This window comes from Lynx canadensis, chromosome X (genome assembly GCF_007474595.2).
Source record: "Lynx canadensis isolate LIC74 chromosome X, mLynCan4.pri.v2, whole genome shotgun sequence".
NCBI lineage: Eukaryota > Metazoa > Chordata > Mammalia > Carnivora > Felidae > Lynx > Lynx canadensis.
Genome location: NC_044321.2, coordinates 78499844 through 78644022, shown reverse-complemented (window position 1 = coordinate 78644022; position 144179 = coordinate 78499844). Strand labels below are relative to the sequence as shown.

Here is a 144179-nt window from a genome sequence, read left to right as displayed (position 1 = left end):
TACTGCTCTAATCCACTTACTAGTTATGTCTGTCTACATCATGTCTACATGATTCAGTTTTGGTAGGTGTATGTTTCTAGGAATATGTCCACTTATTCTAGGTTATCCAATTTGTTAGTGTGTAATTGTTCATAACTTCGTATAATCCTTTTTACTGCTGTTGCATCCATTGTAATGTCCTCTCTAAAATTTCTAATTTTAGTTATTTGAATCTTCTTTTTTTCTTAGTCTAGTTAATGGCTTGTCAGTTTTGTTGATATTTTAAAAAATATCTCTTGGTTTCACTATTTTTCTATAGTTTTTCTATTCTTTATTTCTTTTTATCTCTGTTCTAATCTTTATTATTTCCCTCCTGCTAACATCAGGGTTAGTTTTTTTTTTTTCTAGTTCCTTAACATTAAAGGTCAGTTGTTGATGTGAGATCTTTCTACTTTTTTATTTTATTTTTTGTTAAAATTTTTTTAATGTGTATTTATTTTTGAAAGCGAGACAGAGTATGAGTGGGTGAGGGGCAGAGAGAGAAGGAGACACAGAATCTGAAGCAGGCCCCAGGCTCTGAGCTGTCAGCATAGAGCCCGATGTGGGGCTTGAACTCACAAGCTGTGAGATCATGACCTGAGCTGAAGTTGGATGCTTAACCGGCTGAGCCACCCAGGCACCCCTCTACTTTTTAAATTCAAGCATTTAACACTATAAACTTCTCTCTTAGTATGGCTTTTTCAGAATCCCATAAGTTTTGGAGCAGCTTTTTTGAGGTATAATTGGCAAATGAAACTATATATTTAAAATTTACAGTGAGATAATTTGACATACATATAATTTCTGAAATTGTTCTCAAAACCAGGTTAACTAACATGTCTATCACCTCACACAGTTACCTTTTTTATGTATGGTAATAAGGTCTAGTCTCTTAGCAAATTTCAAGTACACAATTCACTATTATAAACTGCAGTCACCATGTACATTATAACATGTGCATTAGATTCCCATGGAGTTTTCATTAAAAACTGAAGGCTGGTACCCCTTGATAAGCATTCCAACGTCTACCCCACCCCCAAGCACCTGGTAGCCACATTTCTACTGTCTGTTTCTGTGGGTTTTTTTCCCATTAGATTCCATATATAAGTGAGACCAAACAGTATTTTTTCACACTAATTTCACTTAGCATAGTATCCTCTAGGTTCATCAGTATTGTAGCAAATGGCAGTATTTCATTCTTTTTAGGGCTAAATAATTTTCCTGTGTGTGTGTGTGTGTGTGTGTGTGTGTGTGTGTGTGTGCATGTGCGTGTGCACACTACATCTTTATCCATTCATTCATTGATGGACATTTAAGTTGTTTCCATGACTTGGCTATTATGAAAATTCTACAGTGAGAAGGGAGGAGTAGACATCTCTTCAAGATACTAATTTCATTTCCAGAGTGCCTGGGTGGGTCAGTGGGTTGAGAGTCCCACTCTTGACTTTGGCTCAGGTCCTGATCTCATGGTTCATGGGTTCAAGGCCCACGTTGGGCTCTGTGCTGGCAGTTCAGAGCCTACTTGCAATTCTCTCTCACTTCCCATCTCTCTTTGTCCCTCCCCAATCATGTGCTGTGTCTCTGTCTCTCAAAATAGATAAACTTTTAAAAAAATATACTAATTTCATTTCCTTTGGATATATACCCAGAAGTGGGATTGCTAGACCATACAGTAGTTTTATTTTTATTTTATGAGGAATCTCCATACTTTTTTTCCATAATGGCTGTACAAATTTACATTTCCACCAACAGTGTACAAGGGATCTAATTTCTCCACATCCCCACCAACAACTGTTAGTTATTATATGTTTTAATGTTTATTTATTTTTGAGAGAGAGTGAGAGAGAGAGAGAGAGAGAGAATGAGCAGGGGAGGGGCAGAGAGAGAAGGGGACAGAGGATCCAAGTGGGCTCTGCACTGACAGCCTGATGCGGGGCTCAAACTCACGAACTGTGAGACCATGAAGTCAGATGCTTAACCGACTGAGCCACCCAGAGGCACCCCTATTGTCTTTTTTTCAATGTTTATTTATTTTTTGAGAGAGAAAATGGGGGAGGGGTAGAGAGAGAAGGAGACAGAGGATCTGAAGCAAGCTCTGCTTTGAGAGCAGAGCCCAGCATGGGGCTTGAACCCACAAGCTGTGAGATCATGACCCCAGCTGAAGTCGAATGTGGCCCAGCTATTGTCTCTTTGATAAAAGCCATCCTAAAAGGCATGAGGTGATATCTCATTGTGGTTTTAATTTTCATTTCCTGGGATGATTAGTAATGTTGAGCACCTTTTCATGTACTTGTTCACCATTTGTCTGCCTTCTATGGAAAAATGGCTATTCAGGTCCATTGCCCTTTTTCTTTTTCATGTTTATTTATTTATTTTGAGAGAGACACAGAGAGAGAAAGCACAAGCAGGGGAGGGGCAAAGAGAGAGAAGGAGAGAGGGAATCCCAAGCAGGCTACATGGTGTCAGCACAGAGCCTGACACAGGGCTTAATCTCACGAACCGTGAAATCATAACCTGAGTCCAAATCAAGAGCTGGATGCCCAACCGACTGAGCCACCCAGGCACCCCCTTTGTTCTTAAGTTTACTTTTGTATTTTGAGAGAGAGAGAGAGAGATAAAGAAAGAGGGAATGACTTGGGGAGGGGCAGAGAGAGAGAGAGAGAATCCTAAGCAGGATCTGCACTGTCAACACAGAGCCCAACTCGGGGCTCAAACTCACTAATAGTGAGATCATGACCTGAGCTGAAACCAAGAGTTGGATGCTTAACTGACCGAGCCACCCAGGTGACATTCAGGTACATTGCCCATTATTGACTGATTGTTTGATTGATTGAGAGAAAGCAAGCATGCACATGCATGAATGTGAGTGGGGGAGGGCCAGAGAGAGGGAGAGAGAGAGAATCCCAAGCAGGCTCCATATTGTCAGTGTGGAGCCTAATGTGGGGCTCAAACCCAGGAACCATGAGATCATGACCTGACTGAAACCAAGAGTCAGATACCCAACCGACTGAGCCGCCCAGGGGCCCCAATTATTTTTAATGTTTATTTATTTTTTTTTTTTTTTTTTTTTTTTTTTTTTTTTTTTTTTTTTTTTTTATATGAAGTTTATTGACAAATTGGTTTCCATACAACACCCAGTGCTCATCCCAAAAGGTGCCCTCCTCAATACCCATCACCCACCCGCCCCTCCCTCCCACCCCCCATCAACCCTCAGTTTGTTCTCAGTTTTTAACAGTCTCTTATGCTTTGGCTCTCTCCCACTCTAACGTCCTTTTTTTTTTTTTTTTTTTTTTTCCTTCCCCTCCCCCATGGGTTCCTGTTAAGTTTCTCAGGATCCACATAAGAGTGAAACCATATGGTATCTGTCTTTCTCTGTATGGCTTATTTCACTTAGCATCACACTCTCCAGTTCCATCCACGTTGCTACAAAAGGCCATATTTCATTTTTTCTCATTGCCACGTAGTATTCCATTGTGTATATAAACCACAATTTCTTTATCCATTCATCAGTTGATGGACATTTAGGCTCTTTCCATAATTTGGCTATTGTTGAGAGTGCTGCTATGAACATTGGGGTACAAGTGCCCCTATGCATCAGTACTCCTGTATCCCTTGGGTAGATTCCTAGCAGTGCTATTGCTGGGTCATAGGGTAGGTCTATTTTTAATTTTCTGAGGAACCTCCACACTGCTTTCCAGAGCGGCTGCACCAATTTGCATTCCCACCAACAGTGCAAGAGGGTTCCCGTTTCTCCACATCCTCTCCAGCATCTATAGTCTCCTGATTTGTTCATTTTGGCCACTCTGACTGGCGTGAGGTGATACCTGAGTGTGGTTTTGATTTGTATTTCCCTGATAAGGAGCGACGCTGAACATCTTTTCATGTGCCTGTTGGCCATCTGGATGTCTTCTTTAGAGAAGTGTCTATTCATGTTTTCTGCCCATTTCTTCACTGGGTTATTTGTTTTTCGGGTGTGGAGTTTGGTGAGCTCTTTATAGATTTTAGATACTAGCCCTTTGTCCGATATGTCATTTGCAAATATCTTTTCCCATTCCGTTGGTTGCCTTTTAGTTTTGTTGGTTGTTTCCTTTGCTGTGCAGAAGCTTTTTATCTTCATAAGGTCCCAGTAATTCACTTTTGCTTTTAATTCCCTTGCCTTTGGGGATGTGTCGAGTAAGAGATTGCTACGGCTGAGGTCAGAGAGGTCTTTTCCTGCTCTCTCCTCTAAGGTTCTGATGGTTTCCTGTCTCACATTTAGGTCCTTTATCCATTTTGAGTTTATTTTTGTAAATGGTGTGAGAAAGTGGTCTAGTTTCAACCTTCTGCATGTTGCTGTCCAGTTCTCCCAGCACCATTTGTTAAAGAGGCTGTCTTTTTTCCATTGGATGTTCTTTCCTGCTTTGTCAAAGATGAGTTGGCCATATGTTTGTGGGTCTAGTTCTGGGGTTTCTATTCTATTCCATTGGTCTGTGTGTCTGTTTTTGTGCCAATACCATGCTGTCTTGATGATGACAGCTTTGTAGTAGAGGCTAAAGTCTGGGATTGTGATGCCTCCTGCTTTGGTCTTCTTCTTCAAAATTCCTTTGGCTATTCGGGGCCTTTTGTGGTTCCATATGAGTTTTAGGATTGCTTGTTCTAGTTTCGAGAAGAATGCTGGTGCAATTTTGATTGGGATTGCATTGAATGTGTAGATAGCTTTGGGTAGTATTGACATTTTGACAATATTTATTTTTCCAATCCATGAGCAGGGAATGTCTTTCCATTTCTTTAAATCTTCTTCAATTGCCTTCATAAGCTTTCTATAGTTTTCAGCATACAGATCCTTTACATCTTTGGTTAGATTTATTCCTAGGTATTTTATGCTTCTTGGTGCAATTGTAAATGGGATCAGTTTCTTTATTTGTCTTTCTGTTGCTTCATTGTTAGTGTATAAGAATGCAACTGATTTCTGGACATTGATTTTGTATCCTGCAACTTTGCTGAATTCATGTATCAGTTCTAGCAGACTTTTGGTGGAGTCTATCGGATTTTCCATGTATAATATCATGTCATCTGCAAAAAGCGAAAGCTTGACTTCATCTTTGCCAATTTTGATGCCTTTGATTTCCTTTTGTTGTCTGATTGCTGATGCTAGAACTTCCAGCACTATGTTAAACAACAACGGTGAGAGTGGGCATCCCTGTCGTGTTCCTGATCTCAGGGAAAAAGCTCTCAGTTTTTCCCCGTTGAGGATGATGTTAGCTGTGGGCTTTTCATAAATGGCTTTTATGATCTTTAAGTATGTTCCTTCTATCCCGACTTTCTCAAGGGTTTTTATTAAGAAAGGGTGCTGGATTTTGTCAAAGGCCTTTTCTGCATCGATTGACAGGATCATATGGTTCTTCTCTTTTTTTTTGTTAATGTGATGTATCACGTTGATTGATTTGCGAATGTTGAACCAGCCCTGCATCCCAGGAATGAATCCCACTTGATCATGGTGAATAATTCTTTTTATATGCTGTTGAATTCGATTTGCTAGTATCTTATTGAGAATTTTTGCATCCATATTCATCAGGGATATTGGCCTGTAGTTCTCTTTTTTTACTGGGTCTCTGTCTGGTTTAGGAATCAAAGTAATACTGGCTTCATAGAATGAGTCTGGAAGTTTTCCTTCCCTTTCTATTTCTTGGAATAGCTTGAGAAGGATAGGTATTATCTCTGCTTTAAACGTCTGGTAGAACTCCCCTGGGAAGCCATCTGGTCCTGGACTCTTATTTGTTGGGAGATTTTTGATAACCGATTCAATTTCTTCGCTGGTTATGGGTCTGTTCAAGCTTTCTCTTTCCTCCTGATTGAGTTTTGGAAGAGTGTGGGTGTTTAGGAATTTGTCCATTTCTTCCAGGTTGTCCAATTTGTTGGCATATAATTTTTCATAGTATTCCCTGATAATTGTTTGTATCTCTGAGGGATTGGTTGTAATAATTCCATTTTCATTCATGATTTTATCTATTTGGGTCATCTCCCTTTTCTTTTTGAGAAGCCTGGCTAGAGGTTTGTCAATTTTGTTTATTTTTTCAAAAAACCAACTCTTGGTTTCGTTGATCTGCTCTACAGTTTTTTTAGATTCTATATTGTTTATTTCTGCTCTGATCTTTATTATTTCTCTTCTTCTGCTGGGTTTAGGCTGCCTTTGCTGTTCTGCTTCTATTTCCTTTAGGTGTGCTGTTAGATTTTGTATTTGGGATTTTTCTTGTTTCTTGAGATAGGCCTGGATTGCAATGTATTTTCCTCTCAGGACTGCCTTCGCTGCGTCCCAAAGCGTTTGGATTGTTGTATTTTCATTTTCATTTGTTTCCATATATTTTTTGATTTCTTCTCTAATTGCCTGGTTGACCCACTCATTCGTTAGTAGGGTGTTCTTTAACCTCCATGCTTTTGGAGGTTTTCCAGACTTTTTCCTGTGGTTGATTTCAAGCTTCATAGCATTGTGGTCTGAAAGTATGCATGGTATAATTTCAATTCTTGTAAACTTATGAAGGGCTGTTTTGTGACCCAGTATATGATCTATCTTGGAGAATGTTCCATGTGCACTCGAGAAGAAAGTATATTCTGTTGCTTTGGGATGCAGAGTTCTAAATATATCTGTCAAGTCCATCTGATCCAGTGTCTCATTCAGGGCCCTTGTTTCTTTATTGACTGTGTGTCTAGATGATCTATCCATTTCTGTAAGTGGGGTGTTAAAGTCCCCTGCAATTACCACATTCTTATCAATAAGGTTGCTTCTGTTTATGAGTAATTGTTTTATATATTTGGGGGCTCCGGTATTCGGCGCATAGACATTTATAATTGTTAGCTCTTCCTGATGGATAGACCCTGTAACTATTATATAATGTCCTTCTTCATCTCTTGTTACAGCCTTTAATTTAAAGTCTAGTTTGTCTGATATAAGTATGGCTACTCCAGCTTTCTTCTGGCTTCCAGTAGCATGATAAATAGTTCTCCATCCCCTCACTCTGAATCTAAAGGTGTCCTCAGGTCTAAAATGAGTCTCTTGTAGACAGCAAATAGATGGGTCTTGTTTTTTTATCCATTCTGATACCCTATGTCTTTTGGTTGGCGCATTTAATCCGTTTACATTCAGTGTTATTATAGAAAGATACGGGTTTAGAGTCATTGTGATGTCTGTATGTTTTATGCTTGTAGTGATGTCTCTGGTACTTTGTCTCACAGGGTCCCCCTTAGGATCTCTTGTAGGGCTGGTTTAGTGGTGACAAATTCCTTCAGTTTTTGTTTGTTTGGGAAGACCTTTATCTCTCCTTCTATTCTAAATGACAGACTTGCTGGATAAAGGATTCTCGGCTGCATATTTTTGCTATCTAGCACCCTGAAAATCTCGTGCCAATTCTTTCTGGCCTGCCAAGTTTCAAAAGAGAGATCAGTCACGAGTCTTATAGGTCTCCCTTTATATGTGAGGGCACGTTTACCCCTTGCTGCTTTCAGAATTTTCTCTTTATCCTTGTATTTTGCCAGTTTCACTATGATATGTCGTGCAGAAGATCGATTCAAGTTACGTCTGAAGGGAGTTCTCTGTGCCTCTTGGATTTCAATGCCTTTTTCCTTCCCCAGTTCAGGGAAGTTCTCAGCTATTATTTCTTCAAGTACCCCTTCAGCACCTTTCCCTCTCTCTTCCTCCTCTGGGATACCAATTATGCGTATATTATTTCTTTTTAGTGTATCACTTAGTTCTCTAATTTTCCCCTCATACTCCTGGATTTTTTTATCTCTCTTTTTCTCAGCTTCCTCTTTTTCCATAACTTTATCTTCTAGTTCACCTATTCTCTCCTCTGCCTCTTCCATCCGAGCCGTGGTGGTTTGCATTTTGTTTTCCATTTCCTTTAAAGCGTTTTTCAGCTCCTCATGACTGTTCCTTAGTCCCCTGATGTCTGTAGCAAGAGATTCTCTGCTGTCCTGTATGCTGTTTTCCAGCCCAGCGATTAATTTTATGACTATTATTCTAAATTCACTTTCTGTTATATTATTTAAATCCTTTTTGATCAGCTCATTAGCTGTTGTTATTTCCTGGAGATTCTTCTGAGGGGAATTCTTCCGCTTGGTCATTTTGGATAGTCCCTGGTGTGGTGAGGGCCTGCAGGGCACTTCCCCTGTGCTGTGGTGTATAACTGGAGTTGGTGGGCGGGGCCGCAGTCCGACCTGATGTCTGCCCCCAGCCCACCGCTGGGGCCACAGTCAGACTGGTGTGTGCCTTCTCTTCCCCTCTCCTAGGGGCGGGATTCACTGTGGGGTGGCGTGGCCCGTCTGGGCTACTTGCACACTGCCAGGCTTGTGATGCTGGGGATCTGGCGTATTAGCTGGGGTGGGAAGGCAAGGTGCACGGCGGGAGGGGGGGCAGGCTTAGCTCGCTTCTCCTTAGGTGATCCACTTCAGGAGGGGCCCTGTGGCAGCCGGAGGGAGTCAAATCGCTGCCGGAGGTTTGGCTCCGCAGAAGCACAGAGTTGGGTGTTCGCGCGGAGCGAGCAATTTCCCTGGCCGGAGCCGGTTCCCTTTGGGATTTTGGCTGGGGGATGGGCGGGGGAGATGGCGCTGGCTAGCGCCTTTGTTCCCCGCCAAACTGAGCTCTGTCGTCCGGGGGCTCCGCAGCTCACCCTCCCTTTGTCCTCCAGCCTTCCCGCTTTCCGAGCAGAGCTGTTAACTTATGACCTCCCAGACGCTAAGTCGCGCTTGCTAAGTCGCGCTTGCTGTCTGAACACAGTCCGTCAGGCCCCTCCGCTTTTGCAAGCCGGACTCGGGGGCTCTGCTTGGCCGGCGAGCCGCCCCTCCGCCCCGGCTCCCTCCCGCCAGTCCGTGGAGCGCGCACCGCCTCGCCGCCCTTCCTACCCTCTTCCGTGGGCCTCTCGTCTGCACTTGGGTCCGGTGACTCTGTTCTGCTAATCCTCTGGCGGTTTTCTGGGTTATTTAGGCAGGTGTAGGTGGAATCTAAGTGATCAGCAGGACGCGCGGTGAGCCCAGCGTCCTCCTACGCCGCCATCTTCCCAGAATCCAATGTTTATTTATTTTTGAGAGAGAGACAGAACATGAGCGGGGAGGTGCAGGGAGAGGGAGACAGAGAATCTCAAGTAGGCTCTGCACTGTCAGCACGGAGCCCCGATGCGGGGCTCAAGCTCACAAACCGTGAGATCATGACCTGAGCGGAAACCAAGAGTCAGATACTTAACTACTGAGCCACCAGGTGCCCCTGTTTTCTTATTTTTATGTTCATATTGTTCATTGTAGAAATACAATTGATTTTTGGATTTACAAAAATCCAATCATATTTTCATAAATACGTTTAGATTTTTGTGTATTACTCTTGTATTCTGAAACCTTATTGAACTCATTTATTAGCTCAAATAGTTTGTGTGTGTGTGTGTGTATGTGTGTGTGTATGTTTGGATTACTTGAGTTTTTTATATATAAGGTTATGCCATCTACAGATAGAATGTTTTGGTTCTTCATTTCAAACTGTATGACTTTTGTTTCTTTGTCTTGATTAATAGCCCTGGGCAGAACCTCCAGTATGATGTCGAGTAGAAGTGGCAAGAGCAACATTTTTGTGTTGTTCCTTATTTTAGGGGAAAGCATGCAGTCTTTCACCATTAAGTATGATGTTAGTTGTGGGGTTTTCATAGATGCTGTTTATCGGGCTGAGGAAGTCACCTTCTACTGTTAGTTTGTTGAGTATTTTTATCATAAAAGGTTGATAAATTTTGTCACATGCATATCTGCATCGGTTGTGCTGATTATGTAATTTTTGTCCTTAATTATATTGATATTTTGTATTATATTGATTTTCAGATGTTAAACTAATTGCATTACTGGGACAGAATCCCATTTGGTCATAATGTGTAATCCTTTTTTATATCAAGCTGGATTCAGCTTGCTAGTATTTTGTTGAGGAGTTTTGCATGTATATTCATTAGGAATATTGGTCTGTAATTTTTCAAAAATGTTTATTTATTTTTAGAGATAGAGATAGAGAGAGAGAGAGAGAGAGAGAGAATACCAAGCAGTCTCTGCCCTGTCAACACAGAGTCCTAAGTGGGGCTTGATCTCATGAACCATGAGATCATGACCTGAGCTGAAATCAAGAGTTGGATGCTTAACCAACTGAGCCACCCAGGCACCCCAGTCTATAATTTTTTTATGTGATGTGGTTGCCTGGCTTTAGTATCAGAGTAATACTGGTGTCAGTGTGAGTTGGAAACTGTTCTGTTCTCTTTCATTTTTGGGAACAGTTTGTGAATAAGTCATATCAATTCTTCTTTAAATATTTGGTGATTCACCAGAAGAGTTATCTGGATTTTGACTTTTTTTTGGGGGGGGGTAGCTTTTTGATTACTGATTCAATGTATTTTCTTGTTATATATCTATTTAGATTTTCTAGAAATTCTTGAGTCAGTTTTGGTAGTTTCTGTTTTCCTAGAAATGTGTTAATTTCATCTAGGTTATATAATTTTTTGGTATACAATTTTTCATAATATTATCTTATAATTCTTTTTACTTCTGTAAGATTAGTGTTCATTACCCATCCATAATTCCTGATTTCAGTAATTTGAATCTTTTCAGTTTTTGCCTTGGTACTGTAGTTAAATGTGTGTCAATTTTATGCCTTTTCAAAAAACTAACTGTTTTTTGTTATGTTTTGTTATGTTTTCTGTATGTTTTTCTATTTTCTATTTAATTTTTTCCCACTCTAATCTTTATTATTTTACCTTCTATTTGTTTTTGATTTAGGGTTTTCTTTTTCCAGTATCTTAAAGTCGATAGTTACATTATTTATTTGAGGTTTTCTTCTTTTTTTAGTGTAGACATTTACACTACAAATTTCTCTCTAAGCACTCTTTAAGCTCTATCTCAGAAGTTTTGGTATGATGTGTCTTCATTTCTTTCAACTCAAAGTATTTTCTAATTGTTCTTTTAATTGTTTCTTTCATCATCATTTAGGGATCTGTTGTTTAATTCCTACATATTTGTGGATTTCCGACATATGTTCTTTTATTAATTCATTGTTTCACTTCATTTTTATAGGAGAGCATACTTTGTGTGACTTAAATCCTTTTAAATGTATTGAGGCTTGTTTTATGGCTTAGCATAAGGCTTATCCTAGAGAATGTCCCATGTGCACTTGAAAATAATATGTATTCTGCTGTAGTCAGATGGAGTGTTATAGATATCCGTTAGGTCTATTTGATTTATAGTGTTGTTCAAGTCTTATGTTTCCTTGGTGATCTTCTGTCTGGTTTTTCTATCCATTGTTGAAAGTGTAGTATTGTAGTCTCCAATTATTACACACTGTGTTTAGAGAGTCTAAAGTCCATTATGTGTGGTGGGTAATTGAACTCTGCAATTCTGATGTTGCATTGTGTATTTCTTGCTTCATTTCTGTCAGTTTTTGCTTCATTTATTTTAGGACCTCTTTTATTAGGCCTATAAGTTTGTAATTGTTATATCTTCTGAAAGATTAATCATTTTGTCATTATAAAATGCCCATCTTTACCTTTAGTGACTTTTTTGTTTTAAACTCATATTTGCTGACATTTGTATTGCACTCCAGCTTTCTTATAGTTGCTGTTTGCATTATTTAACTTTTTCCATCATTTTACGTTCAGGCTATTTGTACCTTTGAATTTAAAGTATGCTTCCAGTGCACAGCATGTGCTTGGACCTATTTTTTAATACAGTCTGACAATTTCTGCCTTTTGGTTATACTGTTTAATTCATTTACATTTAATGTTATTATTGATATAGTTGGATTTATATCTGCCATTTTAAATTTTATGTTTTCCGAGTCTCATGTGTTTTTGTTACTTATTTCTCTTTTACTCTTTCTTTTGCATTATATGAATACTTTTAATGTAACATTTTAATTATTTTAATCATTTTTTATATTTTTATTTTTATGTAATACTTATATATATTTATTTCATCTTTTATTGGATTTATATTACCTTTTTATATTTATTTTTTTCAGTGGTTGCTCTAGGACTTACCATATACATCTTAACCTATGAGAATCGACTTCAAATTTATACTAATAATTCAAGTGAGTATAGAAACATTAGCCTTGTATAGCTCTATTTCCTCTTTTTTAAAATGTTTATTTATTTTTGAGAGAGAGAAAGAGAGAGCACGCACATGTGCTTGTGAGAGAGAGAGAGAGAGAGAGAGAGAGCAGGGGAGAGGCAGAGAGAGAGAGTGACAGAGGACCTGAAGCAGGCTCGCATTGACAGCGTCAAGCCCGACGCCCGGCTCAAACTCCTGTACTGAACCATGAGATAATGACCTGAACCGTGAGATCATGAACTGAGCTGAAATGGGCCACTCAACCGACTGAGCCATCCAGGTGTCCCTCCTCTTTCCCTTTTTTAATGCTATTATTGTTATAATATTATATTTGTATGTTGCCAACCAACAGCACATTATTATAATTATTATTTTATATGATTTTGTGTCTATTAAAGAAGCCAAGAAAAGAAAGGAGAGTAAGTATACATTTATAGAATTTGTGGTCTTAACCTTCCTATGTACCATTTCTGGTTGTCTTCCCTTGTTCTTATGGATTTGAGTTACAGTTGAGTCATATCAGAATTCCAATACAGCTTTTCTTCCACCCACTCCTGTCTGCTGTTGTTATCATATATATTATTACATTAATGTATGTAATAGACTTAACAATACAATTATATACAAACTGTTTTATATAATTGCTTTTTAAATAAGAAAGGAGAAGAAATAAGCAATTATACTATTTTTTATAATTGTATAAATGCCTTTACCAGTAATTTTTTTTTTCCTGAGTAGTTTTAAATTACCATCTATGGTCACTGGCTTTCTGCTTTGATGAGCTTTCTTTAATATTTCTTATAAGGTACATCTAGTAGCAATGAATTTTCTCAGTTTTTCCATTGTCTTAGAATATCTATTTTGCCATCATTTGAAAAATAGTTTTTATATTTATTTATTTATTTATTTATTTATTTATTTATTTATTTTTGTTTATTTATTTTTTAGACAGAGAGAGACAGAGCATGAATGGGGGAGGGTCAGAGAGAGGGAGACACAGAATCTGAAACGGGCTCCAGGCTCTGAGCTGTCAGCACAGAGCCCGAGGCGGGGCTCGAACTCACGGACCGCGAGATCATGACCTGAGCCGAAGTCGGCCGCTCAACCGACTGAGCCACCCAGGCGCCCCAGAAAAATAGTTTTTAAGATATATGATTCTTGGTTGACAGGTTTTTTTTCATTCAACACATTGAATATGTCATTCCACAGCCTTTTGGCCCTCATTGTTTCATATGGGATTTCCTTGTATGTGATGAGTTCATTTTCTCTTGTTACTTTCAAGATTTTCATTCTCTCTTTTGCTATTGACATTTTTACCATAATGCATTTTGGTATGAACTTTTTGTATTTATCCTATTTGAGTTCACAGATTCTTGGATATGTAGAATTGCATTTTAAGCAAATTTTGGAAGTTTTAAGCCATTATTTCTTTGAATTTTTTCTGCTTCTCTCTTTCTCATCTCCTCCCAGTACTCACATTATGTGTATGTTGGTGTGCTTAATGGTATCCCACATTTCTCTGAGGCTCTGTTTATTTTGTTCTGTTCTTCTACTTTTCAGATTATATGATAGCTCTTAACCAGTCTTCAAGTTTGCTGATTCTTTCTTCTTCCAGTACAAACTACTGTTGAATCTCTCCCCTGAATTTTTCATTTACATTATTGTACTTTCAACTTCAGAGTTTCTATTTGGTTCTTTTTTATAATTTTATCTCTTTAGTGATATTCTCTACTTGATGTGATATTGTCATTATACCTTCATGTATTTCTTTAAGCATGATTTCCTTTTACTTATTTGAACATATTTATAATGGCTACTTTGAAGTTGTTTTCTGTTAAACCCAACATCTTGGTCACTTAGGCACTTTTTATTGTCTGATTTTTTCTTGTATATGGGTCACTCTTTCCTTTTTTTTTTTTTTTGCATGTATCATGATTTTTTGTTGAAAACCAGACATTTTAGGTAATATATGGTAGGTAGCAAGTCTGGATATTTTCCCCTCTAGTTTGTTTTGGTTGTTGTTTGCTTGTTTATTTGTTTAGTAGCTTGACTAGAAAATTTTAATAAAGTGTATTTTCCAGGCAGTGTGAAGCCTTTGATATTTCTTCTCAGATAGTGCAGACTTGAACATATGTTTCAGCAGGTTCTCTAAATGTCTCTCTTCCTGTTCTTTCTGTTAAGATATCTACCTCTGTTGGTATCACACTCAATTGTTGGACTCCACTAATGCCTGGTTGATTGTTCTATTGTTTTAAACAATTCCCTAGAGCTTAAATTGCTCTACAGTTTGATCCAATTAAATTTGGGCTCCTTTGTAGGAAAAGTTTCTGAGGCACAGGTTTGAAGTTTGTTCTGATACCTGGAGGGTTAGTCTTAACTTTCTATGTCCCTAATTCTTTCTGTGAAATTTGTCATCCTACTATTTACCAATATTGCTTTAATGGATTTATCAGTCTCTTCTTTTTTTTTAATATGAAATTTATTGTCAAATTGGTTTCCATATAACACCCAGTGTTCATAACACTCTCCAGTTCCATCCACATTGCTACAAAAGGCCATATTTCAATTGCTTACTACCAAAATGTCCATTGTTTCTAAGACCACCTTTAATCTTGAACTTCCCCACACACCATTTCAAATTAAGTCAGTTCCTAGGAGGAGAACTTTGGAACTCTCTGTTATGGGCTGCCTCTCCCCATAGGAAAAAAAATCTCTAAACTATTCTCTGGGTATTGTATGGGTACAGAAGCCTCTGGTCTTCTCAGTTTTCTTCTCCTGACATGGAGCCTTTACACTTAGAGTGAGCTGGAGCAAAGGTGATTGGGGCCCCAGTATTCTGGCCTGCTGTGCCTGGTGTAGAACCTCTGCCTTGTGAAGGGGCTGGGTAAGGGAAGGCTGCTGCCCCAACTTCTTGGCCATATTCACCAGGAACTTAGCATTTTCAACTGGGAGTGGGAAGGAATAAAAAGTGCTGGTGGCTTGCTTCTCCCAGTGAAGTATGGTAACCCTTGATTTGAAGTAAGGGGTGAGAGAGACCTGTCTTTTTGGCCACATTCTCCTGGAGAGGAGCTCCATTTAAATTCAGCTGGGGTATGAGGAGGAAGGGAATGTGTCTTGGCTGAACTGCTACAGATTCTTGATTTTCTTACTGGTTTTTAGTAGATTTTCTTAAATAAATGTTTCTGCATTTGCTATTTACCCTATGACAATTTCCAGGGACTTTATTTTTTTTTTCAACATTTATTTATTTTTTGGGGGGACAGAGAGAGACAGAGCATGAACGGGGGAGGGGCAGAGAGAGAGGGAGACACAGAATCGGAAACAGGCTCCAGTCTCTGAGCCATCAGCCCAGAGCCTGACGCGGGGCTCGAACTCACGGACTGCGAGATCGTGACCTGGCTGAAGTCGGACGCTTAACCGACTGCGCCACCCAGGCGCCCCGACAATTTCCAGGGACTTTAAATGGTTGGCTTTTAAAATTATTTTAATCAGTTATGCTTGCTTCTGGAGTGGATCTACAGTGCTCCCTATATGTCATTCTGGATATGAAATTTCTTCACTTCTACCTTTAACAAAATGCTACGTTGTGTGAGGAACTATGATTTGGTGGATCAGATAGTACTCAATTTATGAAAACAAATGTGGTTTGTATAGTCCCTTTGTATCTTATGGTCAGGTGGTCAGTCCCTACCAGGGTCCAATAGTAAACCAGTAGGTATTTTTTCAAATGCAGAGAAGTTGGCAATAGAGGAGGGCATATCCTTACTCATAAGTGATAGTGATCTTCATAGTGATTCCTACTGGTACTTTCTAGAGGTTTCATACTGCTTCTCTGCCTGCCACAGACATGAAATTTAGAATAGTATTGGGTCTGCTGGGACCCAGTAAGACCCAAGGGTCAGATAAACTTCCACCGGAATCAGGACCTGTCTCAAAGTTGTTTCTTGTTTTGAGGTGCATTCAAAAGTGCAGCCCTACAAGGTTCCTATTAAATGGGTCAGAGCAGCATAATCAAATATGGTAAATATTACCTTCAAAATTCAAAGAGGCTCACTGAGCATTGTCCCTCTTTATTCATGTTATATGGTACAAGGGCAGGAGGGTATATCCTATTTTATAAGGAATATACAGACACACCCCATACCACTTGACCCTTAGAAACTTCATCAATGTGGCAGATACCTGAAGGTTTATCCCCTACCCTCTGGCATACATATGTCTTGCTAAGATATTTATTTTTTTGTTCTTTCATACTCATTGGGTTCACTTAGCATAATATCATCAATATACTGGACTATTATTACATTGTGATATCAAGACAATCAAGTAATTTCTGGAGTATGACAGTGAGCAGAAGAGTTGACATAGCCTGGGGCAACAGTAAAGGTATATTGTTATCCTGTTGTCTCTGCCCTGTAAATGTAAATTGTTTCTGATTTTGCTTGTTAATTGAAATGAAAAAGAATGTATTTTCTGGGTCAATAACTGCATACCAACACAGATGGCACATATGGAACTCCAGTTTCAAATGGTATCACTAATTTAAATTTGTGATAATTTACTCTAATTTTCCACAAACCATCTGACTTACAGTGGCCAAGCAGATGAGTTAAATGGAGACTTGGTAGAAATTGGCTTTTTATAGCATCTCTTAATTTTTGATATGGCATTGGTTTTTGCAGTTCCCCCAGGGACACAATAATGTTTTTGGCTTAACTATCATGGTAGGGGTGGGGGCTCTTCCACGGGCTTCCAATTGGATTTTCTTCCCATAAATAGTTATCATTCCATGAGTCAGAGAATCATTTTGTGAGGTCTGCCAGTTAGTAAGTCTATCTACTTCCATTATATATTCTGGGTCTTGGGAAAAAAACTGTAGGATGTGTCCTTAGTCCCAACGTAAGACATTCAAGCCAAGACTCCATCTATCATCTAAACTTCATAGGTTTCCTATTGTCAGTGGATAATAGTGGTTATTTCAGTTGCTTAGGGATCAGCATTCCTTCAGAGCCAGTATCTAATAATCCCTATAATGTCTGGATATTTCTTTTTCCAGTTTTCCAGTTTTCTGTACAGTTACCCTGATAAATTGCCATAAGACCCTTGGGGGCAGATTCATAGTACATATCTGTGGCTGCCTTGCAAGATCCTTATTTTTTTTTTAATTTTAAAAATATTTTACTTATTTTTGACAGAGAGAGAGAGAGACAGAGCATGAGTGGGGGAGGGGCAGAGAAGAGGGAGACACAGAATCCGAAGCAGGCTCCAGGCTCTGAGCTGTCAGTACAGAGTCTGACACGGGGCTTGAACTCACAGATCACAAGGTCATGACCTGAGGCTAAGTCAGACGCTCAACCAACTGAGCCACCCAGGCGCCCCAATGCAAGATCCTTATTTGATTGGGGTCTCTGAACTGGCTTATGACTGGGAACTGAGCCATGAATTTCCTCTATGGTGACCAAAGAAAGTTAGGTTTCTGCCCAGCAGACCTATAATTTTTCTCCACATATATGTCAAGCAGAACTTTTGTGGACTAATCATACACTCTATTTCATTTCCAGGAACGCTAAAATCAATTAACCATTGCCACAGATTCTTACGGGTCAAAACGCTCATATTACCATTCTGTCCCTGCGTTTTATTGTGGTAATAGTTCTTATTTTGTGCTAGGCTGCCACCTGATTTTTATCACTTTGAGATCCTACTAAGTTCTGTTTGAGATCAGGGAACCCAATTCCACCACAGTATTTCCCATCATTACCTCTGACCTTCAGAGTATGGCCACTACTGAGTGTGTCAAGGATGCAGGTACTCCCCTTAGTAATGTGTATTTTTATGAATTTTTTTTTTATTTTGAAACAATCACAAGTATATAGAAAACTTACAGAAAAGTTGCAAATATAAGTAACCTTTTTTTCTTGGGGCCTTTAGACACTAAGTTGCCAACCTGCTGCCCTTCTACTTCAGAATACTGAAAGTGTATATTTCCCTAGATACTTAAGTATGCATTTCTGATAAACAAGGACATTCTCCTAAATAATCACAAGACAACAATCAGTATCAGGAGTTTACCACTGATACATTATTACCATATAATCCTCAGACTTCATTCAAATTGTGCCGATCATCCTTCAAAGCAAAGGGTTTCAGGACAGAATCCTACATTGTATTAAATAGCAATGTCCTTTTAGTCACTTTTAGTCTACAGTGATTCTTCATTCTGTCCTTAACTTTCATGATTTTGAAACTTTTGAAGGTTACAGTTACTTTGTAGACTATCCCCCAATTTGGATTATTTTGATATTTGTTCATGATTAGATTCACATTATGTATATCTGTTGACATTGTAATGCATCAGCTGGTTAGGGTGAACTCCATTTTCAAAAATTCCCTTTTCTGTATGTTTCTTATTGAGGTGGTCACAAAAGAGATTTTTGTGGGAGATTTGGAGGATGGAAGTGAAGCAGCAACCATTTTGTAGCTTACATAGATGCTCTCCTCATCCTTCTTGGCTGCTGACACCCTATACTAGTCTATGTTTTTGTGGGTATACCCATTCCACCCCACTAAGTTTCTGATATTGCACACTGCCCACTCCACCTCTCCTCCACAGTGTGAATGTACTTTTAACTACACATAGGTTGTGACATCACATGCCAGGCCACCGCTTTGCAAGAATTCTTTTCACACCCTTTCCTGCTCATGTTCTGATCCCTCAATGCCAGGATGTCCCCTTTCCCACATGGATGCTTTTCTTATACTGTTTGGGCTCTGATACCCCACATGAGGCAGCCTCTCCCTGGAGACATCATCCTCACTCAGTAGCTCAAACATCCCTCCCTTCCTTACCTGTATGGAAACCGTTCTCATCCTGTTTGGACTCTCACATCACATGCTAGTAAGTATTTTCCTTGTATGGAGACTCTTCTCACCCTTCTTGGGCCTCATTCCAGGCCTCACACCTCATTCCAGGCCTTACCCCTGAATGTATGCCTTCCTTGGCCTTCTCAGGCTCTGACATCTTGCTTTAGGTTGCCATATTACTCTTATGGATGCACTCTTCATCTTGTTCATCTGACTTCCTGTACAAGGCTGCTTGCCATCATGGACACCTTTCTTACTCCATTTGGGCTCTGATACTGCATACCAAGTTGCATCTGTGTTTATGCCTTCTTCATCCTGCCCAATTCTGACTTTGTATGCTGAGTTGTGCTCCATTATGGATACCCTCTTAACCCCACTTAGGCTGGGATATCCCATTCCAGGCCACTTCTTCCATTGATGCCTTTCTGTCATCAGGCCACCCCCCCTTCAAGGGGCTTTGATTCCCCATACGAGGCAGCCCCTTTCATTCCATGTGGATGGTTTCCTTACTGTATTTGGACTCTGATAACTCATGCAAGGTCACCTCTCCTTGGGAATGCCCTTCTCAGCCTGCCCTGGCTGTGACTCCCCATGCTGAACTGACCTCTAGTATGAACACTCTCCTGACTCTAGTTGGGTGCTAGCACACTATGCCCCTGCATGAATCCCCTCCTTTCCCCATTTGGGCATTGACACTCCATGCTAGGCTGCCCCCATGTGTGATTCCCTTTATATCTGCATAGGTGCCCTCCATACTTTACTTGGGCTCCATAACCCTATGTCATGCCTTTCTTGCCCCACTCAGGCTCTAACTGCCCTGACCTCCAAATGCCTCTCTTGCTCTGCCCCCACCCAATGGCTTTCAGATGGAATTTCTCAGGAATGGGAGGTAAGTGGAAGGGCATCAATGCATTTCTTAAATGCCTTGGAGAGGGGAGTATCATAGGTATCTTCCCAGGAGGTATGGTTAAGGGTAGCCAAATAGTCTGCAAGTGGACCCATTCCATTATATCCAATTCCCTGAACCTTTGAACTCTTTCTGAAGGATGTCAGAGAAGGTCAGGCATTTTGACTTCAATGACTGCAGGCCATCTCTGTCTACACTTTGATTAGCCAGTTTAATAGACTATTACCACATATCTTGTTGCTTGAGCCAACACTTTAAATTTTGAATTCTAGGTGAGTACATGAATGAATTTCACCCTATTAATTAAGTCTTACATTTCTTCCCCCTTGGTCAACACCCTTAGAACTCACTTGTGTATATGCTTTCTGTGCTCTTGTCAATACAGGCTGGTGAAGTCTTAATGAGTCTTTTGAGGTAGAGGCTTTCTCTAATTTGTGCTATGTTGGGCTCAAACTGTCCTTATGGACTTGGAGCATATAAGAATGTGGATCTAAAGGAGGCTAATTATTATCTTGTTTGGCAACTGCCCCAGGGCATTTATTGAAAGGACTGTAAAGGTTATGCATATTTTATGTTACTCAGTTATCGCTTTTTCTCACTTCTCTTTCCTAGCTTCATATATATATAGGAATCCCATATATAGGAATATAATTGAATCAACACCACCTCATGATGATATGATGTCTCATAAATTTTCTGTGTCCTCTGTTGGAGATGAGAGTTCTTCCTTTGTACGAAGGACAGGAATCACTTCTGAGTGATAAAAAGCGTAGACCATGCTGAAGTGACCTAGGAGGTTTACCCCTGCAGACTTTATATTCCTGGCTCTTTTCCTTTTGGCTTGTAGTTGAGTATGGTAAAGGGGTAGTAGAAATGGTAAAAGATTAACTAGTAGGAAGAGAGGGGGGTCAGGATATTTCTCCCTTACTCTCTCCCTCCTCTGGCTCTGTGTCTCTGGCAGCAGTTGCATCCCTGTACAACTGGAGCACCTACTGGGCTCCTCTTCCATGGTTCTAGCACTCACTGGTCTCTGGTAACTCTATTACTTCCACTGACCCCTTGGCTTTAGGGGTACTAATATTTTCCCACTCATACCTCATTATCCATTGTTTCTTCTTGTGACTCCGACCACTCACTGTAAATAGTATTTTCACAAACTGTATTAATATGAACCATCTGGAGTGAATTATTTTGTTGCCGAGGCCCTGCTGATAAAGTCTGTTTGTATCTTCATCCTTTGTTTTATCTCCATGATTTTATTTAAAAAAATTTTTTTTAACGTTTATTTATTTTTGAGACAGAGAGAGACAGAGCATGAACAGGGGAGGGTCAGAGAGAGAGGGAGACACAGAATCGGAAACAGGCTCCAGGCTCTGAGCTGTCAGCACAGAGCCCGACGCAGGGCTCGAACTCACGGATCGCGAGATCGTGACCTGAGCCGAAGTCGGCCGCCCAACCGACTGAGCCACCCAGGCGCCCCATCTCCATGATTTTAAAGAACAATGATGCTGGAAGTGGAAAACTCCTCACTTGGGTGTTTTTCTGTACACTTTCTGGGCTGTTCTACAGTGCTTGGAGATAGAGCACCAAGGAAATAAAAATGACTCATCTAGGAATGTTATCTTTTTTAAAAAAGAAGTTTAAAAAAATCTATATAAGTAATAAATATATGGTCCTGATGGAAAATTTAGGAAACTACAAAGAGAAAATAAAAATATCCAGTATTCCCTTTTCACAGAAATAACCACTGATAACATTTTGATAAATACCTTTTTAAACTAAGTTGTGCACTTCTTTAAAACATCCACATTTCCCGTAGCAATGGTAGCTTGAATTCTTGGGCTTTTAGAATTTTCATAACTTCCCCTATCTGTGGGAGTATGTACAAAGCAGGGGCAATTGAAGAAAAGAGAAACACAGTGGAGCAGGAAACAGACATGGGGTGGTTTTATAATTAAGCCCCTATCTGGACTGTCATAATTGATGCACTGGAGGGACCCCACCCACACCAAGTCCTGGTATGCTGGGCTGGGCTTGTGTGCTGTCTGGGAGGGGCTGCCTTTTCCAGTTCTCACACTCGAAGGAATCTAAGCCAGAAGCATGGGTAAATAAGCCACAGTTGCACAGCTGGCTGCCCTGTACAAAGCTCCTTTGGAATACATGGAAGCCTCTAGAGCCCAAGGCAGCCAGAGAGAGAGGTTAAGAACCAATTAATTCTTCAGCAGTCCTGAAAAGGTTAATCCCAAATTGACTGCAGAACACAAATGTGTTCCCACAGGGCAGAATCTAATCTTATTGTGGGTAATAACTTCAATCTTCAGAACTGGAGCTTATTTTCTAGATGCCAAGGTCATTATGTTTTCCCTCAGAATGAGAAGAGGTAAAAATCCCTATTTGATTCCTGTGTCTCCTCAAAAAAATTATACCAATATGAATGTGTAGAACATCTTGTACCTATCCCCTGTATTTGCTTTTCCACTGCTCAGTGTTATGCTGACCCCAGATAATACAGCCTTTTGTCATCAAGTTTATAAATTAGACTGGGTCTATAAAATAGACCCCAGAGAGTGGGGAATCTGCACAGGCAGAGATGTACACAAGACTTACTCTAAGCTAGATGATTGGTGCCAATGCACAATTTTTCTTCCTGGGGAATGTCCTCTCTGATTATTTGTCTCACTACTTCATAGCAACTGGAGCATCAACTTTCTACTAGTTTCCTCCTCTGGAGAGTGAGCAGTAGTAACAGAAGGATGGAATTTAGACATCATCCTTATTGCTTGTCCTTACTTTCTTGTTCTATTATTCTTCAAGTCCCTAGCTTCACCCTAAACAGATCCTATTGTGACTCTGCTTTTATAAAGACCTGAAGAATGAGATATCATGTGGAAAATCTGTCATAGGCCAATTATATGACTTAAAGTACAGAGAGAACCAATCTTCCTATTTACAAAAAGACTACTTTCACTTTAACTCTGCTAGTCACATATGTTCCTTTTGGAAATCTTGTTGCACCTTTTAAGTTAGTGTTGAAGTGAACTAGTTGTCAGTTTACTGAACTTCAAATAGAAAAGTATGTGGGAAGGGTGGACTCTGAGTAAACTTGTTTGCTCAAAATGAGTGCCAGGATTCAACAAATTTGCTGAAGCTTCCTAGTAACTACCTGCACATCTAATTGAAATCTATTTTCATCAAGCTTCATTCTCACAGGCCTTTGGCTACACATTAAGAAGAGCTTTAAGACTGTCGAGCAGGAGTGCAAGAAGAACCACAAAGAGAATTTTAGTAGCAAGAAGCAGGAATTAAACCCAGGTGAGGAGATGTGCAGATAGTCCCTCCTTTTAACTCTAAAGAGGGACATTTTGATACACTTTATCAAAAAGGAATGGCAACAGCAAGTTGGAGATAGGACCTCAAGATCCTTGAAGATGAAGCTTGTGATTTTAGAGGAAGGTATAAATAGAGTGGGAGGAAGGCTAATAACACAAGTTGTGGTGTGAAATGGTCAGACTATATATCAGCACAAATTGTCCTTTGCATTGAGGCTACTGTTGACAATTGAGTAATTGAAACATTATAAGGCAGGAAGGATTTTATTATAATGACCACTATTCCTGTGAACCATTACGTATGGTGCTAGAGCAGTGTTCAGTGTTGTTCTTAATAAAAGAGAGACGTTGTGCAATCCATGCTTTCCTCTGATTCTGGTCCACCCAATATTTACTACCTGTAAGGGAAGGATTAGTTTAGTAATGATATAAAAGTCTATGCAAAAAGAACTCTTTGTGATTGCTTTCTGGAATACTGAGATTGTTTCCCATTCTACAGAATGGGGGAAGGAGAATATTGATGAGAACGCTGAGGAGATAGCAGCACTTTTGGAAAGATGGAAAAGTAGACTGAATTGTAGACACCTTTGGCTAGGGAGTGGGTCTGGGTCTGCAAACGGACCATGAAGTTGCACATTTAAAAGGCCTATATGTGGAATATATCACATCTATCATAGCCTGTTGTTACCATAATCAAACATTATCATTTTGCAGATGAGAAACCAAGGAATAGAGAGATAAATGCCATAATCATTTTTTCAAGTACACATGATTAACTTTATGAGTTAATATCTTTTGATTCCCAGCTCAGGCATGATCTTATTGGATTATAGTGCCTCTAAATGGAAATGTACCAAAGGAAGATGGGTCCTACTCAAGTAGGAAGAATCAAACAAGGGTTAACTGGTTTTAGAGTGGATGTAAAAAATGATTTTTTCTTTTTAAAGTTTAATACAAGCAAGCAAAATGTTGAAAGTACTAGAAGATATCTTCTGCCTTGAGAACTCAATTTTTATGTGCTTTGAGCACTGAATCATCCTACCATGCTATAATAGAAGGACATTGGATTTAAGGACTTACTTCTTCACTTAGAATTAATGTTATCAAACTTCTCTGACCCACAGCTTCCTCATTTGTAAAATGGAGATAATAAAACTGCCTAATTTATACTGCTATTGTGAGCATTAAAAGAGATAATGCATAGAAGCACTTTATACAGTGTTTGGCATATAAAAATAGCTCAACAAATGCTCATTTCTTTTTCCTTTTCCACTTATACAGAAGTTTGTCTAGTATGCTTAGCTTGAATCAAAAATGGTGGCTCTAAACAGTTCTCTGAATTTAGTTAAAGCCCTTCAGACCATATGTAGAATGGCCCATCTCCCTGTAAGTGAGCATTTTTCCAAATATGGGTTTTAGCATACATTCAAGTGTAATTTTGTTCATCCAGAAAGACCAAGTGAAACCCCAGGCCACAAGAACTTTATCATTATGACTTCTTTGTCCTCCTCCCCATTATCTTAGACCCCAGAAGACAGGACTGAATTTCATAGGCAGCTCTGTAATTCAGCACAAGAGAAATAAAACTAGAAAGTACATCATCGTTGAGAGACTTTCCTTGTCCTCATGCAGGGTTTCTTAGCCTTAGCACTATTGATGCTTTCAGCTGGATAATTCTTTGTTGTGGGTGACTGTCCTGTGCACTATAGAACATTTAGCAGCATCCCTGGCCCCAATCCATGAGATATGAGTAGCACCCCTTCCCTGAGTTGTGACAACCAAAAGTTTATCCAGATATTGCCAAATGTCCCCTGGGGAGGGGGATAATATTGTTACCAGTGGAAAACTAGTTTTAGGAGAAACAAATCAGCTAGCTGTTTGGCATACAAACATCCTGTACTGGAAGACTAATGAAATCTTTATGGATGATTGGAAATTCAAAGGGCAAGGAAGAGTGAGGGAAAGAAAAGCTGAGGCAGAGGAACAGTCTAGGCTTAGGAAGAGAACCTAGTTCATATGCCAGGCCTTATGGATACAAATATTAAGAAGACGTAGGTCCTGCTTTTGGGGGGTTTGCATTTTAGTGGAAGAACACTACAGTGAGTGCTAGAGGAGGGGCACCCATCCTCCAGAGTGCAGGGAAAGCCTTCCAGAAGAGATTACATTTGAACTGAAGAATTAATAAATATTAGAATGGAAAAGATAAAGGGAGAATGGAAGAGATGTAAAGAATTTGGGGTTTGGAGGGAAATGCAAATCATTTAGATTGACTGGGAGAAGAGCAATCAGGAACAAGGAGTGGTAGAAGAGAAGGCTTAAAAGATAGATAGGAAGCAGATCTTGAAAGTCCTTCTAAGCTATGTAAAAGACTCAGTTCTGAACTACCAAGAGTCACTGAGTTTCTCCATGATCCAATTTGGATTTAGAAGAGATTACTTTGGCAGCAGTGTGGAAAATAGATTGGAAGTAGGTGACCAGTTAGGAGGCTATTGTTGTAGTCCAGGTGATTATGGCCTAAGTAGTGGCAGTGGTATGAAATTCAAGATCTATTTAGGTAGCTAGAACAACAGGATTTGGGGACTTATCAGATATGAGGACAGTCTCTGGCTTGTGATACTCAGTAGATTCTAGTGCTGTTCACTGGGTTGGAAACATTGGTGGCAGAAGTTTCGAAGGAAGACAAAGTTTGAGGTGGTTGCAATCATCAAGGTAGGGATATTTGGTAGCCATTAAATGTCTGAGTCTGATGATTAGGAGAAATTTAATGACAGAGGTACAAGATTGAGAGTCATCAGGGGAAATTGAAGCCATGGGAATGAAGGAGATTGTCTAAGGAGAATGTGTGAAAAGAGATGAGGGGCAAGGATATTCCCATGGCTTGCTTCTTCACTTGATTTGTGTCACCTCCTCTGGGAGTCTTCCTTAGAGTGTATACAATTATCACCCCTATAGCTCTATATTTCTTTACCCTGCTTTTTTTTTTATATCATTGCTATCCTTTGTTATGTATGTAACCCGTTTGCTTTTTGGTTACTCCGACATATTTACAGTAGTTTAATTCACAGGCATTAAAATGTTCAGCAATTCAAAATAAAAATTTCCAACTCACATTCATTTTAAGCTTCTCCAGCTCCCAACCTCTAGTGCAGCTTGATTAGAGATGGACAGATCTCCAGTGGAAAAAAAGTGACTGTTCTTTCATTCTTCTTTCTGCACCTCGTCCCCTAATGCTGTGCTGCTACTGGCTCCTCTGGGGTTGAGGAGTAAGGTGGTCAGGGAGAGGGAGTCTTAAAGGAAAAGTGAGAGGCTTAATTCACTGAAGCTGGTGTAATCAGGGTATCAATATCCTTTGTGAGGTTGATGCCCAAATACTGGGTTTTATAGCGCTGTGCTTTTGTGGTTTCTTTATATATATATATAATGGTTTATATATACATATATATATGTATATATAATGAAATTTATTGTCAAATTGGTTTCCATACAACACCCAGTGCTCATCCCAGCAGGTGCCCTCCTCAATACCCACCACCCAACCTCCCCTTCCTCCCACCCCACATCAACACTCAGTTTGTTCTTAGTTTTTAAGTCGCTTTGGCTCCTCCCTCTCTAACCTTTCTTTTATTTTTTTTCCTTCCCTTCCCCCATAGTCTTCTGGTAAGTTTGTCAGGATCCGCATAAGAGTGAAAACATATGGTATCTGTCTTTCTCTGTATGACTTATTTCACTTAGCATAACACTCTCCAGTTCCATCCACGTTGCTACAAAAGGCCAGATTTCATTCTTTCTCATTACCACGTGGTATTCCATTGTGTATATAAACCACAATTTCTTTATCCATTCATCAGTTGATGGACATTTAGGCTCTTTCCATAGTTTGACTATTGTTGAAAGTGCTGCTATAAACATCGGGGTACATAGGCCCCTATGCATCAGCACTCCTGTATCCCTCGGGTAAATTCCTAGAAGTGCTATTGCTGGGTCATAGGGTAGATCTATTTTTAATTTTTTGAGGAACCTCCACACTGTTTTCCAGAGTATCTGCACCAGTTTGCATTCCCACCAACAGTGCAAGAGGGTTCCTGTTTCTCCACATCCTCGCCAGCATCTATAGTCTCCTGATTTTTTCATTTTAGCCCCTCTGAATGGCGTGAGGTGGTATCTCACGTGTGGTTTTGATTTGCATTTACCTGATGAGGAGTGACGTCGAGCATCTTCTCATGTGCCTGTTGGCCATCTGGATGTCTTCTTTAGAGAAGTGCCTATTCATGTCTTCTGCCCATTTCTACACTGGATTATTTGTTTTTCGGGTGTGGAGTTTGGTGAGTTCTTTAAAGATTTGGGGTACTAGCCCTTTGTCCGATATGTCATTTGCAAGTATCTTTTCCCATTCTGTTGGTTGCCTTTTAGTTTTGTTGATGGTTTCCGTTGCAGTGCAGAAGCTTTTTATCTTCATGAGGTCCCAATAGATCATTTGTGCTTTTAATTTCCTTGCCTTTGGAGATGTGTCAAGTAAGAAATTGCTGCGGCTGAGGTCAGAGAGGTTTTTTTCCTGCTTTCTCCTCTAGGATTTTGATGGTTTCCTGTCTCACATTCAGGTCCTTTATCCATTTTGAGTTTATTTTTGTGAGTGGTGCAAGAAAGTGGTCTAGTTTCATCCTTCTGCATGTTGCTGTCCAGTTCTCCCAGCACCATTTGTTAAAGAGACTGTCTTTTTTTCCATTGGATATTCTTTGCTGCTTTGTCAAAGATTAGTTGGCTGTACTTTTGTGGGTCCAATTCTGGAGTCTCTGTTCTCTTCCATTGGTCGATGTTTCTGTTTTTGTGCCAATACCATGCTGTCTTGGTGATTACAGCTTTGTAATAGAGGCTAAAGTCTGGGATTGTGATGCCTCCTGCTCTGGTCTTCTTCAATATTACTTTCGCTATTCAGGATCTTTTGTGGTTCCATACAAATTTTAGGATGGCTTGTTCTAGCTTTGAGAAGAATGCTGGTGCAATTTTGATTGGGATTGCATTGAATGTGCAGATTGCTTTGGGTAGTATTGACAGTTTAACAATATTAATCCTTCCAATCCATGAGCACGGAATGTTTTTCCATTTCTTTATACCTTCTTCAATTTCCTTCATAAGCTTTCTATAGTTTTGAGCATACAGATCTTTTACATCCTTGGTTAGGTTTATTCCCAGGTATTTTATGATTCTTGGTGCAATTGTGAATGGGATCAGTTTTTTTTATTTGTCTTTCTGTTGCTTCATTATTAGTGTATAAGAATGGAACTGATTTCTGTACGTTAGTTTTGTATCCTGTGACTTCGCTGAATTCATGTCAGTTCTAGCAGACTTTTGGTGGAGTCTATCGGGTTTTCCATGTATAATATCATGTCATCTGCAAAAGGTGAAAGCTTGGCTTCATCTTTGCCAATTTTGATGCCTTTGATTTCCTTTTGTTGTCTGATTGCTGATGCTAGCACTTCCAACACTATGTTAAACAACAGCAGTGAGAGTGGACATCCCTGTCGCATTCCTGATCTCAGGGAGAAAGCTCTCAGTTTTTCCCCATTGAGGATGATATTAGCTGTGAGCTTTTCATAAATGGCTTTTATGATGTTTAAGTATGTTCCTTCTATCCCGACTTTCTCAAGGGTTTTTATTAAGAAAGAATGCTGAAATTTGTCAAATGATTTTCTGAATCAATTGGCAGGATCCTATGGTTCCTTTCTTTTATTAATATGATGTATCACATTGATTGATTTGTGAATGTTGAACCAGCCCTGCAGCTCAGGAATGAATCCCACTTGAACATGGTGAATAATTATTTTTATATGCCATTGAATTTGATTTGCTAGTATCTTGTTGAGAATTTTTGCATCCATATTCATCAGGGATATTGGCCTGTAGTTCTCTTTTTTTGCGGGTTCTCTGTCAGGTTTAGGAATCAAAGTAATGCTGGTTTCATAGAATGAGTCTGGAAGTGTTCCTTCCCTTTCTATTTTTTGGAACAGCTTGAGAAAGATAGGTATTATCTCTGCTTTAAATGTCTGGTAGAATTCCCCAGGGAAGCCATCTGGTCCTGGACTCTTATTTGTTGGGAGGTTTTTGATAACTGATTCAATTTCTTCACTGGTTATGGGTCTGTTCACATTTTATATTTTTTCCTGTGTGAGCTTTGGAAGTGTGTGGGTGCTTAGGAATTTGTCCATTTCTTCCAGGCTGTCCAGTTTGTTGGCATATAATTTTTCATAGTATTCCATGATAATTGCTTATATTTCTGAGGGATTGCTTGTAATAATTCCATTTTAATTCATGATTTTAATCTATTTGGGTCATCTCCCTTTTCTTTTTGAGAAGCCTGGCTAGAGGTTTATCAATTTTATTTATTTTTTCAAGAAACCAACTCTTAGTTTCATTGATCTGCTCTACAGTTTTTTTAGATTCTATATTGTTTATTTCTGCTCTGATCTTTATTATTTCTCTTCTTCTGCTGGGTTTAAGCTCTCTTTGCTGTTCTGCTTCTAGTTCCTTTAGGTGTGCTGTTAGATTTTGTATTTGGGATTTTTCTTGTTTCTGAGATAGGCCTGGATTGCAATGTATTTTCCTCTCAGGACTGCCTTCACTGCATCCCAAAGCGTTTGGATTGTTGTCTTTTCATTTTCATTTGTTTCCATATATTTTTAAATTTCTTCTCTAATTGCCTGGTTGACCCATTCATTCTTTAGTAGGGTGTTCTTTAACCTCCATGCTTTTGGAGGTTTTCCAGACTTTTTTCCTGTGGTTGATTTCAAGCTTCATAGCATTGTGGTCTGAAAGTGTGCATGGTATGATCTCAATTCTTTTAGACTTATGAAGGGCTGTTTGGTGACCCATTATGTGATCTATCTTGGAGAATGTTCCATGTGTACTCGAGAAGAAAGTATATTCTGTTGCTTTGGGATGCAGAGTTATAAATGTATCTGTCAAGTCCATCTGATCCAATGTATCATTCAGGGCCCTTGTTTCTTTATTGTTCCTGTGTCTAGATGACCTATCCATTGTTGTAAGTGGGGTATTAAAGTCCCCTGCAATTACCACATTCTTACCAGTAAGGTTGCTTATGTTTGTGATTAATTGTTTTATATAGTTGGGGGCTCACGTATTCGGAGCATAGATATTTATAATTGTTAGCTCTTCCTGATGGTAGACCCTATAATTATTATATAATGTCCTCCTTCATCTCTTGTTACAGCCTTTAATTTAAAGTCTAGTTTGTCTGATATAAGTATGGCTACTCCAGCTTTCTTTTGACTTCCAGTAGCATGATAGATAGTTCTCCATCCCCTCACTTTCAATCTGAAGGTGTCCTCAGGTCTAAAATGAGTGTCTTGTAGACAACAAATAGAGGGGTCTTGTTTTTTTTTTTTTATCTATTCTGACACCCTATGTCTTTTGGTTGGAGAATTTAGTCCATTTACATTCAGTGTTATGGAAAGATATGTGTTTAGAGTCATTGTGATATCTGTAGGTTTCATGCTTGTAGTGATGTCTCTGGTACTTTGTGTCCTTGTAACATTTCACTCACAGAATCCCCCTTAGGATCTCTTGTAGGGCTGGTTTAGTGGTGATGAATTCCTTCAGTGTTTGTTTGTTTGGGAAGACCTTTATCTCTCTTTCTATTCGTATGACATACTTGCTGGATAAAGGATTCTCAGCTGCATATTTTTTCTGTTCATCACATTGAAGATTTTCTGCCATTCCTTTCTGGCCTGCCAAGTTTCAGTGGTTAGGTCTGCCACTAGTCTTTTTTTTTTTTTTTTTTGTAATTTAACTTTATTTTTTATTTTTAAAAATTTACATCCAAATTAGTATATAGTGAAGCAATGATTTCAGGAGGAGATTCCTTAATGCCCCTTCCCCATTTAGACCCTCCCCCCCTCCCACAACCCCTCCAGCAACCCTCAGTTTGTTCTCCATATTTATGTGTCTCTTTTGTTTTGTCCCCCCTCCCTGTTTTTATATTTTGTTTCCCTTCCCTTATGTTCATCTTTTTTGTCTCTTAAAGTCCTCATATGAGTGAAGTCATATGTGTTTTGTCTTTCTCTGACTGACTTATTTCACTTAGCATAATAACTCCATCCATGTAGTTGCAAATGGCAAGATTTCATTCTTTTTGATTGCCGAGTAATACTCTATTGTATATATATACCACATATTCTTTATCCATTCTTCCATTGATGGACATTTTGGCTCTTTCCATACTTTGGCTATTGTGGATAGTGCTGCTATAAACATGGGGGTGCATGTATCCCTTTGACATAGCACACCTGTATCCCTTGGATAAATGCCTAGTAGTGCAATTGCTGGGTCATAGGGTAGTTCTATTTTTAATTTTTTTGAGAAACCTCCATTCTGTTTTCCAGAGTGAGTGCACCAGCTTGCATTCCCACCAACAATGCAAAAGAGATCCTCTTTCTCTGCATCCTCGCCAAAATCTGTTGTTGCCTGAGTTGTTAATTCTAGCCATTCTGACAGGTGTGAGGTGATATCTCATTGTGGTTTTGATTTGTATTTGCCTGATGATGAGTGATGTTGAGCATTTTTTCATGTGTGCATTGACCATCTGGATGTCTTCTTTCGAGAAGTGTCTATTCATGTCTTTTGCCCATTTCTTCACTGGATTATTTGGTTTTTAGGTGTTGAGTTTGATAAGTTCTTTGTAGATTTTGGATACTAACCCTTTGTCCGATATGTCATTTGCAAATATCTTCTCCCATTCTGTCGGTTGCCTTTTAGCTTTACTGATTGTTTCCTTCGCTGTGTATAATCTTTTTATTTTGATGAGGTTCCAGGAGTTCATTTTTTGCTTTTGTTTCCCTTGTCTCCAGAGACGTGTTGAGTAAGAAATTGCTGGAGGCAAGATCACAGAGGTTTTTGCCTGCTTTCTCCTCGAGGATTTTGATGGTTTCCTGTCTTACATTGAGGTCTTTCATCCATTTTGAGTTCATTTTTGTGTATGGTGTAAGAAAGTGGTCCAGGTTCATTCTTCTGCATGTTGCTGTCCAATTTTCCCAGCACCACTTGCTGAAGAGACTGTGTTTATTCCACTGGATATTCTTTGCTGTTTTGTCAAAGATTAGTTGCCCATACGTTTGTTGGACCATTTCTGGGTTCTCTATTCTATTCCATTGATCTGAGTGTCTGTTCTTGTGCCAGTTGCCACTAGTCTTATGGGTCTCCCTTTGTAAGTTAGAGCCTGTTTATCCCTAGCTGTTTTCAGAATTTTCACTTTATCCTTGTATTTTGCCAGTTTCTCTATGATATATGGGCCAGAAAATTGATTCAAGTTACTTCTGAAAGGAGTTCTCTGTGCCTCTTGGATTTCAATGCCTTTTTCCTTCCCCAGATCAAGGATGTTCTCAGCTATGATTTGTTCAAGTACACCTTCAGCACCTTTCTCTCTCTCTTCCTCTTCTGGAATTCCTATGATACGGATATTGTTCTATTTGATTGCATCACTTAGTTCTCTAATTCTCCCCTCATACTCCTGGATTTTTTTTATGTCTCTTTTTCTCAGCTCCCTCTTTGTCCATAATTTTATCTTCTAATTCACCTATTCTCTCCTCTGCCTCTTCAATCTGAGCTGTGGTTGCCTCCATTTTATTTTGCAGCTCATTTATACCATTTTTTAGCTTCTCATGACTATTTCTTAGTCCCTTGATCTCTGTAGCAGTAGATTCCCTGATGTCCTCTATGCTTTTTTCAAGCCCAGCGATTAATTTTATGACTATTATTCTAAATTCTTGTTCCTTTATATTACTTAAATCATTTTTGATCAATTTGTTAGCTGTCACTACTTCCTGGAATTTCTTTTGAGGAGAGATCTTCTGTTTCATCATTTTGGGTAATCGCTGTGGTGGCTCCAAACTGCAGGGCACTCCCCCTGTGCTGTCTGGAGTAACATGTGTTAGTGGGTGGGGCCGCAGTCAGACCCGATGTCTGCCCCCAGCCCACCGCTGGGGCCACAGTCAGACTTGTGTGTACCTTATCTTCCCCTCTTCCAGGGTCAAGACTCACTGTGGAGTGGTGTGGCCCCTGTCTGGGCTACTTGCACACTGCCAGGCTTGTGATGCTGTTTTGATGGGATCTGGCGTATTAGCCGGGGTGGATCCAATTGGTGCACAGCGGTGGGAGGGGTAGGCTTAGCTTGCTTTGTCATTGGTGGTCCCCAGCGGGAGGGGCCCTGTGGCACTGGGAGGGAGACAGACCCATTGGAGGGATGGATCCACAGAAGCACAGCATTGGGCGTTTGTGTGGTGCAAGCAAGTTCAGTGACAGGAACTGGTTCCCTTTGGAATTTCGGCTGGGGGATGGGTGAGGGAAATGGCGCTTGCCAGGGCCTTTTTTCCCCCACTGAGCTGAGCTCTGTCTTCCGGGGCTCAACACCTCTTCCTCCCGGCGTCCTCTCACCCTCCCTGCTCTCTGAGAGCAGAGCTGTTGACTTTTAACATTCCAGATGTTAAGTCCCGCTGGCTGTCAGAACTTACAGAGTCCGGCCACTCTGCTTTTGCAAGCCAGACTTTTGGGGCTCTACCTTGCCAGGCAGGTGCCCCTCCACAGCCCCAGCTCCCTCCTGCCAGTCCGTGTAGTACACACTGTCTCTCTGCCCTTCCTACCCTCTTCCGTGGGCCTCTTTTCTACGCTTGGCTCTGGAGAGTCCGTTCTGCTAGTCTTCTGGAGGTTTTCTGGGTTATTTAGGCAGATGTGGATGGAATCTAAGTGATCAGCAGGACGAGGTGAGCCCAGTGTCATCCTTCGCAGCCATCTTCCTACTTTTGTGGTTTCTTTAGAGACCGCTTCACTCCACACAACTGTCTTCTCATGAGCTCCTCATTCTTCTGCCTGGGTTGCCATCTACACACAGAGGAAACTATCTGGCCTGTACAAAACATAGTTCCTTGGAAGTCTAGATGCTTTTCTTTGCCCTGAAACTGTGAACAACTTCAACCAGACTTCTGCCTTTAGACTTTTTCAGGTAAAACTCAAGCACAAGTTTCTTTCTTCTCCAGACACCACATGACATAGGTGAGGTTCTCTCATGAACTCTTTCTGTTTCAGTGGCAACACAGCAGGCCTAAAAATTTCTGTAGCATAGTCAGCCTTCAAGCTGGAAGTAAGATGCCAGTCTCCCCTATGGAAAGGTTTAATTAGGACCTGTTTGCTCAGCTACAGGAGAGGTACCACAGTGATCTTTATTCCCATGAATTCCCTTAAAAAAGCCTCCTTTTTGGGGTGCCTAGGTGGCTCTGTCGGTTAAGCGTCTGACTTCGGCTCAGGTTATGATCTCATGGTTTGTGAGGTTGAGCCCCACATCAGTTTCTGTGCTGACAGTTCAGAGGCTGGAGTCTACCTCAGATTCTGTGTCTCCCTCTCTCTCTGCCCCTCCCCCGCTTGGGCTCTGTCTGTCTCTCCCAAAAATAAATGAACATTACAATGTTTTTAAAAATGGGATGCCTGGATGGCTCAGTCGGTTAAGCATCTGACTTTGGCTCAGTTCATGATCTCACAATTCGTGAGTTCAAGCCCTGTGTTGGGCTTTGTGCTGACAGCTCAGAGCCTGGAGCCTGCTTCAGATTCTCTGTCTACCTCTCTCTCTGCCCCTCCTCCACTCACGCTCTGTCTCTCTCTGTCTCTCAAAATAAATAAACATTAAAAAACTTTTTAAAAAATTAAAAAAAAAATTAATCCTCTTTTCCTTCCTCTAATTAATCTCTAGAATTCTACTATATAGACTGGAGTTGAATGGTGAAGAGTGATAATTGAAATACCAGTTTGGCCACCTCTTAGGAAGTCCTATTTGATATATTTGTTTATTGTTAAGAGGCCATATGGAGTACTAGTTAAGAACATGGACTCTGGAGCCATACTGTCTGACTTCAGATCTTAACTTAATCATTTAACCTCTCTGTGCCTCAGTTTATTTGTAAAATGGGAATTATAATAGTATTTATATCATAGGATTTTTGTGAGGACTAAATGTGTTGTGTATATCTTAGATTAATACCTTAAAACAGTATTTAGAGTAATAAGTGCTATGTGTGTTTGTGATTAGTGCTATTGCTTATTTTTCTTTGATTTAGAATGTAAGCTCCATGTGTACAAGATCTTTTTTTGCTTATTGCTGCATTCCCAGCTCCTAAAACAGTGCATAGGAGAAGCACCAGTAAATGTTAGTGCTCTCAGACTTCTTCTGAATAAATTAATATGACATTTAAGTCTTAAGTGTCAATATGTGGACATAGAAAGTGGGGTTTGAGGTGATTAAGAAAGACAGCCAGAGAGATAGGAGAGCCAGCAGGCTGTGATGCTCCAGAAACCACAGGAGGGGAAAATTTAACAAGGAAAGAAGGGCAACAGTATCAAAACATTACTAGAATATCAAAGGAAAATAAAACTAAAATACAGTCAGTACATTTTGTAACAAGGAACACTATCTTTTGCTTTTATATCCTGGTATGTAATGTTTTTCTTTCCTCCATAGATGCTTTTATTAAAACTAATAACCACTCATAATAAATCTTTGAATAGGTCTTCAAAGTTTTTAGCCCTGCATTATCAACCTCCAAGGAACAAACCAGTCCAGCACTTACTTATTTTTGTTCATAAACACAAAGGACCCAGCCTCAATACAATTTAGTACATTTTCCCCTGACCTGGACTCTCCTCTTGAATCAAACAATGAAACCTGCTGTGAACATCTGCTTCTAATTCTATGATAGTTTCTTTCCTAAGAATATTCTTCCCCTTTCTCCCTACCCACTTTCCCGCCTCTCAAAAGTATAAGTGGAATGTATAAAAAACACTTATAACTCAATAATAAAAAGACAAATAATCAAATTTAAATATGGACAAAGGATCTGAATAGGCAGTTCTTCAAAGAAGATATCCTACTGGCTAGTAAGTACATGGAAATATTATTAACATCATTACTTATTATGGAAATGCAAATCAAAACTACATAATTAGATCCTACTTCACACCCACCGGGATGTCTATAATAAAAAACAAAAACAAAAACAAAAACAAAAACGGTACTGACAGGTGTCACTGGGGATGTGGAGAAATTGAAACCCTCATGCATTGCTGGTAGGAATGGAAAATGGTGCAGCCACTTTGGAAAGCAGTTTGGTGATTCCTCAAAGGTTACCCATAGAGTTACCATATGACTTCACTATTCCACTCCTAGGTATATACACAAGAGATTTGAAAACATGTGTTCAAAAAAATTTGATACATAAATGTTTATATCAGCATTATTCATAATAGCCAAAATGTGGATATTACCCAAATGTCCATTGACTGATGAATGGATAAGCCAACTGTGGAATATTCAGTGTCAGCCCTAAAACAAGAATGAAGAACAATTTGAATAATGTCAACAATAATAACGGAGTAAAGAACTCCAGGGCTCCTTGAATTGTTGCAGTTAGCCACTGAATAAAGTCCAAATTCCTTAACATGACGGATAAGGCCTCTGAAGTTCTAATCTCTACCCATCTGTTATGGGTTTCATTGTGTCCCCCACCCTCAAATTCATATGGTGAAGTCCTAACCCCCAGTACCTCAGAATATATTCCAATTTGGAAACAGGATCATTGCAGATGTAATTAGTTAAGATGAAGTTATCTGGGTGGGCCCTAATGAAATAGGACTGGTATCTTTATAAAAAGAAATATTGACACAGGGACACACGCACAGAGAGCACCACGTAAAGATGAAGGCAGACATCAGGGCAATGCTTCTATAAACCAAGAAATGCCAAAGATTATCAACAGGCCACCAGAAGTTAGGAGTGAGTCATGGAGCATATACTTACGGCCCTCAGAAAGAATTAACTCTACACCTTGATCTCAGACTTCTAGCCTCTAAAACTGTGAGACAGTAAGTTTCTCTTGGTTAAGCCACTCACTTTTGGAACTTTGTTATGGCAGGCCTAGCACACTAATATACCATCTTTCTAGCCTATCTACTATCACTTTTTCTTTACACTTTAGGCTCCAGCAACGCTAATTTTCTTGTACTTCCTTTGCGTAGATTTAGTGTTTCCAGCCTTTTTGTTTTTGCTTATGCTATTCTTCTGCCTGCAATGCCTTTTTGGTCTAGCTTAGTACGACTCATCCTTTAAGATTCAGAGAAGCTATTACATTTTCCAAGGACACTTCACTGACTACTCACCACGAGGATGGTGTAAATAGCCTTCCTAGGTGCTCCCACATATCCTGTGCATCTCCCCAGCTTTATACTTTCCACATTGTATTATAATTTGATGTTTTCTTTCTGCCTCCTTCCACTCCACACAATACACTGTTAACTCTTTAAGGAAAGGGTCACCAAAATACTGGGGTCTAGCATAGTATACTTTGCACATAATAGAGGCTCAATATATTTCTTTGAATGAAGGGACTTTTTTTCAGTATTTAGTCATTTTCTTTTTTTTCCCCCATACACCTACTAAAGTGCTTCACATATAATGGGTGCTCAGTATATCTTGGCCAGTGGTTCTCAACTAAGGACATTTGGCAATATCTGGAGACATTTTTGGTTGTCACTTCTGTCATCTAGTGGGTACAGACTAGAGATGCTATTAAACATCCTACAATGCACAGGATAGCTCCCCACAACAAAACATTATCCAGTCTAAAATGTCATTAGTGTAGAGGCAGAGAGACCCTAATCTTGACACAATAAGAGACTGAATCTACTTTTTATACCATAAACTCACTGTAGACCACTAGTGTACTAAATCTGCTTTGTCAGAAAGCCTGATTGTTTTTAATAAAAATAAACTATTTCCCAACAAGAAATATAGAGGGATTGTCCTGGCATCCAGAATTAAGATTTTGACAATTGAAAAGTACCTGATCCATAGGAGAACAGCCATATCAGTTACAATATCTTTAAATCTGAAATGCTCTATAGCAGTGAAAAATGAATGAATTAGAGCTACATGTATCAACAGGGATAAATATAAGCATAATGGTGAGTGAGGAAAGCAAATTGCAGAAGGTACATACAGAGTGATACTATTTCTGTAAAGTACTACATATTGTTAAAGTATAGACACATATGTAGTAAATGTATAACAATATACATGGAAAAGATCAAGATCAAATCTGGCAAATAAAGAAATAGTGAAAACCTCAGGATAGCATTGTATACAGTGGGCTTCAGCTGCAGTGGTAATGTCTTATTTCTTAACCTGGATACTGGGCATATCCTTGATATATGGTTCTATACACATTTTATAAAAGAGCAACTGCTCAATACTGAGGCATCCTGTCACCTGGGGCTGAGGAAAATCTAATCTCTATCCTACTAGTTTGTACTAGCCAGAACTCCCTCAATGTGGTAAAATCGAGCAATTCATTGAATCTAATCTTTCAGTATGGGACAGGAGCTTACATACTATACATAGGATAATATTCCATAAGTTCCTATTTGTATTGACCTGAAATGTCTACATTTTGTGATAAGCACATATTTACTGAAATTTTGTGTTTTACAGTCTAAAATATAGTTAATTTTATTTTTTTTTTATTTTTTTTTTAAATTTTTTTTTTCAACGTTTATTTATTTTTGGGACAGAGAGAGACAGAGCATGAACGGGGGAGGGGCAGAGAGAGAGGGAGACACAGAATCGGAAACAGGCTCCAGGCTCTGAGCCATCAGCCCAGAGCCTGACGCGGGGCTCGAACTCACGGACCGCGAGATCGTGACCTGGCTGAAGTCGGACGCTTAACCGACTGCACCACCCAGGCGCCCCTAAAATATAGTTAATTTTATTATTATTCATTATTTTTCAAAACTATGAATATATCCTTTGATGTTTATCATTTAAAATAACAAGATAATGTGAAAAGGACACTCTTTCCAACAAATGATGCTGGGAAACTGGTTGGACCCTTACAACATATATAAAACATAGGCAAAAATTACTTCAAACTGGATCAAAGTCCTAAGCATAGAGCTAAAACTATAAAGCTATTAGAAGAAAACACATGGATATTGGATATGGCATATTTTTCTTGGATGTGATACCAAAGCACAGACAACAACAACATAACAGATAAACTGAACTTCATTAAAATTAAAAAGTTTTGCACATCAAAAGATACTATTAAGAATGAGAAGACAACTCACAGAATGGGAGAAAATATTTGCACAGCCTATATCTGATAAAGGATTAATACCCAGAATATTTAAGGAACTGCTACAAGTCAACAACAACAACAACAACAACAACAACAACAAATCCAATTCAAAAATGGGCAAATGACTTGAATAGACATGTCTCTAGAGAAAATATACACATGACCAATAAACACAAGAAATGATGATCAACATCACAAACCATTAGGGAAAATGTAAATCAAAATCAAAATGAGATACCACTCCACACTCATTAGGGATGGCTATTATATAAAAAAGCAAAAACAAAAAACCCCAGAAAATACCAAGTTTTTGTGAGGATATGGAAAAACTGGAATCTTTGTGCATTGCTGTTGAAAATAACTTGGCAAGTCCCCAGAGAGCTAAATATAGAATTACCAGTTAATATAGTAATTCCACTTCTAGATATATACCAAAAGACTTGAAAGCAGAGACAGATACTTGCACACTAATGATCATGGCAGCATTGTTCACAATAGCTGAAATATGGAAACAAATCAAATGCCCATCGACAGATTAATAAATAAACAAAATATGGTGTATTCATACAATGCAGTATTATTCAGCCTTAAAAAGAAATTCTGATACATGCTACAACATGAGTCTGCTTGCATTGGACCCCTCATGATATTTGGTTATAAGAATTTAAATGCAGAATCCTTGTGGCAAGCAAGGAGGACCAAACAGAAATGGACACCACAGAGTCTATGCGGACAGGCTACTGACTAATTTTGTTTTGGTTCACTGTTTATATTTGTCTCTTTCTGTGTATTTTCAGTTGGTTCACTGAGATCGTCTTAGAGTAAAGGAGTCAGATCTCCACATCCTCTTTAATGAGGTAGACCATACAAAGGGAGAAACTGCACAAGTAGAAAGAAATAAAAACACAAAACATTATCTGGAAGTTTTGCTTAGGAATAAGGGGATTGGACCAAATGTTTTCTGGAGGTCCTTCTGGCTGAGGGTATTTCCAGCTCCTGCCAACCACCACCTGCAAAAAAGGAGCAGAAAAGTGCTTGGTCTGAATTCCCACAGGCCAGGTGAGGGAGATGGAGCACAGGCAAAGGCCTAGGGTTCAGCACAGGGGCCCTGAGGGCTGAGTTGGCAAAACTAAACAGATCAAAAGGATTTCCTCTTTGAAGTGGCTTCTTCACACTTCAGGCTGTGCACAGGGTACTGAAGCTAAAATATGGAAGAAAACTTTGGGTAGAGCCTGGGGGCTAAATTTTACTTTTTTGCCTATCACAATTGAAATGATTTTTTCTTTACTTTTTAAGATTTTTATTTATTTATTTTTTTTAAAAATTTTTTTTCAACGTTTATTTATTTTTGGGACAGAGAGAGACAGAGCATGAACGGGGGAGGGGCAGAGAGAGAGGGAGACACAGAATCGGAAACAGGCTCCAGGCTCTGAGCAGTCAGCACAGAGCCCGACGCCGGGCTCTAACTCACGGACCGCGAGATCGTGACCTGGCTGAAGTCGGACACTTAACCGACTGCGCCACCCAGGCGCCCCTAAGATTTTTATTTAAAAAAAAAAAATTAAGTTTTATTTATTTATTTATTTTGAGAGAGACAGAGACAGCGTGAGCGGGGGGAGGGGTAGAGAGAGGGAGGGAGAGAATCCCAAGCAGACTCTGCACTGCAGAGCCCAATGCGGGGCTCAAACCCACAAAACCATGAGATCATGACCCGAGCCGAAACTAAGAGTCGGACACTTAACTGACTAAGCCACCTAGGTGCCCTTCCTTTTTAAGATTTTTCAAAAGAATTCTTTATGTTATCAAAGCTGCACACTTCTCATTAGAATAAAGTTGAAAAATACAGAAAAAAGTAGGAGGAAAACAAAATTTCATTTAGTTCCACCGCCTAGAAACAGGTACTACTAATATTTTGCATATTTTGTTTTAGTCTTTTTCTCATGCATTTTCATTAATTGTTGTGATCATATTTTATATTAAATGTTGTATCCTACTTGCAATTAATATTAGAGCATAAGCATTTTCCTGTCATAAACTATGTGTAAATTTCAGTTTTTATTGGCTAAAGAATATTCCATTGTATAACTATACTGTAATTTACTTAACCATTGAACCATTAGGTTTTTCCATAGTATTTTATTATTCTAAGTAATACTAGGATTAACATAGTTGTACAAAAAATTTGTGTACATCTGTTTTCCTTAGGATAATTTCATTCATGCATTATATAAATACTAGTGAGGGCCTACTATGTGCCAGGTACTATGCTAAATGTCATGTTTCTGCCTTGAGTAGCATGCTATCATTTACTGAGATAGGAAAGACTGGAGGAGGAGCAAATTTAAGAGACAATATGGTGTGTTCAGCTTTGGATGTGTTGAATTTGAGGTGCCTGGAAGATGTCCAAATGGACATGTCAAGAACACAGAGCTCAGTGAAGAGGTCTGGATAGAGCTATAATATTACAGTTGTGGCCATATAGATAGTAATTAAAACCAAGTGAGTGAAAGAGATCATTTAGGGAGACAATATACATAGCCTAGCTCTGAGAATGTCTGACTTCCAGAGGTTAGATAGCAGAAGTGGAATCTACAAAATGATTCTGAGGAGAGGGCAAAGGGGTAGGAGGAAAAGCAAGAGTGTGGCATTATAGATGCCACAGGAAGACTTTCAAGCAGGAGGAAATAGTTAACAGCGTTAAATGTAAGGGAGATGTCAAGCAAGGTAACGATTAAAAATATCCCCTTTATTTTTGAATTTATTTCTGTAGATTTACTGACACAGAGGTCAGTCATTGGTTGGGTATTTTGTTGAGCACAGTTTCAGTGGAGTGTGGGGGAATGACGCCAAATTGCTAAGTGAGAAGAAGAAAATGGAGATGGCAAATGTACCTGCAAAGTACATTTGCAATAAATTTGCCCATAAAGAGTAGCTGGAAAAGTACCATGTGTGTAGGGAGGATTTTTTTTTTTAAGATGGCAGACCTGAGCATGTTTAATTGCTGATGACAGATGAGAGGGACTTGAGCATGGTTAATGGCTAATGAGAAGAAGGTAAGAGAGAGGGAGGGAGAGAGGGGGAGAGGAATCAACCATTACTGGGTAGATCTAAAATTTTAAAGCCTATTGATATACTGTATATTGCTCACATGCCTTCTTAAAGGGTTTTAAACAAAACACACTCCTGTCAGCATTTATGGAAGAGCTTTGTTTTTGATACCACTTTGTCATCAAGTGTTATAAAAACAAAAAAACCTTTGCCAAAGAATCACATTATTGTTCTAATTTGCTCTTATTTTTTTTTCTACTGGTGAGTTGAATGTTTTAAACAAGTGTGTGTGTGTGTGTGTGTGTGTGTGTGTGTGTGTGTATTTAGTCTATATCCTTTGCCCGAAACATTTCTATTTTAGAGGGACACTTTTATTTGCCACAAAAAGCTCAAGGTTAAAGGATCAGAATGGTATCATATTTTATCTTCCCAAATTATATGGTCTAGGGTCTTCATCTTCTTATAAGTACATGGCAGTTTGACAACTTTTGGCTCAGCTAAGCAGAAGAGGCAGGAGATTGATCATCTGAGAGAGTGAAAAAGGGGGCCATGTCCAGTCTTAGACCCCTATCGTCAGTCCTTAACCTCCCTTTCCTAATCTGGGAGGGCATCCTTCCAGAGACTTAAGGCTTTGGCTCTGCGAGCACCCTTTCCGGGGGCGCGGCCCCCTACTAAGGGGCCCGGAGAGCTGTACGGCCCCTTTAAGAGTCCAGCTCCTCCCCACTCCAGGGAAAGTTGCAGCTTTTTCCGCCTCCCGGGAGGCTAAGTAGGGCTGCCCACTTGAACAGGATTGCAGTCTTAGCGGAGCAGCCCTCCCCCGAGTCCAGCACTGAGACGTCTCGCCCTCTCTCGGCACCTGTTGCAGTTGACAGGTAAGTCCGCGGCCAGCGGCCTCCCCTTCACTCTCGGTCCCAGGCTCCTCCTGGGCCCCTTGCCCTTTTTCGCTGCCTAAGCGTCCCCCACCCCTATTTCAGGCACCTGAACCCTTCCCTCACCCCCCTTCTGCTCTCCCAAGTTTTCCTTCTCCCCAGCTGACCGCTTGTTCCCTCTGTCTCGTCTGCCTGTCTTGACCGCACCCCCCACGCTTTGACTCCCGTCTGCTTGGGGCGGTCCTTCCCCGCCAGTTTGCTTTCTCTCAGGCCTCTTCTGGCCCCTTCCCTGGCCCACCTGTCGCTAACTCGAGCGGTACCCCTCTGGGCTCTGCCTCTCCCGGGTCTCGCTTGGCACAGAGTGGCTCGACTTTTCCCGCCAGCCGGAGCTGAAGCCACTCCCGAGCTGGCCCTGGGGGCGGGGATGGGGCCGAGCTCCTAAACGGGAACTGCACCGTCGGAGAAGTCGAGTCACCTTTTCCGTGGTTCCATTCTCAGCGCTTGGTCATTGCGCCCGGTCTCAGTCTCTCACTGTTTCCGGACCTGGGATCTCATGGTGTCAGCTTCTCTGGCCTCTGTAGGTCCGCCAAAGGTAAAGGCTGAGCCCCGCGTCAGTGGGCTCCCTCTGTGCTTGGGGCTGGGGACCCAGCTGTGTGCTCTGGAGTTGAACCGGTTTATTTTGCCACCTTTCAAGGTGGCTTCGGAGATCTGCTCCTGGAAGAGGTTCCCTAGAGCCCTCAGAAGGGGCACAGAACTCTCATATCCCCTGTGATGGTTTGTCAAGCGTCAGATGTTCCTTTAGCCCCTAAAGTTGAATGAGATGGTTGGGTTTTTGGCGATGAAATCATTTGGTTAGAATTTTGGTGAATGAACAGGTGATTTGTTTTTCATTAGCCAACATTCTCTTCCACCCAGTAAATACCCGGCTTCTTCAGGACCAGAGGACCTAGCATTCCAGAATATTGCTTTTGGCAGGGTTGACCCTAGACCTTGTACATTTGTGACAGAAATTGGTCTTCATTGCATCCTGGACCTCCTATTTTTAACTGGCTTGTTTTCTGTTCTTTCAGCTCCCCACACCCCACTTCTCATAAATCCATTAATATTAAGGTGTTAATGACTTAATGTGTTTACCTCACTGGGCTGTGGAGAGAACAATGTTGAGGCCCTGATGAAGTTTTTTGTTGTAGTTGTAAATTGTTTTTAAGCTCCTGTTGGAAATCCAAGTAGAAAAAGACCACTGGCTTGGCTTGTGGGACTTCTCCTGGAAGGGGATGAACATTTCTGGTAACATGATTTTAGGTGCCTCACTTTAGGTCAGAGCAGTGAAATGGAACTTGGAGGCCTATTCTGGGATAGTTTGTCAGTGACTGTATGTAGCATTCTAGTTAATGCTCTCTGAACTTATCCCATTAGTGCTACTAGTAATGATTGTTAGAATCTATTGAGCCATGTACTGTGATCAGTTCTTTACATAGTTTTCTCATGTAATCCTCATAATAACTCTGTGTTGTAGGCACTACAGTTATAGCCATGTTAGGATGGAAAGGAGACTAAGAGGTTAAGTGCCTTGCCCCCAAATCACCCAACTAATGAGGGGCTGAACTGGGCCACCTGACTTGTGTTCCTATCCCCTGTTACACCACTTGTGCTGTCTTATATTTTAGGAACACCAAATAGCTCACAGGTGAGGACTAAGTGATGAAAAATTTTTCTTCCAAGCTGAAGCATGAGTTTTGTTCCTTGACTCCATCTCAGATGCGCTGCAGAGACTTTGGGCCACTCTTACCTCACTGATTTCTTACCCTCTTCACAACTTAACTTTTAACATGGGGCCAATTGCCACATTACCACTATAAGCCCCCACCCTTGAGTATACCTGGCTTAATGAAGCTTCTGGGGCTCTCAGTTCAGTAGTAATTATCCTGAAGTTAGGAGACGGTAACCCTGGATTCTAGGGATGTGTGCCTGACTCAACTTCTTCCTTTCCTGCTAGCTAGGGAAGAAATGAGGGTGGGGTAAATGATAAGGATTTCCCAGCAGCCATCCCAGAGAGCCTGAGGGTGAGTGTGTGCTTGTTTTATCTGGGATGGATGGAGCACTTTAGGCAGGGACACCACAGGAGAAAATGTCCTCCTTGATCCCATTTCTGGGCCTTTGCTCAAACTGTTTCTTTTTCCTGAAAAGCTAACTTGCCACCTGTACCCATCCTCCTGCCTTTAATTCCTATTCATCTCTCAAGATTTAGCTCTAAGGCCATTTCCTTTGTGACAACCTTACCACACACACAGTTCCTTCCGCCAAGCCAGATTACCGGTTATCCTGTCCTAGAGCACTTTTTTTACACCTCAGGGAAGCCCTGACCATCTCCCTTAGTTGTTTTTCCACCTGGAAGGTTGTAACCTCTTTTTATTTTAAATTTTTTTTAATGTTTATTATTTTTGAGAGAGAGAGAGAGAGTCACGAGCATGAGTGGGGAGGGACACAGAGAGAGGGAGACACAAAATCTGAAACAGGCTCCAGGCTTTGAGCTGTCAGCATAGAACTGCATGTGGGACTTGAATTCACAAACCGTGAGATCATGACCTGAGCTGAAGTCAGATGGATGCTTGACCACCTGAGCCACCCAAATGCCCCTAGAAGGTTGTAACCTCTTTAAGGGCAAGGTCTGGCTCTTGGCGCTCCCTTTCTCTTAAGTACAAGAGATTAACAAATATTGGTGCCAGCCTGGGGATACTAGGCCTTTAAGGGCCTGAGGTCTGGTGGTGGTGGGATTAAAGTACACAAAACACCTTCCTGAGGCACTAAATCCTAGAACTAGGAGTTTGTACTTATAAATGTCACTTCAGTGAGGCCTTATCCAATTACCTATTTAAACTTGCAACCCCATCCCTGAACATTCTGTGCTCCTTCTCTACGTTATTACTCTAATGTAACATATTGTGTATTTTTTTTTCATTTTTCTTATTATCTGTCTCTCCCTTGCCCCTCCATAATGTAAATTCCATGTGGGCAGGATTTGTGTCTGTTTTATTCATCAGTGGACCCCAGAACCCATAACAGAGCCTGGCACATCATAGGTGCTTAACTAATAGTTGTTAAATCAGTTAATGAATTATAGTACCATTCTAGGAATTGGCTCTTTTGTGCTCTCCTGGACCTGAAACTAGGTATCCCTAGACTGTCACCTTACAGCTATAAGGTTGCTTCAGGCTCAGTTCTCACACAGCTTTCCTTCTGCTGAGTTTTGCTTTGAGACTGTATTCCTGATGACAACTTTGACCTAGTTGGAAGTACTTCCTCTCCTTTTTTAAGGCCCAAGTTTCTGAATGGAAACTTCTTTTTTTTCAGCTATAAGCATTATATTTATTTATTTATTTATTTATTTATTTATTTATTTATTTAATTTTTTGTCCCCTTTTATTTATTTATTTTTTCCTGAATGGAAACTTCTAAAGTGAAAATGTAAAGGGGCTGTACTTCTTGTTGGTAGGAAGGTGGACTTACACTGAGAGGAGAGGGTGTAGATTCTCAGATGTCTCGAAGCCTTTCAGGCATTCGGCAAGGAAGAAAGTTATTGTGCAATGGGGAAGTGTGCAGCTCCAAAGAATAAAAGGTGGCCCAAGTTCGGTTTCTGGCCTCAAGTTTCCCTTAGCTTTTTAGGCATGAGGAGACTATTGGATTATAAACTTTATGGAAAAGACACTGCTGAGTGCTATGTGTGTAGTACTTGACTAGTTTTATACTAGGAGAATTATTCAGTGTGAGGAAACCACTATGTGACATTAAAGAAAAAAAGTTACCATTGTGTTTAAATGTTGTTTGAAATATTCAGCAAGAAAAAAAAAAAAAGCTAGAATTCCCTAAAAGACAGGCTTGGAAGGAGTTGGGTCCTTGACAGGGTGGTAAATGTGTGATTTTCTATCATGTGATGTGTGTTAAATTCTTTAAAACTGACATTTGTATTAAAAAATGTCTGCTCAGCCTCCTCTTCTCCTAAATTTATCTTCCCAGCTTCTGAACAGTGAAGTGACCTAGGGCTCAGTCCATGCACTTTTTTCCATCCAAAATCTTCCCAGAAGCACCCATCCAGCCCCATGGCTTGAAATACCATCTATCTATACACTCGTCACTCCCACATTTATTTGTGTGACCCAAGTCTTTCTTCTAAGCTGCAGCCTCATACATCCAATGGCCTATTCGACATCTCTACTTGGGTGTCAAATAGATATCAAATGTAACAGGGCCAAAACTGGATTCCTGATTCTTCTCAAATCTCCAGCCCTTTCCCTCAGCCTTCCCCATCTCAGTAAAATGGCACCATCATCCACTCAGTTGCTCAAGTCAAGAACCTAGGTTTGCCCTTGATTCCTCCCCTTCTCTCACCTCTCCATATCCAATTCATCAGCAAGTCCTGTTGACCTGATCTTCCAGCTGTGTCATATATTCTGCCACATGTCTCCATCTTTTCTGCCTATTACCCTAGTCCAGGCAACACAAGGCCACAATAAACATATTTGCACAGTACTCAAGAATGGATGTAGATATATATAACACACACAAATATTTCTATGGGATAGCTTTCTAGTAGAATTGTTGGGTCAAAGGATATTTACATTAAAAAATGTGAATAGGCTGTGCCAAAGTGACATCCAGGAAGGTTTACATTCTTACCACAGAGAATGCTTTTCTGTATGCCCTTGCTGAGGATGGCCAGATTTTTGCTAATCTGGTAGGTTAAAAATGGTATCTAACTGATTTAACTTTCATTTCTCTAATTACTAGTAAGGCTGAGTATTTTTGTGTGTATACTAGCTATTTGTATTTTTTCTGATACTTGCTCCTTAATATCCTTTGAACACTTTTCTTTTGAGTTATATATTTAATTTGTTTGTAAGAACACAATGTTTATTAGGGGTATTTATTCATAGCCTGTTACACAGTACAAGTTTTTTTCTCTTGTCATATGTCATAGCTTTGTTCATGATGTGTACCCCTCTTGTAATCAGATAAAACACACTATAAAACATTAAAAAAAAACATGTTCATGGGATGCCTGGGTGGTTCAATTGGTTGAGCGTCTGACTCTTGATTTCAGATGGGGTCATGATCCCACGTTCGTGGGGTCGAGCCCCATGTTGGGCTCTGCACTGAGCATGGAGTCTGCTTAGGATTCTCTCTTTCTTTCCCTCTCTCTCTCTCTCTCCCCCCCCACCCCACTTCCTCACTCGTGCACACTCTCTCTTTCTTAAAAAAAATGTTCATTAGATTTAACAATTAGGAGATCAGTGATGACATCAGTACAGCAGGAGAAGAGAAGGCAGATTGTAGAGGATTAGGGAGTAAGCACTAAAAATGACTGATAAGGAATATGGTATACACTTTGAAAGGCTTGGCTACAATGAGAAGGAGAGAGTGTTTCTTATAGACAGTTGGGCTCAAGGAACAAGATAATCTTGTAAATTTTGTTTATTTTAGGAGAGAGATGAACCCATTTATGTGTAGATGGCGTAGAACTTGATACGTCATTGCTGAGGAAGCAGAAGGGTGAGGGCTCCAAATTGAAAGAGGTGGAAAGACTGGCCTTAGAGAAGGGGAGATAGTTCTTCCATTGAGACAGGAGGGAAAGGGGCAGGATTCATGAAGCTGTCGAGAAGGAAGGAGCTGTGGAAGGACAAGATTTTGAGGAAGGTCCCATGTGATGCAAGCAGTGAGGGATTGGGATAGCATTTGAGAGGGATGAAAAGAGGAGCTTTTTAGAGGCCTATAATCCAGACTACGACATCATAGGGAGCCAAGAAAGGCTTGAATAACTTGAATTTGTCTCCATGCCTACTCACAGAATCCTGTGTCCATTCTCTCCAGCAGCACTCATCAGCCCAGGTGTAGAAGCAGAGTGTAGATGATCTAGTTTGGGGGATTTTTCTGGGTAGCTGTGACAGAAATACAAAAGGGCAGGAGATTGGGCAGTGCTGGCAGAATAGAAATGGAAATAGAAATAGAAATAGAAATAGAAATAGAAATAGAAATAGAAATAGAAATAGAAATAGAAATAGAAATAGAATAGAAATGGTGGAACTCTGTGGCTTTCGTATCTGTGATTATCTAATTCTACTTTGAACTTGAGTAATTCTTAAGAGATGGAAAATTTTCATGGCATCTTGCACTATTTTTTGTTTGTAGCTGTATTAATTCAGGCATCAGAATAGCTTTACTAACAGTGTCCTTAAAGTATTGTTTGCAACTTGCCAGAAAGCATTGGTTGATTTACTGAGGGCCTACAATGTGCTAGTTTCTAGGCTAGGCACTTGAGAGAGAGTGGAGAAGAAGACCATGGACTTTTGTTCATGGAACTTACTTCATCAGGAGAGGTATGTGTTAAATGTTTAACTATCACATAATTAGTGATTTCATTGCATTTGTGGTAAGTTCAGTGAAGTTTAATTTTTTAGAAATCAAATTGTCACATTGCTTTCTCTAACAGGTTTTACCAATTTACATTTGCCAAAAAAGTGTGAGAGTACCTCTTACATCTTCCCTTTTTAAAATTGAATATTGTCTTTTAAAAAATTGCTTAATTGATAGGCACATATGAAAGCATTGTTATTACCAGTAAGACTAAAACTTTTTCTTTGTTACATCTACTGGCCATTTGATCTTCCTTCAAGAATTATCTGTTCATGCTCTTCTTCCGTTACTTACCTCTCCTTGTTTTTAGTAGATCTCTCCTCAGTGTTTGAACCCATTAGCCACCCTTCTCTCTCTCCTCCCTTAGCTCTGGAAATTATAAAATATATTTTACTTAGTCTCTGGCCATTCCCTTTGGATCTCCTTTGAACTTCTTTCTTATCTACCTTGGAAATGTTGGTGTGATTAGGGATCTGGCCACATTTTATTCCTTGACCCAACAAAAATATAGCAAACATAAGTCTTATGTTCTTCTCTCCATATCCTACTCCCCACAGGTAACAGTATTAAATTTATATCTCTTCCCAGACATTTTCCATGCATATATAAAATATTTCCTTCCTTCCTTCCTTCCTTCCTTCCTTCCTTCCTTCCTTCCTTCCTTCCTTCCTTCCTTCCATCTATTCATCCATCCATCCATCCATCCATCCATTCATTCTGTCTTCACTTATATGTTAAAAAATACACATGGAATCATCATGTATATGTTTTGCAATTGATTTTTACTTAATATTTGAGGCAAGCCTTTGATGTCAGTAAAAATAGAATTATCTCTTTCTTTTTAACAGTGGCATAGTATTCCATTATATGTATATGCCATAATTTATTTAGTCAGTTTCTTATTGATATATGTTTATATTGTATAACTTTTTTGATTATTCAAACACTGAGCATCCTTATGATATATACAGTAAAACCTTGGATTGTGAGTAACCTGTTCTACAAGTGTTCTGCAAGATGAGCAAACATTTCTAATAAATTTTAACTTGATAAATAAGTGATATCTTGCAATATGAGTAGTATGTGATGCTGAATGTCACATGATCACAACTGAGCCAATGGTTCATGAAATTAACTTTGATATACAAGTGCTTTAGATTACAAGCATGTTTCTAGAATGAATTATGCATACAAACCAAGGTTTTACTGTATTTGTGTATATACTTGAATATCATTAGGATAAGTTTTTCAAAATGGAATTGCTCCATTGAAAAATGGTAAGTGGTAGGGTGTCTGGGTGGCTTAGTCAGTTGAGCGTCCGACTTTAGTTCAGGTCGTGATCTCACAGTTTGTGGGTTCAAGCCTCATGTCAGGCTCTGTGCTGATAGCTCAGAGCCTGGAGCCTGCTTTAAATTCTGTGTCTGCCTCTCTCTCTGCCTCTCGCCTGCTTGCTCTCTCTCTCTCTCAAAAATAAATAAACATTAACAAAAAATCTAACAGAAAAGTGGTAAGTGGTGCTAAAGATCCAGAGAAATTTAGGAAGATAAAGGCTGACTACTGTCCACTGGATGGAGGTTTCTGGTGACCTTAGAGCAATTTCAGGGGGTGAGTGGGTTAGAATGCTTCTTTTGGTGGGTTAAGAAATGATTGGGGATAGGAGGTGGAGGTAGTGAATATGGACAATTCCTTAGAGAAATTTGGCTCTGCAGAGCAGTGAGAGTGGTAGTAGGGGAAGGGTTGAGATTTATGGATTTTTTTTTAATTTAGGAGGGACTTAGACGTCTTTAAAAGCTGATGGGAAGGAAGGGATAATTTTTTATACAAGATTCTTTTTTTTAGTTAATTTTATTTATTTTTGAGAGAGAGAGAGCAAGCGGGGTAGGGGCAGAGAGAAAGGGGAGAGAATCCCAAGCAGGCTCTGCACCATCAGCATGGAGCCCCATGTGGGGCTTGAACTCATGAACCTCAAGATCATGACCTGAGCTGAAACCAAGAGTTGGGGGCTCAACAGAATGAGCCACCCAGCTACCCCGGAAGTAAGGGATAATTAATGGAACAAAGTCCCTACAGGGTGAAGTTTTTATGCCAGACGAGAGAGGATCCAGAATGAAGTGGAGGGGATTACCCTGAAATAAGAGGAAGAACATTACAGTTGGGAAGAACAAAAAGTGAACATAGATGAAAATAGGTTTAAAGATTTGGTGACGGGAACTTGTCTGAGTGCATTTATTTTTTCTGTGATGTAAGAGGAAAGGTCATTCTTTTTTAAAAATATTTCTTTATTTTTGGGAGAGCACAAGCAGGGGAGGGGCAGAGAGAGGGGGACAGGATCCAAAGTGGGCTCTGCACTGACAGGCTGACAGCAGTGAGCCCAATGTGGGGCTTGAACTCATGAGCCATGAGATATGACCTGAGTTGAAGTCAGATGCTCGACCAACTGAGCCACTCAGGTGCCCTGAGAAAAGGTCATTCTTGTTTTTTTTTAATTTTAATTTTAATTTTCTAAAATTTACATCCAAATTAGTTAGCATATAGTGAAACAATGATTTCAGGAGTAGATTCCTTAATTCCCCTTACCCATTTAGCCCATGCCCCCTCCCACAACCCCTCCAGTAACCCTCAGTTTGTTCTCCATATTTATGAGTCTCTTCTGTTTTGTCCTCCTCCTGTTTTTATATTATTTTTGCTTCCCTTCCCTTGTGTTCATCTGTTCTGTGTCTTAAAGTCCTCATATGAGTGAAGTCATATGATATTTGTCTTTCTCTGACTAACTTTGCTTAGCATAATACCCTCTAGTTCCATCCACGTAGTTGTAAATAGCAAGATTTCATTCTTTTTGATTGCCAGGTAATACTCCATTGTATATCTATATACCACATCTTTATCGATTCATCCATTGATGGACATTTGGGCTCTTTCCATACTTTGGCTATTGTTGATAGTGCTGCTATAAACATGGGGGTGCATGTGTCCCTTCAAAACAGCACACCTATATCTCGTGGGTAAATGCCTAGTAGTGCAGTTGCTGGGTTGTAGGGTAGTTCTATTTTTAGTTTTTTGAGGAACCTCCATACTGTTTTCCAGAGTGGCTGCAACAGTTTGCATTCCCAGAAAAGGTCATTCTTTAGAGCAGGGGTTGCAGTGGGGTAAGGTGTGGGTTGGAGATTTTTAGTGCTTGAGGAAGGTTTGAAATAGTTATTGTGGTGAACAGGAAAGCATAGTTGGAGTGTCAGGCAGTATTGAGGTGAGCTTGGTGACAAAGAATTCATATTGATAATAATCTACCAGATTGTGTTTTTTTTCCCCAGTAGATCTCAGTAGCTCCAGTGCAGGCATAAAGCACAACAGTTGGGCTCTTCTAGAGTTACATTTTTATCAGATATTTGCAATGAAAATGGGTTATTGAGGATATTGACAGAGTGAAGTTGAAACATTAGAACTCAAGCTATCTAGGAAAGGAAGTGAAGACAGGAAGGAGCTGACATAGCAGCAGCAGAAGGGTGTTTGAATTCATGATATGAAAAGTAAAGTCCTAGATGATAAACTCTTAGGTGTGACTGAATATGATATTTGATATTTTTGATGCCAGCTCATTCAATCAACAAATATTTACTGTATGAATATTATGTGCCAGTGCTCTAGGCACTGAAGATACTGAGATGAACAAAACAAAGTCCCTTTTCTCATCCAGCTTACTATCTAGTGGGGGAGATTATTCATTTTTATAAAAGGTCATCCTCCTTGATATGCTGATTACTGATTGTGTAGTTTTACTTAGAACTAATAATAAAGTCAAATATTTACATATACAGGGTGAGGAAAGTCCATCTAGACATTTTGAGTGCCTTGCTTTATTGTAAGTTATAGTAACTGGATTATGAAAATGCATACCTCCCCCCATAAAACTTTTTAATGTACTTTCATATGCTATGTCAGAACTGAAGATAAACCAAATATATATGTGCATAATTTGAACATTTTAGCAGTTTTAATTTTTTATGCTTTAGTATTTTTGAATATCAGGCATTGTTTCTAGCTTAGACCAGATGTTGATAATGCATGTAGTAATCTTGTTCCGGGGATTTGATGTAATATGTAAAGTAATTATGGTTAAGCAGTTTAGAAGGGAAGGAGGGCTTGTAGTACATTCATATTTTACCTTTATTTTATATTCTCCATGTATACCTACTCTTTTGTGTATATATTTTATGTATATATTTATTAATATTCTATTTGAAATAAATTAGCATTTATTTTATGTCTTATAGGTCTTAAATAAACCTTAAGATTGTCTGCCACAGGTATAGTTAAGTTTAACCACAGGTTATTTGATTGTGTTTAAGGTTTCTGTGGCCATAGCTAGGTCACAGTATCCCTAAAATTAAAAAAGAAACCAAATGCATGAAATCACAGTTAGGTGTGAACATGGGCTGGATTAGTCACAAACCATCATGATTTCTCATCTAAGGGGACTGTGTGGGTGAGTTTTAGGTGACATGGCCTGCAAAAAAGAATTGGATGCTTAACTAGAGTTCAGTTAGAAATCCCCATCATCGGTGACCCTGGTAGAAGAGGGTCTTCTCTGAAGGGATGATGGTTTATAATAGCTTGTTGACTAAAGAAAGATAATGGTGTTACACACAGTCATGAGACTTAATGAAGAATGACAACGTGTTGGTTCTCACCACACTTTAAAAATGTTTTATGCATATAAATGACCTGGATTTATACCACAATTTCTTTATCCATTCATCAGTTGATGGACATTTAGGCTCTTTCCATAATTTGGCTATTGTTGAGAGTGCTGCTATGAACATTGGGGTACAAGTGCCCCTATGCATCAGTACTCCTGTATCCCTTGGATAAATTCCTAGCAGTGCTATTGCTGGGTCATAGGGTAGGTCTATTTTTAATTTTCTGAGGAACCTCCACACTGCTTTCCAGAGCGGCTGCACCAATTTGCATTCCCACCAACAGTGCAAGAGGGTTCCCGTTTCTCCACATCCTCGCCAGCATCTATAGTCTCCTGATTTGTTCATTTTGGCCACTCTGACTGGCGTGAGGTGATACCTGAGTGTGGTTTTGATTTGTATTTCCCTGATAAGGAGCGACGCTGAACATCTTTTCATGTGCCTGTTGGCCATCTGGATGTCTTCTTTAGAGAAGTGTCTATTCATGTTTTCTGCCTATTTCTTCACTGGGTTATTTGTTTTTTGGGTGTGCTACGTGGCAATGAGAAAAAATGAAATATGGCCTTTTGTAGCAACGTGGATGGAACTGGAGAGTGTGATGCTAAGTGAAATAAGCCATACAGAGAAAGACAGATACCATAGGGTTTCACTCTTATGTGGATCCTGAGAAACTTAACAGGAACCCATGGGGGAGGGGAAGGAAAAAAAAAAAAAGAGGTTAGAGTGGGAGAGAGCCAAAGCATAAGAGACTGTTAAAAACTGAGAACAAACTGAGGGTTGATGGGGGGTGGGAGGGAGGGGAGGGTGGGTGATGGGTATTGAGGAGGGCACCTTTTGGGATGAGCACTGGGTGTTGTATGGAAACCAATTTGTCAATAAATTTCATATATATATATAAAAAAATAAAAATAAAAAAAATAAATGACCTGGATTTTAAAACGTTGTGGTTGTTTTTAGTTGGGGATTTTTGATCTTTTTAAGTTTTTGAGCTGTTAAGGAAGGGACTTTGGCAGAGAAGAGGATGAACTGGCCATCCTCCCCGGCCCCTCATCAATCTCATGGCGCTCTCATGAGACTGCCTGGCTCGTATGAGAGGTAGCTCTAAGTGTAGGTCTTGCAAGCTGGAAATAAAAATGCAATTTGACTTATATATGCATTTCTCCTGTTGCCAAGGGTGGTATTTGGACACATGGTCTCATTTTTATGATCTTTTATATATACTTACTTCTATGTACCATGTTTATGGATATCTGCCTTCCAGAACTGGTGGTAGGTTTAAGACATCTGGAGTTGCTGAGGAGCAGGAAAAAGTGTGAAATCATGAAAATAAGACCATATTTTCATGTATCCAAAAAAACCACTCTGCAGGAGAAATATGTGTATTAAGACAGTTTCCCTCTGGGACTTACTTTAGAAAAGTATGTATTATTTTAAGTGGGAATTTCTTCAAACCACTTATGACCAGAATTTGGTGGCATTGAAAGGTAACCATGTGGTTTCAATCGGGAGGAAATTATCCCCACCTGTGTGTGATTCTAAGAACTAAGGAAACATTATATTTTAGTTACTTCCCCCATATATTCCTACTGTCCTTTAGAAGGGAAATGCTGGATGAGGGGAGGTCAGGGGACTGAGAAAGTAAGCCAGACTGAGGGCCTCTCAAATGTTTATCTGTTACTAGCTGAAGACTTTTAAAAAACTCTTTTCCAGTTACTTAGGGTAAGATGTCTCTTTTCCAAACATTACCATGTATAAGCAATATTATCAGACAAAGAAGAGACTGTATAACATGGTGGTTAAGAGCTCAGACTCTGGAACCAGACTGGGTTCCAAAACCAGACTGTCACTTATAGGACAAATGACCTTGGGCAAGTTGTTTGCTCAATATGTGCTCCCTACCCTCATTTGTAAACATAATAATGTAGTATCTGCCTCACAGTATGCTCATGAGGACTAAATGACTCCATCTTATATGAAGTGCTTAGAAAAGTGTTTGGTCCATAGTAAGCATTCTAGAAGTGTTACTGGCTTTCTACTCCTCTTCTTCTTTCTTCATCTTCATCAGCTGGTGGCTATCTTTAAGATATCTAAAACTGCTCAATGCTTCACTATATGCAAACTCCACTTTTATGGAACCTGTTTTGCAAAGGATTGTAAGGGGCAAAAGAACCATGGTGCAAACCCAAAATCAGAATCTTGTAAACTTGAGAACTAGTTTATAAATTTCTCGTTGTTAGGGGAAAATAACAACTTGGCTACCATAACACTTCTAAGAATGGACCTCAGTATAGGAAGGCCTGGACACATTGTCTGAGGCATGGATGTGCTCTGTGGGTGAGGTTGTGGGAGTCTGGACCCCAGTTGACCATTGGGAAGCCTAAGTTGCCCTTTGGGTTTGGAGCCTTGATTCTGCTCTTCTACATTATCACCACTCTTGTTTTTCTTCTTTTTGATTCTATTTTTAAAATTTATGCTATTTTGTTATGTTTTATGTATCTTTGTAAGTCATTTTAAATCCTGTCTGGAACAGTGTATAAATAAATATCTTTTAAACTGATCATATCCAATTACTAACATTTACTTAATATTTATGCTTGTCAGCCTACCTCCATGCAGAGAGATATGGTGACTTTCCATCTGGACAAGACTGCTGATTAGATTTCTCAAATTTCATAGTAAGATGTCAAAACAGCCATATGCTTGTATCTTTTTCAAAGCATATGGTGAATGATAAGTAAACATCTACCAAATTGGCTGCTTATTGTAGACTGGGCACTATGTTCTACCCTTTATTCATGATGTACACTGGAATCCTCACAGCCTTAGGCAGGAGCTCCTATTATTAATCACTGTTTTTATAAATGGGGAAACAGAGACTCAGAGAGGTCAAATAACTTGCCCAAGGTCACACAGCAAAAAAAAAAAAAAAAAAAAAAAGTAGGAAAGCTCTGATTGGAACCCAGGCAGCCTGCCCCCAGATTCAGTGCTTATAGGCACTATTCTAAGCAGTACTACTCGTAATTAGAAATCTAGCACATCAGAGCCCCAAGTCCTAGTAGAAGAGGCTGTTCTGTGTTACAGAACATTCACAGGTTCTGAAGGTTTTACCTCAGTGTTATGTCTTTAATATGCCCCTTTCTATCTCTACTACCACTGCCTTCTACTTTGTGCTCTCATCATCTGCCCTCTAGATTTATATCACAGCCTTCTCAAATCCATATTCTGCACAACTGTCAGAGTGTTCTAACAAGCGTTTGCATTACGTAAAACCCTTCAATGCTTCCCATTGTGAAAGGTTGATTATATGTTTCTGAGCACAATATATCAAACTCATGGTATGATCCCACCCTACCCCCTGTCTCTTTCACATCCTCCTTTACAATTTACTATCCAGTATTGCTATACTGCTTGCCCATACTGTGTTGCTTTATGCCTCCATGCTGTGTTCTCTACTTGATTAATCAACACATACACATTATTTATAGCTAGTTCATGTGCTATTATTGTTGGTATCTCTTTCTAGTTCTCTTTCCCCAAGCTGGACTTAGTGTCCATCCTTGGTATTTTCAATAATACCTTGTGAATATATATCTTTGGTCACCATGTTCTTTTATGATTATCTATTTAAGTATCTATTTCAATAGACTGTGAACTGCTTTGGGGCAGGGGCTATGAATTATTTTATCCTTAGCCAGTTAGCACAACACTTAACATGTAGTTGGTCCTCTGAACTAGTGTGTATTCTGTAAACAGTGCAAAATATAGAGCTGCAGGTCAGGGGAAGAAGTCGGATTTTAAAGGCCTGAAACCACACAGACATTCAAAGGTAATTACCAAGACAGTAGAGGGAGGTGTCACAGAAGAATCTTTGGGCCAGATACATTTACATTATTTAACCCAGGGGCCAGAAGGGCTCAGGGAGATGGGAGTAGGGGTCTGTATCCAAAGAAAACTTGGAAAAAGAGAAACCAGATTTAGCAGCTTTGTAGTTTGAATCTACCTTAAATTTGTTTGCATGGCTTTGATTAGATGTCTAAGACAGATTTTAATAAAATATTTAGAGTTGTTTTCTTGGAGGGACATCACCCTAAAATTGAAAGAGACAGTTGAAGGGCACCTGGGTGGCTCAGTTGGTTAAGCATCCGACTCCTGATTTTGGCTCAGGTCATGATCTCACTGTTGAGTTCGAGCCCCATATTAGCCTGCATAGCCTGCTTGGGATTCTCTCTCTCCTTTTTTCCTCTCTCTGCCCCTACCCTGCTTGCTCTCTGTTTCTTAAAATAAATAAATAAACTTAATAAGAAAATTAAAAAAGAGAGAAAGGGACAGTTGATAAAATGACCAACACAGTATCCCAATGTAAACATTTTATTGACTGTAAGCAGTGTTACATGTTCACTCAGTTGTTACCAACCAAAAAATGTTATCAGTTGGTGCCTTTGTGCATAGGTGGCTGGATCCAGACAAGGGGATTTAGGGAAACCCTGCATTTCTGGAAGCTTTCCTTTAATGGATTTTTTTTTTTTTTTTGGTATAGTGTGCAGACTTATCACATAATCTGTTTTGGTCTCACTTTTCTGTGCTCTAAAATTCACTCTTTTACCTTCAGATTTTCAAGTAGTATTTTTTTTTCCAAAAGGGGATGGATTTGCTGGCTTTTAAGGGCTATGCTTCATTTATGTTTTGGAAAACCCACACATATAATAGGTATTAATTCTGACAGTGCTTTAGATAGGTCTGCCTCAGATACTGTAATTGCTGTGGTCACAATTAGTTAATAGAGTTCACTTCTGAATATACTTTATGGCAGCACAAATCCATATTCATTATGCTACCCTACATGCATCAGGGCAACTGTATTTTACAATCATCAGAATGATTTATTCTTTCCTAATTAACATACATCATAAATATATGCAAGCAGAATCACAATGACATATGGCAATTTGTAAGAATGGTTTCCCTTCACCCTACTTTAAGCAAAGCATTTCACAACTTTTTTGATCAGTCTCTCTCACCACCAAAAAATTTCTATCACCCCTAATATATGTATATTTCCTTATAAAGTGTATATTCACCACTGTACTAGTATTATATAAGACATTCATTTCTATAAAAATAGAAATACAGATGAAATGAACACTTTACAGTTAATTTTAATATTTGTTAATGGTGTCATAACCCTTACTCTCATTTTGGTGAGAAAACTGACATTAATGTGCTTTATTTATTTATTTATTATTTTATTTTTTACAATTTAAAAAAAATTTTATTTTTTTAAAAATTTACATCCAAATTAGCATATAGTGAAACAATGATTTCAGAAGTAGATTCCTTAGTGCCCCTTACCCATTTATCCCATCCCCCCTCCCACAATCCCTCTAGTAACCCTCTGTTTGTTCTCCATATTTATGAGTCTCTTCTGTTTTGTCCCCCTCCCTGTTTTTATATTATTTTTGTTTCCCTTCCCTTATGTTCATCTGTTTTGTCTCTTAAAGTCCTCATATGAGTGAAGTCATATGATTTTTGTCTTTCTCTGACTGACTAATGTCACTTAGCATAATACCCTTCAGTTCCATCCACATCGTTGCAAATGGCAAGATTTCATTCTTTTTGATTGCCGAGTAATACTCCTTGGTATATATATACCACATCTTCTTTATCCATTCATCCATGAATGCACAATTTGGGCTCTTTCCATACTTTGGCTATTGTGGATAGTGCTGCTATAAACATGGGGGTGCATGTGTCCCTTTGAAACAGCACACCTGTATCCCTTGGATAAATGCCCAGTAGTGCAACTGCTGGGTCGTAGGGTAGTTCTATTTTTACTTTTTTGAGGAACCTCCATACTGTTTTCCAGAGTGACTGAACCAGCTTGCATTCCCACCAACAATGCAAAAGAGATCCTCTTTCTCTGCATCTTTGCCAACATCTGTTGTTGCCTGAGTTGTTAATTCTAGCCATTCTGACAGGTGTGAGGTGGTATCTCATGGTGGTTTTGATTTGTAGTTGCCTGATGATGAGTGATATTGAGCATATTTTCATATGTGTATTTACTATTCATATATTTTCTTTGGTGATGTATTTGTTCAAAGTTTTGTCCACTTAAAAATTTTGGTTGTGTAGGGTTTTTTTTTTAAATTATAGTTTTGAGAGTTCTTTGTATATTCTGGATACAAGTCCTTATCACATACACTATTTACAAATATTTTCTTCCAGTAAAAGGCTTGTCATTTTATTTTTTTATTAGCATCTTTCAAAGAGAAGAAGTTTTTAATTTTACTGAAGTCTAGTTTACTAACTTCTGGATCATATTTTAAGTGTCATAACTAGGAAATCTTCACATTTTTAAAATTTTTACTTTTGGATATCCAGTTTTTCCAGCATCATTTGTGGAAGTGACTATCATTTCTCTGCTGAATTCTTTTGTACCTTTATCAAAAATCAAGTGACTGTAAACATAAGGTTTTATTTCTGGACTCTTATGTTCTGTTGTTCTCTTTATCTTTCTGTATGCCAATTCCACTCTCACTTGATTATTGTAGATTTACGATAAGTCTTGAAATCAGGTTATGTAAATCTTCTAACTTTGTTCTACATATGTTTTGAACCTCACAATATATTGTTACATTTTTTTTTTTACTTTTAAAAGTCAATTATTGGGGCGCCTGGGTGACTCAGTCGATTAAGCCTCCAACTTCGGCTCAGGTCATGGATCTCACAGTAGTTTGAGCCCTGTGTCGGGCTCTGCACTGACATCCCAGAGCCTGGAGCCTATCTCAGATTCTGTGTTTCCCTTTCTCTCTGTCCCTCCCCCACTCACACTCTGTTTCTTTCTCTCTCAAAAATAAATAAACATTAAAAATTTTTTTAAAGTCAAGTATTTTTTTATGTTTATGTACTTACTTTTACAGAACAAGAGCATGAGCTGTGGAGGGGCAGAGGGAGAGGGAGAGGTAGAGAAAATCCCAAGCAGGCTCCATGCTATCAGCATAGAGCCCAACACAGGGCTTGATCTCACACACCATAAGATCATGACCTGAGCTGAAACCAAGAATAGGATGCTTAACCAACTGAGCCACCCAGGCAGTCTGGCAGTCAATTATTTTTTATTAAAGGGTAGCTGACACACACTGTTACATTAGTTTCAGATGTACAACATGGTGATTTGACAAGTTTGTACATTATGCTCTGCTCACAAGCAAAGCTACCATCTGTCACCATACAATACTATTACAATACCATTGTCTGTATTCCCTATGCTATACCTTTTATTCCTGTGACTTATTTACTTCATAACTGGAAGCCTGTATCTCCCATTACTCTTCACCTATTTTGCCCATACCCCCATGTTTCTCCCCTCTAGAAACCATCAGTTTATTCTATATATTGATGGGTCTGTTTCTGCTTTTTGTTTGTTTGTTTGCTCATTTGTTTTGTTTTATAGATACCACATGTAAGTGAAATCATATTTTGTTTGTCTTTCTCTAACTTATTTCACTTAGCATAATATTTTCTGGGTCCATCCATGTTGCAGATGGCAACATCTCATTTTTTTATGGTGAGTAATATTCCAGTGTGTGTGTGTGTGTGTGTGTGTACACCATATATTCTTTGCCCATTCATCTATGAGAAAAAAAATATTTTTAGGGTGCCTGGGTGGCTCAGCTGGTAAATATTTGAGTCTTGATTTTGGCTCATGTCATGATCTCACAGTTTGTGAGATCGAGGCCCGAGTTGAGCTCTGTGCTGACAGCATGGAGCCTGCTTGGGATTCTCTCTCTCTTCTCTCTCTGCCCCTTCCCCTGCTCATGCTCTCTGTCTCTCAAAAAATAAATAAACATTAAAAGAAAAACTATTTTTACCCACATAGTTTGCCATTGCATGTGCTCTTCATTCCCTTTTGCAGGACCACATTTGTATCTGGATTATTTTTCTTCTGCCCAAAAGACTTTAACAATATTTATAGTGCAGGTCTACTGGCAATTAATTCTTTCAACTTTTTCATGTTTGAAAAAAGTATTTATTTCACCTATGTTTTTGGGTGATATTTCACTGTGTTTGGAATTCTAGATGGACAGGTTTTTTTTTTTTTGTTTTTTTTTTTTTTTTTTTTTTTCTTTCAGTATTTTAGAGATGTTCCACTGTCTTCTCATTTCATTGTTTCCAGTGATAAATCTCCTTTCATCATTGTCTTGTTTCTTCGTGTGTAACATGTACCCCTGGCCCTAGCTGCTTTGAGGATATTCTCATTATCTCTGGTTTAAAAAAAATTGACTGCAGTGTGCCATATGGTGTGTTTTTCTTTATATTTCTTTTGCATAAAGTTTATTGAGTTTCTTGGATCGGTGAGTTTATAGTGTTCATCAAATTTAGAAAAATTTTGGCCAATTTCTTCAAATATTTTTTGTGTTCCCATTTCCTTTGGTTACTCCAATTACATGTGCATAGCCAGCTTAAAGTTGTTCTACAGTTCATTAATGCTCTCTTTTTATAAAATTATTTTTTCTTACTGTTTCATTTGGATAGTTTCTGTTGCAATGTATTCAAGCTCTCTAATCTTTTCTACTACAATGTGTAATTTGATGTTAATCCCATCTTGGGTATTTTTCATCTTAGACATTGTAGTTTTTGTCTCTAGGTTTGATTTGGTATTTTTAAATATCTTCCATATCTTTATTTAACTTTTTAAAATTAGAATACAGTTATAATGACTGTTTTACTGATTTTTTTTGTTAATTCTAGCCTTTGTGTCAGTTCTTGGTCAGTTTTTGATTGTTTTATCTCCTCATCATGGACAGTATTTTCCTGCTTTTCTGCATGCCCATTAATTTTTTTTATTGAAGTATAGTTGACACACAATGTTATATTAATTTCAGGTGTACACCATAATGATTTGATAACTCTGTATGTTATGCTATGTTGAGCTCACCTCAAGTGTAGGTACCATCTGTCACCATACAACACTATTAAAATGCCTCTGCTGAACCTTTCATCCTTGTGACTTATTCATTCCATAACTGGAAGCCTGTGCTTCCCATTCCCCTTCACCCATTTACCCCTTCTTCCACTCCATTCCCTTCTGGAAACCACCAGTTTGTTCTCTGTATTTATAATTCTTTTTCTGTTTTTTTTTTTATTTGTTGTTTGTTCATTTTTTTTTTTAGATTCCACATTTAAATGAAATCATATGGTATTTACCTTTCCCTGTCTGACTTGTTTTACTAGCCTGATACCCTCTAGGTTCATCCATGTTGTTGCAAATCATGCCTGTTAGTTTTTTATTGGGTACCAGATATTGGGAATTTTACTTTGCTGGGTACTGTATTTTTTTATATTATTATAAATATGCTTGAACTGTGTTCTGGAATGCACTTGAGTTACTTGGAAACAGATTGATCTTTTCAGGCTACTTTGTTTAGATTTGTTAGGCAGGACCAGAGCAGCACACAGTATAGGGCTAATTAGTTCCCAGTATGGAAGCAAGACCCTTCTGAGTACTTTGTCCTATGCCCTGCGAATCATGAAGTTTTCCAGTTTGGCTGGTGAACAGGCACTACTCCTGGCCCTGTGTGGTTGACAGACACTGTTGCTTGAATCCTTTCAGTTGGTTCTGTCCTTGGCCTAGGTAATTTCCTCACAGGCATGCCATGCACTGATCAGTGCTGTGCTGAATACTCAGGAAGACCCTTGATAACTCTCCAAAGATCTGTGTGTGGCTCTCTCAGTACTCTGTCCTATGAACTTTTGCCACGTGGGTTTTCCCAGACTCTCAGCTCTGTCACCTCAGCTCAAGCAGTGCACCAGGTTCTGCCTATATTCCTCTTCCCTGCACCATAGTCTGGAAATTGTCTCGAGACCGTAAACCTGGAAAAAATTGGAGGTCTTGCCCTATTGTTTATTTTCTTCCAGGGATCACAGTTCTACACTGCCTGAAGCCACCACTGTTTCACGTATTTTATCCATTTAGGGTGGTGGCTTATTTTAGGCAAGGTGGAAATCCACTTTTCGTTACTCTGTTTTAGCTAGAATTAGAAGTCCACTGACTTTCTAAAGTTACAAATTTCATTACCAAGTATAATTTGTAGCCCAGTTTCAATTAACCTTTCAAAAATGTAGACACCATCACATTTCTTGTCATAGCCTTATCAGTTCTGATTATGTTCAAAAGTATACAGGATCTGACATGTAGCAGTGTAAATCTTCTCACATCACTAGTTTCTGTGTAAAACCGAGTATCATTTGCTTAACAATACCAGTTTCTATCCTTTGAAAGACTCTGATTCACTTTTTTGTGTTTAGTGAAGTATAAATTTTACCAAAATTGCTTATTTTCCTTGGCCCAAAGAGCAAAATTCTCTTATATCACTTTAGTGGGACATAATTGATATTCCAATAGGATTTATATGCAAAACCGTCAATAGTTACTACTTGTAGGTTTAGAGGAATACTTTAATACCAATTCAGTCTTTTTGCCCTTGAGCATGGGTCACTTTTTCTGAGATTCTTCTGTAATCTTTAATATTGTTAGCATAGTTTCTCACTTTTAAAAACAATGCTTGAAACTTTAAATGGTGTATAGATGCACTTTAACTCACTGTATTCTTTAAAAGGAAGTACGTGTCCTTTTTCAAGGACATTCAGGTAAGTCTTAAAGCATGAATACATATATAAACCTGACAAAATAAAAATAGCTAACACTTAGCATTCTTTGTGTTCACATTACTTCAAGCACTTTACATATTTTAGAAACTCATTTAATCTTTATCACAAATCCAAAAAGGTAGGTAAAGTTATTATCTTCATTTTACAAATGAGAACATTGAGGCACTGATTAGTAACTTGCCTAGGGTCACACAACTAGTAAATGGTGAAGTTGGGATTCAAATTCAGGCAGTCTGGCTCCAGAGCCCATGCTCTTAACCACGACACCATACTACTTCAGGAAAACAAAACCACTTTTGTCTCAGCTCTATTACTGCTCTTCAATTTCTGTGAGTTAAGTTTAAACATATAAATATAGATTTATTTCTGGGTGAAGACATTCAGTAAACGTTTATTGACCTTATACTGTGTATCAGACAGTGTGCTAAATACGTTCCTTGGAGTATGAAGTCCAGATACAGTGTCTGCCCTCAAGGAGGTTACATATGGTAGAAGTTTCTAGTTTGAACATGCCCTATATATATAGGAGACGGGGAGGTACCAAGGTGTCCAACAAATGAAACACAGCAAAATCTGTTTATTTGCTGCCCAGTCCAGGGACATTATGTGATGTTTTTTCTAATTCACATCAGTTTCCATTTGGGGAACACCAACAATGATTTTTAATGTACATACTATTCTTATAAGGATTTCTATATTTTTGATAATCTTTTTATATTTTGGGCCCTTGTCCAAGGTCATATAACTAATAAATAGCAAAGCTAGAATTTGAACACAAGTCTGTCTTACACCACTATATTCATTATTCCATGATTCCTATCAGTTTGGCCCAGTTTTTCATTTTTATAACTGGTATTCAGAATTTAAAATAACTTGAGAGAGCTCTCCCCACCCTTCTTGAAAACTAGCTGTTAATGTTCACTTATTAATTAATGTTATCTCCTAATCTATAGGTTTAGGGTATAAATTAGATATATCCATTTGGATATATAATCAAGAGAGGTATGTTAACCTTTCATTTTCATAGATTTTTCAGTTCCTTCTTGCTTTTGTGTTTGCATTAAAATATTATCTTGGATTTTGAGCACTAAATGTACATAATTTTCTGAATAAACAAACCATCTTTTCTAAAATAACTTCTTGGGGCGCCTGGGTGGCTCAGTCGGTTGAGCATCCGACTTCGGCTCAGGTCATGATCTTACAGTCTGTGAGTTCGAGCCTCATATCGAGCTCTGTGCTGATGGCTCGGAGCCTGGAGCCTGCTTCCGATTCTGTGTCTCCCTCTCTCTCTCTGCCCCTTCCCTGCTCGTGCTCTGTCTCTCTCTGTCTCAAAAATAAATAAAAACATTAAGAAAAAAAATTAAAAAAAATAAAATAACTTCTTGTGTGTATGAGGTCCCACAAGGATGCTATATTAAAATATTTAATCTGAGTCTTGACACCCCACGACTAACATAGAACAAATTGTCCATCAGAGCTTGGGTTCGGACACTCATGTTATCTGAGCTATGGTTTTCTCAGTGGATAATCCTTGCTCTTTTGGCTTCACATCTGTGGCTGAATTTCAGTGAACAGCTTTAATAAGTTTTTTGGACTTTGGTCTCTCCACTAAACCCTAATATTCATCAGTTGGGAGAATATGAAAGGTCACAGATTTCCTAACTTCAAATCTGTCTGGTTTCATTTGTGCTTCCATTATTTTTCTGAGTTGTGTTTTTCAAAATGTGTTATATCATTTACCATAAAACTTTGCATATGAAAGCATTATTTTTATTCCATATTTTCCTTTTTGAATTTCTAGAATACATTCTATGATATGGGAGTGGTAGTGGTGGTAAAGCAGGCAGCAGATTTCTTCTTTAAGATATTAATGATAGATTTAGTACAATTATAATTTTTCTTTGACATATAAGTTATTTAGAAATGTCTTTAAATTTCTAAAATGTTTTAGGATTAAAAATGATCTTTTGTTATTAACTTCGTATTTAATCTTCTTGAGGTCAGAGAGCATGATCTGTAGGAGAATGATTTTTCTGAAATTTACTGAGACTTGTATTATAACCTAGTACATGATTATTTGGGGAGGTAAATGGTCCATATGCACTTGAAAAGAATGTGATTTTCCAATTGGATATAGATTTCTACATATGTCCACCAAATCAAGCTTATATTGTTGTTCAACTTGTCTATATATTTACTAATTTTTTATCTCCTTGTGCCATTAATAACTGCAAAGAAGTTATATTAATGTCCCATTTTGATGCTTGATTTTTCAATTTCTCTCTAGCGTACTTAATCTTCCTTTATATATTTAGAAGTGTTTTTATGAGTGCATACAGGTTTATTTACTCTATGTACTAATTTTCTTTATTATTATAATGCTTTTATTGTCTTAAAGTTTTATTGTATAGGTGTTAATATAGCTGACCCAACTTTCTTTGGGTTGGCATTTACCTGGTATATCTTTTTCCATATTTTTTATTTTCAATCTTTCCTCATCTTTGTTTTAGATGTGTCCCTTGTAAAATGGCACATAGCTGGATTTTTAAAAATTGTATACAATCTGTTAACCTCTGCATTTTAACGGGTGAGTTTTGCTCATATATGTTTTTTTTTTTATGTTTATTGATATATTGGAGTTTGTTTTTACCATCTTCTTTTTTCTATTTGTCTCATTTTTTTCCTATGCTTTCCTTTTTCTCCTTGCCTCAGAAATTTTTTATTATCCTGTTTTCTTCTCCACACTACTGATTGTGCAAGATTGCATCTCAAGTGAACTGGCTGGCAACAGGGTTAGTGTTTGAAATAGCAACCCATGGTCCAAAGAGGGGTTGGGGTGGGATATGACTTTTCTGAAAGGAGTCAGATTGGCAAGTAATGGGAGAGGAGGTGGGGAGCTGAGGAAGTCATGAGTGGTGTATTCTTTACAAGTGTGAAATAAAGATGTCTGATGGGAACTGGAAGAAAGGGAAATGGGAGTGTGAGATCAATGAAGGCTTAAAAATAGAACCTGAAAAGACTAGGCAAAGGAACTGGACTAAGGGCAAGTAAAAAGACTTATGAGTAACAGTAAGGGTCCAGCTGAGGTTGGAGACTGAGAATTATGTAGGACTTGGGTATAGGAGCATACAAGGCAAGACTATATTATTGGTACAGGTTTGGGATTTTGATGGGCAGATGCAACAGAGGGATGAAGGTATATGCATATGGAAGATACTGGTGAGAGTAGTTCAAATGTTGAGCCATCTGGAGACCAGAATGGGTTGGAAAGGAAAATAAGTAGGAATCAAGTAGACCAAGAGAAAATGGGACATGGGCTCAAGAGACTGTGGTCTTGATTAGGTTGAAGAATAGGTATAGTGAGAGTGTGCTATGGTCAGAAAATGGGGATTCCTGAATTTAAGATTTTAGAAGAAGGCAATTCCGGTTGTTCAAGTCCATGAGAGCGAAAAACAAGAGATATATAGTATTAGCAGTTCCATTTTCTTATGGTGCTATCTTTATTTCCTCAAGGATTTTCTTACTTCCCTGGATTTTGATGTTACTTGGTCTCATTATTGTGCCAATGTGCCTATCTCATCACAGAACTCTGCTGCCACTCCACAAATCTGACTTCATTCTCATTTCCAATGTGCCAGTAGTACCATCTTTAGTCTTTAACTGCCAGGCAATTGGTGATATCTATTTTATCCATGAGCTGCTGATATTTTGGCCAGTGCTTCACTCATAATCACCCATATGAGAATCAATTTGTACAATGCTTTTAATTGCCCTGTTCAATATTTTATAATTGTTTTGGCCATGATCCTGCCTGGACAGGGCCAGTAGAGCACTAGCTCTAGAATCAGATTGCCTGGGCTTGAATCCCAGCAACTTCAGTTGCTTTTTGTTTATTAATGGGCAAGTTAACCCAACCTCTCCTGGGTCCTCATCTATAAAATGGGATAACAATAGTACTTCATTCTTGGGGTTGTTGTGAGGATTAAATTAGTTAATATATAAAGTACTTGTTGCCTGGCATATAGTAAATTCTCAATAAATGGAACTGGTGGGATGATGATAGTGATGATGATCAACAATAGTGGCAGCATATGCAGCACTATGTGCCAAATATTGTGTTAAGTGGTGGGCCAGATACATAGAAGAATATTGAAAAAGTCTTTGTTCTCACAGAGTGTATACATTCTCCATGGGTATAAGAACTAAGAATTCTTGGGGCACCTGGGTATCTCAGTTGGTTAAGTGACTGACTCTTGGTTTCCACTCAGGTCATCATCTCACGGTTAGTGGGATCAGGCCCTGCATCAGGCTCTGCGATGACAATGCAGAGACTGCTTGGGATCCTATCTCCTTCTCTTTCTGCCCCTCCCCTGCTCACACTCTGTCTCTCTCTCCAAATAAATAAATAAATAAATAAATAAATAAATAAACATTAAAAAAAGAACTAATCATTCTTCCTCAAGATTATCTAAGAAAGGGTCTATGAAGGAAGCTTAGTATCTTATAGTTCAGTAAAGACCAGGAAATAGCCAAGTCAAGAAACTGTTGAGGTTTCAGGAACCTTGTAACTGTGCTGTGTTGTTTATACTCTCAATTGTCCTGTAGGTAATTAGTAAAACAAAACAAAAGAGTGAAAAAGGGCTCTTGGTCTAGTTTCAAGGGGGGAGCAGAGAATGTAAATATGGGCCTCACTTCCTTTCTCACTGGGTCTACCCTGAGCTCTTTGACTCCCATGACTACCAAATCTATACTTTCAGATACAGTCTCTCTTCCTGAGGACCAGCCCTGTGCCTCCAACAATTTTCTGGGTCTAATTACCTGGATGTCCTGTATATAGTACAAACACAATTATGACTAAAATGAAACCTCTTGCCTTACTTCCATACCTGTTTCTTCTCTTATAGCTCTTATCACAGTTAAGATTATCACTAATCTACCAGTTGATAAACCCAGACATGCAAGGTGGGCATCTTTGACTTTGTCTTCCTTCTTCATCCTCTTAGTCACTCCATTCTGTCAGTTCTGCTTTGCAAACTTTATTCTCTGTTCTTTGACTTGCTGCCCTGGTTTACACCTGCCCTGTAGCAGATTCATCAAGTATGTGTATTCCAAACATGTGTTCCAAATATTGTGATTAATTAACACACATTATTTCATTTTCTTGAGAACTTTTTGAGATAGGTCATTTTTGTGAATGAGAAACCAGAGGGTGACGGAAATAAAATGGTTTGCCAATTTGGTTAGAGGCACACTTAGTAAACTGAAATTGTCTTTTGTCTGGACTATTACAATAATCCTCCTGTCTCTTCTGAATTTTCTTTTTTGGTATTTAAAAGTAAGACACTTTTATGTAAAAAAATCATAACCATACAAAGCAAAAATTAAACGTTGCCCCTCCCAATTGTAGTCCCCAAGAAAAACCAATGATCATGGTTTTTGTTCCAGACCTTTTTTCTCTACATATGCAAGTGTATGGATAAATACTTTATCAAAGGTATTCAGTATAGTCCTGCAACTACCTTTTTTTTCCACTCCAAGATCCATCTTCATACAGATCTACCACATTTTTTAAATGGTTGCATAATATGCGGTTATATGGAAGTATTATTTTGTTTAAAGAACTATTTTGTTTTGCTCTTACAAATGTTGCAGTAACATTCTTGTGTATATATCCTTGTATGCACATCTATATGGGTATTTCCATCAGGTACATTCTTAGAAGTGATATTGCTTGGCTAAGGAATGTACATATTTTACAATGTGTTATGTACTTCCAAATTGAACTTCAATTTGTCCTTTGAATCAGTCTTTCATACTATAGCTAGAGTGATCTCTGCAAGATGAATTTGATCACGTGATTTCTCAACATCAAAAACAAAGCAACAATAAAGATGTTTGATGGATTTCTATTGTCTGTGTAATAAATTTAAAAATTCTTAATTTTTAAGAGTGAGAGTTATAAAATTTAGCCCCCCCATCTTTGCTACCATTTCCCCCCACCAACAAAAATTTACTGTTTTATAATGAAAAATACACCTCTCTGTAAAACCTACCATGTATACAAATCTTTCTCTTCTCTCTCTATGCAAGATAGAATTAGTTATTTTCTTCTTTAGGTTCCCATAGCATTGAATTTATTATCCCTCTCATAGCACTTAGTACATTGTGCTGTTTTTATGTGTATCTGTCTCCCCTACTAGTCTGTGGACTTCTTTTTTTTTTTTTCAACGTTTATTTATTTTTTTGGGACAGAGAGAGACAGAGCATGAACGGGGGAGGGGCAGAGAGAGAGGGAGACACAGAATCGGAAACAGGCTCCAGGCTCTGAGCAGTCAGCACAGAGCCCGACGCGGGGCTCGAACTCACGGACCGCGAGATCGTGACCTGGCTGAAGTCGGACGCTTAACCGACTGCGCCACCCAGGCGCCCCTTTTTAAATTTTTTTTTCAACGTTTATTTATTTTTTGGGACAGAGAGAGACAGAGCATGAACGGGGGAGGGGCAGAGAGAGAGGGAGACACAGAATCGGAAACAGGTAGTCTGTGGACTTCTTAAGGACAGGAATTGTGTCTAACTCATCTCTATATACCTAGCACTTTGCACAATGCCTATCAGAGTGGGTGCTTAACAAATGTGTGAAGACATTCTTGAGGTAGTGACAGCAATAAGAACTTTGGAAGATAGAATAGCTTATGGAAGTTTTGTAGTGTAGCATGAAGCTGAGTCCTGAGTACATGGAAGCTGGTCAGGAAAGGAGAAATGGCTTCAACTGGCAGGAGTCCCCATGTGGTTTTCTCCTCTACTACAGAGACCATCTGTCTGATTATTTGGATTAATACACTTGGGATGTGAGAACATTTAAAGTATTGAAAATTGGATGATTGAGGATCCACTTGGTAGAGGGGGAGTTTTACTCAGGTGTTCTGTGCTTATTCCAGACTAAGTGGCTTATGCTGAAAGACTCAACCCTTTTTCTTCAAAAATCAAAGCCTCTTCATTTTCAGGGCAGGATTCAGGTGGGAGTAGGAATAGTAAATAGGTCAGCTACTTCAACGTTGTGTTTTTATCCTGACTTAAGGGGAAAGCAACCTATTAAAAGGCCCTAGGGCTGTGGTCTACTCTGGAGTAAATTATCTGTGTGAAATTAGTTCTTATCTTATTTCAGGCAACTCTGGTAACTCTGCTGGTCTGATTGCTTTGAAGAAAGAAGAGTAGAAGAAAAAATAGAATAAATCATGTCAGAGATACTTGACCTCTCTTTTTTGTCTGAGGTGGAGAGGGATTTGATCCTCAGTGTTCTACAACGAGATGAGGAGCTCCGGAAAGCAGATGAGAAAAGGATTAGGTAAGAGTTCCAGAAAAAAGCATGAGTTCCCAGACCTTTGACCAGTTTTATCTGAACCTCTCCTTACACCTCCCATGTGACTTTCAGAGGAACATGTGTGAGGTTTACAATTCCTCACTGGGTCAGGTTGGGCTCTGAAGTTGTTGCTTTCACAGAACCAAATAGTCTTACTGTCTCTGCCCCTCAACATCTCTCCATCCAACCTGTGCAGATCGCAAATGTGCTTGTGCTTCTGTTTGGGGTCTTGGCAGGCGACTGAAGAATGAGTTACTGGAGATAAAAAGGAAAGGGGCCAAGAGGGGAAGCCAGCACTATAGTGATCGGACCTGTGCTCGGTGCCAGGAAAGCCTTGGCCGTTTGACTCCCAAGACCAACACTTGCCGGGGCTGTAATCATCTGGTATGTCGGGACTGCAGAATCCAGGAAAGCAATGGTACCTGGAGGTGCAAGGTGTGCGCCAAGGAAATGTGAGTATCACCTATGGAGAGAGGAAATGAGGCCCCTGCTGTGGTGAGAATTTCTCTCCTTGGCCTTTGTTAGCTGAATGATGAGGGCCATTTTTTTTTTTAATTCATCTGTCATTTTCTTCTATGCCTTCCCAGAGAGCTGAAGAAGGCAACTGGTGACTGGTTTTATGACCAGAAACTGAATCGCTTTGCTTACCACACAGGCAGTGAGATAATTAGGATGTCCCTGCGCCGTAAACCCTCAGGTACTGATCTTCCTGGAATTTTGTGTTTTTTTTTGTTTTTTTTTTAGGTGCTTAAGTTCAGTGATAGATCCTCTGGTGTGGAATCCTATTATGTTCTTACTGGTGGTAGTTTCACTTCATGGGCTCTGGGGGCGGGGGTGTAATATAAAGATAATACTGCCATCCCGTCTGCAAGTGTAATGTATTTCCCTTCCCCTCTCATCGCCACCATCCTGCCATGCTTTTGTTTGTCTTGAAGTGAATAAAAGAGAGACAGTGGGACAGTCCCTTCTTCATAAGTCACAGATGGATGATATCTGGCCAGGAAGAAAGATCATTCAGGAGCAAAAGAAGGAGCCCAGGTAAGAACTAGCAATCACTTTCAGAAATGCTACACATCCTTTTAATTCTATCATTTTTAACTTTCTTCTATTTAGAAAATAATAGTTGCTTATTACAGGAAAATTTGGAAAGTACAGAAAAGAATAAAGAAGGAGGGAAAAAATCCTAATCCCACTACCCACATGTAAACATTAACATTTTCTCATATTTACTCTGTTCTTTTAAGAACAATTTAAAGATGAATAAAAATGACACATACTTATTATTAAAAATTTAACTAGTATAGGAAACAATAAAGAAAGCAACAAATTGCCCAAATTCCTACTACCACAGTATTCACATGTAAAAATTATTTCCAATACCTTTTGTGCATATATATAGATAGAAGGATGGGTGGGTAGATAGACTGAAAAATCTGCATTATATTAGATCATAATATATACATTAAAAGCATGCTATTTAATTTTACTTGAATTTAACAGAATAAAACACTGAAATAAAATTGAAGAATTGCTAATCTTCAAATGTTTCTTTACCATAAAAGATATTAGTCATTAACATCCCACTAAGTTTAAGAAAAAATATAAAAACCATTGAACAATCATTTTTTTCCTAGTATCTTTTTTGGCAACAGCCTTATTGAAATACAATTCACGTAACCATACAATTCACCCATTTATAGTGTATAATGCAGTGGTTTCTAATATGTTCACAGAATTGTGAAACCATCACCTCAATTGATTTTAGAACTTTTCATCACCTTAATAAGGTACTGTACTCTTTAGTTGCCACTCCCCCAACTTCCTTTTCCTTCCCCATCCCTCAACAATCACTGATCTTCTTTCTATCTCTGTATTTGCCTATTGTGGACATTTCATCTCAATGGAATCAAAGACTATGTGGTCCTTTGTGACTGTCTTCTCTCACTTAACATAATGTTTTCAGGGTTCATCTATGTTATAGCGTGTAGCAGGACTTCATTTCTTTTCATTGACAAACAGTATTCTATTATATGTATATGCCATATTTATCCATTCATCTGTAGATGGGCATTTGGGTTGTTTTCACTTTTTGGCTATTATGAGTAACGCGGCTGTGAACTTTCACTGTGAGTTTTTGTATGAACATACATTTACATTTTTCTTAGGTAGATACCTAGCAGTGGAGTGCTTGGCCAGTCATTTAGTCATTTAAAAAATCTACCTGTTTCAATAATATCAGTGGACTGTGTGCTATGAAAGAGGAGGAAATTAGCTTTCTTACACTTCCTACCAATGCTTTCCCCTACTTCCTTTTTTTATTACTCAAATTACTTTTACTTTGTTAGCACTTATAACATTTACATCCTGCTGTGCAACCATAAATCATCTGCTTGTTTTTAATTTTTTTAATGTTTATTTATTTTTGAGAGAGAGAGCACACACGTGCCCACAGGAGCCCACACGAGCAAGTGGGGGAGGGGCAGAGAGAGAGGAAGATACAGAATCCGAAGCAGGCTCCAGGCTCTGAGTTATCACCACAGAGCCTGATGCGGGGCTTGAACCCACAAACCGTGAGATCGTGACCTGAGCTGAAGTCAGATGCTTAACGAACTGAGCCACCCAGGTGCCCCTGAATTAAATCTTTCTTCTGTTTTCTTAGCCATGACTTTTTGAACTTATGACTTGACACTTTATTCCTTATTTGGCTGCTGCTGGTGAATTGTTTTGGCTTTTGTGTTTTTCCCCTACATTTCCCTCAGCCAAAGAGAAGTAACTTAATCATATTTTATATGATTGTTGAAAAGCAATATAATATAGAAATATGTAAAATGAGTCCCCTGTAGCCTCACTGCTTCTGCCCCCAGCTATTATCATTAATAGTCATTACTAGTTTTGTTGTATGGACTACCATAACTGTCTAAATGTATAAATATGGATTGGATTCTTATATTTTTCATTTCTTTTTAAAAAAGGATTATACTACATACATGTTAATAAATGATAATAAATGAAAGAGAAAGAACTTTGAAAACTCCATAATATAGATAATCCAGTAGAAAATTGGCAAAGTATTTGAACAGACATTTTTCCAAAGACACTATATAGATGTCAAATGATGCTCAACATCTTTAATTATTAGAGAAATGCAAATTAAAATCATAATAGGATACTACTGTATACCCACTAGAATAGTTAAAATTAAAAAACAGACCATACCAATTGTTGGTGAGAATGTAAAACAACTGGAATTTTCATACACTGCTGGTGGGAACGTGGAACAGTACAGCCACTTTGAAAAACAGTTTAGTAGTAGTTTACTTAAATGTGCACTGCCTTGTCATTCAGCCATCCCATTCCTCAGTATTTACTCCAGAGAAGTGAAAGCGTATTTCCATGCAAAGACTTGTACATGAATATTCATAGCAGCTTTATTTGTAATAGCCAAATGCTGGAAACAACTCAAATGTCTACCAATAGGGTAAAGGGATAAATCGTGGCTTATTTTTACAGTGGAATACTACTCAACAATGGAAAGGAATAAACTATTGATACAAAGAACAAAGAGACAAAAAACAACAAACAAAAAATAGAAGCTATACTGTATGATTCTACTTATATAAAATTCTAGAATATGCAATCCAAATTTTAGTGGCAGAAAGCAGATCAGCACTTTCTGTCTGGGGTCAGGTAGGGAGTGAGGAATGGATTATGAAGGAACAAGAGGAAGCTTTTAAGAGTGATAGATGTGGGGCGCCTGGGTGGCTCAGTCGGTTAAGCGTCCGACTTCGGCTCAAGTCATGATCTCGCGGTCCATGAGTTCGAGCCCTGCGTCGAGCTCTGTGCTGACCGCTCAGAGCCTGGAGCCTGTTTCAGATTCTGTGTCTCCCTCTCTCTCTGACCCTCCCCCGTTCATGCTCTGTGTCTCTCTGTCTCAAAAATAAATAAACGTTAAAAAAAAATTTAAAAAAAAAAGAGTGATAGATGTGTTCACTAACTTAATTGTGGTAATGGTTTCACAAGTGTCTGTATATGTTAAAACTCATCAAATTGCACACTTAAACATGTGCAGTTTATTTATGTCAGTTATAACTCAAGGTGTAAATCACAGAAAAATATAACATCGACATCTTTCCATGTCAGCACTAAGGGTCTGGCTCATTCTTTTTGCTATCTGTATGGTATTTCCACACAGCTTTGTGTGGGTGACTCATCTGTTCTAGGTGATGAGGCCCCCTTCTTCCTTTGTGGATAAGGATAAGAATGGCTTTTATTTCTTGAATCTGATGAACACATCTGACATCATCGGTCAGAATGTAATTTCTGAAACCTGCTGCTTCTGGCTGTCTATGACCTCTTGTCTCATTGGACCCAGAAGACTTATTTACCATAAACATGGAAGCAGATTAAGTGGCCATAAATGATCTTTGCCATAAAATTATGGAGCCGCAGAGGTAATCAAATTCAGCCCTCTTATTTTTACAGAAAAGAAAGCAAGATAAGTGATTTACCTGAGATTATACAGATAGTTAGAGCCCAGGACTAATCTCGTAGTCTACTTTTTACTGCACAGATGTCAATAATTGCCTTTTTTCCCCAGGGTTATTTGTATCATCTCTAAGTTAGTACATATTAATATTTAGGAAAAATACAAGCAGAAAACACACTCCATGAGTTATTGTTCAACTACCTCTCTAGAGGAATGGTTCCTCTTTGGGTTCTTTATTCTTTGGAACAAAGGGGGGAAAAGAACGATTCTAAAGTAAAAATGAAATCAACTTCCCTGCTGTGCCTTAGACTATAAAGCTAATACATCTCTCAAGAAATGACTACTGTTTCATGCACACCCTAGGATTTCAAACCCTGCTGTTTTCATGAAGTTATTGCAAACATCATGTGATAACCTGGAAAGTTTATTATTTACTGCCTAAAACATTATAGATTCTGGTTACTTTGTTCTTTGTTCATTTAATAGTTCACTCATTTTTTAAACAAATGTCTATGAATGCCTACTATTTGCCAGGCACCATTTTAGGCAGTGGGATACATTGGTAAATACAATAAAGTCCCTTGCTTTTGGAGCTTAGATTTGGGGGTGGATGGACACAGACAATAATCAAATAAATATATCATATCACATGTTGACAAGTGCTATGAAGAAAATGAAGTAGGCTAAAGGGATAGGGAGTGCCAAGAAAACGTGTGTATATATGCTATTTCACTTAGGGTAACCAGGGAAAAGTCTTAATAACAAGGTGACATCTGAGCAAAGACATGAAGCAAATAAGGGAGGAAGCAATCCCTGGGAGTACATGGGGGGAGTGCACTGTGGGCAGAGAAAGCAGAAGATATAAAGACCCGAAGGTGAGTTTGTATTTGGCACGTTTGGGTAATCTGGAACTGAATGGGCAAGGGGAGAACAGTAGGAGATGAGGACAGAGAAGGGATGAGAAGCAGATCATGTAAGACTTTGTTGGCACCTGTAAGGACCCTGTCTTTCACTCTGCATGAGGAGGAGGAGTCTGAATGACGTGATCTTTTTCTCTTTGTTTAAACTGAGGTAAAATTCACATAACATACATTAAGCAGTGGCTCCCCATTTTCTCCAGTCTCTAGTCTGCTTTCTAGAGACACCAGATTTGCCTATTCTGGATCTTTCATATAAATGCAGTCATGCAAAATGTGTCTTGCTTATTTCACTTAGCGTAATATTTTCAAAGTTCATTCATGTTGTAGCATGTATCAGAAGTTTCTTTCTTTTTATTGACAGTAAAGTTTCATTGTATGAATATACTATATTTTGTTTATACTTTCACCCATTGGTGGACATTTACACTGTTTCAGCCTGTTGGCTATTATGAATAATGCTGCTATGAACATTCATGTACAAGTTTTTGTGTGGACATATGTTTTCAGTTCTCTTTGGTATATACCTAGAAGTGGAATTGCTGGGTCATATGGTAATTCTATATTTGGACTTATATGTTAAAAGCTCATTTTGACTGCTGTATTGGGGATAGATTGTATAGGGACAAGGGTAGAAGTAGGGAGTTCAGTCAGGAAGCTATTGTGATCATCCAGTAGCTAGATGATGGTGGTATGGACCAAAAGTAGTGGCAGTGGGGGATGAGAACTGGTCAGATTCTACATACAATTGAAGATAGAGCCAAAGAGTGCCTGGGTGGCTCTGTCAGTTAAGCATTCGACTCTTGATTTTGGCTCAGGTCATGATCTCATGTTTCATGAGTTTGAGCCCTGTGTCAAGCTCCACACTAGCAGTACAGAGCCTGCGTGGGATTCTCTGTCTCCCTCTCTCTCCCCCCCTTCCCTGCTCATTCTCTCTTTCTCTCAAAATAAATAAATAAACATTAAAAAAAGAAGAGAGAGCTAAGAGTATCTGCTAACAGATTGTATTTGTATTGTGAGAGAGTAAGGAGAGTCAAGGAAAATTAAGATCCTTGACCAGAGAATGAAAGGAGGAAGTTGTCAGTTGATGAAATTGAGGAGATAGCAGATTTGGGGGAGGATTAGGGCCTTAATCTTGTACTTGTTGTCTTTGAGATATCCAAACAGAGATGTGAAGTAGGCTATTGGAAATACCAGCCTGGCATTTGAGTGAGAGATAAATTTAGGAATTATTAGTTTATAGAGGATATTTAAAGCCATGAGACTAGATGAGATCATTTAGGGATAATTCTAGATATTGAAGAGAAGCAGTCTAAGGAATAAGCCTGGACATAATCCAAAGATTAGAGGTTTAGGAGATGAAGGACCAGCAAAGGAGCCTCAGAAAGAGACCCCAGCAAGGTCAGAGGACCAGGAGAGTGTCATGTCCTGGGAGTTAAGTGAAATTAGTTGAGATTCTTGAGGAAGAATGATTTTTCCCCTTTTCTTAACTGCTCTCACAAATTCCTTGAGTCCCAGGAATTGTGTTCTTCCCTTTAGAGATGAGAACTGCTGTTTTGAATGCCCATTCATTAAGCCGAGAAAGAATTCTGGTCTTCTGAATACTGTCTTTGAAACATACTAGTTATTTATGTGTATACATTAAGCCCCACTGAGAACATTCGGTCAACCAATATATGAGTGCCTCCCTGTAGGGTAATTTCTCTTCTAGGCATTGGGAACACAGCAGTGAATAAGATTTGTAGTCACTGATCTCACAGAACTTAGTCTAATGGAGGAGAAAGACATTAAATAAATCATTTGTTTAAATTATTGAATAAATTAAATAACTTGAAAGACATAAATAATTACATATGTGATGACTGCTACCAAGAAATCAGGGTGCTTTAGGAGCATATAAGAAGGTTACTAATCTAGACTTGGAGTGGGGGCATAGTTAGAGAGACCTAGAGGAATTGACATACAAGGAGAGACCTGAAGAAGGAGTTGATTTAGCCAGGTGAAGAAAAGTGCTCATCGTACAAAGAACATCCCAGGAAGAGACAAGAGTAAAAGGGAGAACTTTGGCATGGTCAAGGAACCAAAAGAGCTTAGTCCTTCTGGAAATGTAAAGTATAAGGAGAGGTTGAGGGTGAAAGATGAGTCTGGAGAGGTGAGCAGGGGTCAAAATCATAAGGATTTTCTTGCCCTGCTGAGGAGTTTTAACTCAATTCCAACAGCGATGAGGAATTGCCGAAAAGTTTTAAAAGTATATACTCAGATATTTATCTTAGGAAGATCGCTTAGGCTACCACTGTGAATGGGTTGGAAGGAAGCTTGACTCCCAGCAGGAGAGCCCACTTTCTTTACACATTGGCTCTTGGTTTTTATTCTAGCGTGCCATTTGAAGTGCCCAAGCTGAAAAGTGGAAAGAGTGCACTGGAGACTGAGAATGAGAGTCTGGATAGCTACACTGCTGACTCGGATAGCATGTCAAGGTGAAACCCCTGCGAGTCTCTGCACTTCTGCTCAACTGAAGTCTCCATTTTGTTGTCCAGCTCAGGATGCATGGGTCCTGTGCCTTCAGTGTTCCTGACTTCTGTCCTCAGCAAGTCAAACGAAGTATTTTCTCTGACCTTGCCACAAGTTTGTCAGTAGTACATTTACTGTTGGCTTTGAGCACAGCCTTCTGGAGCATGCTAACTTCCACAGGCTGCTGCATCTTGGAGGAGTCTTCTTGGACCAGTAGCAACTGTCCCTGATGTCCCTTAGGAAGGGGGGAGTGAGTGCTTCTGTTTGTGCAAAGTTGCTTATCTAATTGTTTGCATTCCTTCAAGGTAAATCAGATGTGAAGTTTACCTTCTGGATTTGGTTACTACAATCACCCCAAGCCAGTGGATCTCCTTCCATAGAGCTTCCATAGATGGGGAAGGTGATGAGGTGATTTTGTTATAACTTCTATATCTACCTCCAGGAGAGACTCTCTGGATAAATCTGGACTCTTTCCAGAATGGAAGAAGATGTCTGCACCCACATCTCAAGTAGAAAAGGTAAGCTTTAGGTATTGGTCGGTTGGGGTCTCTCTCTCTCTTCTCTCTTTCTTTTTCCCTTCTCAGGAATAGTTTACATCAAGAATTCAGTTAAATGAATTTTAGTTCAGATTCACTTGGGAGCATTTAAGGTTTGGTTGAAACATGTGAGAAAATAGGTTTTGTACTACTTCCTAGGATTAAATTCCTAAGATTAAATTAATCTTTCCTTTAACTTTGCATAATTTAGCAAAAGTCTGAGCCTTATTTTTTTTTAATTTTCTAACATTTATTTATTATTGAGAGACCAAGACAGAGCATGAGCATGGGAGGGGCAGAGAGAGGAGGAGACACAGAATATGATACAGAGTCTGAGCCTTATTCTTAAGTCAATTTTTTCCTTATTCATCCTCCACCTACCCAGCAGTCCTTTTCCATTTCCTGGCCCTCATTCCTTCCTAGGAAACTCAGCCTGGGGGTCAAAATGCAGTATCAATTGATGAGGGTGAAATGATATTTAAGAAGAACACCAGAAAAATCCTCAGGCCTTCAGGTAGGTTTCCCTTCATGGCCTTAGAGATTGAAGTTCTCAATACCCTGGATGGGTTCTTGGTACGGAGAAGAGTACGTTTCTTTTGATTTGGGTTTTTGTTCTTCCACTCAGAATACACTAAATCTGTTATTGATCTTCACCCGGAAGATGTGGGACATGAAAGTGGTTCCTTGGGAGACAGAAGCAAATCTGTCCCAGGCCTCAGTGTAGATATGGTAAGTACCCTTGTATTTCACTTGTACACTCTATGAAATTTTATAAATCTAGAGTTGACCTTAGTACTTGATACTCTTAATCGACCTAATTCTTTAGGAAAGGGCAACATGAATCTTTATTGTAAAGTAAATCTTGTTGCTGAATTGCTTAAAGAAAAATACTGTCTTCATTGTCTCTTTCATCTTCAAATACATTGCTTGATATATAGTTGGGGTTCAAATAAATACTTATTTTGATTCAAATGTAAAGGGGTGGTTGGGTTGGGCAGACAAATGAGAAAAAGATATTCTTATTGTCTTTAAATTTGAGAAAGATGGTTGGAATATAGTTTGGAAACCTGAAATGGGAGACACAAAATAAGGATATGTGCATGCATGTGTACATGACACCTCAGAGTTTAGCGATAATTATGGCTCCCACCAAAGGAAGTTAATTAGTCTTTGAACTTTTTCTCATTTTATTAACCCTGAATCTATATTTATTGTTCCAGGAAGAGGAAGAGGAAGAAGAAGACATTGACCATCTAGTGAAGCTGCATCGCCAGAAGCTAGCCAGAAGCAGCATGCGAAGTGGTTCGTCCATGGTAAGTTCTATTGGTTCTGTGGCTATAGACATGTTTGGGTACCAGGAATTAAGGAAGTATCTCTCTAGAGCAGAGTCAGGACCTGGGAATCATCCTAGTCACTCTTTCCAGGTAAGTGAGATACATTTGTTTATTCATATCCTCAGTTTAGATAATAGTTGCTTAGTGCACAGCTAGGTGATTTCCCTCAGCCTCTGCCCTGGAAGTAGTTAGGTAATTCGGTAATTAGGGCTAGAGACATTCTTTATCACAGTTTTGTGAACAGTAAACCATAACTTCTCCTCTAAAAAGGTAACAGGCCATGAAGTGAGCAAGATAATATTTCTTCATCAGAGCCCACCCCAAATCTCACATTCAAAAGTATTGTCAGGGTGCCTGGGTGGCTCAGTTGGTTAAGCATCCAACTCTTGATTTTGGCTCAAGTCATGATTTCATGCTTTGTGAGATTGAGCCCCGTGTTGGGCTCTGCGCTGACAGCTCAGAGCCTGCTTGGAATTCTCTCTCTTCCTCGCTCTCAAAATAAATAAATCAACATTTAAAAGAAAAAGAACATTGTCATGAGGGGACCCTGGCAGGGTTAATTGGCATCAGGGTATGATTAAGGAGTAGCAATACAAATCAAAATCATAAAGTTAAAGGGACAGTTAAGAATTAGGGCCTAGTTCTGTCAGAAGTACAAAGATTTGTGTTTAGGGGACACGGAGTCAGGAACCAGAGTGATTAGGGTTTGTTTCTACTCACACACAGGAATAGAATGGCAGGCTTACAGAGACGACTACTACCTGACAGGAAGAGGTATTTTCACCTCTGGTGGGATTCCTGCCCTCCACCATTCTTAAAGAATCACTTTTTCTATAGGTCTTGATAGGGATATGGTGGATAAAAGAAACCCAAAGATAATTGAGGCACTTTGTTTTAATGAGCAACTGACCCCCTCTAGCCAACATTTTAGTGTATGTAACATATTAAAACCATAGTTTCCTCCTACCTGTACTCCTTGTCTACCTTCTGGGACAAGTGAAAACTAAAAATAAAATTTATAAAAAGCAAGGAAGAAGAGAGACAGAACATAGGTGAGCCAAGAACTGATTATTAACCTCAATAATTATGAGTGTGCTACTAGGCTGTCTCATGCTCTGAGTACAAGCCTGTTGGCAGTACTGGCTTATAGCAGGGGCTTCTGAAGCTTTTGTTTTGTTCCGTGACTGTGGCTTTATTTTGAAGGAAGATGTGAGCAATGTGGGAGGGGGAGTATGCCTTTACCAGATGTTTGTGGGTGCTTTATCTTCAGAGTACAATTGGCAGCATGATGAGTATCTATAGTGAAGCTGGCGATTTTGGAAACATCCTTGTGACCGGCAAGATCGCCTTTTCTCTCAAGTATGAGCAGCAAACACAGACTCTGGTCATCCATGTGAAGGACTGCCACCAGCTGGCCTGTGCTGATGAAGCCAAGAAGCGCTCTAACCCGTGAGTGCTTCTGGAACCTGACCGATGCTCTGAGATGAGAGCTCAGACCCTGGCATCTATGTGGGCATTCTTGAACTGAGGTTATCACTTCCTGGGCAGACAGGGAGGTGTGACTGAGAGTGGTTAGGAAAGATATGGGAGATGGACCAGGACTGGGAAAATACAAGAAGGACATGTCTAAGAGGACTAAAGAAGGACATGTCTAAGAGGACTAAAAGATGTGACATTTTCATTTCACCATGGCATATGTATATGGAAAGCAGAGAAGTGAAGAATGGGCTTCAGAAAAGACAACAAATGACTCCGTTCTCTCTTTGGTCTCTAGATATGTAAAGACTTATCTTCTGCCTGACAAGTCCCGCCAAGGAAAAAGAAAAACCAGCATCAAGCGGGACACTATCAATCCGCTATATGATGAGACCCTCAGAGTAAGTATCTAGACCCTGGGAGTAGAACTTGCCCTGTCTTATGTCTTATGTGGCAATTCCTCTGCTACACAGCTGGTTGACATGGCTTTCAGTGGCCATGTCTGTTTCTGAAGATGCACCATTCGCATCTGTTCATATACTAACTTCCCAGAGAACAAAGGTGATCTGGCTTTCTTGGATTGTTGTGAAATCGGAGGTTCATGTGACCACAAATATTTTAAAAAGTTATTTTGGATTAGGAGTTTCTGTGGCAATCCTTTTTGAATGTTCCATTGTTCTTTCATCCAGTCAAGGAAAAATTAATTTTCCAGGTCCTTCCATAGAATAGGGTAGGTTTTTGTGAAATGGGGTAAGTGGAGGCTTTCATGAAGGAAATTCAGAATTCTTAGGGATTAAAGTAATTTGGTATTCAGGATTATGGACTTTGGGTATGGTTGCTCAGATTTTTGAATAATCTTAGGAATTACCACAAACTAATCATCCTGGGCTTCTTTTTTTCACAGTATGAGATCCCAGAATCTCTCCTGGCTCAGAGGACTTTGCAATTCTCAGTTTGGCATCATGGTCGTTTTGGCAGAAACACTTTCCTTGGAGAGGCAGAGGTCCAGATGGATTCCTGGAAACTTGATAAGAAACTGGATCATTGCTTGCCTTTACATGGGAAGGTAGTCTGCTTTCACAACTTACACAGTTGGCTCTGAGGTAGCATTGTCTACATTGATCTCTGCTGGTACATATTGGTAGCGTCTTTGAATGAAATCTTCTGTAGAGTTCTAGCGCACCCTGCTGGAGCTTCTGAGTTTGACAGTAATTTCAGATGCAATTGTAGGCCAGGCAAAGGATGAAGCCATAGTTTTCCTTTGAAAAGTCTTTCATGTGTGTGCCAAGCTTTGCCTCATAATGTTCCAGAGTTTGGGCATATTCTAACATACTAACTTGCATCTTTTCTCCAAGCTAACCTTTTGGGTGTATCCTAATCTATACTCCTTTTCCAAGCTAATCTTTTTACTAAAGCAGTGGGAAGTAAAGGAATTCATGGAGATCTAATTATTGTGCTCTTTGTCACACAAGCCAGGGACAATTTTACTTTGGAGATGGCATCTCAGGCGAGAATATAGCAGTATGCATTGTAGTGCCTGGGATCTGAGTGCAAACCTGGATTTGAGTTCTGGTTCTGTTATTTGCCAGCTGGGTAAGTCACCTCTCTTATAAAATAACTTAGGTAAATCACTTAACTTCTGTGAGTCTTAGTTTACTCATCTACAAAATGGAGATAACAGTGCCTGTCATATAATGGACATTCAGTAGGTTACTGTCATTCTGGTTAAGATCACTAAAACAGAATTAGGATTTCTTGATAATATGAACTGTTCAATGGAAAAGTTCCTTGGTAAAATTTTTTTACACCACCATTTTAAATGCTAAAAGTAGTATGTGTTACAGAGACTATCTTTGGAAAGATAGACAAGAAGCTAGTAGTAGTGGCTGCCTCTGGGAAGAGAGACTGAGATGAGAGAGCAGTTTAGTTTTCTCTGTATGCCCTTCCATGACGTTTGAGCTTTTTACCATGTCTGCATATGTTGCTTAAGAAATTAAGAATAAAAGGATTTCTGTGCACATGGTTAAAAATGAAAACAACATAGAAGTGTATAAAAAGAAAAGTACATTTCATTATCTAGAAATAAACACTGTTATCAACTACTTGGATATCTTCATAGAGATTTGGTATTAAGCAGCATGGATATAAATGTAAGGATTTATATTTTTTTTCCTTTTTATGCAAATAGGCTTATATGAACCTCATCATGTACATGTCTTGAGTGTTTTCATTTAACAATTGATTATTTATCATGGGCCTCTTTCTATGCCATCACTTACATATCTATCTCATTTTCATTGCTGTATAGTATTCTTTCATGTGCCTGTATAATAAATTGTTTGCTTTCTCTGCTGTTAAAACTATGCTGTAATATGTCTTGGCCTTCTTATGTGAATGTAACTATAGAAGAAATTTCTGGTGGTGGAATTGCTGAGTCAGAGGAAAAATACATGCAATATTTTGATAGCTACTGCCCTCCATGGAAAATATTAACAATGTTAAATCTGCCCCTTTAAATACTAATAAAAACAGGAAAACAATTATGACCAAACTATAGCACATTATTAGAAATTTAGAATTTCTTAAGCATTTGGCACACAAGTCATTCTCTCAGGGGCCTACAGTTGATATAATTATATTGGAAACATCACCATACACCATTATGAAGCAGTGCCAATAAAAGTGTCTTACATCAAAAGAAAAAAAACTGCATTAAAATGGAGTCATTTGCTCTTAAAATATGCCACTGAAAAAATACACCAATTTCTAGCTAAGGCTGAACTCTAGTTTTTAAGAGTCTACTGAAGTTCACAATCTAGGAGTTAATAAATTCTGTAGACATTTATAAACATCAAAGAAGACTACTCCAGTATTACATAACTATTTTAACTTAAAACATTTTACATTTATTGTCTCTGATCTATCTTTACGTGCGTGCGTGCATGTGTGTGTGTCTCCTAGCAATCCATTTGCTCCCATTCAGTTTTCTCTTCCTGGCATCCACTTCCCTATTCTTTTGTATCTCTCCCATACACTAAACTGTGCATTCTGGGTAAGTGGTACATTTTTCCAAACCAGTGGGGATTATGCTTTCCTGGCATTGGTATACTCCATGCTAAGGACCTTAGGTTAGTGGACCCCCAGCGAACACAGGCAGATGACAGGGTACATCTAGTCTGCACCAGCTCACATTCTAGATACCAAAGCAAAAAGAAAAGAACCATGCCAAGAAAGCCAATAGAGGGAAGCAATTCTGCTACCAACAGCCAAAGATAACAGGCCACTTGCTGCTCATTCCAGTCATTCATTCATTCATTCATTCACTCACTCACTCTTACATTCATTCAGTAAATATTTCTGGAGCATCTCCTGTGTGCCAGATACTTTGCTAAGTGTCAGGCATACTAGGCTGAGCAAAAATAGGGTGATTCCTGTCCTCCTGGCATTGAGGTTCTAGTGGTAGAGACAGCCATTAATCAAAAGTAATGTAAATAAATATAAAATTATAAATCGTGACATATTTAAATCCTTGCAGTGGAGCTCCCTCCGCCTAGCCCTCAAATCTTTGCAAGCTCTCTTTAGAAAAAATTATGCTTTGTCTTTGAAAATCATATGAGTGATACATACCATTTTCTTTAAAAAGACACTGAAGATATACACACAGTAAAAAGTGAAAGCCCTCTCTCCTTTCCCCAGTCCACTCCTCTCTGTAGAATAAACAAGTGTTAAGTTTGTATGTATCCTGGGTTTTTCTATGCAGTGTAGTATAGTTATTAAAAGCATAGACTCTGGAGCCAATCTGTCTGAATTTGAATCCTGCCTCTGCCAATTGCTAACTGTATGACCTTGGCAAGTTACTTAACCTCTGTGTTCCATAACCTGTAAATGGGGATAATAGTACCTATCTCATAGGGACTGTCTTGAGGATTACACAAAATGATATACTTAAAGTACTTCTAACAGTGCCTGGCACATAGTAACTATTATACAAGTGATAATAATCATTATTTATATACATACATATTCACATGTACAGACATGAATATATTTTAATAAAAGTGGGAAACTTTTTATGCATTTCACTTTGCTGACTTAACAGTACACCTTGGCTATCTTTCTGAGTCAGCATGTATGGATTCCCTGCATTCTTTTTGATGATTGCATGCCATAATTTATATGCCATACATGGCATTAAAATCACTCATTTAACCTTTCCTATATCGATTGCCATTTGGGCTGTTCCCACTTTTTGGCTCTTACTAACGATGTTGATAGCAAGACTCTTCACCATGGTGTCAGTCCCTGTGAGTTTGTGTGGCAACTTTGCTGGAAGACCTTTGAGGGTATTTGGAATCTAGTAACTGTATCCCCAAATTAGCAAAATAGTGGGAATTGCGGAAGACTTTGTTGGTTCTTCTGCAGCTCCTTCTAAAGGAACTGCCTTGGAAACCTGTGGCTGCCATGGCCTTGGGACCCTGGATTGTATTCACAAGGTGGATTCTCTTACATTATGAAGCTGTTCTTAGGGCTAATTTTAGAATCTCCTTAGCGAGAAGTCTCAACAACTCCTGAGAAGCCCAGCTTGAACTGTCGGGTTTCCCTGTGTTTCAGATCAGTGCTGAGTCGCCGACTGGCTTGCCATCACACAAAGGCGAGTTGGTGGTTTCACTGAAATACATCCCCGCCTCCAAACTCCCTGTTGGAGGTGACCGGAAAAAGAGTGAGTTTGGGGTGTGTGTGCTGGATTTAGCCCTTAGTGTTTTCTATGGGGTGTCTGTGAGATAGTGCAGCTGGTGGCTAGCACTGTTGGAGAGACCAGATTGAGAGGCTCCCTGGATCATCTTCTGGGAAAGATTCCTTTACTGAGTAAGGTTTTTCTGCATTGTTTTCAGCCAGAAGGGAATATTTTAGGGTTAGCACTTATTTTTTTAGGCTATTAAACTGACTTGAACTTGGTCTAGCTGTGGCAAGCTATTAAGAGGGCAGAATAGAACAGAAACTTCGGGGGTGAGAACGGGTGGTTGCAAGAGGTAGTGAAGTATGAGGGACAGGAAGGTCAAGGTTGAGGAAGAGTGAATCAACACACCAGGCACTGTGCTAGTGACTGTGGATATGTAGATGAATAAGACATATTTGTCTTCCCCTGAAGAGCTTAGTTTAGCAAGAAAGACAGACAGGAAAAGACCACCGATAATGGGAGTCCTGAATTCTCTTTGGTTATATGTGGGAGAGCTTCAAAGAAGAAGTAAGGATGAAACTGGACTTAAGATTTTACCAGGAAGAAAAGGAAGTGGATGAGGTAGAAGGGCAGTTCCAGAAGAGATAGCAGGAGCAAAGGTTTTAAAAAGGCATGGTAAATGCCTTTAAAAAGGCATGGTAAAGGGCTGTATGTAAGTAGTGAGGTAGTGACATGGGATCAAGATCAGTGGCACTGGAGTTACAGGAGTGGGGTTGGAATTGTTGATGAGGCTGGTGCCTAACTGAAACGGGCTTTGAACTTAATGGTAAGGAGTTGAATTCGATCCATTTGTGCAATGAGAAGCCAGAGTTCTTAGAAAGATACCTGTAGCAAGGTCTAATCTATAGGACTTGGGGAATCAAAGAGATCCTCAAAAAGGGAGTGCAGAATGACTAGAGAAGAGAAGCAAGGACAACCTTTTAAAGGATGAAGAGAGGAAGAAAAGCCAGTGAGGGTAGAGGGTTATTAGGAAAGATATTGAAGAAGAAAAGAGTGGAGTCGTCAATAGTATTGGGATATCAGGCCAAAGAAGATTGAGAAGACATGGTGCATTGGCGTTAGGTTGAGTATTCAGTGGATAAGTGGAAGCAGAAGCCAGATTTCACCAGAAACTAGCCTGAGTGAATGAAGCAAAGAAGTAGAAGTAGTGAATGTGGGCTCTTTCTTTCAGGATACTTGTTGGTGAAAGAAAGGAGAAACATGGAGGATAGTTTGAGAAGCCAATAAGGGTAAAGGGAGATTTTCTTTTAAAAGGATTTTTAAAAGAAGAAGAAGAAGAAGAAGAAGAAGAAGAAGAAGAAGAAAAGAAGAAGAGATATTAGTGTATATTTAGACTGAGGGGATAGGACTGGTAGAGAAAGATATTAAAAATGGGAAGTGGGGATTGAAATTGATGACATCTGATGAGTCCTATGAAGTGGGCATGGGATCAAGAACACAGGTAGAGGAGTTCCCTTTTTAAAAACTCTTCAACAAATTTCAGGCAACTTTATTTCTCTAAACTCCCATTTTCTCATCTATAAAATAGGAATAATAGTACATATCTTATACGGTTGCTTTGAGAATTAAATGCTTAATGTAGGATCTGGCACATAGCCAGTTTTCTAAAAGTATTTGTTGCTGTTGTCCTTATTAATTGAGCACCTGTTGGTTACTGTCAGGCACTGTGTTAGGTCCTAAGACTCCAAGTCAGGTGTGGTCCAGTTGTCGCGAAGCTTGCTGCCTTTAGGGGCAAGGGATGGAAGGTGCTATATAGATAAAGATCAAGACAAATCTGAAGGTGTAGGGGCTCACTTGCTATGGCTGACATCCCTTACAGGTAAAGGTGGGGAAGGGGGAGAGCTCCAGGTGTGGATCAAAGAAGCCAAGAACCTGACGGCTGCCAAATCAGGAGGGACTTCAGACAGCTTTGTCAAGGGGTAAGTCCCTGGACCAGCATCAAACTAACCAGTTCTAGGACAAGAGAGCTAAGAGATGAACCCAATTTAACCTTTCTCTGTGGATATTATCCTTGTATATCCTACCACCTCCAGCAACCAACTTTGCTCCTGAAAATAGGTAACAGCAAAGCCTCCACAGCCACCTTTGTACTGGTCTAAGCTCAGTTTGGACTGTGACATAGTGTGGATTTCCAAAGAGGAGGGTGGTAAATAGGCTGGACTTTCCCTCTCTTATACACTTATGCTTTTAATTAATCCTGAATAAAAATCTGTGTCCCCTGACTATTAAGATTTAGGAACTCAGGACTTTGTTCTCCACAATATTTCAACAATTCCAGCTTTCCCCAAATTATACATCACCCCACTGACTTTTAAGGTCTCTTGAAAATCATGTTTGGCTAGGCCTATAGTTATTACTATTGATTTTATTTAAAGAGAACCTCGTCCAATAGAAATGGAATCATGAGCACTGAGTGTTATATGTAAGCGATGAATCACTGGGTTCTACTCCTGAAGCCAATATTACACTGTATGTTAACTAACTTGAATTTAAATTAAAGAATGTAAAAAATAAATAAAAAAGAAAGAAAGAAATGGGATCCAATATCTAACACCCATGTCTGGTAGAGTGTAGATAACAGTTTACTATAACATTATGTTAATTTTCTCTCCAGGTTAAAGGAATTGAGTCAGGTGAATGATCTAGTGGAGGTAGTGAGAACTCTGCTTCAGCATATTCAAAGGAGGGAGTGTGTGTACTCAGATCTGAATGTTGACTTACCTGCCTGGGCTAGCTAGGGAAAGGGGAATTTAGATAGATAGTTACTTGCCAGGTTTGAGTAGGTTGTTGATTACTCCCCATCCTCTGCCAGATACCTTCTTCCCATGAGGAACAAGGCCAGTAAGCGTAAAACTCCTGTGATGAAGAAGACTCTGAATCCCCACTACAACCATACATTTGTCTACAATGGCGTGAGGCTGGAAGATCTACAACACATGTGCCTGGAACTGACTGTGTGGGACCGGGAGCACATGGCCAGCAATGACTTCCTGGGAGGGGTCAGGCTGGGTGTTGGCACTGGTGAGAGCCTCTCTCCCATCCTGACTATTTTAAAGGCCTCTTATATATTTCACTCCTACTATACCCAACCCCCTTCCTTCAAAGCTCCTCTATAACAAGAGTTGTCTTCTTTCCTTTCAGTTAACCTTTGGACAATATTTACTGAGTGCCTACTATGTGCAGACCTAGGGGAAGGCTGAGCTCATGCACTGTTATCTGTACAGATAAATGTGACCCTGATGGCCAAGAATGCCATCATCCTATCACCAAAAAAGTCTAAAAACCTACCTGTATCTGTACTTATAATTTCCATCTTCCATTGTGTTATAATGAAAGAAGGGTCCTTTCTAGCAAAGGCCAAGCTCTTTCCAAGTGTTCTGGATCACACCCTCACCTTCCTAACCTCACTTCTGGAATCTCTTCTCTCTCCTGTCTGATCACTTGCACTCTCTCTGCCTCCCTCCTGGAGGTGAACACAGATAACCTCTGGTATTTCCAATATTAAGAAACAGAAATAAATCTTTTATTGACCCCACATCCCCCTTCTAATTTCTTAAATTGTCTCTACTTCCTCACATCTCTTTTAGTGCTCAATCCACTGTGATCTGGCTTCTGTCTGACCACTTCACTGAGCAATTGCTCATGACAAAATTTTGTTTTCATCTTACAAGAATATTCATGCTATTTAACATAGCCGATCACTCCCGTTTTCTTTTTTTTTTTTTTTAATTTTTTTAATGTCTATTTTTGGAGGAGAGAGAGACAGAGTGTGAGCAGGGGAGGGGTAGAAGAGAGGGAGACACAGAATCCAAAGCAGGCTTCAGGCTCTGAGCTGTCAGCACAGAGCCTGACACGGGGCTCAAACCCATGAACTGTGAGATCATGACGTAAGTCGAAATTGGACACTTAGCTGACTGAGCCACTCAGGCACCCTGATCACTCCCCTTTTCTTAAAATACTTAGCTTCTACTGATACTACACTTTTCTTTGTGGGTTTCCCATTCTCTACCCATTCTAAATATTGGTGCTTTTCAAGACTTAGTTTTGAATCCTCTTTCCCCTCTCTATAGTCTCTGCATGCCTGCAGCTTTTAATACTACTTGTATATTAATAAGTCATACAAAGCATTTAACACAAAGTGTCTAGAATGATGTTTTTACAAATGTAAGCAGGGTCATATCAGTCTCCTGTTTAAAACCCTTCAGTGGCTTACTACTGTACTTTAGAAGACAGTCCAAAGTTCTTGCCATTCTGACAGGCCCCTATAGATTCTGGACCCTTTGTTCCTTTATGATCCATCCTATATCACTCTCTTGCTTGCTCAGCCATGCTCCAAGCACAATGATTCTTTCTGCTCTCCAAATATACCAAGCTTATTCCAATTTCATAATCTTTGCAATTATAGTTAACCTCAGTCAGGCTCCTTCCCATCTTTCAGAGCTTAACCCAAATGTCTCCTTGGACAGGCCCTCAGACCACTCCATCTAAACAAGGCCCTGATCTAGGCACTATAGATCATCCTGTTTATTTACTTCATGACATATATCTCATTATCTGAAGTATGTTGACTTGCTTGTATATTTCCTGCTTTCCCTGTCCAAATATAAGCTGCCTGCAAGGCAGAACTTTTTTTGTTAACCACTGTATCTCCAGAGCCCAGAAGAGTACCTGGTATACAGTAGGCACTCAATACATGTTTGTTGAAAGAATGAGTGTACAAAAGAATAGGAATGAGGCCACATACAATCTGAACTCTAGTCCTGGAATCTACAGCTAGAGAAAAAGGTGTTCAGCTGCTGCTGCTTCCTTTTTTTTTTTTTTTTTAATTTTTCAGTTAAGTTGGCAATAACAGCAGGGCAGTAGCTCTGGCATGAGGTGTCAGACACTTAGAGCTCTGTAATGGCCCCAGAATAAGAGGTCTGAAGCTACCATGTGCTGTTTGGAGTCCCATTTCATCAACTTGAAGTCTCCTGATAGAGTCTCAAGAGCACAGAAATAGCTTTTCGGGGTCAATAGGGAGCAGTTTACAGACTGTTGTCCCAGCAACCTATCTTCGTAGCACACTGTCTTTTACAGGATGGCTACCCTTGCTGTATAACCCTTCTTTTCTGGTGGGCTGTGGAGTGGGTTCCCTGTTCAGCTGCTTCTGGTGTTTCTCCTCAGGGATCAGTAATGGGGAAGTGGTAGACTGGATGGACTCGACTGGGGAAGAAGTGAGCCTGTGGCAGAAGATGCGACAGTACCCAGGGTCTTGGGCGGAAGGGACTTTGCAGCTCCGTTCCTCGATGGCCAAGCAGAAGCTGGGCTTATGAGCCCCTGTCCTTCTATGCAGGTCTTGTCCTGTCCAGGGCAAGTCAGAGGAAGCGAAGAAACCAAGAGCAAAGATTTATATTTAGTGTATGTATGTGTGTGTGTGCATGTGTGTTATGTATGTGTGTGTAATAAACATATATTTCTACAAATCTCATTATGTTAGAGTGATGAAAGTTTGTTCCTCTTTTTAAAGCAGGCTCAAGAATAAGGGTCTGTTTAAAATGTTTTCATTTGTGCATAATCTACTATATTTCGAGAGTCCATTCTTTTATCTTTATGATGTTTAATTAGCTTAAAAATCCTTTAAAACAAGTTTTTATCTCCTGTCTTGCAATTCTTTTCCTACTTCCCCAGGAAGCCCTGGCTACCTTTGGCATTTGTATAGGTCTGAGGCCAGGGCTCTGGGAAGCAGGGTTGGGTTACTAAAGACAGGAGAAGATGGGAGAGAGGTGAGTAGGTCTGCTCTTTCCTTTCCAATTTATGTTTTGAACTCTATTTTTACCTTGATATATTTCTGGAACTTGGTTTTTAACTCTTATTGTTTTTAAGCAATTTCCATATTACTTTGGTCTAATTGTTTTCTTTTAAATGCTAAGAAAATTCCTGTTTCTTCAAGCTCCATACACCTTCCCTAGACCTTTAGGGGACCCTTATAATGGAGCTTCTTTAGAAAAACACTTTAATTAGATAGTGGCCTTTTGACTGAATCATGGACATGTCCACAATGGCTTCTCAGTGGTCTCATAGGACCAGAGGGACTGACAGTGAAATGTCTCCCAGCCCACACTGGATCCTTGCATTTTATACAGATACAGCTCTTGTTGGACACCTCCTCATTTCTCTAATAAAAGACAAGATATCGTCACTCTCATATACCACATCTTTCTTAGCATTTGTGTCTGCAGTGTGGTACCACACAGAATATGATGGACATACCATTACACCAGCCAGAATAGCCAAGTGCTGTCTAAACTGGCCCAGTGTTTCTCCAGACTGGGCACGGTTAGGGCTCCAAGAGAATATGTTCAGAGAATCTCCCAGTTATTCTGACTTCCTTCGTGAAGTGGTTTCACTTTCTATTTTTTCTGTTGTTTCCTATACTTGACCTAGATGTAACATGGGTGTGGTGTGCTGAGACCTTTCTAAGAAGGGTCTGGTGATCTAAGGTTCATTTTCTGAAACTCACTGTACCAAACTGACCTTGTTATTCTTGCAACAGTATCTACACAGAGTTGTTTGTAAAAGGAGTGTATACTGGAGAAGAAATCCCTTTTGGTAGAGTCTGCTAGCTGACTCTCCTATAAGGCCACTGGACTAGGGGTGGCTGCAGTGGTTTCTATTGTACATGTGAACTGAATAGAGGAGTGTTTTTAAAAGGTTTGGTGTGGGTGTGGATTAATATTGTAACAGAAAGCATCATTTGGGATCCTGGGCTGTAACTTGCTCCTTTGTTCTCTACCCCCTGAAATGTATGTGTGCTTCAATAAAGCTTTTTCACCTGTCAAGTGTTTGCATTTGTTAGTTCTGTAGATGCTTTTCTTTCTGATGTCGTCACTTACTGTTGTTGCTGCTCAGTGGATTGAAGGAGAAGAACCAAAGTGACAAATGCCCTTCCCTAACCATTCTGTGCATACTGAAAGAAAATTTCCCTTTCCCTACATTGCTGCCTGATACCTCTGCCAAGCTCTGATCCATTGACCTTTGTGTTTGGTATCTATGGAGAGAACCGAGAATTCTTCTTAAAAGTGCATCACTTTTCTTTCTCTCTCAAGTACCAAGGGAACTTTTCCTTTAGCTCTGTAGCCCCATACCACGAGGAAGGAGAGAGATGTGCACAGGGGAAGGAAAATGTTGTTTGCTGTGTTTCTTTCTGGATCCTTCAGTATTTCTAGGAGGTGGGGCCTTTTTCCCCCTTTGCTCCTACTATCATCATTTAGTCTTGAGAAATAATTAACACATATACTAAGCAGCATTAACAACTCAGGCAACAACAGACGTTGGCGAGGATGCGGAGAAAGAGGATCTCTTTTGCATTGTTGGTGGCAATGCAAGCTGGTGCTGCCACTCTGGAAAACAGTATGGAGGTTTCTCAAAGAAGTAAAAATAGAACTACCCTATGACCCAGCATTGCACTACTAGGTATTTATCCAAGGGATATAGGTGTGCTGTTTCGAAGGGACACATGCACCCCCATGTTTATAGCAGCACTATCAACAATAGCCAAAGTATGGAAAGAGCCCAAATGTCCATCGATGGGTGAATGGATAAGGAAGATGGTGTGTGTACACACACACACACACACACACACACACAATGGAGTATTACTCCGCAATAAAAAAAATGAAATCTTGCTATTTACAAGTACGTGGATGGAACTAGAGGGTATTATGCTAAGCAAAGTTAGTCAGAGAAAGACAAATATATGACTTCACTCATATGAGGACTTTAAGACACAACAGATGAACACAAGGGAATGGAAGCAAAAATAATATAAAAACAGGGAGGGGGACAAAACATAAGAGACTCTTAAATATGGGGAACAAATAGAGGGTTACTGGAAGGGTTGTGGGAGGGGGAGGGGCTAAATGGGTAAGGGGCATTAAGGAATCTACTCCTGAAATTATTGTTGCACTATATGCTAATTTGGATATAAATTAAAAAAATTTAACACACACCCACACACGCACACACACACACACGCACACACACATACTAAGCAAACCCATCTCAGGAATAAGGCCCTGGGTTAAAAAACCTGGGTTTCTAGGTAGAGCCCAAGTGACTTTTGACCTCTTGTGCAAAAAGGCATTAATATGTACTGAATGCCTTTTTTGTACAAAGCTTTATGCTAGGCACATTATATATTATTCCTTAACTTCTCCAAGCACCTTATGAAGTAGGAAAATTTCCCTGCTTACAGGTGAGCAAAGTCAAGCCCACTATTATGCAACAGAGTTAGGATTTGAATCAAGGTCTGACTCTACTATGCTGCTTCCTGTGAGGATGTTCTATGCATTATGGGCAAAGGCTCAGAGGAACGGATGAGTCCTTTCTTTTAAAATATCTTAAAGGAATCAGTTTAGTTTGCTAAGTAGGAAAACCCGAATGCTTTAGATGTTACCTAACCAGCTGACTGACTGAATAGCTTGTGTGTGTGTGTGTGTGTGTGTGTGTGTGTGAGAGAGAGAGAGAGAGAGAGAGAGAGAGAGAGAGAGACATCTTGGGGGAGATGGGAGTCAGAGGAAAACAGAAATAAGGTTGGGGTAAGGCTAGCCCCTTGTCTGGCTGTGAACCTGATTCTGCTGCTGCCTGCTTCTGTTCCTTTAGCACCTGGAATTTCTTGCATCATAATGCAAAAGAGGTTACAGTAAATCTTTACCTAAAGAAAGCAAGATTGACTTGCCTGTCTGACTACTCAATAAAATGAAACAAAACAAAAGCTTCTCAATTTTTTTTAAAGAACATTTCGATACGAAAGTCAGGCCCAGGTGGAAACTTGATTTAAGAGGTGGTGGGCCTCTTCATGTTATCATTTGGGTCTTTGACCTAGTAGCATGCCCTGCCTTGGCACTTGAGGTGTAAGTGATAAACACAAGGAAGGGCATTTATTTTAACTAATGTGCAATCTTTGCCTTTGGAACCACAGACCTGTCTGGAGATTTCCCACATTAGCTCATTGGATTTCATCTTCTGCCCATAACTTGTCTTTTGACTTTCAAGCTCCTGTATTTCCTTGGAGGGAAGAGGGAGAAGGGACATTTTTGCTCCAAGTTTGGTCATTTACTCCATGTCTTGTTCCATTCAGCAACTGCCTTTTTATTTTGCATTAAAAAATGAGATTTCCACTGAGCCCACAGTGAAAACAGCTTCTTTCTGACTCAGTACTATCTCCATATGTTCTGGGCTCATGATTTATGTCCCATCTCTCTTCTTTGGAGAGTGACTTTTCTTGGGTTGAAAGCCTTCCATTTCCCTTTTTCCTAACCGGGGCCCATTTCCAAGTCTTGTGTCTGAGTAGGATTGTATATAGAAACCTTTGTCTTTGCTTGGAGCAGTCAGCTTTCTTTAAATGAAAAGTAGAAAAAGTAGAGGCTGTGCAGCATAATATTTACAAACAGTGACTCTGGCTCCAGACTGCTGGTGTTTAAATCCCAACTCTGGCACTCCCTGTCTGAATCTTAGGCAAGTTGCCTAATCTCTCTGTGCTTCAATTCCCTCATCTGTGAAATGAGACCTGCCTTATAAGGCTTTTGTGAAGATTTCAGAGTCCATTGATAGACGGTTTGGAATGGCACCTGGCACATAGTGAGTGCTCAAGCATTAGCTCTGCCTCTCCATTCAGCCTGCTTCTCTAATTTTCCACGGTGACCCCCTAGACAAAGCTGAAGGAGAAAGGCTGCTGAGTCTTAACCATGACATCAGGTTCCATGAGTATAGAAAAGAAAGTTCTCAGCAGCATGGGAAGAACACCTTTCTTTCAAACACTGACACACCATAGAGTGTTGCTCCATTTCACAAGAGCCCAACCGCAGATTTACTTTCAGGCCTGACTCTTAAGGCTTGACTTTGTGCCGTGGTAGCTCCCACCTGCTCTGTGCTCATCTCTCTTTTTTTAGCTTTATTTATTTATTTATTTTGAGGGAGATAGAGGTCAGGGTAAGTTGGGGAGGGGCAGAGAGAGAGGGAGAGAGAGAGAATCCCAAGCAGGCTCCATACTGCCAGCACAGAGCCTGTTGCAGAGCTCAAACCCACGAAGCCATGGGATCATGACCTGAGCCAAAATCAAAAGTCATATGCTTAACCGACTGAGCCATCCAGGTGCCCCTGTGCTCATCTCTTAAAAGCGATAAGCTAAATAAGTTAATACATGAGGCTGACTCTCTCTCTCTCTCTTTTTTTTTTTTTCTCCATTACTTAGTTTTACAGAGGCTTGGAGTGGTGGTTTTGAGGTTCTCTAGATCATGAGCTGGGGGCTTCCCTGAAGAAGGGACAGCACTGGTACCTTCTGCTATGACACTGGAGGCTCAGTAAAAAGAGATTGTTGCCCATGATCCAGCTGGAAGGGCCAGGGCAAAAGATTCTGCTCTGGCCTGATTTTTCTTCCCAAGCTGCCTCCCATTGCAGCATTTTCCTTATTCTTAGATGAAGCAATGGTTAATGTGACATTTGTAACCCAAGTCCTAAAAGGGGAAATGACAAGTTCCAGAATGTTTTGAAGCTCCCACCACCTCCAATGATACAGTTAGCCTATAGGGAAAATCCAGCTACACTTGCTTAAGTGTCCTGGTTGTTGTGATGGTGCTGCCCTCTGCTGTCACCTCAGGGTAGAGGAACCATTTAAAACACAGCCGTTTAGTGAATGAATTGAGAATTTACTTATCTGGAAGACTTTGGAGCGCTGTGCAGAGGCCCAGTTAGGGAAAGAAGACTTTCACCCCAAGCCCGTTGCCCAGGGCCTGACATCAGTCCCTGCCTAGCTTCTTATGCTCCTCAAGTGCTACTGAAAGCAGAAATTTGCTTGGGGAAACTATTACACAGCCCTAAAAAGGGACCTGGGAATGTCCCAGGATTGGTAAATCTCACCCACCTCGGAGTCCTGTCCTTAGAACTGTGGAAAACCATTTCTTCCTTTTATTAGGCCCCAAGTTTCAGCTAAGAGAGCTTTTTTCCCTTGACCTCAATTATGCCCTGGCTGAAGTTCACTCGCATATATCCCTTTGCTCCCGTCGTTGGGTCAGCTCCTGGTTGCTCAGTAGGTAGTCATCAATGAATGTGAAGATTTCCTCGGGGGTGACAGGTTCCATGTAGCGTTCCCGGTCAATTCCCTGCTTGTCAATCAACACCATGTTGAAGTAGGAGGGAGTGAGGCGCTGAAATTGCCTAGAGAGAGGAGCCCAGGAGGTGTGAGACCTTGTCTGGGCTTCATCGCACCAGGTTCTACTACCCTCTGACCTTTCACAGCTCTGCCTATGGACTAATTCCTTCCCTCCCTTGTCCTCATCCCCTCTACTACCTATCTCAAGCCTCTTTGTTTTTCTCTGCCCAGACCCTACTCTTGCTGTCCCTATGCATCTAACTCTGCTAAGCCATGTCTTCTTCCCCTCAGATGGAGCAACTTTATTGACAGCAGGCTAGGCTTCCCTCATAGGCCCCCTTCCTTAAGCAGGGTTATCACAGGTAGCTATGCAGGCTGCACAGAATACCTCCAGGGAGTACAAGTCATATGCACTATGATGTAACTAGTGTTTTCTAGAGTTAGGCTGGGCATAACGTGCACAAGCATATATGGCAGTCCTGAGGTTGATTAATATTATTACCTGGTCAACTCTTCTATCTGCACCTGCAAGTTTGCGGTCTCTTTCCTCTGCGTGCTTCCCAGTTTCTCCCCTACCTGGGATTGAATCTTTCTGTCCTAGCTGAGACTGAGCCCTAAAGGCAGGTATTGTTTATGAACAGAGAGCAATGATGACTTTATTGGCACTGAGTGTATGTGGAAGCATTGGAGGGGTGGTAATGGATAATGAGAAAAGTCAACTTCTACCACCTGCCACCCACTCTTTGTCCAGGGGCAGAGGGGTATGATTCAGATTTTAGTGCCTACAGATGCCTTTTGTTCCTTTGTAGACTGAAGACATATGAGGCCATGAGGCAACAGAATCAGAGGCTTCTCTGAGTCATATTTGAGTCTGTATCTCAGTCCTGGCTGTGCTTCAGAGTCACCTGAGGTACCTAATAAAAGCATAGTCCTGAGGTGGTTTGGGGTGGAGCCTGGTGATCTGTCTTTTATGCTCTCCCTCCACCCATTTGATTTTGATGTTCTACCACTCTCTAGTTTTACCTAATGTATCCCAAGTGTTCAAACATAAGGCATGCCTCAAGATAGTGTCTGCTGATTTCCCCCCAACCCTCTTGTTGCCAGTGACCTGCCTAGGGTTGCTGCCCACCCCTTCCCTGTGGCCTCTGAGCCTGGACCTGAGCTCCTCGATTATGTTGGCTGACAGCTGTTGCTCTCGGATGCGCCCCACCTCCTGAGGTGTCTGCCCCACCAGTTCAATGATGGTCACGTGGCGCAGGTCCAGTCCACAGGTGGATTGCTGGGAGGGAAGAGAAGGTTTTATGGAATAGGCTCTCAGACTCAAACCTGAGGCTACTTAGCTGATTCCTCCTAGGACCAGGCAGTATGGGAAAGGAAGGGCTTCTCCCCCAACCATCATACCATAGCATTTAACAACCTCTTTCATCTGTCATTCCTGAAGCATTTGCCCTAATAGTGTTTCTTTTATTCTAATGAAATGAACCAAACCTGTCACACCACGGGGAGTAGAAAAGTGAAATGTAATTGATAAATTGCAGGAACATAATCTCTCCTTGTTTGGTATTGCATTGGCTTTAAACTACATAGGTTCTTAACAGATGGCTATGGTGATATGATTATAATGGCTATCATTTATTGAACATACATACCTAATGCTTTGTAGGAATAAGTTGATCCTTACAACACCCCTAACAAGGTAGGTGGTATCATTCTTATTCTGTAGAAGAGAAAGTAATTTGCCCAAATTTGCATGACAATGAGATGCTGAGCCAAACTGAAGGCTGATGCTGCCTACCCTTGTACATGCTCCTTACCACTAGGCAACATGGCCATGGCCTTTCCCTCAGTCTCCAAGATTTCTCCAAAGTAGTGCCAGTGCTCTTTTCATTGCCCTTTGTTGCCTTCCTCACACTGGGCAGGACACCCCTGTAACCCCACCCTGCCTCTTCGTCCTACTTTGTCCTGCAGGATCGCCTCTTAGCCAGTTATGGGGAGTGAGGTTTAAAACAACATTGAACACTCCCTGGTGCCTGACCCCTTATTTAATCTGTGGGCTAATCCTCTAGTCCTGACCCTCAGAATCACTGTCCTTACTGACTGTTCCTGTTCTTGCTTTCTGTTCAAGCCAAAGTATTGCCTTTGCTCCTCCCCCTAGCCCCCATTTTCTTTGGATTGCTGGAGGAACAAGGTCCTTTTTGATCTAGACACCTAGGGTCATCCTTTTGATAGAGCTGCTGCCATCATGGGCCTCTGAATATTGACTTAGCAACTTCTAAGATTTAACCTTTAGAAATCCCCCGATTTAACCTTTAGAAATCTTCCTAAATAGCATTTTCCCTTACCTGGCTATCCAGTCTCTTGCAGCATCTCAGAGCCATTTCTCTTAGTCCTGTCAGTGCACCCTGCATTCTCTTCAAGAACCTTTTTATAAGACCCAGTGGGTATATGTGTTGTGTCTTATCAACTCCCCCCTCTTCCACAAGTGGATTCAGCCAGATAACTCTTAGTATGTTAAAAATTGTCATGCAACTATCTCATTTTATTTTGTAATATCACAACACGTTTCCTTCTCTTTTGCTACTATAGTGGTGAAGAGCACAGATCCTGGAGTTAGACTGCCTGAGTTCAATCCCAGCATGACTACTTACTATCTAGTAATCGTGGGCAAATCCTTTAACCTCTCTACGCCTCACTTTCCTCATCTATGTAATGGGGATAGTAATCGTACTTACCTTATAAAAGTTGTTGTGAGAATTAAATGAATAGGTGTAAAGCATGCGCTTATATACCTAGTACTTAATAGCACTTATTATCTAAGTGTTAGTGCTATTACTCCTTGAAAACATAAACACAATTAATTCTCAACATTTACATTTGCTCACACCCGTTTTACCAGTCTCTCCAGAGTGCTTTGCCATGCTCCCTTGCCATCTTTCACCATGCCCCCTGCAAGCCACACCCACTATTCCTGTGCCCTCACTGCCTTTTCAGTAAAAACAGCACTTTTTAAAATGTGCTAAATTTGTCTACAGAAAAACTGATCAAATGTTCCCCACAAAAAGTTTGAGGAAGTGGGGTTTGTGCTGCAGAAAAAGCAACTCTTTGATTTGAAAGAGGTAAGGCAGTAATGGAGTGGGGTTAGGGGGTATGTAAAAGAGCTAAGCCCTCATTAGGGGGTGGGTCTCACCTGCAGCATAGAGATCTGCATTTTATAATATCTGTTGGAGGGGTCAGGAGCTGAGATGATAAGGAGCCGCTGTTTCTCAAAGAACTGATCCAGAAGGCCAGCAGCTGAGTTGACATTGACATTAATCTTCATAGCTAGGGCAAAAGCATATGGTCAGTCGGAGTATGGCTTTTTTGTTACTTGTAATGCAGATAACAACACTGTGAGTTTCAGTCTTTCAAGTTAACCCTTTTTGGGTGTTTCTGCCTTTCCTTGGGGGAAATCCTGAAGGAACATTTGGACAGTTTGAATCCTTCTTGGGTAAGAGTATTGTACGGGGGAACATTAGCCCTTAACATAAACACAGGTCAGAAACCCCCATTCCCACATCATACATCTTGCAATTGGACCATTGTGGCATACATAAGGAAAGATACTGAAAAGTAGCCCTGATCAATATGTCCACTTTCCCTATCCCCTTGTTTCACTCACGAGCACAGATGGGTGGTGATCCTGACCACTGGCGGCTAGACTGGCAGACCCGGGAGGGGGTTCCTTGGCGTTCATAACCTCCATCACAGTGGTATTCACAGGTGGCACCATAGTTGTCCCCTGCTGAGGTGCAGGTGAGGTAGCCATGCTGTGGTGGTTTGAGAGTTGGGCAGCGTCTCACTGTCAGGGAGAATTTCAAATTAGGGGCTATGGTATCTCTTTTAGGGAAAACGTGTTAAGAGGGTGCCATGCTGTGTTTTCTAGACCAGGAGACCTAGGGTGATGAGAATGAATGCTTTCTCTGTGTTTGCAGTGGCCAAGAGTGGAGCCAGATTTTTCCTCTTAAGGAATTCAATCTGAAATGCAGACAAAGGTGTTCATAAAATCTGGAAGTGCAGGGAGTATACATATTGTCATAAAAAAAGCTATCAATCTGTAAAAAAATATGTTTGTTTTCAGATGTTGTGGATGCCCTGTGCAAAGATGACTACCTTACAAAATTAATTTTAATATCAAAAATAAATTGGAGAAGACTTAAATATCCATTAGTGGTAGAGTGTTAAGAAAATCAAAATATATTCTTAGAAGTAGATTGTTATGTTGTCATTCAAAATATTTCTGAAGAATTTTTAAAGAGTATGAGAAAATTACTTGTGTTGTAATAAAAATGAAAAAGAGCGATCTAAGATTGGATATAAGTATGATGTCAACTATATATTTTTTTCAAAGTATATGTAGATAAAAGACTTGAAGGAAGATACCAAAAGATTAACAACGATTGCCTCTGGATGACTGGGAAATGGATTTTTTCCCTTTGTACATTTCTTTATTTCCAAAATGTTCAACAATGAGCATGAATTATCTTTATAATGGAAAAACCAAATCAACACAATACAACACAAAACAAAGAGGAAGAATCAGGCAGCCAACACTACCTATTTCAGCAGAAGTGAAAGACTGAGAATGAAAGCTGATTAGATTTGATAATTAGAAGACTAAGAAAAGAAACAAATTTTATACAGAGTATCTTCATGAATTTTATCTAGATTTAGGAGAGCGAGAAAGTCTTGCTGGGGAGTCAGGGTTTCTGAAATATGTATACACCTGTAATGCAGCTTCCTGAATGACCCTGTTTAAGTGAACTTGTTTTTTTTCCCTTTTCCAATATAAAAGAGGCATCTGCTTCAGGCCTACAGAGGAGAGGGTTCTGGTGGACATGTAAAGGGTCAGGATAGAGCAGGAATAATGAGCAATGTAGAAATGGAAGACTTCTTTCTGACCTTGTACTTTCACAATGAACTTGCAGCTGGCCCGATTATAGGCTCGATCGTAGGCAGTGTAACGAATCACATGCTCTCCTTCGGGAAAGTGAGAGCCAGGCTCAGGGCCCCGAACTGTCACCCTGCATGGTACAGAGTAAGAGAGCCAATGAGGAACGAGACTCTTAGAATTGGGGTTTGGGGCACATAATCACTGTGGCATCGGCCCGTGCAGTTCAGTGTGGGCAGAGCCTGAGAAACTGCTGGGAGGCATAAGGGGAATCCAATACTCACCTGGTGATAGTACCATCAGCAGAATCCTTCACCAATGGCGGGTCCCAATATACTCGGGCAGTCAGTTTCTCTGGCTCTGCCATCTTCTCACGTGAGTGGGGACAACGGATCTTGGGGGGATCTATGTCTGTCAAGGTCAGAAATCAAGTGCTGACTCATGGGCCCCATACCTTCCCTTGAGGTAACCCATAGAAGCAGCACTACACTACTGGGTAGATAAAAGATGCACACTCAGTTCAAGATACTCAGTGAAACTGGGGGAGGAAGCCCAGCTCCAGAGGGAAGTGATGACTTTGTTAAGCTTATGGCCAGGGTGCCACCCTCATTGTGAGCAGGAATGTTTTCTGTGGTGAGAATTCCACATCCTTTGTGGATACAATGCTGGGGTGGTTCTTTGTAGCAGGACAACAGGGAGTGACCACCATTTACCTACACATACAGGCTCGCCTCCACTCCATCGCCCATCTTCCATGCAGATTCGGCTGTGGTCACCTTCCAGGTGGTAGCCACTGGAACAGCTGTAGTCACAGCGGGAGTCGAGAAGCACCCCATTTGTGCAGGTGTAAGTGCCACTAGTGATGAATGGCAGTGCGTGGCATCTCACCTCTAAGAGAGAACCAAGTGGCAAGCTCAATGGCCTGTGGACTATCTGCAGGTGATGCCTCAGCATCTAGCACAGGAAGAACCATATCAGAGACATCAGAAAAAACAAACAGAAAACCTTACCCCAAACTGTCCTTATATTCCTGTGCCTAATTGCCTTTTAATTTTCATATTATAAAGCACAGCAGTGCCCTTGGAGGTGGGGGGAGTCTTAAAGAAGTAAATTACTTGTCCAAGTGCATGGACTTCAGAATCACACTCAAGTTTGGATCCCAGCTCCACTTCTTACTAGCTCTGTGACCTGAGCAAATTACTTCATCTCTCTGAGTCTCACTGTTTTCATCAGTAAAATGTGGATATTTCATAGGATTGTTGTGCAGATTAAAAGACATAATGCATATAAACCTCTGGACTCATTTAGGGCCTCAGCAGCTCCTTTCATATCTTGTTCCTAAGATCCTACATGCCCTTTAGCAAATTCAAAGCTTCCTTTCGAGTATAATTTTTGCGTTAACCACCTTACCCCTCAGCTGAGGCTCACTTTCATGTGGAAGCAGGCTTGTCTTATATCTGGGTGAGAATACAAGTCAGACCAGTGCCTGGACGTCCAGACTTGATGGTATTTGATTAAAGAGGCATCCATGGGCTTTAAACACCACAGGTGTTAGAAGTGGAGACTGCTTCCATGAATTGATTGTGACCCTGATTGTGAGCTTGCCAAAGTCTGGTTTGAGATGCCTGATACTCAAGAGAAGTAGGCAAGTTATACTTTTGGCTATCTAAGTTCTAGCCTTGCATATGTTCAATTATTGGAGCTTTGAATAAAGATTCTATATAAACTATGTTCACTTGGCTTCTTGGCTAAACCAGACTTGAAGAGGAGTGCCTTTTATGTTTTCTAATATCCTTTATTTAAAGACCTATAAAATAATGACTTCCTTGAAATCAGGGCCAAGAAAAAAGGGTTGTCTTTTCAGATGAATTTGTTTTCTTAGTATTATATGACTGAAAATGATCCAAGGTATTTGCCCTTTTATCTCTTATGAGGAAGAACAAAGACAGATTCAGTATTCAAACATTGTAATTAACCCATTTTAAGCACCTGGAAATATGTATCTCTCCATTCTTTTAACTGATTTTATGTTCATTTACAGACATATTATTTTATTTTATTTTTGTTTAATTTTTTAAAAATGTTTATTTTTGAGAGAGAGAGAGAGAGTACGAGCAGGGCAGGTGCAGAGAGAGAGAGAGAGTGAGAGAGAGAGAGAGAGAGAGACAGAATCCGAAGCAGGCTCCAGGCTCCGAGCTGTCAGCACAGAACCCAACCCGGGGCTCGAACTCATGGACCGGGAGATCATGTCCTGAGCAGAAGTCGGATGCTTAACCGACTGAGCCACCCAGGTGCCCCTAGACATATTATTTTAATTTTGTAATCCCAATTCAAATTCATTTTGGAAATGATGGCATCTAAGTCCTAAAGCAAATTACTTACAATCACCTAGAGGGGTGTGCTGGCTTCTTTCTTTGTGGCTATCAAGCTTCCCCTTTCCTCCACAGCATCTTCTCTGACCAATCCCATCTGTCTCTAGATGCTCGCTATGTGTCCACTCACACAGCATTCATGTGCACACATTTGTGTTTCTATCCCATTAGTCTTATAAGCAGCTTGGGGGTAATTGAGGAATTGAGTGAGCTCATGAAGAGACCAATTCAGCGCCCCCTCCCCTCCAACATGGGTGCCCTACAAATGGCATTCAGTGATGGACATATGGACAGGCAAAGCTCAGCTACTAAAAGTGGGTAGGCTGTAGAGCTTGAATAAGAGGCAGGGATTTGGGAGCTGCGGGGGACATGATTTAGAATGTGTGTATTAGTATTCCCACATTCTAGTTTTAGGGATTCTTCTGGACTTTCAGAAGAAAATGAAGAACAACAGATGTCTTGTGCCTTCACTGCCAAGGCCCTCTATGCCAGGAAATATAGCAGTTGGCCATGACTGGGAAAGAGAATGAGACCACACACATCCTTGAGAACTCGAGAGAAAAGCCCAGGTTTGCATTAGGCCCCACACCCAAACTTTATATGCATTCCTGGGCCTGCTGAGCCAGAAGGACTTGTTGTTACATAAATGCCCACATTGCTTGGGCAATAACCACAGGAAGGTAAAATGAGCTAGAATGTTAGGATGTGGATAGGTCCTGCAGGACACCTGTGGAAAATCCTCAATTTACACTTGACAGAGGGCATAGTAACACCTCTGGACATATACCCTCAAGTGGTTGACTGGCTGGCTGGCCTCTCTCACATACACTTGTCAGTATATGCACACACACCACTTACGCCTGCAGTAGGCAGTTCCAGACCAACGGCGGTTTGGCAGACATTGCACCGACCTTCGTCCGATCAGTCGAAAGCCCCGATCGCAGGAGAGCTCACAACGAGTACCCAGGGTGCTGTGATAATTTCCTCCCCTCGGTGAGTAGCACGTGGCTTCTCCATCCTGGATATTTAATGTATAACACCATCGGGGGACTGTAGCAATAGAAGAAAAGTAAGCTAGCGGTACAGTAATCAAGACAGTGTAGTATTGGTGAAAGGATAGCACATAGATCAGTGGATCAGAATAGAGAGCCCATAAATCGACCCATACAAGTAAGTCTGTCAAAATGATTTTTGACAAGGGCACCAAGGCAATTCAATGGAGGAAAGCTTTTGAACTAAAAAGTTCAAAACTTTTGAACAAATGGTGCTGGAGTAATCAAACTTCCATAGGCAAATGAAACAAAACAAAACAAAACAAAACTTCTGCCTAAGTGTCATAACTTATACAAAAATTAACTTAAAATGGATCATGGACTTAAATGTAAAAAATTAAATTATAGGGGTGCCTGGGTGGCTCAGTCAGTTAATCATCTGTCTTTGACTAAGGTCATGATCCCACAGTTCGTGAGTTCAAGCCCCATATCGGGCTCTGTGGTGACAGCTCAGAGCCTGGAGCCTGCCTTGGATTCTGTCCCCCCCCCCCCCGCCCTTCCCTGGTTCATTCTCTCTCTCTCTCTCTTTCTCTCTCTCTGTCAAAAATCACTAAACATTAAAAAATAAAATAAAATTATAATACTTTTAGATAAAAAAAAAACAGGAGAAAATCTCTGGGATCTAGAACTAGGCAAAGAGGTCTTAGACATGACACCAAAAGCTCAATTCATAAAAGAAAAAAAAATCACAAAATTTAACCTTGTCAAAATTTAAAAAGTTTGTTCTGTGAAAAACACTGTAATAGACAAGACAAATCACAAACTGGGAGAAAATATTTGCAAACCACATATCTGACAAAGGAGTAGTATTTCAAATATATAAAGAACTCTCAAAACTCAACAGTAGAAAAGGAAAGAATCCTGTTAGAACATGGGCAAAAGACACCAACAAACATGTCACTGAAAAGGATATACGGATAGCAAATTAAGTACATGAAAAGATGTTCAGCATCATTAGAAATCATTAGTCATTAAAGAAATGCAAATTAAAACCACAGCGAGATACCATTATACACCCATTAGGTTGTCTAAACTTAAAAAAAAAACCCACCTGGTAATATCAAGTGTTGGTGAGGATGGAGAGAAATTGGGACTCTCACACATTGCAGGGTGAAATACAAAATGATACTGCCATTTTGGAAAATATTTTGGTAGTTTCTTATAAAGGTAAACACACACTTGCTGTGCAACTCTGCAGTTCCACTTTACGTATTTACCCAAGTGAACAGAAAACCTGTGTTCATACAAAACACTGTATGCAAATGTTTAAAGTATCTCAATTCACAATTACCAAAATGTGGAAACAGCTCAAACGTCCTGTGGGTGAATGGTTACACTTACTGTGGTTTATCCATACAGAAGAAGGGAGCACCGACAACATGCAACAACATGGATGGATCTCCGATGCAGTTTGTGACCTGGAAGAAGGCAGACTCACAAGTCTGCATACTGTAGGAGTCCATTTATATGACATTCTGAATTAGGCAAAAATACAGGGACAGATGAATGGTTGCCAGAGTTCAGGAGTAAAGGTTGGGGATAATTTTAAAGGGGAAGCCCTAGGCAAATTTTTGAGGTGATGGAACTGTGGTGGTGGTTACCTGACTATGTGCATTTGTCAAAACTCATAGAACTGTACACCAAAAGAGTGAATTTTATAGTATGTGAATTTATTTTTTAAATTTTGCAATGTTTGTTTATTTTTGAGATCGAGAGACAGAGTGTGAGTGGGGGAGGGGCAGAGAGAGGGAGATACAGAATCCTAAGCAGGCTCCAGGCTCTGAGCTGTCAGCACAGAGCCCCATGCAGGGCTCGACCTCAAGAACCACCAGATCATGACCTGAGCTAAAGTCAGACGCTTAACCTACAAAGCCACCCAGGAACCCCACAAATTTATTTTTTAAGTTTATTTTATTTTATTTTTTGAAAGAGAGAGAGAAAGAGAGAGAGAGAGAGAGAGAGAGAGAGAATAGGTGGGGGAGGGGCAGAAAGAAAGGGAGAGAGAGAGAATCCCAAGCAAGCCCGGCACTGTCAGTGCAGAACCCGATACAGGGCTTGAACTCACCAACCGTGAGATCATGACGTGAGTCGAAGTCAGATGCTTAACTGACTGAGCCACCCAGGTGCCCCTACAGCATGCAAATTTAAAATGACTTAAAAAAAATTAACACAAAGATATAAGCTAGAGAGGGGAAGGGATTGTGATAACCAAAGAAGGCTGCTTAGGAATAAAAGTCAGACCCCAGTTCAGTACTGAGCACAAAAGGTAATAGAGCCATTAAATTATAAAGACATTAGAAAGGTGCCTCATTGGCTACACAAAACAAATGACTCTTCAGTGGCTTCAGATTTTAAAGGAGCACATATAAACAAGCAAAGGTCCACATGCCCAAGGATGCATACATAGGATGACCCAGAACTGTTAGCCTGGGGTTGGAAAGGCTAAAGCCCCATAAAAGCTGATTCAGCTCCCAAATCCTAAAAGCCAAAAAAGGGAGGGCTTAAAAAAAAAAAAAACACATCAGGAGCTAAAGGAACAAAGAAAGGCTAGGAACCTCTGCCTGAGGGCAGCTGGAGAATGAAGACAGATGATAGTGGGAAAACTATCCTTTAAGCAACAATATGCTTGTGGCTTCCCTTGTTAGTTTTGAGCCTGCATCTGTGATACACGACTGCCATCTGGGGACAACAGCTCCAAATTACAGAAAGTCTCTGAAGCACTATAGTTGCAGAGCTGTTGATTATATGTCACAACACAATGACTTTACATGGGAGGCTGGGACCCCAACAAGCACTCCCATTCTATTGCTCACCCATATTCTGTCAAGGAAAATACACATCAGATTGGAATGAATGGAACAAACAAGCATAGCACAGGGAAATATAAAGTTCAGGATAAATGCTGAGACAGTAGGAGAGGGCCTAGTTATTGCAAATAAGGTCAAATTTGCTGGCCCTGAGGAATCGTGGCACAAAGCAAACACATTGGAAGGCTCGTAAAAAGCAAAAACACTATTCTAATTTTCTTTTTTCCCCAGCTTTATTAAGGTACAATCGATAAATAAAACTGTATATATTTAAGGTGTACAACGTGATGTTTTAATATACATATACATTGTGAAATGATTACTGAAATCAAGTTAATTCATACAACCATAATTTCACACAGTTACCATTTTTTTTTTGTAGTAACCACACTTACGATGTAGTCTCCTAGCAAATTTCAAGTATGTAACACAGTATTATCAACTATGGTCACTATGTTTTATATTAGATCCCCAGAAGGAAGAAGGCAGCCTCTGGGAACTACAGCCTGATGAGGCTGACAGCACTGATAGCAAAGGGTTCTAGAATATTTAAACATAGGCTAATGAGGAGTTAGAAAAAGAAGCAGTTATCTCCAGGTGCCCTCAAGAACAATTCCAGAATGATCTCATTTCCTTTTTGGTCACCAGACTGGTCCTTTATGGTCACCAGACTGGTAGAGCAAGGTAAATGGTGGATACACTATATGGAAGTGAGGCATGTGGCAATACCTTTCAGGCCATTGATGTGGATTAGGTGAAGACATACAGGAGAGGTGACAGTACAGTTGTGGAGATTTAGAACTGGTTGAACGACTGTACCTAAAGAATGCTGATGGGAAACTGAAACTAAGAATGTGGCAAAATATTGCTTGGCAAACTGTCTAGTAGGAAATGTGTTAGTCATTTTCTTTTCTTTCCTTTTCTTTTTTAAATTTGAGATAGAGCATGAGAAGGGGAGAGGGCAGAGAGAGAGAGAGAGAGAGAGAGAGAATCTTAAGCAGTCTCCATGTTCAGCATGGAGCCTGATTCGGGGCTCGATCCCACAACCCTGCGATCATGAACTGAACCAAAATCAAGAGTTGGACACTCAACTGACTGAGCCGCCCAGTTGCCCCTAAAGCCCATATTTTTTCTGATCACAATATCTGCCACTGCAGTATATTAGGCTGCCATTTTGAAGCATAAATTTACATTCTTAAATAGGTAATATAGCCACATGATTCAAGACACAAAAAGTATAAAAAGTTACACAGGAAAAAGTCTCCCTCCAACCCCTGCTCCCTTATCTACCCCCATTTAGTACCCCCATAAAGAACCACTGTTAACTGTTTTTTAAGCATATAAAGCAAATCTTGCTATAGATTCTTTTTACCTCCTCCTTTTAACACATAGAGTAATATATTATGCCCATTGTTCTCACCAATGCTTTAAAAAATAAACACCATGTGTTTTAGAGATCTTTCCATATTACTACATAGCAAGCATGCAATTTATTTAAATGAAATAACATTTATAAAATGCATAGCACAATGATTGGCACACAATATGTGTTTGTCCAGGGTGAAATTGCTGGAAGGTAGAGGGGCTGGGACTTGTAACTCAGACCCGTGGTCTCTTCTCTGTGCAGCTATCCACCTATCTTTTTTAGGGATTATAAGAAAACAAAGTGCTGGCAACAGAGTTGAAATGGCCTTGTCTGTGATTATTTTCAGATAACCCAGGCAGAGTTACCAGTTAGCTCAGGGCTGAAGCAATATGCTGGGAAAGCAGTGCCCCCAGAGGACTTAAGGCATACCTCAGAGAAGGGCTTCTGACTCCAAGCCAGGAGTCAGGTTAAGGGAATGAAATAACGTTCAAGATTAGTGAAAATGGTACCAAACTACATGGTCAGTTTGCTCTAAAATAATGATCTGGTTTTTACCAGTTATGTCTTTTAATCTTTTTTCTTTTAATGACAGATTACATTTCTTAAAAATTTTTGATGTTTATTTATGAAAGAGGGAGAGAAAGCATGAGCAGGGGAGGCACAGAGAGAGAGGGGGAAAGAGGATCCAAAGTGGGCTCTATGCTGACAGCAGAGAGCCCAAGAGCCCAATATGGGGCTCAAACCCACCAACTGTGAGATCATGACCTAAGCCAAAGTCAGACGCTTAAACCCACTGAACCACCCAGACACCCCACGAAAGGTTACATTTTTGATGAAAGAGATGGAATGACCATGGCTTTGGAGTCAGACTGAGGGACCTGGTTTTAAATTCCTGTTCTGCCACCTCTGAGCTCTGCAACTCTCTAAATTTACCTTCTCTGAGCTAAGTTTCCTGATCTGTAAAATGGGGATAATAGACCAATTTCATGAGGATGTTCTGAGAATCATCTGAAATTGCATGTGTAAAATATATCTATCCCTGGGAATGATATTCCCTAAATCAGTGCCTGGGTTTGAGCCACCAGCTCATTTGGTGTCAAGAAACAACACGCTACTGCCATCTGGAGACACCATCCCCAAATTACAGAAAATCTCAAGCACTACAATTGCAGAGCTGGTGTGAAAACACAAAAAGACCTTACAGGGGAGGCTCGGATCTCAGGTTGTACTTTCCCAACCACCCACTCCCCACTCAACACTGATAACCCCACTCAATTAGTTTTGTGTCCGGAGACCAAATTCCTAAACAGAGCCATGACACACATGACCCCAAGGCCAAAGGCCACCATGTGGCTGACATTTTTCTAAGGGGCTTTATGACATTTAAAAATAACCAATGAGTCAGGTTAATATTAATCAGAGGGCTGCTGGACCCCCCTGAAACCACTTTTCTGCATCTGTTACTTTTTCCTATCCACTTCTTCCATTTACAGTTTTCTGCAATCTGGGTTCTGCTCCCAGGATGTCAATGACCCAGTAAACGTTTCTTGAGCACTACTTTTGACATAGTTCTGTGGGGGTATCACACATGGCTCCTTCTGTTAAACAGGTAACTATTTTGTTGAGGGCAATAAGAAGTAAACCAAAGGGGCAATACCTAATGAATGCCAAATGAGCGGTCCAGATAATAAAAGTTTATTTCAGAAGAGGGACATAGTAGATACTCAATAAATATTTATTGAATAAATGGAAGGGAATGAGGGAATGAATGAGGAAAAGCTCAGTGTGCACTAAAGCAGTCAGGGAACAGAGTAGAATTCTACTAATCTGGCTGAAGCATAGATTTCATGTGGGGATAAGGGGTAATGAGTTGTTAGCCTGGGCAGCTGAACTGAGGCCAAATTCTGTTCGAAATGGTCACATTGGGCTACTAGGTTTGGGGAAAGGAGAAGCATGAATCAAAGAATCCAGTTAGGGGGGCAACTGTCATTATCCATGTGTGAGGTAATAAAAGTTTTGATCCCATGGAGTAATAGAGAAATGACAGTTCTCGGTGAATGGCTGGTGAGAGGTGATGAAGAAACGAGGCTATTAAAAATGCCATTGATGGAGAAAGAGGAGCACTCTTGCACTGTCAGTGTGAATGCAAACTGGTGTAGCCACTCTGGAAAACAGTATGAAGGTTCCTCAAAAGTCCAAAATAGAACTACCCTGTAATCCAGCAATTGCACTACTAAGTATTTACCCAAAGTATACAAAAATACTGATATGAAGATACACATATTAAACACTGATTTGAAGATACACATATTAAACACTGATTTGAAGATACACATATTAAACACTGATTTGAAGATACACAGTCTTTCTCTGACTTATCTCACTTAGCATAGTACACTCTAGCTCCATCCATGTCATTCCAAATGGCAAGATTTCATTCTTTCTTATGGCTAATATCCCATTGTGTATATGTGTGTGTGTGTGTGTGTGTATATATATATATATATATATATATATATATATATATACCACATCTTATTTATCCATTCATCAGTTGATGGACATTTGGGCTCTTTCCATGATTTGGCTATTGTTGATAATGCTGTTATAAACATACTGAAATGCCATGGAGCCCAAGTGGTGGTAAGAAGAGAGGGGCTTTCACATTGCTGCTGAGAGACTAGAGAGATTGAAGTTCAAGAAAGGGCCATATGATTGATGCATTGGGAGAGAATTGTGATCTTCAGGGAATGTTGTTTCAGCATGTAGATTTGTGGGTGAATGGGAAATAGACTGTAGGGAGTTTAGGAGTTAGTGGGTGCTTAGGCAGAGAGGCAGTGGGTGTGGACTCTTTGGCAGCAAGAAGATAGAAGGTAGGTAGAAAGAAGCATAGAGAAACACAAAATCTGATCATTTCTCTATTGAAATTATTCTCTCAAAAGTCACCATTTACCTTCTTCTTGCCAAGTATAATGTTTGCAATACCCTCAATTTTTCTCTGCAATATTTGACACAGATTTCTCATTCTTCCTCCTTCCCAAAACTCTCTTCTTATGTGGCTTCTGTGACATGATATATAGTACCCTGATCTCCTTCTACATGGCTTATTTCTGTCCCTTTTTCCTTTGCTGGATTCTCTTCTTCTACTCACATCTGTATATGGTTTCTTTTTTTTTTTAATTTATTTTTATTAAAAATTTTTTAACATTTATTTTTATTTTTGAGAGAGAGACAGAACATGAGCAGGAGAGGGATAGCAAGAGAGGAAGACACAGAATCTGAAGCAGGCTCCAGGCTCTGAGCTGTCAGCACAGATCCCGATGCAGGGCTTGAACTCACTAAATGTGAGTCAGATGCTTAACCGACTGAGCCACCCAGGCTCCCCATAGGGTTGATCCTTGCTCTCTATTTCTTTTCCATACCCTCAATCATCTTTAATAAACATTACTGTAGCTGATTAGTGGAGAGTCTCCCTGACCCAGGCTCTACCTTTCCTGACCCCCTACTTCTGTAGACAATAACAAGGGTGATATGGTGAAATTATCATTACCATGCCATCCCTTGTGGGAAGACATATGATGGCTCCTTATAACTCCTAGCACAACAGCTAAACTCCTCTACATGCCTTGTAAAGCATAGAAACAAAGAATCTTAGAAATGGAAGAGATACTAGATATCGCCTGGTCTAACTTCCTTTCTGTATTTTTAAAAATGTTTACTTAATTTTGAGAGAGAGAGAGAGAGATGAGGACACAGAATCCAAAGCAGGCTCCAGGCTCTGAGCTGTCAGCACAGAGGTTGACACAGAGCTGACAGCACAGAGGTGGAACTGTGAGATCATGACCTGAGCCAAAGTCAGAGCAGACCTGCCCAAATGACTGAGCTACCCAGGTGCCTCTCTAACTTCCTTTCTAATGCAGGAGTCCCTATTCGGCATTCTTCACAGAGAGTCCTCCTGCCTTGCCTAAGAATGGTCCCTAGATTATGGAGCCTTTCCTAATTTTGTCTTACTCTTTATATTCAACTTTATTTTTCTTCTACTCCCTCCACATCCCATCTCCTCCAATCAGGCTGGTTTCTTCTTAGATCCTTCCTCTAACAGCTTTGTTCTTGCCTCTATATCTGTGGCCAAATGCTTTGCTAAACACCCTTGCCTCCCTTCTCCAGTTCTCAAAATCCACCCATCACTCAAGGCCTAATATATGTCATCTTTCATGATCCCTGCCCTGACTTCTTTTTATTTAACTCCTATTGCATTTACTGCTACCCCACAGATACACACTAACTTGCTCTGCATGTGTTAATTTTATTCCCCTCTCACCCATTCCCACCCCCAGCAGACTGTAAGCTCCTTGAGGGGGACAAAACCCTATCTTAGATTTTGTATCATCCACAGGCCTACCCTGCATGGGATTAGGTGTACAGCAGGTATTCAGTCAATACTTAATGATTAATAATAGATGGGTAACCTTAGTACTAGACAGAAAAGGTCATACAGCAAGTCATGACCAAGTTCATGATTGGAAATCACAGCCCCTGATTCCCTGAGCTGCAGTTTTGGCACATATGAGCCAAGCTGGAGGAGGATGCTTCAGGGAAGATCTAGGCCTTAGGCCAGAAAAGACCCTTCCTGAGCCTGAGAAGCAGGGAGGCTTACCTCGGTAGTCTAGAGCTGGGGCCTGTGGGACCTCTTCAGCATATACTTCATTGTAGCTTTCATCTGGGTAGTAGCCTGAACCTGCAATGAAGAAGATAATACCAAGATGACATATTAATTTCTTAAGTGCTTCCCAACCTTTCCTCCTATCCAACCTGGTCCCTTCTTGAGGACATGGCACTCCATGGCTAGGGAGCCAGGTGGATATTTAGTGTGGAAAGTTCTACCTTGTAAAGCAGCAGAACTATTATACATAAATCTCAACATCTCAGGTGCATAGAAGGTGAGCTCATGATCATGGGTGGAGGTGGGGGTGACTTACTGGTAGCACAAGAAGCTTCCATTCAAAAGAAAAAAATGAACTTCTTGACTATCCATCAATCCCACCAATCTGGAATATAACTGACCCATTTCCTTGATGCAACATGCAAGGTTTTGATGAGATATGGATAACGACTAAGCTCTGAGGAAGGACTGTTGTCTCAGGTAGGAGTTAAAAATAGAGTCTGAGTAATGGCTTTGCCACTAGTGACAGGACTGCTCATGGTCCTCAGAGAGAAACAATTCCTCAGGCCCCCACTAGCCCACAGGGCACCACCCTTTTGCCACTTGGTTGCCATTGCTAGGGGTGGCATGCCAAGGCAGAGGGAGGGTTCAAAAGGAAGAAGAAATGAGCGTAGTTTCACGTCCTGAGCAGTTTGTCCTGGTTTGCAGGAAAAGGAAGGCAGAGTCCTTTGGGGAAATTTCCTGTTCCTCTAATCATCAGGAGCTTTAGCAGGGAGCTGCTGAGCTAGGAGAACATTCCCAATCCATTCCCATTCTGTTAAGTGGCCCAGTCCCTAGTGGAGGCAAATCTGTGGCTGTCTGGGAGACTAAACAGTGTATTCCACCAGACTGCGGGAAATCAGTCATGAATACAAACTAATTGGAATATAACTTAGTCCTTTCCGGAGTGAAGTTTCTGGAAGCTCTCTTTCCAGCCTCTCTGAGCCCTAATGTATGCACAGGAATAGAACAGCCAGCCATGCTGGAGTCAGAAAACAATTCCTCATTTCCAGGACACGGTGTGCTTTCAGGACAGGGCTGGGGTTTAGTGCTGGAGGCCTAGGGCCTGTGTAAACACTCAGACCACAAGCTTGTCTGCCTCCTCTCTGGGAAGAGGCACAGGCCCCCCCACACACACAACCCCAGCACTAAAGGGTGGAGCAAAGGGCTAGATGATGGAGCTCTTCCATTACCCACAAGCCCAGACTGGGGGTTGGGGGAGTGTTGGGAAACCATTCCATCTTAATGAACAAGGGAATGAATCAAATTGAAAGTTTGCCTTATGAAATCATGTCTTCATTGGTTTGCCCTCATTCCAGAGGAAAGAGTTCATTTTTCACTTTCCTTTTATTTTTTTCTGTTTTCCCAATTCAGTTATTTTCTTGGCTTTCCTTTAGTTCTCCTTAGGCGTCCTCTCCCTTGTTTTCTCTCTTCCCACATGGGAGGGTTCTTTGTGGGGCACGGAATTCTTGTCAGCTGTTTCAGTTTAGTATTAGCCTCAGAGCCTTATAGCTTCTGTAAACAGGAGGCCAGATGTGTGTGATTCCCTAAAGGATTAGTCCCAGCATGCCTGTTCCAGAGCTTGCTTGTGAAGAAATGCCCAGTAGGGTTAAAGCCCGTTTACCAGAAGAGCAAATAGGAGTGTCAGAAGCCTATGGCTGGAGAGCAATAATAACAACAGCGGCGGCAGCAGCAGCATGACTAACATCACTGAGCATATACTTGTCCTCTGTTCAGCCCATTACATATGTTATCTTCTTAAGTCACCCTAACATCTCAGTGAGGTAGACACTCTTATTGTTCTCTGATATACAAATGAAGAAACAGGCTCAAAGGAGTTAAGGGAGTAGCCCAATTTCTCCCACCTTGGAAGGAGAAGAATAGGTATTCCAGCCCAGGGTGCTTTGACCCCTTGATACCAAACTCAGATACACCACTAAAGATGGTAGTAGGAGAAAGTTTTGGACGATATCCAGCAGACATAAAAATCCAAAATGTTTCTTGCCATCCAGCTTTTTAACTCCGTGTGTGGGATAAAAGACCACAATGCAATTTCTATCATTCTAGAATTACAGGGGATGTGGGAAAGCAGAAGGGAAGACTCAGTCAGATAATTACAGTCTCCAGCAGGGTGCAGAGATAGTTTTGCCAAGTTTGCATTGTGATGGGAATGGGTTTAGGCCACCTTACCACTTTAAGCCTTTCTATGTCCCTCTCTTTGCCTGGGTTCAGGTATTTTATTTTGCAAATATTACGATACTGAGATGAGATATAAGAAAATAGAGGGACACTCTCCCCACATTGTTCTATCTGCTTGCCCCTTCTCAGCACTGAGGATGGGAGGTTTGTGCCACATTCCTCGGTTCTTTTACATCAATCAGTGGTCTGTTACTGGGTCCCTCCAAATTCCATAGTACAGTCAGACCCTCCAAGCACTGTCCTTCACAAAGGTATGGTTGGAAATGTAACTGATAGTTGAGAACTATTTTAAGATATACACTAATGCGTGGCTTATGGTAACAAATATGGTCTGACTTCCTGAACTGCACAGATATGTCAATCCACACTTTTTAACCCACTGTTTGATTTATTAATATTCTTAGCCCTTCCCAACATCTGCTGATTATTCCTGGATCCTTTTCCTGATTAGTCCTCAATCCACACTTGGTTGCTTTCCTTATGCCATTCCCATTTGAGGACAAAGCTATAGCCGTGAATAAACAATGCTGGATGCACGAGGAATGGTCAACAAATATTTGTTGAATGAATGAATGAACATATGAATAGAGCAAGCTCAGACAGCTGAGCTAGTGATGTAGGGTAGGATTATTAAAAATTTCTGAATTTCTCTCAGCATGTAGCCTTCCAAGAACAGAAGAAGGCAGAATGAAGGCTGTCAGAGACCTCACCAACTTGGGCTCCCCAGAAGGAGCCTGGTGATTCTTGTGGAAGTGAACAGTGGCACCCTTGAAAATGGCCCTTTGAAAGCTTCAAATGAGTCTAAGTTTTTTGTTTAAAAAAAAAAACTGGTCTCTCCTCAAGACTCCAATAGTTTGGGCTTCCACTCTAGAAAAGGTAAAGGCCCTTGCACTCCATGAGGTTTCTTTTTTTTTTAAGTTTATTTATTTTTGAGAGAGAGAGAGAGAGAGAGAGAGAGAGAGAGCAGTAGTGCGAGGGGCAGAGAGAGAGAGGGAGAGAGAATCTGAAGCAGGCTCTGCACCATCAGTGCAGAGCCCGATGTGAGGCTCGAACCCACAAACCATGGATCATGACCTGAGCCGAAGTCAGATGCTTAACCGACTGAGCCACAGAGGCATCCCCTCCATGAGGTTTCTTACAGGGGTTCGAAACTAGGCTTTGAGCCATCTAATTTCCACTCCTTAGTCCTCTGGTCTTTGGATGGATTTTGGTGTTATATACTTGAATTGGCTAGGGGGAGGTTGGGAATGACAGCTGCACATATTATCTTCTGGAGACTTGGGGTTCCTTTAACCCCAAACAGTGTGTACTCTGCCAAGGGCTTGACTTGAATTTCTTCTTCTCAATGTGAGCCCTTGTGCTTTACCCCCTACAAAGCCAGGTTAAGCCAAAGAGGAGAAGAAGTTTGCATATTTGTTTAAAAGCTTGATGCAGCTGTTCCAGACAAACAGAGCTACTGCCAAAGGCCTCCACCAGGAGCTAAGGGCATGTGGAAAATTTTAGCTCCAATGCCTGTGGCTGTGATGGAAGCAGTTTGTTATTTACTCATCTCTGTATATTTTCCTAACTCTATTGGTTGGGTCTAACTCTTTCTTTTACTCCTCCCAGCCCCCATGAAGGTAGACACTGCAGGCCGCAGATTATTCTTAGCACTTGGAATGCCAGATGGGCCCCATCAAAAACCTCTGTCTGCCACCTCATTATCCTTCCTTCATTTCTCTCCCTCCCTCTTTCCTTCTCCTCACTGAGTCTGTTCTCTTCAGCTCCCTATGTCTCCATAGGTAAAGGATGAAACATTTAGGAATCCAGAAATCTCCATCTCTTCTGAAGTAAAAAACAAGCCAGAAGAGACTGGGGAATTCCTGTTTAAGAGATTGTGAACTGTATTGTCATTAACATCTTTGGCAGAAAGGGGCTATAAAAATCTTATCCTATAAGTAAGGTCTAGGGGAAAGAGAGGGAGGGAGAGACTGAGACACACACACACACACACACACACACACACACCACACATACACACACACACACACACACACACACACACACACACCAGATGAGAGAGAGAAACAGAAAGAGAGAGAGAAAGGGAGGGAGAGATGAAGCTGAGTGCTGAGCAGGTGAGACAATGGCCTCAAAAGTCATATTGTCCAACCCTCTCATTTTTGTGCTGATGCAGCCTGTTTTCAAATATTTCTTATTTGCCTCAAAAGCCTCCCTTGGTAGCCTGTTGGAATGTTTAACCATCTTTGTTGGTGCAAATAGTTTTTCTTTATTCGTCTCTTATTGCAGTCTAACTCTCCCTTCTCTAATACTTAGTCTAGGTCTTGCCTTCCATGGAAATAATGGGCAACAGATCCTAAAACTTACCTGCATACCATGTTGCTGTCACTGCTGGAGTGAAGAAGAGCAGGATAGACAGAGCTCCTCTTTGGGTTAGTTGACCAGCCATCCTTAAAAGAAGTCGGGCTGAGGGGAGGTTAGGGAGACAAGAATAGAGATATGTGGCCAGAAGTACCAGGGAAAAGAAAATATCTTTCATAAATCAGCCATCAATGAACTTCCAAAAGTGAGAAGAAGCAGAAATGCGGATCTGTGAGGAAGAAGAGAAATTTTTAGATTATTGAATGCCTGTTATATTGTGTCCTCTGTAAGGACCTTCCACTTTATAGAATAGCAAGACTCTATTTGTTATTTCTGATCTCTTTTCCTCCCAGGAGGAGGATGACATAAAACAATCAATTCTCAATTGACCATGGTGAGATCAGATGCAAATGTTTCATTGTCCAAATTATAGACAGGGACATGGAGGAACCAAAATCAGGAAGGGGCCAACATAAAGTCATATAGAACCAAGAGGGAATCCTGTGATCTAAAAGCTGCCAGTTGATGGTTTCATCTGTTTAACTAGCATTTCCTAACCATTAATCTGGGAAAGCATTAGCATATATGGACTAAGAGCTTGAACTCTAGAGTTACACAGATCTGTATGTGTATCCAATTCTGTCCATATTAGCTATGGGGTCTTGGAAAACTTTCTTAACTTCCCTGAGCCTCAGTTTCCTCATCTATAAAATGGGAATCATAATAGTATCTACCTTATACAATAGATTATTGCCTGGCACATAGGGAAGCAATCAATATATATTAGATATTATTATACCCCACTTTGTATTAGACAGGACTACATGTTTCCTTTCTCTAGTCTCTCAGACATTAACTATGGTCTGGATCTTTTCTTAGCTTTGGGTTTTGAGACTTAGTGGTTTGGTAGTGGCTTTTGGCTTTTAAGTCTAGCCTAACCTTCTTGTTTTATTCTGCTGAGCTAGCAGGAAGTCTGTGACGTTGGGAAAAACCTATTGAGGGACATGAGGAGAGGGTGAGCAAGCTTCAATTGCCTTCTCACTTCCTGTCCTGTCTTCACAATGGAATGAGAGTTTTGAGGTTCCCAGTAGGCAAATAATTCATCCAAAACAGTATTAAAACTTGCTGCTTATTGGTATAAACTGGTCACTGAACTTTTCAGCAAGCACCCATTCACCCACATGATGTCAATGAAATGCCATGCTCAGGGGAGGAGTCAGTTCCAGAAATGGAGAAACAAAAGATGGCAGATTCTGGCCAGAGTCCCTAAGGGATGTGAAAAGTCCAAGAATGGCAAAAATTCATTTTCCACTTCAATTCAGATTTTGTCCAGACACTGGCAAGGAAGCAGAATAGAAAAAAAAAATTGAGAACAAGCAAGGGAGGCAAGGAAAGTGGAAAGATGTGGGAAGGAAGCTAGAAAAAGAAAATCTGTTAGGGCTGAAGGAAAGAGATAAAAGCATAAAGAGGGAACAAAAGGACAAGAAAGGGAGGATTCAAGAGAGATCCAGGAAAATGAACAGCTAAATAAACTAATCACTGACCCCTCTCACATATGCAGTCTCAATCCAGTTCCTTGGTCCTGGAACACAGGCTTTCCTTTTCAACCCACTACTCTGCATCTGTGACTGCTTCCCTGACTATCTCCTCCCTGATCGGAGACTGAAAACCTGACTCACTGGGAGTCAGCCACCCTCTGCTGCGGGTCAGGAAGGTAGTGGGAACCTGTATCTGCAGCCAGGTCATGGTTCAAATGGCAAGTAGCATATAATCCAGTTTCATAAAAGAACCCACCCCCCACTACAACCCATATTGCCCATGTCCTAGGTCTCATTACCTTTGATGATTGTGAAATGAGGTAGTGTAATGTAGAGGGGTTCAGCAGCAGATCTTACTTACCTGTTTTATATTTTTTTGTGCTCTCTTTCTCCTTCTCTTTCTCCTTCCTGTGTGCTCCTCTCATCAGTCGGAAAAACTTCTACTTTACCATTCCTAGAACGAGTGGCTCTTGGTCCGTCCGGGCCTCCGGGATTCTGTTAACACTGCCCAGATGTTAGGACATCCACATCTGCCAAAAGTTTCCTTAAAGCTGTATTATCCCCAAAGCTATAAGCTATTCCTCCCTCAGAGTAGGACTTTAGAGAGATGGGGGAGAAAGAACACAAGGATTAGAGGAACACAGTCCATCTGCCACAGAATAGAGGGAAAGTGTGAAAGGTGCTGGCCCAGAGCCCATGAGTATAGTAATAACTAACAGAGGCTGGCTAAAGGGCCTCCAGAGATGTGGTGTACTGAAGAACACTTCTTTTTATGACTCAACATGACATCAGGATTGAATTAAAAGGAATTTCACAAACTCCAAGGAGAGGGGAAGAGTGTAGCTGACTTTGACATTCCCTAGAGATTTCCACTGTAATTCTTGAGTACTTCCCAGCTCTTCAGTTGCCTTGCCATCCATATATACAAGGTCAAACACACTTTGAAACTATCTCACTGATGACCTAACTTCTATGGACTTTAGTTTCTGATAAGATTATGTTGTTTACAAAAAATATCATGCACTTTTTGCCTGAAGAATCAAGACTGATTCCTGTAATAAGAGTGCAGGGAAAGCATGCTTAGAGAGGCTTTAGGGGGAGCCTATTCAAGCACACCTAGATGATCTGTGCATGGCAAGATTATAGCCCTGACTAAGCTATTTACCAGTGACCTCTGATGGAGGGATATGCTTCACTTATCAACCTTTCTTTTTAGTATCTGGTAATGAGAGTATTCTAACATAGTGCACACCAGCTTCCCACATTCTTCCTCCTCTCAGAGTGGGCATTTCCATCCTTGAAAAATCAGTGATTGTAGAAGAACTTTTTTAGGTGCTGTAGAAAGGGTTTCTTCGCTGTGTATGCAAGCAAATTAGTAACCTCTTCTCAGTTATAAAGGGAAGAATTGTGCTTCTGATAATAAAATATTCAGTAGCAAGCCTGTTTCATTTCCAATCCACCAATCAGAAATATGTATTGACTGTCTTCTATGTGTTCACCAGTGTGACAGTGGTATAAAAAACTGAAGACAGGGGCATCTGGCGGCTCAGTCGGTTGAGCCTCTAACTTCGGCTCAGGTTATGATCTCATGGTTCGTGGGTTCAAGCTCCACGTCAGGTTCTGTGCTGACAGCTCAAAGCCTGGAGCCTGCTTTAGATTCTGTGTCTCCCTCTCTCTGTGCCCCTTCCCGACTTGTGCTCTCTCTCTCTCTCAAAAATAAATAAACATTAAAAAATTAAAAAAAAGAAGACAATCTTGGCCTCATTTATTCAATAAGTTTATCATGCTTCTACTATGTTAAGGATGGTAGACAGACAAAATCCCTGGCATCCTAATGCATAATTAATTCAACAGTTTTAATTGAGCATGTATTATATGCCACATACTGTTCTAGGTACTTGAGAAACATCAGTGAACAAAAGAGACAAAAAACCTTGCCCTGGGGCCCCTGGGTGGCTCAGTAGGTTAAGCGACTGACTCTTGATTTTGGCTCACGTTGTGATCTCAGAGTCCTCCCTCCCCCTCCACCTTCAGGCTCTGAGCTGACAGCCAGAACCTGCTTGGGATTCTCTCTCTTCCTCTCTCTCTGACCTTCCTCCCACTCACACACTTGCTCTCTCTCTTAAAATAAATAAACATTGAAAAAAATCCTTGCCGTCATGGAATGTAGGAGGCAGACATTCAATAAAAATGTTCTTGATTACAATTGTGTGTGTTTAGGGAATTAGCTTTCATTGGACATCTGATATAAGCTAAGAACAGAGAACAGTGGTGAACATGAAGTGTTTGATCCTTCATCTAATGAATCTTACTCTACAGCTCCCAGAGGATTTATGTTTAGGAGGGGAGAGAAGGGGGACATAAACAATTTGAAAATAATATATGACCATATAAAATTCTAAAAGTTATGGTATAGACTGTGAGGACTGTGTGAGCACTCTGTGGGGAGAGGTAGGCCTTGGTCTTCTCTGGGGCAAGGGAAACCACATAAATAATAGCTCACAGTTAGGTCAGAGGGGAATGGGCAAACTGGTTAGACAGATCAAGAGAGTGATAGGGAACAAAACTGAATAGATACAGTAGGGCCAGATTGTGAGGCCTTTTTACTCAGATATAAAAATTTACTCTAAACTCAGGTGTTAGGAAATAGTAAATCTATTAAGTGCATGTGTGTGTGTGTGTGTGTGTGTGTGTGTGTGTGTAATAGAGAGAGAGGGAGAGAGAGCAGAGTAATAATTTCTAGTAGGGTTGTTTTCATTCTTAAAAAAAAAAAAACCCTCTTGGCAAAGAGTACAGTCTGAGCTCTTAGCAGGGAATTCCATACCCTTCACAAGCAAACCCCATCTATGTCCTCAGCCTAGTTTTAAACATTCACTTCATCAGGTCGTACTGAATTTCTTACTCTTCCTTTCATACTTTGGTACCTTTGCCCAGGCATACTGACTCTACCCTGTATTCCTTTCCTCCCTTTCCTGGACTGTTGAAACTGTATCCATCTTTGCTGCTGAGAAATTTCCCTCAGCCCACCCCAGCGAGATCGGGTTTGTCTTCCTTTTCTATCACATTACTTTGTACATATCTCAATTACAAGTTTATCACATTCATTGTCATTGTTTACCCACAACAATCACTATCCTCTGCTTTACTAGTTTGTTCATCTCAGACTCATCTCTGTCCCCTCCCAGACCATGAGAGCCTAGGGGGCAACAACCTTGCCTTAGTCTTCCTCATTTCTCCAGCACACAACACAGAGCCTAGCACATGCTAGGCTGAGGATGCTGTGTAAGGCCTCATGTCCCACTCATAGCTGGAGGGAGCAGGACAGAGGTGTGGCAGAGAGAAATTAAAGAAGAAAGTGAAGGAGGAGAATATGGAAATCATAGGGAGATCAAAGTAAGTGTATATGGAGACCGGCAGCAGTTCTGTGAAGCACAAAGATGGGCAAGATGAAAAGCTTATGCAAAATAAGAGGGGTCATTTAAAAAAACCCAGCATTTCTTCAGCATCCACTATGTGTGGATAACACTGTGTCAGACATTGTGGGTGTCAGGTTAAATAAAACACCTCTCTGTGATTTGGTTGGGAAGATAAGACAAAGACACACAAAGAGACCGACAACATCTATACATAAACAAATGTAAAGTTCTTAAAGTTCAGTACTATTTTCAACATGAAGACATTCAATACGAAGTTCCTCGGCAGTCAATAACATATTATTTTAAGAAATGTTAGATGTGGAAACTGACTTGCCTAGATAAGGTCTCAGCAAAGCTTAACAAAACTAAAGTAGAAACAACTTCCTTAGAACACTAAGGCAAATTGACATGAAACTGTGAATTTTAATACCATTCAAGAGTATTTCTCATTTCTATGGGTCCCTAATTGTATATTATGAGCTTTTTAAAAGCAGACAAGATCAGGGCTAGAAAGGGAGGAAAATATTCATGGAGAATATGAAAGGAGTAGATGGAAAAAAAGTGAATGAAAAACAGACAAAGAAGAGAATTTCACAGAAGAAATAATAACAATACACAAGACACAATAGGAATAAAGATATTCCTGTTCAGGAAACTTATGTACATATGAATTATCTATTTAAATGATGATGTTCAAATTACCTGTTTAAATGATGTTAATCTGATGGTTGTAATGTGTAATATGAGATTTTAAGAAAATAAACAAGAGGTGTTTTTTAAATTTTATGATGGGCACTTAGCCAAAGGTAGTTGAAGGGATTCTATAAAAGGTATTAGAAACTGAAAATGGTAAGGTCATTATGTGAATAAGAGATAAGATATATTCTGAATGAAATAGTTGGTGTCTTTTTACTGGTTCCTAGGATAGGGAGTATTAATGTTCGAAGACATTATCCAGCAGCTCAACTTAATTGTTTTGTTTGTGATAGTGTAATGTTGGGATGGCTTAGACATTTATTTAGTTTATTTAATTGAATTGATCAAACCTTAAGTCACTACTAAGTGGTTAGTCTCAGAGACCAGCTGTAACCAAAGGGCTCAACAGGGATTGGTTGAAACCAAATGAGTTCATCAATTAAGCATTGTGTCCTAGGGTGTTGGGGAGAGTATAAAAGGGGGTGCAAGAGCCCTGCCACACTGGCTCTTCAGTAGTTTCTGAACATGTAGACAGCAGGATGTAAGACAGGTAAGTAGAGAAGCAATCAGGTACCATAGTAATTGGCTAAGGATCTGAGTTAATGTGAGTGGTCAGACTATGAGCTCTGATGCTAGAAAAAGAGGTGTGTGTGGGTTAGTGTGGGGAGATGGTTAAAGGGGGTAGATTCACACTCTCGTTGAGTTGGGATTGGGATGTACCTTAAGTAAGGAGTAGGAATTTTGAGTGAGGTTGGAGAATGGGAAGGGAACAGGGAACAGATCTTGTTTATTGGGAGATAATCATACTGGCTTATTGTGGAACAGGAAATTCATGTTGGAAAAGCAGTAGGAAATAAGCTGATATCATATTTCCTGGGGGAGACATAGTTTAAATTCCAAAGAACAACACTTAAACTTAATCTTGAAGGTTACAGGAAATTAATAGAAAGGGACACAAATCCCTACTGAATATGGAATGTAAAACAAAGAGCAACAATACTTAAGGAAAATATTTGCCTTTCCCCCATATTTTCAGCATCAAACAAGTGTTTTTGTGGTCATAAAGAGGGAGGAAAACAGATTGAACCAGAAAAAGTACTGAACTCTCTACTTTGCCACTCTGGGATGGGCAGGGTTATGTCTTAGGTGATTGGGCTATTGGAATGAAGGCAAAAGTAAAACTCAACAAAACCCCCAAGTACAATGAAGAATTGGGGAAATCATTGAGGTTTTTATGACTCAGGGGATTCTAAGAGCCCTTGTTTGTGGTTAAACATCTGAATATAGCAGTCTTTGCTTGGTTATTCCCAGCCAAGACATCTATTTATACAATGGCAGCCATGTCTCTTCATAGAGTGGACCCTATTTCTGATGAGAGAAACAGAAGGTGGAGGGGCTTGGTCCTAGGCAAGTTAGCCTTTTTGAACCTGTTTCCTCACCTGTAAAGTGAGGGCAGTGGTAGTCTTGACCTCACAATAAGGTAGCTCTTGTGATGTATGCATGAGGTACCACCTGTCAAGCGCTTAGCAACAGTACATATTCAATGCTCAATATTATAGTTACAATATATAATATATAATGGAATGTAATATTGATAATACTATATATAAGTATACAACAGAATGTAATATCAATAGTACAATTAAGTATTACAATATTAATGCTTTAAAGAATATATGTATCTTATGACTTAGAGAATTACTACTTATATTACTTTAGGTGGGATTAGATGCCCCTTTGGTCTGGGTTTGGGCCCAGACCCAGGCCTAAATTTGAAGTAAACTGAACTTCTGGGTTTTGTGACATGGCAGCAGGGTAAGAGGGTGTAGCAGAGTGAGAGGCAATGGTGCAAGGTGTTGCGGCCATAGGAATATTAAATTCTGTGTCAGCCTTTGGTTTAATTTGGCACTGACTGTTATTCAAACAAAGCAGCATTGTAAGTGGTAGAGGAAGGGAGAGGCGGAAAATCAACACATTCTTGGAAATAAGATGTGGCTTTTGCTTTAACTATTTCATTTTCTCTTCAGCCACAAAAATATTTCTTTGCTTGTGGGCTCACAAGGAAACTCCCTTCCAGAACGTGGTACAAATCTAAGCTTCAGAGGAAGCTTCCTTTTAAGATGACAAGAAGTTAGCAAGACTTCCCTTGATACTTGTTTGTTTTAATATGAGAACCCCTCACATACTGTTATTTAGCCTAGGGAGAAAGCTTTGCATTTACTTAGAGCCTCCTCAACCTCATTTCTTGTAGTTATGGCACATGTTTCTCTCGAAATTGACATCTGCTATATTTCCTGATAACCTTCCCTCAGTGTTTATAGCTGCAGAGATGTATACTTTACCCATTCTCTCCATGTGTTTATATGTTAGGCTTTTAAAATTTTAAGATAAAATTTTAGGATAAAGACTGTTGGTGCAATATTCATTCTCTAGTAGTTGCTCTCTTGGATCTCAGACATCTGGCATGATGCTATAGGAGCTGGTCCTAAGGCAATATTCAAAGTACAGGGAAGCTCTGTGTGACCAAGTCAATGTAACTTTCTTGTTTTCTGTTTCTGTGGTATATATTTAAAGCAAAGTTTCAAGCAAAAAAGTCTGGGCATCACCTCTTCTTTATATATATAGCAATATAATAGCAATACAGTAAATGCCCACTTGTGATGTTAAGCTTATGTCAGTGATGATGTGATGGATTGCATAGGGGACTGATATTGTCTTTTACTCCCATCCTTCAAGAAACAGCACACACTCACTGGACACTCAGTCTTTGCCCTTGAAGAGCTTACACCTTAGTTAAGAAACCACACCTTAATACATACTCTGTGTGCTATAATATAGATCAACCAGTTCATTATACATAACATAGAAATGTGGAGTCATCTACATACATGATTTAATAGGAAAAAAATACACTTCCATACTTTAAGTGCCATCCATAGTTTACTAGGAATGTACAATTATAAACTTTCCTTAAGAGTTAAGTTGTTTTTGGTTGAAACTTAAATGTTCTGTGTCTTACCATAGGGATAAAGGAGCATACATATCTATAGTATTGTTGGTGTTAGGTATCAACTCAGATTTCCTAGAAGTAACTATTTTTTCTCACAAGTATATATTTTTATGGAGGGAGCAAGAAGGGCCAGAGAAAATTTCACAAAGTATGTATTTTCCATTAATCAGAAAATTGAGTCTTCACACCCATTGGTAATCTTTCTTTTCTTCTTGATTATACCTGTCCTGAATTCCTAGAAAGATGAATGCTAGGGATTTAACTAATGTTCCTAAGTAAAATGGGAGACCAGGATGCCTATAGCACTTCCTTAATTCATTTGTATTTAATTCATTTTGTGAATTGCTTTGAACCTGACTAGATAAAAAAAACCTCTCTATTCTGAGGTTCCCATGAAAAGTAAATGACCTATTTAAATTGTGGGCAATTTCAATGGCTCATTTAGTCACTCTTGAAGCCTAAGAGGTACCAGAAAGCAGGAAACAGTGAGTATTTATAAGGTCTAGGCTCATTTCTTTTTTCCCTGTAACTACAGGCATAGAATTAACTTATAGCTCAAATATATGCTTATTCTTGTGTGCTGAGCAAAGCACATGCACATGAATCCTTTATGAGATTTCCCTATTTCACAGATGTAACAAGGAACTTTAAATACCCTTTAGGGCCCTGCAGATTTGCATAGTTCAAATTTTCTAGGCCTTTCAACTATCTGGAGACTTGTCTTTACATTTGGCCTTTCCTGAACTCAAGCCCCAAACAAAAAGAGCCTCAGCTTTTGTCACCAATGTTTAGGAGACCCTGAAGAGGGCTGGGTTTTTTTTGTTCCACTTTACCCCTTGGATTCACTCAGGGCTGCCTCTGGACATTTGGGACAGAAAACTTTTGGGTGATTGATCCCATTCTGTAAGCAGTTTAACTCCTCAGGAGCACACTGTCTCAAGTTCTAGGAAGATCTAAGCAATTGGGAGAATTTTAGGGAGATGGACAGACACGCCACAACTCAATGCCATATGCGGCTGGTGTAACAGGGGAGGGGATCGAAAAGCACAGTGATCTCTAATTTTGGCTTTGCTGTTAGTTGTGTGACTTTCGGTTTCAGCCTCTCTGTGATCAGCTGGTTCTCGATCTGAAAACCCAGGGGGCTCAAATATACAGTGCCGTTCAGTTTTAACATTTAAAATGTGGAGGGGGGAGGTCACACTTACCTGACATTCTCAGTAGCACCTTCCCTTTTTAAAACTTTACTGTTGATAGCTGATGTTACATTTCAATATTAATCACTTTAGAACATTTCCCCTCGACTTTTCAATTGTTTAGAGGATAACAGAGGAGAAAGATAATGGATTTTGCAAATTTCTGTAGGAAAATTGTCAAATTCATTAACAATCTCTCATACTAACTTTGGAATTCTTTCAAGAAGTGATTACTTCCCACAGTCCATTCACTCTTAATGCCCCGCTCCCCACCACATGAAACAATGTTCAAAAATTGAAAATCACAGAACAAGTGAAAAAGAAATCAGCTTAATACCACCACTCAGGTAAATTTTACTTTTCCTCAGTTTTTGTCTAAAAACATATGACTGTACGTGTCGCTTTGTAATACGCTTTCTCATTGGAAATATATTTCTTGAGGATATTTAGCCATGTAATAAAAGATTCTTAGATCACTTTTAACCTCTTTTTTCATTTCTTTCTTTCCCTTTAGGGCACCAGGGGCGGGCAAGGCCGAATCTCAGAGTGCTGCTGGCGCTCCTGGTGATAGAACAATATGATCAAGTTATAAGGGTAGGGAGGGGTGGGGAGCGGGAAAGATTCCTTGAGAGAAAAAATAAGAAAGCTCTACTTGAAGATCTAAGAAATTCCCGACAATAGAACTTTGTGTATGGTTTTCGGTAACCTTCAGCAGGGGGCGCACAGAAATTGTCGTCACTTTCCGGATAGCCTCCCGGACTTTACCCTCTAGAAAATTGTACAGTGTTTCCGGCTCTTCTCAGTTGTAGACGCTCGTAAGTTTCCGGCAGTTTCCGGGGAGACTCGGGGACTCTGCGTCTCTCTTGCTCTATTCCGCTCGCCTGGTGCGGCGGGGCAGGGTCCTGAGCTAATCATGGCGTCCCCGTCTCGGAGACTGCAGACCAAACCAGTCATTACTTGTTTCAAGAGCGTCCTCTTGATCTACACTTTCATCTTCTGGGTGAGAAACGGAGGAGCCCGGGGGCGGGTGGGGTTGCGGGCTTTGGTGGGGGGTGTGACGCTGAGCAGAGGGCGCTCAAGTCCGGGGTGGGGAGGGAGGCGCGGGAGGGGGTTGGCCGGCTGTCGCCGCAGTGACCCTGACGGTGGCAATGAGTTGCCGGGGTCTTGCTCGGGCATCTTGCCCGCTCCGGGGTCGGAGTGCTGGACGGTGGCAGCCAATAGGCTGTGCTGGGACACAGACGCGCTTACGATTCGAATTTGAGGCGGGGGACGAGGAAGGGAGTTAACACCCCAGAGCTCTCAGAGGGTGTCCCCGGACCTTTTCGAGAGGCAAGGCTTGTCCCTCCCCTCTGAGGGCTCACTCGCTTAATAGTCTCTTTCTTTTCACTGCTTCGTAAGAGGGGAGTATTTCACAGGTAAGTATACTAATGGCTGCACTCCCGCCAACCTACCATCCGGCTTGCTTTTGTGTAGTATCCTTTTGTACCCTGTGCTCAACTCCGAACTGGGGTTGGGGGAGGGGGAAGTTTCAGGAACTCCTAGAAACACTTTTTTCCCTTCTCCAGGAAGGTGTTCTTCCTAGGGCAGGAGTAAAGCAGTTAAATAAGTTGTTATTCCTAGGACAGATATGCCACAGACTTCTGTTTATACAAAAAAAAAAAAAAAAAAAGATGAAGTTTAAGAATTTTGTTAAGATGCCTTCTCTAGCAGCCCCCCTAGTTTTGCCCTGGTTTCCTGGGTTACCTGGTGATCTAGCGTGGATTTATCAAGGCTTGTCCTTTTGTGCAGATCCCCTTCCTACCCCTTGTCTCCCATATCCCAGCCACAGCTCTGTGGCCACAGATTGCTAAATTCGTACACCTATTGTATCTTAAATACCCAGTGGTTTGTGGTTTGAAGGTGCTGCTGTGTATATTATACTTTCTGTTCTCTATTATACAGTGTATATTATACTTTCTGTTCTCTGGTTTCCCACATAGATCACTGGTGTTATCCTTCTTGCCGTTGGCATTTGGGGCAAGGTGAGCCTGGAGAATTATTTTTCCCTTTTAAATGAGAAGGCCACCAATGTCCCCTTCGTGCTCATTGGCACCGGCACTGTCATTATTCTTTTGGGCACCTTTGGCTGTTTTGCTACCTGCCGAGCTTCTGCATGGATGCTAAAACTGGTGAGTCCTTGTTTTCCTTAGAATTGATTCTTGGTTTTAGAAGAGTCTTATATGTTGTAGGCTTTGTTTCTTGAAACTGGCCACGGCCCTTTAGGATTTTTCCCATTACTTCCCAAGTAACACTTCACCTTCCAGTTCCCACTTTTGTTGTGTTTCCCCTGTCCTTTTTAATAAAAACATGCTGAACTGATTGAGCAGACTATATTTTTCTTTGACTGTCTTTGCTGCTGTGATGTATCTTATTTATGCTGACCTGGACTTTCTTTTTATCCCACAGTATGCAATGTTTCTGACTCTCATTTTTTTGGTTGAACTGGTTGCTGCCATCGTAGGATTTGTTTTTAGACATGAGGTAAGCTTGAATTAGGCAACCTATTGATATGTTAAAAGTTATTCTCCTAGACATAAAAAACAGAGTTAAAGGCAATTTTTAAAAGTTCAAAAACCACTCTTAAAGCTTACTTTTATGTAATGCTTATTTTTTCAGCCTGTAGCTGACAATAATGGCTTTCTTGTAAAAATTCTAACCCATTTTTACTAAAAAAATTAGAAAATTGTAAAGACTGGCAATCACAGAAGGAAATTACAGGTACCCATAATGACATGTATTTCCAGTTCTTTTTCTGTGTACAAGTACCTACTGAAGTGAAGATAGTACAATTTATAACTTTACTGATAGGACAATATTTAAAGCACAAAATTTATAACACAAGATTGATACCTTCTCCACTTATGCCACACATATTTATTTTTTTATTTATTTAATGTTTATTTATTTTTGAGAGAGAGAGACAGAGCATGAGCAGGGGAGTGGCAGGGAGGGAAGGAGACACAGAATCTGAAGCAGGCTCCAGGCCCTGAGCTGTCAGTACAGAGCCTGATGCCAGGCTTGAACTCACGAACTGTGAGATCATGACCTGAGCTGAAGTCGGAAGTCGGATGCTTAATTGACTGAGCCGCCCACGCGTCCCATTATGCCACATATTTCTAACAGATTGGATATACTTAGTGCAAATCATCAAAACTTTAATATTGAATTAGAAATCAGAGTTCCACTGTTAAACCTGGGGTTGGGGAATCATTTGGTGAGTAGTGAAGGTTCTTCAATGAGAGTGTTTTACAAAGTGTGGTAGTACAGTCTCCCAAAGTAAGGTTTTGTAGCTTAAAAATTTTACAGGCATCAAATTTGTACTTAAAGTAGAGAAAACCTTGGGGAGGGATACAGGAGTACAGAGCTGCCACTTGAATAAATGCTCCCATAGCACTTTGAACTTGAGTGTTTATCATCTTTTATTGTAATGTTTTGCTTAGTAATCCTCTCAACTAGACTATATCCCATAGAGGACAGGATTGCACCGTAAAAATTAATTACCATACATGTTGTTATTGTCAAAGATATGATCATTGGTCAGATGTGGGGATTTTTTATTTGACATAGAAACCTAAGAGACTTTGTAGAATTTTTATTTACTAGCATTGTATTTCTTTGCTGTAGATTAAGAACAGTTTTAAGAATAATTATGAGAAAACTATAAAGCAGTATAACTCTACGGGAGATTATAGAAGCGATGCAGTAGACAAGATTCAAAATACGGTAAGTGGTCATAGGTGGTGGCTTCTCAAGTGGGGAACACATTCCTTATCTCCTTAGAGAAGAGAAATAGGCCCCTGGCTACTAGGTGTTGTCCACTTGTACGATATTCTCATTACAGTCTTTGATCAGGAGAAAATATGTCCCTGGAAAGATAGGTCCCTGGAAAGAAGTGTGGGATGATACTAAGTCACATATCTCCATTTTCTCCTAATCATTCTCCTCACATGTATACCTCTTCACTCTTCACATCACAGACCAAGTACTGTTAGTACCAACTAGAGCAGGAAAGTGAGTCCAGTGCAAAAATGTTACACTTGTTATTAGGGGAAAAAAAGGTGCTAATCTGTTGAATTACAATGCTGATTGAGGACAGCCACTTAAAAATATTAGGATAGGGATCATTGAGTATAATATTGTTTTGAGGACAAATTGCAGTCTAAGATGATAGGTTAAATGTTTGACTACAATGATGTAAACTATAAATGTGTTTTTTTTTCAGTTGCATTGTTGTGGTGTCACCGACTATAGAGATTGGAAGGATACTAATTATTACTTAGAAAAAGGATTTCCCAAGAGTTGCTGCAAACTTGAAAATTGTTCTCCACAGAGAGATGCTGATAAAGTAAACAATGAAGTAAGGAGCCTTTAAAATTGTTTTATTTGAAAATATTAACTGAATACAGAGTTGACTCCATTTTTAATTTTTAGTCACAATAAATATAATCAGAAATAGGCAGGGCAAGTATTAGTCTCATTGAGTAAATGAGGAAACTGAAGCTCAGACAATTTCACTTGAGTTCACACAATGAGAAAATAACACTTTTAAATGCATAATCCAAGAGGTGGAACTTCTCCTCTTCAAACTTCTGTGGAGAACATTGTGCCTGAGAGGAGATAAGATTTGTTATATAAAAGAGTAAATTTTAATAAAATGACAAAGGCGGTGGTAGCTAAAGCTCCTGTTTTGGCAGAAGTGTTCCTTGTTGCTTGTGCTGTACTTAATATTTTATTTTCCACTCCCATTAGGGTTGTTTTATAAAGGTGATGACCATTATAGAGTCAGAAATGGGAGTGGTTGCAGGAATTTCCTTTGGAGTTGCTTGCTTCCAGGTAAGTCCTTGTAGTTAGGAGTGTTTTGTCACTCTTGTTAGATGTAAGCTAGAATATTTCCACTGTGAAGGATTCAGGGCACTTCCAGAGAAGTCACATTTTCACAAAGTGTCAGCTTCTCATCACAGTATTGCATGACTTTTATTTTATATAAGACACATATGGAGTCAATCATTTGCGTTTGGGTCTTAAATAGACCCAGTAAAGAAAACAGTAGGTTTGTTTTATTTTGGAGGGGATGTTTTGCTATTTTCATTCCAGTATTTTGATGCCTTGGATCTTATGTTTTCCACAATTAGAATTCTCTAAATTTTATTCTCAGTTTACCGGCTCTTTTGACCATAGCCTCTCATGCTTTGAAACTACAAAAAGCAAGACTTAGAATTACCTCCTAGTAGTACATACCTGGTTCCCTGTTGGGAATGGCAGTTTTCCAGCATCATAGTTTATTAATTAAACAAAAGCATTAGATAGATGGGAACAGTGTTTTTCGGTGCAGTAAAGATTCTACATGATTCAGATTTTTCTTTCCTGGGCTGCAACTGCCTGATGAGTTGCATATAAGGTCTGACTTAAAAAAATTTGATCACACAATCCCCACATTGAATATTTGCCTGTTACGTTGGGTATGTGCTATGTTGTGGGTCAAATTGTATTTTCTGAGTTGTGCTACTTCTCACTGTGACATGAAAATTTTGTGTTGTGGCTCTAAATTTTTTTAGGGGTTGGGAGGTTTTCCTATATTAAACATCGTGGAGATAAAACTGAAAGAATTGATACACTTCATTTTGACCTATGTGATTGGTTTTGGAAGTCTAACCTTAATGCATTTCTAAAATAGCAGATATAGCTGTATCTCAATCTGTACTAATAGAATAGCCACTAGCACGTTTGAAAGGTTCTAATTAAATGAAATAAAAAATTGAATGCCTCAATCTAGCCCCATTTGAAGTGCTCAAAAGCCACCTGTGGCTAGTGGTTTGCTTATGGAACACCCTTCACAGATGGAGATTTTATGTGATGAGATGCTTATGCTAAGCCAAATCCTTTTTGTTCTGGTAGCTGATAAGTTATCTGGTAAGTTTCCCCAAAACTTAATGACATTTAAGACTTTTGTCAGTGACTGTTGTGAAATTCCAGGTCACAGTAGTGGTAATCCCTTATATTCTTTGAATGTTATTTAGGTGCTGCTGAGTATCAAACACAGCTGTCAAGAAAAACTTCAGGAAATTATTAGTGAATTAGAAGTGAAAGGAAAATAAACCTATATCCTGAGGTCTTTAAGCTCTTTTGTGTCTGTGTGTGTGTGTGTGTGTGTGTGTGTGTGTGTGTGTGTTTAATTGTTTTTGTATTTTGTTTTTAGCTGATTGGAATCTTTCTAGCCTACTGCCTCTCTCGAGCCATAACAAATAACCAGTATGAGATAGTGTAATCAGCAAATCACGGGCTGACTCTTCTCCAATTTTAAGGTATGTTCATTTTAGCCCTCAACTCTGTCTTGGTGTTTCCTTCAGCCTGTTCATGTGATGGATGGACTGAGTTTGCCAAAGTCTTGCTGAGTGGTGCATTCAAGTCTTGTTGGTACTGTGTTAGCCCTGCATAGGTAGGTCAGGTCTCTAAAATACAAGGCATGGCCACAAAGGGCAGAAGAGCCTTTCGGGGTTTTACCTACACATCAATCTAAAGGTCCTAAGTGGTCCCCTTTCTGACAAATTTGTACCTACATGGAAAAAAAATGGAGAATCCTAGTAGTGACCTTACTTGGCAGGTTCCCTGGGAAGTACACTCTGCTCTTGACCCAATATTGGCATTTTCCCTGGTCTTTTACTGAGTTTTCATTTACCACGCTCCCCTGGTGAACTATTCTTAGAGCCATAAACGGATTTAGCCTACCTTGGAACCCGATTTGGAGGAAATATGTGTTTCAATACTTCCAGTATTTGAATGGTAAACCGTGAAAACTCTTGCTGGCTGAATTAATCCTTTAAGGTATCCTTCACGTTTTAATTGAGCCACTGACTGGGAACACATGAAGGTCTTCATTAGCAGAGTAGATGCTAATGTGTGCAAGTGAATATAGATATTGAAATTTGGGTTATAAGTAAATTAACTTTTTTTCTTTAATTTTAGGACATTTACATCCCCCCCTGTGAACTATGATATTGCCTGGATGGAAGACAGCTTAACACTTCTTACCAATAGACCAAAAAATTACATCAGTAGCCTGATTCAGTCAAGACATTTATTCAATATAGGTCCACCTTCTGGCCTATTCATGTTAGATCACTGAAAAATTATATAAATAGCCTGATTCAATCAAGACATTTGTTCAATATAGGTCCACCTTTTGGCCCATTCATGTTAGATCATTGAAACCCCTGTATCACTGTGAAACACTGGAAGAGCTAGTAAATTGTAAATGAAGCAAAGCTGTGTTCCTCTTGACTCTTATTTTGCTCAATGTGGGGCCTTGGGGCCTTTTATTTATTTTTAGAGAGAGAGAATATGAGCAAGGGAGGGGAAGGGGGAGAGAGTATTTTTTTTAATGTTTATTCATTTTTGAGAGAATGCAAGTTGAGGGGTAGTGGTGGGCAGAGAGAGGGAGACACAGAATCCAAAGCAGGCTCCAGGCTCTGAGCTGTTCTGAGCTGTCCGCACAGAGCCTGATGTGGGGCTCGAACCCACGAGCCGTGAGATCAGGACCTGAGCTGAAGTTGGACGCTTAACCGACTGAACCACCCAGGTGCCCGGGGAGAGAGAATCTTAAGCAGGCTCCAGAGCCTGCCCTAGAGTTTGATCTCACTGACTGTGACATCATGACCTGAGCCTAAGTCAAGAGTCAGATGCTTAACCGACTGAGCCACCCAGGTGCCCTACAAGGTGGGGCTTTTGAAAGGTGCTGTGAATTTGCTATTTTATGTAGTGTTACAAAATGATCCCTCTGAATTTGCTTACTGATATAGTGTGACAGAAAATTGACCCTTCTGAACTGGCCATTTCCCAGACAAGTTTAAATTATTGTACAACTTGTATCAAGTTGTATGTTCTCTAATCTCTGTTTTGCTGATGGAGAGTCACACTGTATAATTTAATTCTGGCCAGCAGTTGGATGGTACTCATCATTGGAGTTGTCAGATGGTCTGATCCATCTCTAACCTGAGGCACTAAAGACTAAAAGCAGTACCAATATTATGTTACACTTTGCATTTCTTTGCCTCCAAATTAAGGTGTTTATATTGATGTTTTTATATTTCCCCCTACTGTTTGAAATGTTCTAATAATGGTGTTGGAATTCTGTACTTTCCTTAGGAATTTAAAGCAATTCATCTTTATTAGCTTTAGTTGGTATTTTTCAGTTTGATATGACTTGTCAATATTATAGTCACCTTTCATAGTCTTGGTTTCAGTTTGTGCCTTTGACTAAATATAAATCTTTTACATGATAAATATCGTTTTCCTCTACAACCATCATGTTTAACTTTTAGAAAATCTGGCATGGTTGTTTTCATGGAAAATGCTAAACCCCACATTTCTACTAGGGTATGGTTTCAGATATGAAATATAAAACTGAGGTCTTGACTCTGTCATTTTCAAAAAAGTATTTGTTTACAAAAAGTATTCCCTGTGAAAAGATAACCTTCTGTATTATGAAATAGCATATGCTTGGCATTCTCCTGAAGATCGGCTATTTTGACTGTATAGCTTACATTAAGAAGTTGGATAGGGACAGATGTAACCTGTACTTTCTGGGTAATAAGGAAATTAATAATCAACTAAACTTTGAGCTAATGTGGAGAATTCTTTCCTTGGTTTTGACTTTCTTTACACATCTGTTAGTAGAACCTAGCTCTTCTTTGCCATGCATCCACGTCCTTGAATTTGATGTAAGGGGGGAGTCAATCACAGTTATAAATTGGACAAAAAGTACTAGTTAAGAATCATGGTGTCTTTGGGTACATGTCTTTATATGCTTGGAATTACTGTGCAAAGAACCTTCTCCATGAAAACATTTGACAGGGATTTAAAATTTTTTTTAATGTTTATTTTTGACACAGAGAGAGAGACAGAATGCGAGTGGGGGAAGGACAGAGAGAGAGGGAGACACAGAATCAGAAGCAGGCTCCAGGCTCCAAGCTGTCAACACAGAACCTGACACGGGGCAAGAACCATGAACTGTGAGATCATGACCTGATCCGAAGTTGGTTGCTTAACCAACTGGGCCACCCAGGCACCCCTTGACAGGGCTTTTTTTTTTTTTTTCAATATATGAAATTTATTGTCAAATTGGTTTCCATACAACACCCAGTGCTCATCCCAAAAGGTGCCCTCCTCAATACCCATCACCCACCCTCCCCTCCCTCCCACCCCCCATCAACCCTCAGTTTGTTCTCAGTTTTTAAGAGTCTCTTATGCTTTGGCTCTCTCCCACTCTAACCTCTCTTTTTTTTTTTTTTGCCTTCCCCTCCCCCATGGGTTTCTGTTAAGTTTCTCAAGATCCACATAAGAGTGAAACCATATGGTATCTGTCTTTCTCTGTATGGCTTATTTCACTTAGCATCACACTCTCCAGTTCCATCCACGTTGCTACAAAAGGCCATATTTCATTCTTTCTCATTGCCACGTAGTATTCCATTATGTATATAAACCACAATTTCTTTATCCATTCATCAGTTGATGGACATTTAGGCTCTTTCCACAATTTGGCTATTGTTGAGAGTGCTGCTATAAACATTGGGGTACAAGGGCCCCTATGCATCAGTACTCCTGTATCCCTTGGGTAAATTTCTAGCAGTGCTATTGCTGGGTCATAGGGTAGGTCTATTTTTAATTTTCTGAGGAACCTCCACACTGCTTTCCAGAGCGGCTGCACCAATTTGCATTCCCACCAACAGTGCAAGAGGGTTCCCGTTTCTCCACATCCTTTCCAGCATCTATAGTCTCCTGATTTGTTCATTTTGGCCACTCTGACTGGCGTGAGGTGATATCTGAGTGTGCTTTTGATTTGTATTTCCCTGATAAGGAGCGACGTTGAACATCTTTTCATGTGCCTGTTGGCCATCCGGATGTCTTCTTTAGAGAAGTGTCTATTCATGTTTTCTGCCCATTTCTTCACTGGGTTATTTATTTTTCGGGTGTGGAGTTTGGTGAGCTCTTTATAGATTTTGGATACTAGCCCTTTGTCCGATATGTCATTTGCAAATATCTTTTCCCATTCCGTTGGTTGCCTTTTAGTTTTGTTGGTTGTTTCCTTTGCTATGCAGAAGCTTTTTATCTTCATAAGGTCCCAGTAATTTCATTTTTGCTTTTAATTCCCTTGCCTTTGGGGATGTGTCGAGTAAGAGATTGCTACGGCTAAGGTCAGAGAGGTCTTTTCCTGCTTTCTCCTCTAAGGTTTTGATGGTTTCCTGTCTCACATTCAGGTCCTTTATCCATTTTGAATTTATTTTTGTGAATGGTGTGAGAAAGTGGTCTAGTGTCAACCTTCTGCATGTTGCTGTCCAGTTCTCCCAGCACCATTTGTTAAAGAGACTGTCTTTTTTCCATTGGATGTTCTTTCCTGCTTTGCCAAAGATGAGTTGGCCATACGTTTGTGGGTCTAGTTCTGGGGTTTCTATTCTATTCCATTGGTCTGTGTGTCTGTTTTTGTGCCAATACCACGCTGTCTTGATGATGACAGCTTTGTAGTAGAGGCTCAAGTCTGGGATTGTGATGCCTCCTGCTTTGGTCTTCTTCTTCAAAATTACTTTGGCTATTCGGGGCCTTATTGTGGTTCCATATGAATTTTAGGATTGCTTGTTCTAGTTTCGAGAAGAATGCTGGTGCAATTTTGATTGGGATTGCATTGAATGTGTAGATAGCTTTGGGTAGTATTGACATTTTGACAATATTTATTCTTCCAATGCATGAGCAGGGAATGTTTTTCCATTTCTTTATATCTTCTTCAACTACCTTCATAAGCTTTCTATAGTTTTCAGCATACAGATCCTTTACATCTTTGGTTAGATTTATTCCTAGGTATTTTATGCTTCTTCGTGCATTTGTGAATGGGATCACTTTCTTTATTTGTCTTTCTGTGGCTTCATTGTTAGTGGATAAGAATGCAACTGATTTCTGGACATTGATTTTGTATCCTGCAACTTTGCTGAATTCATGTATCAGTTCTAGCAGACTTTTGGTGGAGTCTATCGGATTTTCCATGTATAATATCATGTCATCTGCAAAAAATGAAAGCTTGACTTCATCTTTGCCAATTTGGATGCCTTTGATTTCCTTTTGTTGTCTGATTGCTGATGCTAGCACTTCCAGCACTATGTTAAACAACAGCGGTGAGAGTGGGCATCCTTGTCATGTTCCTGATCTCAGGGAAAAAGCTCTCAGTTTTTCCCCATTGAGGATGATGTTAGCTGTGGGCTTTTCATAAATGGCTTTTATGATGTGTAAGTATGTTCCTTCTATCCCGACTTTCTCAAGGGTTTTTATTAAGAAAGGGTGCTGGATTTTGTCAAAGGCCTTTTCTGCATCGATTGACAGGATCATATGGTTCTTATCTTTTCTTTTATTAATGTGATGTATCACGTTGATTGATTTGCGGATGTTGAACCAGCCCTGCATCCCAGGAATGAATCCCACTTGATCATGGTGAATAATTCTTTTTATATGCTGTTGAATTCTATTTGCTACTATCTTATTGAGAATTTTTGCATCCATATTCATCAGGGATATTGGCCTGTAGTTCTCTTTTTTTTACTGGGTCTCTGTCTGGTTTGGGAATCAAAGTAATACTGGCTTCATAGAATGAGTCTGGAAGTTTTCCTTCCCTTTCTATTTCTTGGAATAGCTTGAGAAGGATAGGTATTATCTCTGCTTTAAATGTCTGGTAGAACTCTCCTGGGAGGCCATCTGGTCCTGGACTCTTATTTGTTGGGAGATTTTTGATAACCGATTCCATTTCTTCGCTGGTTATGGGTCTGTTCAAGCTTTCTATTTCCTCCTGATTGAGTTTTGGAAGAGTGTGGGTATTTAGGAATTTGTCCATTTCTTCCAGGTTGTCCAATTTGTTGGCATATAATTTTTCATAGTATTCCCTGATAATTGTTTGTATCTCTGAGGGATTGGTTGTAATAATTCCATTTTCATTCATGATTTTATCATTTGGGTCATCTCCCTTTTCTTTTTGAGAAGCCTGGCTAGAGGTTTGTCAATTTTGTTTATTTTTTCAAAAAACCAACTCTTGGTTTTGTTGATCTGCTCTACAGTTTTTTTAGATTCTATATTGTTTATTTCTGCTCTGATCTTTATTATTTCTCTTCTTCTGCTGGGTTTAGGCTGCCTTTGCTGTTCTGCTTCTATTTCCTTTAGGTGTGCTGTGAGATTTTGTATTAGGGATTTTTCCTGTTTCTTGAGATAGGCCTGGATTGCAATGTATTTTCCTCTCAGGACTGCCTTCGCTGCATCCCAAAGCGTCTGGATTGTTGTATTTTCATTTTCGTTTGTTTCCATCTATTTTTTAATTTCTTCTCTAATTGCCTGGTTGACCCACTCATTCTTTAGTAGGGTGTTCTTTAACCTCCATGCTTTTGGAGGTTTTCCAGGCTTTCTCCTGTGGTTGATTTCAAGCTTCATAGCATTGTGGTCTGAAAGTATGCATGGTATAATTTCAATTCTTGTAAACTTATGAAGGGCTGTTTTGTGACCCAGTATATGATCTATCTTGGAGAATGTTCCATGTGCACTCGAGAAGAAAGTATATTCTATTGCTTTGGGATGCAGAGTTCTAAATATATCTGTCAAGTCCATCTGATCCAATGTATCTTTCAGGGCCCTTGTTTCTTTATTGACCATGTGTCTAGATGATCTATCCATTTCTGTAAGTGGAGTGTTAAAGTCCCCTGCAATCACCACATTCTTATCAATAAGGATGCTTGTGTTTATGAGTAATTGTTTTATATATTTGGGGGCTCCCGTATTCGGTGCATAGACATTTATAATTGTTAGCTCTTCCTGGTGGATAGACCCTGTAACTATTATATAATGTCCTTTTTCATCTCTTGTTACAGCCTTTAATTTAAAGTCTAGTTTGTCTGATATAAGTATGGC

At 40.0% G+C, this 144179-nt stretch overlaps 3 protein-coding genes across 4 annotated transcripts; 2 read left to right on the top strand and 1 right to left on the bottom strand.

Moving 5' to 3' along the window:
* The first annotated feature begins 72255 nt into the window (after positions 1 to 72255).
* Positions 72256 to 95253, top strand: SYTL4 (synaptotagmin like 4). Its single transcript, XM_032592116.1, has 16 exons — positions 72256 to 72430; positions 72682 to 72897; positions 73033 to 73142; positions 73381 to 73483; positions 80224 to 80325; positions 80802 to 80877; positions 81319 to 81409; positions 81521 to 81624; positions 82116 to 82208; positions 83500 to 83678; positions 84004 to 84106; positions 84610 to 84771; positions 88317 to 88425; positions 90263 to 90362; positions 91256 to 91464; positions 93607 to 95253. Exons 1-16 carry the CDS (start codon positions 72321 to 72323, stop codon positions 93753 to 93755), a joined length of 2016 nt encoding a protein of 671 aa, XP_032448007.1. The 5' UTR covers positions 72256 to 72320; the 3' UTR covers positions 93756 to 95253.
* Positions 95254 to 98567: 3314 nt separating this feature from the next.
* On the bottom strand, positions 98568 to 123564 carry SRPX2 (sushi repeat containing protein X-linked 2). Its single transcript, XM_030305483.2, has 11 exons — positions 123257 to 123564; positions 121364 to 121586; positions 116753 to 116833; positions 107729 to 107920; positions 105212 to 105388; positions 104783 to 104909; positions 104510 to 104631; positions 103230 to 103409; positions 102759 to 102892; positions 100729 to 100850; positions 98568 to 99636 (listed from the first exon to the last, which is right to left on the bottom strand). The coding sequence occupies exons 2-11, from the start codon at positions 121533 to 121535 to the stop codon at positions 99456 to 99458; spliced, it is 1488 nt and encodes a 495-aa protein (XP_030161343.1). The 5' UTR covers positions 121536 to 121586; positions 123257 to 123564; the 3' UTR covers positions 98568 to 99455.
* An 8160-nt stretch (positions 123565 to 131724) lies between these two features.
* Positions 131725 to 138511, top strand: TSPAN6 (tetraspanin 6). Of its 2 annotated transcripts, XM_030305968.2 has the most exons (8): positions 131725 to 132210; positions 133190 to 133378; positions 133656 to 133730; positions 134874 to 134972; positions 135472 to 135606; positions 135999 to 136082; positions 137446 to 137551; positions 138213 to 138511. In XM_030305968.2, exons 1-7 carry the CDS (start codon positions 132124 to 132126, stop codon positions 137512 to 137514), a joined length of 738 nt encoding a protein of 245 aa, XP_030161828.1. In that variant the 5' UTR covers positions 131725 to 132123; the 3' UTR covers positions 137515 to 137551; positions 138213 to 138511. The 2 variants fall into 2 exon arrangements, with proteins under 2 accessions (XP_030161828.1, XP_030161827.1); XM_030305967.1 differs by lacking the exon at positions 138213 to 138511 and having other exon boundaries at positions 132027 to 132210; positions 137446 to 137552.
* Positions 138512 to 144179: the final 5668 nt, after the last annotated feature.

What these genes read in the sequence shown, in the direction of transcription:
- SRPX2 (XM_030305483.2), bottom strand. Translation starts at nt 121,535, where the DNA reads ATGAAAGATATTTTCTTTTCCCTGGTACTTCTGGCCACATATCTCTAT. An exon ending in AGGCGAGCCTGTATGTGTAG is followed by an intron (nt 104,910 to 105,211) that starts GTAAATGGTGGT and finishes TGACCTTGACAG; the next exon opens with ACATAGATCCCCCCAAGATC. An exon ending in ATCACCACCCATCTGTGCTC is followed by an intron (nt 102,893 to 103,229) that starts GTGAGTGAAACA and finishes CTTTTGCCCTAG; the next exon opens with CTATGAAGATTAATGTCAAT.
- SYTL4 (XM_032592116.1), top strand. Translation starts at nt 72,321, where the DNA reads ATGTCAGAGATACTTGACCTCTCTTTTTTGTCTGAGGTGGAGAGGGAT. An exon ending in CCACATCTCAAGTAGAAAAG is followed by an intron (nt 80,878 to 81,318) that starts GTAAGCTTTAGG and finishes ATTCCTTCCTAG; the next exon opens with GAAACTCAGCCTGGGGGTCA. An exon ending in TCAGACAGCTTTGTCAAGGG is followed by an intron (nt 90,363 to 91,255) that starts GTAAGTCCCTGG and finishes ATCCTCTGCCAG; the next exon opens with ATACCTTCTTCCCATGAGGA.
- TSPAN6 (XM_030305968.2), top strand. Translation starts at nt 132,124, where the DNA reads ATGGCGTCCCCGTCTCGGAGACTGCAGACCAAACCAGTCATTACTTGT. An exon ending in TAGACAAGATTCAAAATACG is followed by an intron (nt 134,973 to 135,471) that starts GTAAGTGGTCAT and finishes TTTTTTTTTCAG; the next exon opens with TTGCATTGTTGTGGTGTCAC. An exon ending in TTGGAGTTGCTTGCTTCCAG is followed by an intron (nt 136,083 to 137,445) that starts GTAAGTCCTTGT and finishes TTTTGTTTTTAG; the next exon opens with CTGATTGGAATCTTTCTAGC.